At 42.5% G+C, this 144179-nt stretch overlaps 3 protein-coding genes across 4 annotated transcripts; 2 read left to right on the top strand and 1 right to left on the bottom strand.

Moving 5' to 3' along the window:
• Window positions 1-455: 455 nt before the first annotated feature.
• On the top strand, window positions 456-4487 carry LOC136692053 (zinc finger protein 484-like). Its single transcript, XM_066665118.1, has 4 exons — window positions 456-683; window positions 954-1059; window positions 1237-1373; window positions 3371-4487. The coding sequence occupies exons 3-4, from the start codon at window positions 1264-1266 to the stop codon at window positions 4332-4334; spliced, it is 1074 nt and encodes a 357-aa protein (XP_066521215.1). The 5' UTR covers window positions 456-683; window positions 954-1059; window positions 1237-1263; the 3' UTR covers window positions 4335-4487.
• Window positions 4488-39280: 34793 nt separating this feature from the next.
• On the top strand, window positions 39281-47709 carry abraa (actin binding Rho activating protein a). 2 transcript variants are annotated; one of them, XR_010801815.1, is made up of 2 exons: window positions 39281-39374; window positions 47272-47398. XR_010801815.1 is itself a non-coding variant. In XM_066662999.1 (2 exons), the coding sequence occupies exons 1-2, from the start codon at window positions 42779-42781 to the stop codon at window positions 47707-47709; spliced, it is 1047 nt and encodes a 348-aa protein (XP_066519096.1). The 2 variants fall into 2 exon arrangements, 1 of the variants encoding a protein (XP_066519096.1); XM_066662999.1 differs by lacking the exon at window positions 39281-39374 and adding an exon at window positions 42779-43387 and having other exon boundaries at window positions 47272-47709.
• A 9752-nt stretch (window positions 47710-57461) lies between these two features.
• Window positions 57462-110710, bottom strand: rims4 (regulating synaptic membrane exocytosis 4). Its single transcript, XM_066665809.1, has 6 exons — window positions 109717-110710; window positions 74500-74638; window positions 62493-62605; window positions 60575-60676; window positions 59970-60109; window positions 57462-58502 (listed from the first exon to the last, which is right to left on the bottom strand). Exons 1-6 carry the CDS (start codon window positions 109811-109813, stop codon window positions 58284-58286), a joined length of 810 nt encoding a protein of 269 aa, XP_066521906.1. The 5' UTR covers window positions 109814-110710; the 3' UTR covers window positions 57462-58283.
• Window positions 110711-144179: the final 33469 nt, after the last annotated feature.

The following is a 144179-nucleotide window of genomic DNA, read 5'->3' as shown; positions in this document are numbered from 1 at the left end:
CTCCGGGTGACTGTCTGTGAGGAGTGTGATGTGTTCTCCCTGTGTCTGCGTGGGTTTCCTCCAGGTGACTGTCTGTGAGGAGTGTGGTGTGTTCTCTCTGTGTCTGCGTGGGTTTCCTCCAGGTGACTGTCTGTGAGGAGTGTGGTGTGTTCTCCCTGTGTCTGCGTGGGTTTCCTCCAGGTGACTGTCTGTGAGGAGTGTGGTGTGTTCTCCCTGTGTCTGCGTGGGTTTCCTCCAGGTGACTGTCTGTGAGGAGTGTGGTGTGTTCTCCCTGTGTCTGCGTGGGTTTCCTCCAGGTGACTGTCTGTGAGGAGTGTGGTGTGTTCTCCCTGTGTCTGTGTGGGTTTCCTCCGGGTGACTGTCTGTGAGGAGTGTGGTGTGTTCTCCCTGTGTCTGCGTGGGTTTCCTCCGGGTGACTGTCTGTGAGGAGTGTGGTGTGTTCTTCCTGTGTCTGCGTGGGTTTCCTCCAGGTGACTGTCTGTGAGGAATGTGGTGTGTTCTTCCTGAGTCTGCGTGGGTTTCCTCCGGATGACTGTCTGTGAGGAGTGTGGTGTGTTCTCCCTGTGTCTGCGTGGGTTTCCTCCGGGTGTCTGTCTGTGAGGAGTGTGGTGTGTTCTTCCTGTGTCTGTGTGGGTTTCCTCCAGGTGCTCCAGTTTCGTTCCACTCTCCAAAAACACATATTGGTAGGTTGGAGAACACTACACATAAATCCATGGCCATCATTGCATTTTTAGGAGAATTAAATTAATAAGTTAATATTTTATTATTAATAATGAAAAACAGCCATAAACTCACAACACCGTCAACAGTAAACACAGTGGAATACACACACTGTTTGAAAAAATGAAAACAAATCATGCTTTAAGGAAATTTACTTTATTTTCAAAGAACATGTATGGTTATTTTATATTGATACTATATCATTCATTCATTATCTCTAACCACTGATCCAGTTCAGGGTTGCGGTGGAACACGGGGAAAACACACAGACCCCTTCACAGAGAGTCACCTGAAGCAGGGCTCGAAACCACAATCCTAGGACCCAGGATTTCCCCATATGTTGTGTATTTAATTTTTTTTTTCAGTCTTATGCCATTGTCATTTCAACACAATGCTAAATGTAATTGTTTTTAATATTTTGAATAAAAAGGATAAGTAAATAATTTCGTTTAAATTGTGGCAAAATATTCCTTAAATACAGAATTTATTTATTTATTTATTTATTTATTTTAACAGCACTATTATGCCCATTCTGTGGCTTTTATGTTGAAGAACGACAGACCTTTCCCCGGCAGGGGGCGTCTGCCCAGCTATGTGTTTACTTCCGCTTCCAAGTTGTGCTGCACACACAGAGGAAAGACTGTTTCTCGAAGGTAGGAAAATCTTTTTACAAATCTACAGCTGCTTTTTTGGGGTGAATTGTGAGGGCTGTCTGTTCTGAAATGGTCGTGTTTTTTTGTGTCTGCTGAATGCAGAACACAGCTGAGGTCAGGAAGAGCCGGTGTAATGTGCCGGAATAGCAGCAGAGTTAAAGGGACACAGAGACAGCACAGAACACATTAAATATATGACACATGACCCAGGGACGTACAGTAAACATTCGCCAGACGAGGCTAAGCTAATAACAGGACAACAGTGTAACAAAGCAAGAGAGGGCAAACTAGTGGTAAGATAATGACCAGAATAGTCTCAGGACAGAGAAAAGTCTCTTAGGAGCGTGTGATCATCATCGTAACAGAATATACATGTAACTGCAAATGAGCTCTGCCTTTGTTAAAGATTAAACACATTTACTAAAATAATATATCAAAGAGTAGGTAGATTCTAGAGGCATCTAGATGGTTATTTATCTCACACAAACAGTTTTATACCCTCTACACTTTCTCATATCTAGGTGTTCTTAAAATTATTCTTCCTTTATGCTTATATTTCATTATCTGTAATGATCATATTTAACCTTGATAACACAGTTTATTTCAAACTAGTGGTTCCCAAGCTTTTCCTGCAGTGCTCCTCCACCCTAAATCTAACCAACAGGAGCAAGTCTGAAAATAATACTCAAAGTGAGAGAAGCTGTGATGTGTTTTTGTTACGCCCCTCTTTGTCCCGTTCCCCTTTCAAACCTGTATTGTCTCACTGGCCCCATTATTATTTTAAAGTGACAACTATCACCCTCTGTTATCTTGTGTGTGTGTGTGTGTGTGTGTGTGTGTGTGTGTGTGTGTGTGTGTGTGTGTGTACGCGCGAGAGAAAAATGTGGACTTAATACTCACAGGAGGAAAAAGTGTACTTTTAGTATCTAGAGGAAGATGTAAGGTGAGCAATCAGACAAATGTAGTAATAAATGTGCTCCCAAAATGATAACTGCTGCCTTCAGTAAAAAGTATATATCATCCAGAACAGCGTTTTTCAACCTGTGGGACGTGGCCCCCCATTGGGCTTCAGTGGTACTGCAGGTTTCTTTTCCCTCCGTTTTGCAAAGTAAACATCTTTCCACTGTACCTCAACAAACAGATTACATGATGACACGTTTGCAAAAATAAAACATTTGTGCGTAGGACACTCACATGACTGACGAAGCTAATAATGTTAATGGGAATGAAAATGTACCCACCTTAGGTAAATGTATTAAAATCAGGGCCTTTCACAGCAAAAGATTCTGAGGCTGGATCACTTACAAGTCAAGTCGGGAACACACCCTGGAGGGGGACACACACACTCACACTTATGGACGCTTTTGAGTCGCCAGTCCACCTACGAACGTGTGTTTTTGGAACGTGAGAGGAAACAAATAAGAAAAAAACCCTAAGGTGTATTTGCTCTATTGCAGTGCCATGAGAAGCTGGTGTGAATGTATTTTATTTTTTTGGTGTGAAAGTCTGCACTGATTAATATAGAAGTGTAATGTGTGTGGCATGGAATTTACAGCATCAGGTGGGAAATGGGCTTGTTTGCTAGTGCCATAGCTGTTAGCATTTCGATTATGTTCAATCGCACAACACTCAAAGGGTTAAAAGTCACTCATAAGCTGTTTAGAAATGTTTAAACCGCTCCACAAGTGATTTCATTTACCATGATGGTTCGGAATTTAACAGTGTATTTTCAGAACTTTTTCAGTGGTGAATTTCTAGAAATTTCTATGGAGCTCCTACTGCAACCAGGCACTCTTGTTTATTTGAGTATGGTAGCAAACATATTTCAGTCACACACCATCATTTACTATTCATTTACTTCTTTGACTGCATTGGGTACTTGAAACGCAGTAGTGTTGGACTTGCATTTGCAAACTTTATCTAATTCATTTGCCATTTTTTAATCAGGAAGTATTTGACATTCTTTTTCAAGTTGATTTCCCATTGTTCTCTTCCAGAAAAGAAAAACATCACTGTGCAAGTCTTTGGAGAAAACGTCAGAGAGGGGAATATATCACAATGTTGGACTTGGAAGGCATTAAATGTGAAGATACAGTATGTGGAAGCTCCAGCGCTCGGGACACGTCCTCTTCATCTGCTCTACACACAAACGCGTCTGGCAGACAAAGAAAGAAAAGGAAAAGCAAAACAAAATCCTATGACTGCTCAGAGTGTGGAAGAGGTTTTGCTCGTAAGAACACGCTCACAAGGCACCAGCTCATTCACACAGGAGAGAAACCGTATCAATGCTCAGAGTGTGGGAAGAGTTTTAATAGAAAAGGTCATTTCCAAACCCACCAGCGCATTCACACAGGAGAGAAACCGTATCAGTGCTCCGAGTGTGGGCAGAGCTTTACTCATCAGATTGCTCTCAAAAGACACCGGCACGTTCACACAGGAGAAAAACCGTATCCATGCTCTGAGTGTGGGAAGTGTTTCAGTGAATCTCGAAATCTCAAAAATCACCAGCGCGTTCACACAGGAGAGAAACCGTATCAGTGCTCAGAGTGTGGGAAGAGTTTTACTGAACTCAGTAGTGTGAAAATACACCAGCGCATTCACACAGGAGAGAAACTGCATCAGTGCTCAGAGTGTGGGAAGAGTTTTAATAAAAAAAGTCATTTCCAAAAGCACCAGCTCATTCACACAGGAGAGAAACTGCATCAGTGCTCAGACTGTGGGAAGAGTTTTATTGACAAGCATGCTCTCCAGTCACATGAGCGCATTCACACAAGAGAGAAACCATATTCATGCTCACACTGCGGGAAGAGTTTTAAACACAAGAGTTATCTTCCAATACACCAGCGCGTTCACACTGGAGAGAAACCATATCAGTGCTCAGACTGTGGGAAGAATTTTACTTATCAGAGTTCTCTCAAAAACCACCAGTGCCTTCACACAGAAGAACATTCTGAGGGCTGAGGGTGTGGCATGAGTTCTACTTAGATTTCTATTGAAACTCACCAGTGCGTTCACCAAGAAGAGATGGAATAATGTTGTGAATTTAAAGTTAAAAAACATGTAAATATTTTACTGCATTGCAAGTTTGTTTTGTATAAACTAAGAAATAATAAAAAACCCTTTTAGTAATAAGTAAACATTGCTCTTTCTGTTGTGAGTGGCACAGTCCTTGGATTTTCAGTGTGTTCTTTCTGTATGAACCCCCCCCCCCCACCGTTCAGTGTGTTCCCTTGCCTGTTATTTTAATTTTCAAAAATTAGCTCTATTTAATCTAGTATAATGCATTTATATTATTACGTTCATTCATTATCTGTAACTGCTTATCCAATTCAGGGTCGCGGTGGGTCCAGAGCCTACCTGGAATCATTGGGCGCAAGGCGGGAAAACACCCTGGAGGGGGCACCAGTCCTTCACAGGGCAACACACACACACTTTTGAGTCGCCAATCCACCTGCAACGTGTGTTTTTGGACAGTCACCCGGAGCGGGAATCGAACCCACAACCTCCAGGCCCCTGGAGCTGTGTGACTGCGACACATGTTAAGTATTAATCATTAATTATGTATCTTTAGGAATAATTATTTCATTATTAATAATGACTTAATCTGCAGCTGGAAGAGTTACTGACCTGAATCCCTGACAATGGTGCAACTCAACTTTTTGTTTTTTTTTTCTTCAGTTTTACTTGAATGAATTTTTTGTTTGAATTTACAACAGAATGTCTTTGAATGAACTGGAAAAAAACACATTTTACTCTTGTCTCTCCTTCATAACTGAAGAATTAATTATTTCTGGACCTGTCACTACCTATCTACCCAAGTTGTGAAATACAGGGGTCCTGGGGGCAGCTAATTAATCCTTTGTACTCCATGAAGACCACAAAATATTTTATGTGGGGGTCCCGAAAAAGATATTTAAAGAACATGTTATGGTGCCAAGATTAAAATTCTCATTTGCTACAATGGATTTCTGCAACAACCAGCTTCGTCAGACTGAATTGAGAGGATTAGAATGAGCAAACATTTGTGACACCCACACAATGGAGGTGAAATCCCCGCTTGGCGCCTCTAGTGCCCCTTTCACACATGAACTTCTAGAAAAACCAAAGAGCATCGGGTCAGGAGACGTCCCGGATTCACACATGCAGCTAACAGCAGGAGGTTTTCTGCCTCAGGCGCGCTCTTGTAGCGGGAGGTAAAACATGCTTTAGGCGTGGGGCCGACACTTTGCAACGTGTGCAGGAGAAACTCCAGAATATTTCCCGTGCCATTCTCAAACACACTGACTCGGATTTTACCTGGAACATGTACTAGGGCTCGAGAAGGATAATGTCTGGGTGAGGTCCAGGAGAAATGTTGCAGATGGTTGCGTTCACACATACAGCTCCTTTGGTTAAAAAAACAAACAAACAGAATACCACCATAATATGTATGGATTACTGTGCATGTGTGAAAGGGGCATAGGTAGTTTAACCAGGTGTGGGACTTCTAGTGAGAAATCACAGTGTGTTGAGCCAGACTGTTTCTCCTCATCCTCCACGTTTAGAGTGATAGCCACTACAGGGAGAGTTTGTATTTGTGTTGGTCATTTTTGATGGCGTGGCGTCATTCATCCTCCAGACTTTGGGATAGAAGGTGAACAATCCATCAGTTCCACCATTCAACAAGCCCATCCTATAGCTCTTTCTCTGGCTTGCTTTTTTGGCTCTGCTATGTGTAGAGACTGCGCTGAGTCTTCACCTTTACAACCCAAATACATTTTTACATGTTTTCTTCTTTGTGGATCTACACAAATAGCAGCACAAGCAATAACCGCATTGAGTTGTTTGTGTGTGTCTCCTAGGAAATGCGAATCGTGTATTGTGAGATACCCAGTCTGTTAATAATCTGTCTCGAATTTAAAAGTCGTGTAGTGTCTCCAAGGCTTTACGAGTAAAAGGTCAAAACTGTAACATCTCTGAATCATGCCTTTGCAATTATGACCAAACAGTGTTACTTTTACAAGGTTCTTCCACATGAGCTTCTCACATCATTAATTACATTGTTACAATTGAAACCTGAATGAGGATCCAATAGAAAACCTGTGATTCATAATTAAAATACAATTTTAAACACAATTATAATTCCATGTTTGTTTGTCCAACTGGAACTATTGTTACAAGTTGTATACCATGCAAACCCTGAGAATGCTTTTATAAACCAATGGGAATTGAGGAAGGATTAATTCAGTGATTTGAAAAGCTTTTGATTGGGCAGTTTTACAGAGGGAATAAGTTAATTTTGTGTCTCTGGCTTTTCTTCACTGAATTCCTTTCTTGCCCCCTGCAGACCTTGTATCATAAACAGAGCCTGAAGTGTAGTTTTTATGACCCCTTCTCCAGACTTTTAGGCACCAAAGAAGAGTCATCTCAGGGGAGAATCTAAGGCTGGTGGACACTGGGGGGAGGGGGTGTGTCAAAGGTCAAATTTCTTATGAGAGAAACTAAACCATATTCATCTTTCACTGCATTTGTAACTCACATATTTATCCTTATGGTGTTATCAGGTGTATGAGGACCACACAGACGTGAGAGAATTTTGTCTTTCATTGTTAATAAATGCTCAACACTGCAGGACAATGAAGTGCATTAAGAATGCATGTGTTTCTACTGTTAGGAAAATAAGATTGAGCCTGATTATAGTAATGTGTAGCTCCCATTACATTTTGGGTAAGGCTGACTTTACTCTGTCTCCACTGCACTGCACTTTTTAGAGATTCCTCTGACATCATCATTCCTGATTAAACTAATGACTTACTTAACAACCACTTGTGACCGAGTGAAGGGAAATTTACAACACGCAGGGCAGAGGTTCACCGAGACCAGGGGCCTCAGTTATAAAGGGTGCGTACGCACAAAAACAGGTCTGAAACGTGCGTACGTACCATCTCACGCAGAAACTCTGAGTTATAAAGAAATACTTTGTGCGAAAATGAGCATAAATTTCAGCAAGGTTTGACTCATGCGGAGCCGTAAAACTTTGCGGAGAGAGCAAATTGGTGACATCATGTGGAAAAATGTGCCAGTAAATGTGTAAACCATCCTCAGACGTATCAGTCTATAACACAAAGATTAAAGAAGAATTAAGGAAGAAGAACACTCACTTGTTTAAAATAAATTTAAAAATGCAGAATATTAAGAAATAGTTATAAACTGTTTGTATTTCATTCTACTTTATTTGTGGTATTGTTTTAGCTTGTTTTATTTCACTCTACTTTATTCATATTTTTAAAAAATAATATTTTTCCTATTTTTTATATTTCACTGTAATAAATAAATTAATTAATTAATATAAGTGCTTTATAACTCCCTTTTTTAAGTATTAAAGTTATATTATTATTATTATTATTATTATTATAAGGAATTAATCTCTACAATAAATAGACAGTAATTCGTTATGTGCTGGTAATAGCTGCAGATAATTACAAGCCTAGACAGCTGTAACATGCACAGAATCACAGCTCTATATAAATAAGGGAGGGGCTTATTGGATTGATGCTAATGGCTTATTTGGTGCCACTGAAACCTAGCTCACTGATAAATAACAATGTAGACTGTTAAATAAGCCGATGTAACACTGTTTACTGCTGCAGCTACATGTTGTCACCCAACTAACTTGTGTTTAATGCCACGACTGAGGCACCAAACAACACATTTTACCTCGCCTCGACTTCTGAAACCATAACTTCTACAGCGCAGTCTCCAAAGTTTCTCTTCTGTCTTTCAGTCCTCCATTGTCTCTACTATCTCACAAAAAAATGAACTATATTTACATATTCATGAGGTGATTTGCATGGACCGTTTATAGGTAAATATGGGTGTTATGGAGGCGGAGCATGGTTCACCTGCGCACGTTTTGAAGAAGGTTGTGATTTATAAAGAGAAATTTATATAAGGAGTGAAAGTGTGAAACCCAGAAAATAGCATGCACCCAAAAAAGTCACATTTATAAAACTGCAGAGTTTAATTTATCATAATAATGATGAACGTATATGGTGCTTTTCTCAAAACTGAATTTAAAATGTATTTTGCAAATAGATTTATTACAGTGAAATTAAACATAAACTAAAATAATTAAAATGAAAAAAACGTGAATAAAATAGAGTGAAATAAATAATCGAGAGTGAAACAATGCAAAGTAGAATGAGATACAACAAATAATGTAACTTTAATGTAGTTTTAAACAGCATTTAAACATTTTTAATCTTTCTTAGTTCTTACCTTTACGTGTTATACACTGATGCGTGAGGACGGTTTGTACATTTACTAGCAGTTCTCCATTTTACCACATGATGTCACCAATTTGCGCTCTCTCAGCGAAGTTTCATGGGCGCACATGGGTCAAAACTTGCTTAAAAATTCTTTATAAATCACAGCCTCTGCGTGAGATTTTACGTATGCACGTTTCAGACTTGTTATTTGTGCGTAGTACCCTTTATAAATGAGGCCAGAGGACTTATATTATGTTATTTTATTCTCCACAGATGTATAATGAACAATCACAGACTACAGATTACACTCTCCTTCTGGAGAAGAGAATGTAATGAACTTTTTAGGGAACACAACTGGACTCTAACACCACTGCAGAACGAGTGCATAGCTCTATGTTACTGGGGTGAAAATGGTGGCAGACATAGGGGTGTAGTGAGCTCAGACTAGTTGGGGAAAGGTACTGTAAAGGTGGAATGGCTGAAGTGTGTTTTGTTTTGTGTATTTGGCGGACAGAGCATGGGAGTGGGAGTGTTGTGTCATTTCATTGTGTTAGTTGGTGATGTATCATATAAAGCTCACCTGAAACTTGTCTCACTGAGAATGCACTAACTGTGGGACAGCCCAAGTCACCAGGGAGGCCAGTGCTGATTGTTAGTGACGGGTGATATTTTGTATAAACTCCACATGGTCACTGATCACGAATTAACGGTGCCAGTAGGGCTAGGTATGACCTTAGATATATTTCTGTATTCGAAATTACAATGAAAACATATTTAACTTTGCATAAGAGCAATATATTCTCCTGCTATATATTCTCCTGCTATATTTAATTTCACCTCCAGAAAAGAGACTCGTGGACCCAACCAACTTAAACATTTGGGAGGGGAGAATTGCCACAGATGGTAGAACCCATGTAATCTACTGCGATGTAGGGGCTGCGCTGTCAGATGAATGGAGGATGAATGCGTACTTGAATGGAGAATTAACGCAAGAAGAAGGAGCGTCAAAAAAATTTCCCATCCAAATGGCCCAAACTCGAGATTGACACAAGCCGGCCCTTCAGGAACCCTCCTGAATCTTCCGATTAGCCACTCCGGCTCTGGTTACAGTCTTGCTATTACAGTTCTGTGGATCATCACAATCATTTAGAAGCTGTACATAGTGTTGCTTTAACTCTGGATTATCACATTCTGTCAATTGTGAGACCAGAACATATAAATAGATATAAAAGACTATCAACATCCTGAATTACAAGCAAGTGAGAATAAAAAAATCTGTACAGAAAATACTTTTAGAAAACGTGTAGTCTAATATTTATACATTCTTATATCGCAGTTAAAAGAGTATTTGACAAACTAGTTAGTGCAACTTCAAATAAATAGAAAGCACAACAAATTGTTATTGTCTTTACATAAAAATATATAATGTATTTGTCTATAGTTTTAAATTCACTTTAATATCCTCCTATTAATGCTCACCAACTCAGCATTCCTTCAGCTTTTGTTGACCAAATGTTGTATTTTAAACTTATAGCTTGTTTGTTATGACCACTCAATAGAGATCAAACATCCTCAGCCTGCACCAATCTCTGTTACAGGACCCTGTGGATTCTGGAGTGTAGTTCCTAATAAGAGCTGTCCTTTTGAGTAAGAATCAGAGCATCTCCCATCGAGTGTGGTAGAAGCCTTATAGACAATCATTTGAATCTCAAACCCCTTCATCTGCTGTTTGAAACACAGTAGCACCAAACATGTTTGCAACATCAATCTAATACTTTTGACAATTTTGTTGAACTTGAGACTGATTTACATGTTGCTTTACTTTTTCTCCTGCAGAAAAAAGAGACGTCTTCATGAGTCTTCAACTTTCCCTAGTTTTCAAGCCAGTTCTACTTCACAGATAGGCTTTCATCTAGAAACGTTACCGAGAGGAATATATTACAATGCGGAATGCAACAGGGATTATTTGTGAGGATGCGGTACGTGGAAACTCCACTTCACAGGAAACATCCTCGGCTACTCTCCACCCTGGAGCATCTGGCAGACAAACACGGAAAAGTACAAAAAAAAAGCAAAAACGTATGACTGCTCAGAATGCGGAAAATGTTTTTCCAAACAGGTTAATCTCAAAATTCACCAGAAAATTCACATGGCAGATAAACCGTATCCGTGCTCAGAGTGTGGAAAGGGTTTTAATAGCAAGGTTAATCTTGAAGAACACCAGCGCGTTCACACAGGAGAGAAACCTTATAAGTGCTCAGAGTGTGGGATGAGTTTTACTCGATTGGATAAACTCAAAATACACCAGCACATTCACACTGGAGTGAAACTGTATCAGTGCTCAGAGTGTGGGAGGGGTTTTAACTACAGCAATGTTCTCAAACGACACCAGCGCGTTCACACAGGAGAGAAGCTGTAGAAGCTGTTCAGAGTGTGCTCAGACTTTGAAAAATGTTTCACTGATCTCCCCAGTGCCAAAAAACACCAGCAGGTTCACACAGGAAATGTATAGTTTAAGTGAAGAATATTTGGAACCTGTCCAAGAAGGTTTCTGATCAGATGAACTGAAGCAAAACAGGAAACGTGTTTAACAAATCCGTTATACCCATGAAAGACTAGCGCATGGCAGAAACTGGAGATGCCCCACCTCCATTCCAGACAATATTCATGTGCCTTTGGATTAAAAATGTTTACTAATGTTGCTTTTCTACGGCATGGTACCTTCTTGACTCGATTCGGCTCATTCATTTCTTTATTATCTGTAACCGCTTATCCAATTCATGATCGCGGTGGGTCCAGAGCCTACCTGGAATCATTGGGCGCAAGGCGGGAATACACCCTGGAGGGGGCGCCAGTCCTTCACAGGGCAACACAGATACACATTCACTCACACACTCACACCTACTGAGACTTTTGAGTTGCCAATCCACCTACCAATGTGTGTTTTTGGACTGTGAGAGGAAACCCACGCAGACACAGGGAGAACACACGAATTTCGTGAATTTCTTACCTGGAGCTGTGTGACTTCGACACTACCTGCTGCGCCTCCGTGCTGCTCGATTCGGCTCTAATCTGCTTATTAGCTATTCCATTACGTGAATTTCTTACCTGGAACTAGGTACTATTCTGCTACTTGCTGTCTTGTGGTTCCAAGTGAGTCGAATAGGGAATCAATCTCAAACTCTCCATCTGTAAAAGCTCCAAACTATAGCAGAGATCACATTGTTTTTTATCTGACTCAAACGGCAGCTCGTGAAATTACATCTTTTTTGGAATATGTTCAAAATCTCCTTGGATTGGTGGCCGACAAACGAATCCACGAGACTGATGTGTGGAGCTGGTTTCAGCCCCAAAAAGAGAACAAGGAAATACATAATGAATAAAAATGCGTACCATTACCATTGACGTTGTTGACCAACCAACATTTCAGGTGTGTGTGTGTTGGGGATTTGACAACCTTCCAATTCCCAGGTCCCAAAAACAAGTAGAGCTGAATCGAGTAGTTTAAGTACCATGCCGTATTATAACTTTACTTTGTTTTAACATGTAATCATTTATACTTTATTCTAAATGGTCTCTTTTAAAGGAAATCAGTTATATAGGTAGGCTAGTAGGGAATGTTATATGTTTATATTGTTTTATGTCCATGGTTATGGAACTGCAAGTTACTCCTTATGAATTATTTTTAGTTATAATTGTGTACTCAAAGTATTTAATATATTGTTCATGCCACAGGACTGGGTAGTGGTCAGATGTCACGATTTGAATTCAGATGTGGTAATGATGTTTTTTAATTGGAAGGGAATTATTTTAGAAGTGTGAAGATATTGTAACTGACTTGTAGACTTTGAGAGCGAACACCCTCACAGTACATTTTCATTTATGCATTTGGCTTTTATCCAAAGCGACTTACAAAAGAGGATCTAACATTCAAACTACAGCACAATTTATACAAAATACCTTACACTGAGTGCAATATGCCAGGAAGTAATAAGTGCATTAAAGAAAGACTTTCAGTGCAAGAGATACTCTCGGAAGAGCTGGGTTTTCAAGGATTTCTTGAATGCGGAGAGGGTTTCTGTTGCTCTGATAGTGCTTGGAAGCTCGTTCCACCAGCGTGATACCAGAGATGAGAATAGCCTCGACTGACCTGTACGGGGGTTGGTCGTGTTAGTTGGCACTCCTCTGAGGAACGGAGAGGGCGGGCGCTAACGTATGGTTTTAAGAGTCTATTGAGGTAGATGGGAGCAGAACCAGTGAATACTCTGAAGGCCATCATTAGTGATTTAAATTTGATGTGAGCAGCTAAGGGTAGCCAATGCGGCTCGACTAACAGGGGCGGGACATGTGCTCTTTTAGGCTGGTTGAAAACCAGGCGTGGTGCAGCATTCTGGATCATCTGTAGCGGTCTCACAGCACAGGCCGGAAGACCTGTCAGGAGGGCGTTGCAATAGTCAAGACGGGAGATTACTAACGTCTGAACAGTAGTGATTAGAGGCAGTGATCACACATCTGGAGCTGAGGGTGGCCATCTTTGTCCCCTGTGGATTATGTTGGGATTTGGTGCCTAGCTCAAGGGCACTTCAGCCATGAGTGTTCTTGTCTGTTCTAGGGTTTGTCACAGTGAAATTCCTGTACCAATCCCACTGCTCTAACAATTAGGCCATGGCTGTCGCTGTGTTCTTTGTGATGCCATTACTTAAGAGATATGCTGGTCTTACAGACCCTCCTCAGCCCCTGTCAAAACAGATTATTTTATTTTTAAAAACTAAGATTTTCCTCTGTCCATTTTTGAATATATTCCCATCCAGATGAATATGAAAATGGCTGCATTATCACAACAGTCCAGTAGGGTGCCACACTACCTCTTAAAGAGAGGCTTCAAAACATCACAAAGCATGAGCAAAACAGTGGTTTAATCCCAAAAACTGCAGACTATGCCCTCTTTCTCTCAGTTCCGCTCCGGGGACTGGTAATGAAAAAATTAATTCACGGCTGAAGTGCCCTTGAGCAAGGCCCCTAACCTCAAACTGCTCCCCGGGCTCCGAGATGTTCACAGACCCCTGCTCTAGTAAAAAAAAAATGCTCACTAGTTTTTGTTCAATGCCACATTATTATTTTATACAAAATCAGTATCTTGGTAGGTTACTGTTGTTTACAAAATGAGCAAATGTTTACAGATTTTTTATTTTCTGGTCACTTCTGAATGGTTGAAACTGTTACCTATGTAGTAAAATAAAACGTTTTAATAAATACACAATTTAAAAACAACATTTTATAATATTAATATAATTTTTTTTGTTGCAACAGTGTGTTCTTGAAATGAATACAATTATGTTTCAGTGTTTTGTCTTAAAACCAAAAATATTGTTGTCAACAAAATACCTTGAAATATTGTGATATTATATTAGAGCCATATCGCCCACCCCTACCATCAGCCCCATTCTACATCACAGTCAGGATCTACCTCTACAGCCAGGTGAAACTCTGACTTACTGGTTGTCCCAGTGCTTTCTCCAAGCTCTGATCGTGCTGCAAAAGATCTTTGGATGGATTTTGATATTCAAGTTCTGTCAGCTCAGTAATACTACTCAATGAGCAGTGATGTGCTCACTGAAATGTATCATTGCTCAGAGGAAAAGATCATTTCTTGAGATCAGGACCCATTGCTTTGGTGGAAATTGCATGAGACAACATTTCCATCACTAAGCAGATTACAGATAAATACTTAGGCATCATTGCATCTTCTGTTCCATCTGAAAGAATTTGCTTGGAGATTTTCCCAGCGCTGCTCAAAATGATGCGACAAGCTATTGGCAATGAAACGTAGTCTCTTAATTGTGAAAAGTGTATATATTTTTTTACACATACATAAAACAGCTGTTCATGAAGCAATATGACATTGGTTCCTTTTATAAAACCATATGAGCCTTTTTTGTCATAATCTTTGATTGACTTGTATTAATGCATTCTTATGTGACATTCAAACGTTCAAATCCATCTGGTTCTTCACTGTTTTTATCATTATATATTGATAAAGCATTATATTTTATATCATTTTAAAACATATTTCATTTAATGCCTATCTCAAATTATAATACCCATTGTTTACTTGTTAAAGAGGACAGTCTGGCTCAAGAACACGATACATACATACATACATACATACATACATACATTTTCTTTTCCACTTCTCCATTTCAGGGTCGCGGTAGAACACGATACAGGAAAACAATTTAAACTATAACTAACATTATCGCATTTAATTATAGAGGCACATATAGAGCTGCTTACTCCTGTGCATCAATGCAAAAACATCTCCATTTTGGGGGGAAGTTTATCAGCGCAATACGGAGCCCCTAAAGGGGCTGGGGAAAAAAAAAGACTTGAATTTGTGTTCCCTCGCAAACCCAATTGCGTTCTCTCACAAATTTGTGTTTCCTTGCAAATAATATCTGTTTGAAGTGGCTGGATTTACCTGCAAACTGCAGTGTCCTGATGTGTTGACTGAGCCCTAGTGGCAATTATGCATCAAACATTTGCAAGGGAACGCAATATATTTGTGAGAGAGTGCAGCTGTGTTTGCGAGGGAATGCAAAATGTTTTGCGAGAGAACACAAAATATTTGCGATGGAACACAATCTTTAAGAGGGAACGCAACATCAATAGTCATTTTTTTTTATTTTCCCCCCAGTCCCTTTAGGGGCTCCGTACTTCCCCAATAATCACTGCAGGAATAAAATATTGGAGTGAGACAATTGACAGGATTAATAGAAAGAGTCATCTCCAAACACACCAGCACATTCACACAGGAGAGAAACTGTATTAGTGCTCAGAGTGTGAGAGGTGTTTTAAATAACAGGGTCATCTCCAATCACACCAGCGCATTCACACAGGAGAGAAACCCTATCTGTGTTTACGCTGTGGGAACAGTTTTACTTGTCAGAATCCTCTCAAAAGGCACCAGCTCGTTCACAAAGGAGAGAACCCCTATCATTGTCCAGAGTGTTTTACTAATTTCCGAAGTGCCAAAAAACACCGGCACCTTCACGCAGTAGAGAACAGTTAACTTGCACTGACCTGAAATTTGGAGAACAGTGACTACGTCATTGCTCCTTTGGGCTTTGCAATGTTGAAACTGAACTCTGTAATTTCACTAGGTGGGCAGGAATCCTCTCATGAGATCTACTTAACACTTTCTCACAGAATGTGAGATCAGTTTTTTGTTTTGTGTTTTTTTTTCTTTTTTCGTGCCATGTGTTGAGTTCTGCACATTGTAGAACCTGAACCTGATTTGCCAACACCAGAAGTAACTGGCTTTAAAAAGGGACAGGAAAAGGAGGACGGGCTGTTCCTTTGCTTCCAACATGGCATCTGTGTGCTCCGGGTGCCCTGCCTGATCTGTACCAAGGCTGTTTGATACTGCAGTTGAAGCCTTTCATAACACTGGTTATACACTGGGATACACACAAATGTCCCCAAAGAAACGTTAATTACTCAAAGCTTCACGCTACTGTGCACATTAGCAGCATCTGGTGGCCATAACCACGAGTTGCTTTGACATACTTTTTGTTAACAGCTTTTAAAAATGTGCTCCAGTGCATTAAAAACATGACCTTGGTTTCAATAAAGGCCACTGATAACGCTTGATCAACCCATCTTCAGTTAAACAGACTCAGTCATTCCCTCTTCATCTCCTCTCTGTCTGAGAGCAGCAGCGTGCTGGCGCAGATTACCTGCCCTTCCATTCTCCAGGTGGAGACTGCATGCTGACTGTGGTTGAGGCAACTCCCTACTGTCACAAAGGAGGTAAAGCATTCTGGGGGGTCTAGAAACACCCCTGTGGAAAAGTAATTTTCACAAACTATCGTATACCCAGAGGCTTGTCTTAGCTGCAGTGCATGGCAGGAAGGAGTGTGTGATTTTGTAAGGCTGCCATTGTTTGGCACAATAGAAGCTCACTCAACAGAAATGACCTGAGCTTCATTAAAAGGCTCATCTGCTGAGTACTGCTGTTTATAACTGGAACATTTAAGACACTTGGCGTAGCGCTAAATGAAACACATTCATCCTGGGCTTCAGTCATTAGCAAATTGTGCAGATGACTTTTACCACAGCCCTTAATATTTTACATTAATTGTGATGTTGAAATTGGTCTGCGTTCTTTAATAGCGTTTTAATGTGTATATTTAATGTGCTCTAGTTACACAGACACAGACTTTCATTCAGTCATTATCTATTATCTGTATGGCTTCAAAGTTCACTGCATCTCTAAGTAAACGCCATTACATGAATCTACTTTATGAACTCAATGCAAGCCTGCGTTTGTCATAATCTCTTACTTGTGTTTGGCACTTGTTTCTGTGGAGTTTGCTGTATCAGCTCTAAATCCCACTCTTAGCTTCGAGAAAGGCCTCCCCATATTCCTCTGGCAATTAATCAGACCCTTATAGCTATTATTGATAGTGAAGACAGTTATGAGGCATGTAATTTAAAAAGGCACATTTCTGTGCAACAGACACAGCCAAGTACCAATGCACTAATTAACAGATTAAAATCTCTGTAAATGAAGCCAAACCCAGATCAACAACCAAGGGGTAATAGGTCTCAGTCTTTTATGTACCAAGTACAAATCAGAAAAAAACTGTAAATTAAGTAAGAACAAGAAGCTGTGATTGTCATGTTTTTGTCTTGTTTTCCTGCTGTCTTTGTGTCTTGAGATTTGTTTTGTTGTAGGCTCCTCCCCTGTTAGCCTCCTCTGCCTTAGCTCTGCCTTGTCATTAGTGTTCCCACCTTTGTCTCCTTTGTTTTCCTGACCCCTTGTTCGTTCATTCATTCATTCATTCATTCATTCATTATCTTTGACCCTTATCCATTTCAGGGTGGTGGTGGGTCCGGAGCCTACATGGTATCACTGGGCGCAAGGCGGGGTCACACACTGAAGGGGGCGCCAGTCCTTCACAGGGCAACACACACACTCACACATTCACTCACACACTCACACCTACGGACACATTTGAGTCTCCAATCCACCTACCAACGTGTGTTTTTGGAGCGTGGGAGGAAACCAGACCACCTGGAGGAAACCCACACAGACACAGAGAGAACACACCACACTCCTCACAGACAGTCACCCGGAGGAAACCCATGCAGACACAGAGAGAAAACACCACACTCCTCACAGACAGTCACCCGGAGGAAACCCACGCAGACACAGGGAGAAAACACCACACTCCTCACAGACAGTCACCCAGAGGAAACCCACACAGACACAGAGAGAACACACCGACTCCTCACAGACAGTCACCTGGAGGAAACCCACGCAGACACAGGGAGAACACACCACACTCCTCACAGACAGTCACCTGGAGGAAACCCATGCAGACACAGGGAGAACACACCACACTCCTCACAGACAGTCACCTGGAGGAAACCCACACAGACACAGAGAGAACACACCAACTCCTCACAGACAGTCACCCGGAGGAAACCCATGCAGACACAGAGAGAACACACCACACTCCTCACAGACAGTCACCTGATGGAAACCCACGCAGACACAGGGAGAACACACCACACTCCTCACAGACAGTGACCCGGAGGAAACCCACGCAGACACAGAGAGAACACACCACACTCCTCACAGACAGTCACCCGGAGGAAACCCACGCAGACACAGGGAGAACACACCACACTCCTCACAGGCACTCGGAGGAAACCCCCACAGACACAGAGAACACACCACACTCCTCACAGACAGTCACCCGGAGGAAATCCACGCAGACACAGGGAGAACATACCACACTCCTCACAGACAGTCACCCGGAGGAAACCCTTGCCCTCTTATTGTCTCTTCCAATTGTTTTTTATCTGTATTCGTGTGTGTGTGTGTGTGTGTGTGTATCAGAGTATAGTCTGTAGGAAAAAATGGGACGTCTCTCAAATTGACGAGAAATGGAAAACTTTTATTACAGCAAGCAATAGCAAGATACAATGATGTACCGTGGATTCAGTGGAGGATGTGATGTCAGTTGTGTCTGAATACAGTCCATTTGTAAATACCACTCACGTTCTAACTCAGTGGAAATTGAGTTCTGTCACCTTCATGTTTAGACTAGTTCCCTTTGTTTTTTGAATGGTCAACCTATCTCTAGGAAGACACACTGGTTTTGAACATTTGATATATTAATGTTGTTGATTGCTGTGAGGCAGGCCAGTCACATTTGGGTCCATGCTGTTATTTCTTACAAGTCTGATTAGTTGGTCTGACACAGGGGGTATGGCTTATAAACCTGTAGACCATTAGTTTCTGTTCTTGTAATAAGTATTTTCCCCATTGCCAGTGTATTTACATTAATATAGTATAGGAATTTGCAAAAACAAATAACATATTTAGTTTGAAGGGAAGCAGTAATCATGGTCAGTCATGAGCTGCCTTGCAGTGCAGAAGATTGAGAATTAATGCCATCTTTGAGAGAAGTGCTACTGGCTGTTTCACCACCTCTTATTCTTTCCACTCTTCTGGCTTCTCTTCCTCCATATGTAGGATATCTCCATGTACCATGCAGTGTGTTACACACTTTTACAAATTCTGGGACAAATCCAGTGTCCACTTCTAGTGTGTGAAAAAAGGCCCTCCGCTTGGCTTTCATAATGCCAAAGGACTGCTCTGACAGTGAGCTAGGCCATGTGAATTAAACCAGCCAAGAGATGTATGTATATATTGTAAGCAAACCTCCAGATTTGGGCCTGGAAACTAATTCAAACTGATGCCGTTATGCTGCATGCACCTAAAAAGCCAAGCACACCCATGTTCTATGTTGCTGGGGTGTTACTGGTTTAAACATGACCTCGTTGTGCAGACCCAGAATATTTATCAGATCTGCTACAGAGACCTGCGCAGAGCAGAGGTCTGACACAGGGGTATGGCTTATAAGGACCATCTTTGGGAACTGGTCAGTTTAGTCCTGAGTCAGGGGAAAGGACTATGGAGAAACAGCGTTTAGCTCCTGCTCCGCTCTTAAATGTGTAGTTCACGATTGTAATAAAAAAACACATTTTATAAAATGTACAGCTTTTCTCAACATTAACTTGCTCTCAACTCTGTTTGCTCGCTCAGAACTGGTCTAATGTGTTTATGAAGCCCTAGTGTCTTTAAATGAATGAAAAACAACCTGGCTCCGTCTGGCTGGTAGTTTCTCTCTCTCTCTCTTTTTCTCTCTCATCTCATGGCACAGGTATCTAGAGTTGTTTTTTGATCTCCAAATGTTGAAAAGCACAAACCAAGATGAGGATGTTGCTCATGGGGGGTGATATTGACTTAATTTTGCTTATTCTGATCACTCAAGGTGGAAATGTGTCCAAACTCTTAAGGCGGCTAACTGCATTAGCGAATGTGCTACAAAACTAAACACCTCGAGTTACAGATGAGTTTCTGTGGGAATTCAAACAGTGAATAAAAACATATGAACAACAGTGTTGATTTTCCCTCAAACATACCGTTCCACCTTAAAAGACCCAGAGCTAGTGCTGCGTTTGTCCCCAATTGTAGACATTCCCTTTAAACAGAACCAGCGGACTGAGAACATTAGAATGTCCCTGATGATAGACACTTCTTAAAATCAAGACTAATAGATTTCCTGTTTGAGCAGCTTACATCTCAGTTTAAACTACTCCTCAGTTTTTATTCTGGAACGGCTAATTAGTGTATCATTTTAATTGTCTGCATCATTTCATGTACTTCAAGTGCCTTATGTTTTTTTTTTCTTAATTTAACTTTACTTTAGACTCTGTACAGTACTTTGAATTACTCTTGTTCATGAAAGGTACACTATAAATAAACTTGCCTTGCCTCAAATTTGAATTTCATTTCGTCATAATCTGTTGCCTTTGATATGTTTGAACCAGGCCCTTGCCTTTTTATTTCTTGTTGAAATAATGTGCCACTGATTTAATGCGTTCCCCTTTTGTCATGATGTGGAGCCAGCTTTTTTGCTCTTATTAATCAGTTAGGGATTTGTTTGTACAACCTCTAGGTGGAAGGCTCAGTAGAGGAAGGTTTTTAGTGGCAGAGTGATTTTTAATGAGGATTTTTAGAGTCCTGCCACTAGGGGGCAGTAGCTGATATTAGATTATTGCTTGGGTCAGCATGGTGTAATTATGTAATGTCTACATGGACCAGAACCAAGTTTATTAGGGTCACAGCATCACAGCAGCATCCACCAAACATATCTGAGTACTCGCCTACATTTCACTGAACTGGATTTGGTTTTCCATCTGTGTCCTCTACTGACCACCACACAGTGCCAGACCCTCATTAAAGGGCCAGTATCATGTTTCTGCACTCTCTGTTCACTCTCTCAGCTCCACTGACCACATACAGGTCACTCTGTAGCTCTACTATTACAGTAAAGCTTATTATTAATTATGAGAAATATAAAACAGATCAAAGAAGCAACATGTTTTATTTCACATTTCTTGCCGTATTCTGTAATTATTTTGAGGTTAAAAACCTAATATAACAAATATAACTATATGAGAGGTGAATAAAGCATTAGAATTGAAAAGTTGGAACACACCTTTTAGAAACAAATATACTTTTAAAATAAGCATTTCAATGCTATCTGTCTTCATGAAGCACACCGTCATTCTGTAAATGTGGTCACACTTACACACATTCACACACTCATGTGAATACATCCAAGACTTTCAGCAAATGTCACTTGGGGGCGTCATAATTTAAGGTAAAGCTTAAAGCTGTGTAGGGAACTTTCCAGACCCTAAAAATTGTTTGTGACACACAGGTCACCGTGGGGTCTTATAGGTTAAAAACTCACTAACACACCACCACCACGTCAGTGTCACTGCAGCGCTGAGAATGATCCACCACCACATCACACCTGCTCTGTGGGGGTTCTGAGCGCTGAGGAACAGGGGGAGAGAGGATAAAAGTATGCATAACAATTGCAGTCTGTAATTGTACAAATACACAGTGCTCCTGTGTGGTCAGTGGAGCTGAGAGAGTGGAGACGTGGAGTGAGTGGAAAAACAAGGAACTGCTGTTAATGCTATGGCTGATTGTGTGTCTATATATATATATATATATATATATATATATATATATATATATATATATATAAACTGATTTTGTGATGTCATGTAAGCATAATTTGCATACATATATCCAAGTAATAATCAGTGTATTCAGTTACTTGAAGCTGCACCAAAATCTCACTACTTAGTGTAGGACACAGAGGTGTGAAGCCTCCGTTCATTGGGTCGTGGAACTCATGAGAGTGTGTATCTGCCTGCATTATTTCTCCACAGAATAGGGCTGCGCATTTAATTGAAAATTAAGCGAAATTGTCACTCAGAACTTTTATTCTATATAGTCTTATCTATATCGATTATATCAATGTTTCTTTTAATTCTTTTTTTGTTTTTATAAATAAATCTTATGGCCCCCTCCAGGCTTATTCCGAATTGGATAAGCGGTTACAGATAATGGATGGATGGATGGTTACAGATAATGAATGAATGAATGAATAAATAAATCTTATGTCCCCACTGTGTGTTCATGTACTGTCCCTTTAAATCCGCACTACTCGCTCTGGTCATATGAATCTGTTCCATCCTAACTGCCACACGGAGGAGAACCTAAACATGGAGGCGGACAGAGCGACTCGAGCAACTCGTACCAAAGAAAAATGCTGTGTCTGTGCTTTGGATGTGTTTTGACTTTAGTGAAGATGACACCGAATGAATAAGGAACAATGCAGGACAGCCAATCAGGGGAGTGTTTATTTGCCTAGCTTACTCTTGAAGCCACACTCTCAGAAAAAATGTATGGAAGAGGTATGTTATTAGTCACTAAAGGTACGAAGAGTGTAATGCACCTTTAAAGGTACAGCAGTGGTGTTAAAGTTCAGTTTTGTTCCTAAAAGGTACTGTAACATGCTGTTTGGTGTTCTGTTTTGTATTGTTTCTTGTTTGTGCTCCCCTTGTCATGTGACTGTTTCCCCTTGTCATGTGACTGTTTCCCCCTGTCTTGTGTCTGCTTCCTGCTTGTTCCTTGGTCATGTGATACCCTTCCCTTGTGTTTCTATTGTCATGTGTCTTAATTAGTACCCAGGTGTTTCTTGTTGGTGTTGCCTTTATATAGTCCTTGTAAGTGGTTCCTGTTTGTATGTATGTTTGTGGTCTCTGATTGATGTTGCGGTTCTTTAGCCTTGCTCTGTGTTTAGTTTTGTTTAGTTTTGTTTAGGGTTTAGCGTTGTTTGGCTTTTAGTGTTTAGTTTTGCTTTGTTTAGTGTTTAGCTTTGTTTAGTTTAGTTGTGTTTAGTTTTTAGTGTTTAGCTTTGTTAGTGGTTAGCGGTTAGCTTTTAGTGGTAAGCTTTTAATGGTTAGCTTTGTTTAATGGTTAGTGTTTAGCTTTTAGTGTTTAGCCCTTGTGTTTAGTGTCCCTCTGTCTAGTTTCCTTTAAATGATTGTAATAAAGCTTCCTGCGTATACCTCCATCCTTTACTCCTACACACAATCATTATTAAAGGTACATTACATTCTCTTCTCCATTATTGTGTAAAATAAAGTCCTGGAGATGAAATGGAGCATATGAAATCAACACAAGTTTAAAACCTACAATTATTTTAGACAATTTTGAATAAGGTACAATTGTTTCCTAATTTAAAGGTATAGTATATGTTCCCTTCAGGGTACCACCAGTGGCTGTATTTCCTGACAGTGCACAGTAGGTGTATTCTTTGAGACACAGGAATCAAAAAGGGAAACAGGTCGTGTGGAAAGCTTAAGAGAACTATGGCAAACTAACCTCAGTATGTAATGAATGGATGGTTATTAACACTTTAATATGCACAAAACCCATCATTTTTATCCTATTGATGTTTCTGATCAAGAAAGAAGTGACAGGTTGTGTATGTGTAAAGAATTTTGTCCCCCTCCATTTTTATTTTTTTAATTGTTTATGTTTTTAAAACTTGGGAACACATACTTAGAATGCATACTTTGCATGTTGGCCTGTTAACTGCTTTTCCAAAACACTTAGGTCAGACGGCATGTGCAGCTGTCCAACTTTGTCAGGGTTTATAGAGGAGAGAGAGATCTAAATTTGACCTTAACCCTAAGCCAGGGCATGTCTACAGTCATAACACAGCTTCTAGAACCGAGGTTCTACATCCTCTTTTTGAAGGAGCTCTATTAAACCTGTGGATCCACGTTTATGTGAGAATGCAAAGATATGGATAAATGCAGCAAAACAAACACAACAAGCGCGGAGAAATAAGAGCACTGAGTAAAAACGGAGAAGAAAGAGAACAGAGTGAAAACGACTAAAAACCAGAGATTCTGCTCCTCGCTCCTCACTGCTGTGTGCTCAGGGTCGGGGTGAACAGTGAGTGGCTCATTATCATTTAAAGGAACAGGTGCTGAAAGCGGGCGTTCTGAACAGGGCTGTTTACACAGGGGGAGAACACTGCTGTGGGGCTCGTGGGGTTTGAACACAGACGTTTCATTAAGAACCAGAACTGTGTTCCACTGTGGGGAAAAGAAAGGAGAGACTCAGAAGGAGGATGTTTTTTTTTAATTCTGCAGAAGTGAAAAGCACCAGACTGTGAGCTATTTTCGTTTCTGCTGCTGCTGTTGTTTCTAAAAATGCTTCTTCAGCTTCTTGCCGCATGTGTTTTTTATTAGAACTGAGACAGTGACACCCAAAAATAGAACCGGAAAGCAGTCAGTGTACCACCAGAGGAGCTTAGAGGAACACATCTACACTTTCTAATGATGATAGTCATTATTTTAACTGAGCAGATAAGATACAGTAGTACCTACTGTACAGAGCAGGGAAAGTTGAATGTGTTTAATAATGCATTTATGACGATGGAGTGAAGGAGAAAATCATGAAGAAAGCTATATTTAGGAAAACCACAATCAGACCCCACCTGGTCTCATTAGACCTTTCCCGCTGACATAATGATTTATTAAAACTAAATAATACATGACACGTAACAGGTAACTGCTGCTGTCTCATTTCAAGGCTCAGTCTGGCTCCAGTCTTTCTCTACTTTTTCAGCACAGACTCATGGTAAAGTCAGAAAATACTGTTTTTATAAGTAATGTGTTTCAACAGGTCCCCCAGTGGCCACACCACCAGTAGGATGGAAACTGACAGGCATAAGTCTGGTGATAGAGGAGTCCTGCTGCATGCACTTTAACACTGCGCAGACTGAAGTAAGTCAGAGCTTATCCAACAAGGTGGAACAGGCTCCATTCCGGTTTGTGAACCTAATTTTGAACCAATGGACATATTTCCACCAATAAAAATAGGTTTCCAGAACCAGAAAAGTTCATTCGCAGCCGGAACCTCAGCACGAACCATGAGGACATCTGTGGGCGTGTCTAGTTACAGGAGCAAGGAGCGATAGGGACGTCTTCAGAAACATCTGTATGCTCCACCATCTTCTCACTTCTGTTTACTGCAACTGTGCAGCACCCCCTGTTGATGACATGTTCCGTGACGTATTCTCAGTTCCATTAAAATTTTGTAAACACGGGCTGGTTTTCTGAAAAGCACCAAGGTTCTTAAAAGCCCGAACAGAACCAGTTTAAGAACCAGAGTTATTTTGGTGGAACAGGGCTATGTGTGCGCCATGTCTCCTATCACTGTAGAAATGATGCACAAGGCTTTCTCTCCTATTGGAGGCGCTGTGTTTGTTTCTGAGTGAACACAAACGCTTACTTAGAGCAGAGTTTGGGGCAGACAGGGCTGACCCCTGTTGTGTTTAATCAGAGACATGATAAATGCAGCCCATATTTTCCTGTCCTTGGGATCATCTAAAAATGTCTGGCTTTGATCGACTGCGGCAGAAAGATTTAGAAGAAGTTTTTCAGGATGTGACTAAGCTCTGAGAGGGTTCTAGCTGTTTTTTTTTTTCATCATTTAAAAAATTGAAGCTCCTTTAGTTTCCCGAGGCTGTATGGTTTCCATCCAAGACATTTTTATATTTGTCTCTTATTCGTCATAAATCCACTTAGAACTTCACTACTACACTGAAGACATTAATTTGTGGCCCTTGAGAAACTTAAAGGTGTGATTTTGTAACAGTGGTTTTTCTTTACATTTTGAAATTCCCAGGCTGGTCTCAAGGTGAACTCGTACACAGTTGGCTAAAAGACCATTCCCAGGATTTATATAACAGGCACTGATTAACTGTGTGCAAATTATGTTTATGAATTTTAATGTGAAGCACAGTAAAAAATCAGCTTTAAAACTTCCCTAACTCCAAACCTAACCCTAACTCTAACCCACAATTTAACCCTGATCCTAACCCTAAAGCTTCATAATTTATACTACTTTTTATAATACTACCCAACACATGCACCAAAACACCCAAAAATATCCCCTTAACCCTAATATAATAAACATACATACATAAACATTATCATCATCATCTTATTTTCCGCTTAAGTCAATTCAGGGTCACAGTGGTAGCAGAGTGAGTAAAGAAACCCACACGTCTCTGTCCCTTGCAACTTCCACCAGCTCCTCATGGTGGATCCCCAGGCGTTCCCAGACCAGCCAGGAGATATAATCCCTCCAGCGTGTCCTGGGTCTACCCCGGGGCCTCCTGGTACGTGGACGTGCCTGGTATACCTCCAGTGGGAGGCGTGGAGTTGGACTTCCTCATCAGACGCCCGAACCACCTCAACTGACTCCTCTCAACACGAAGGAGCAGCGACTCTACTCCAAGCTCCTCCCTAGTCACTGAGCTCCTCACCCGATCACAGAGAGTACGCCCAGCAACCCGTCAGAGAAAGCTCATTTCGGCCGCTTGTATCCGCAATCTCGTTCTTTCGTCATTACCCAGAGCTCAAGACCATAGGTGAGAGTGGGGATGTAGACTGACCGGTAAATTCAGAGCTTTGCTTTATGGCTCAGCTCTCTCTTCACCACGACAGTCCGGTACAGTGACCATATCACTGCAGACGCTGCACCTAACCTACGGTCAACCTCACGATCCCTCTTCCCATCACTCGTGAACAAGAACTCGTGACTGGAGACTTGAACTCCCTCACTTGGGGCAGGTTCTCACCCTCGACCTGAAGGGAGCATGCCATAAAAATAAAAACTATACCTAAACCTATTTCTAAAACCTAAAAATTATAAAAGCAGTGTGTTGTGTTTGTGTAGCGCAGTTTGCAGCTCTGGATTCTTCTTCAGATTTAGAACAGAGAGTTTGAATTGGATTTAGTGAAACTAAACCAATTAATTTCTGACAGCAATAAGCGCAGCCTGCATCAACCGTGTCACAGCCCCAGCCAGGGTTTATATAAGGTCTAATGAACCATGAAGTTTCAAGCCATAAATTGAGTGTGTAAATGAAAGGGACAGAGAGCCTGTCTCTTATTATTTGTTTCTCACAAAGCAATCTAAATATATATTTTGTTTTAACACGTATATTTGAAAGTACATACTACATTTCTGCAACACAATTAATGGAGTTATGTAAGTGTTTTTGCAAGATTTCTGTTTAATTCAGCCCACAACAACGTTACTCCATCATGCTTCTCCCTCAGCAGCAATGATGGGAGAAAACCAATCACGAGTGATCACAGGAAACACCTTTAAGGTCCAGGTGTGAACGGGACCTTAAGGAGTGCTCCTTTTAGTAAAATATTTTCTAATTATTGAAGATCTGTTTGGTTGTACTGATAACTACTGGCCTGAGTATGCCAGTGAAATTTGGCTGCCCTTTCCACTTTAGGGTCCACTTTCTGGACCATATACTGGTGTATTTAGGGACTACAAAACAATTTGTTATGGTTCAAGTAAATGTAAAATGTGTATATATTTATTCATATATAATAGATATTTACTTGCTACATTTCAGTGGTAAAAATACTGAAAGCACATTTAACTCCTAATAGAAATATAGTGGAAACCGATTTATATATATTATCACTTTCATAAATATTGTTTGGAATTTTTGGTGGCAAAGATTGCTTATTGAACCTTTAAAGGCATCATCTATGATTGTGGGGAACTGCAGTTCTCTCTGGTTTGTTTGCATCCATAAGCTCCATGTATTTTAATGTGGAACAATATGTTTGAAGGGGAAAGAAATGACAAAATTGTGTTTGTACATGTCTTAAGTGCATGTCTTTCATGCAGTTAGGATTTAGAGTGAGATACTTAAATAATCAGCAATAGCAAAATTAAGTCAATATAACCCACCTAGGGCGGCACGGTGGCGCAGCAGGGACCTGGAGGTTATGGGTTCAATTCCCGCTCCGGGTGACTGTCTGTGAGGAGTGTGGTGTGTTCTCCCCGTGTCCGCGTGGGTTTCCTCCGGGTGCTCCGGTTTCCTCCCACAGTCCAAAAACACACGTTGGTAGGTGGATTGGCGACTCAAAAAAAGTGTCCGTAGGTGAGAGTGAATGTGTCTGTGTTGCCCTGTGAAGGACTGGCGCCCCCTCCAGGGTGTATTCCCGCCTTGCGCCCAATGATTCCAGGTAGGCTCTGGACCCACCGTGACCCTGAACTGGAAAAGCGGTTACATATAATGAATGAATGAATGAATAACCCACCTATGGAGCAGGAATAAATCAATATCTTATCTTTTCATGATTTTCAATGCTTGGAGGTCTCTCTCTTTGCAGAATTTTTGGACCTGGGAGAATAGGCCTACTATGTCTGACTGAGCCACTTTGTTTTTGTACTCGTTTACTCACAGCGGGGCATCGTAATCACATTTGACCAGTTTCCAGCACAAAAACAACCTGGAGAACAGTAAATGATGAGGAACACCTTTGGAATTATATAAACAAATATATATTTTTTTACAATTCTGAAATTCACCTTTAATTTACATTATTAAATTAATTACCCGTCTTACCTGAGGGGCTCTATATGGGTGTGTGTTCTCTACAGAGGATGTACTATTTATACTTTGTCATATAGAGTATCAACAAGCACATGTTGTTTTAGGCCAGACTCTGCGCACATCTGGATACACATAGTGAATGTGGGATTTGGTGTTTTCTTCTCACCTTTGTCTTAGATGCAAATGCATCACTGGTTTTTATTTTATCTTGTTTCTTTAATTTAGTCTATATTCATAGCCCCATGCTTTTTCCAGGATGCATCATCTCAAGGCTGAATTGAGATCAGAGTCTTGTTGCATTTCTTGTGTTGTGCGCTCTGTGCGGTAACATTAACCCTGGCGCTGTTTTTAAATATAGCCCTAGTTCCCCTCACCTTTCATTGCATGTTCCCAAACACCCGTCCAAGCCCTGACACACTCCAGTGTACGCAAGAGGTTTTTACGACTGAAGGATTTAATCTCTCGTGTGAGTTCAGGACATATCCAGTGTCTCCTGTGTGTCTCTGTGGATATTCTTGACCTGTCCTGTTCTAAGATATATGTAATACAAATGTGCTGTTTACTTTTAAACCAATAAGGAATCAATTAGGGAAATCACTATTACATAAATACAGTGTAGAGCACTGAACTACTGACACACACCAGCTACAGCCGTTTACTCCTACATACAGTTACAGCACCGAAATACTGACGCACACCAGCTACAGACGTTAACTCCTACATACAGTTACAGCACTGAAATACTGACGCACACCATACAGCTGTTTACTCCTACATACAGTTACAGCAGCGAAATACTGACACCCACTAGGTACAGCCGTTTACTCCTACATACAGTTACAGCAGCGAAATACTGACGCACACCAGCTACAGCCGTTTACTCCTACATACAGTTACAGCACCGAAAGTCCTTGAGTAATAGTGAGTATGAGTAATCTGTTTTCAAATTTTGAATCAAATGCTTGTGCTGGTAAAAAATAATATGATAATGTAAATAATAATGAATAATATTTACGTTGATTGGTATATTTATTAAAGTTAAAAGGTTGCTTTTACATCAGTCGAGGAATGTAGCATCAGCTCAGACCAGTGTATAAATAAAAACAATACAAAGGATCCCTATGGAGTCTAGACAATAATCAGTGACCTGGGTCCATTCAGGGAGATCTGAGACGTTCACTTCAAACCTGATTACACACACTGATCAGAGAGAGAGAGAGAGAGAGAGAGAGAGAGAGAGAGAGAGAGAGAGAGAGAATAATATTAAGGTGAATAAAAGAAGACTGATAAAAAACATAGCAGTCAAGAGAGAGGTGTATGGAATGGATGGAAGGGAAAGAGAGGGGAATATGAAGGACAGAGTGTAGGAATCATATTGAGAAAAAAAAGGAGGAAGGTGTAGTGGAGGGAAGAGAGAGAGAGAGAGAGAGAGAAAGTGAGGATGATAGAGAGGTGGACTATTTTGAGTGTGGTGTGTCTGAAGCAGGTGTTGGCCTGCACACCAAGAAAACCGCTGGGCATCAGCAATGTCTGACACACACATACACACACATGCACACACACAAATGTGTTTGTGTGTGTGTGTGGGTGTGCGTATAGTTAGGCCTTTCACAATAACCATTTTGTGATCAATATCTTGTCTCAGAAATTATTGCTATAAACAATATTATTGTAATTTTAAGACCATTTTATGCCACTGATATAATTATAAAAACAAAATAATGCAGTGTGGTGTCACGGTGGAGCAGAAGGTAGTGTCTCTGTCACAGCTCCAGGGTCCTGGAGGTTGTGGGTTCGAGTCCCGCTCCGGGTGACTGTCTGTGAGGAGTGTGGTGTGTTCTCCCTATGTCTGCATGGGTTTCCTCTGGGTGACTGTCTGTGGGGAGTGTGGTGTGTTCTCCCTGTGTCTGCGTGGGTTTCCTCCTGGTGACTGTCTGTGAGGACTGTGGTGTGTTCTCCCTGTGTCTGCGTGGGTTTCCTCCGGGTGACTGTCTGTGAAGAGTGTGGTGTGTTCTCCCTGTGTCTGCGTGGGTTTCCTCCGGGTGACTGTCTGTGAGGAGTGTGGTGTGTTCTCCCTGTTTCTGCATGGGTTTCCTCCAGGTGAAAGTCTGTGAGGAGTGTGGGGTGTTCTCCCTGTGTCTGCGTGGGTTTCCTCCAGGTGACTGTCTGTGAGGAGTGTGGTGTGTTCTCCCTGTGTCTGCGTGGGTTTCCTCCAGGTGACTGTCTGTGAGGAGTGTGGTGTGTTCTCTCTGTGTCTGCGTGGGTTTCCTCTGGGTGGTATATATAGGCAGGAACACACCCTGGAGGGGCGCCAGGCCTTCACACACACACACAATCCACCTACCCATGTGTTTTTTTGGAGCATGGGAGGAATGCGGAGCACCCGGAAGAAACCTGCACTGACACACATATATATATATATATATATATATATATATATATATATATATATATATATATATATATATATAATATGTGTGTGTGTGTGTGTGTGTGTGTAAATGAATGCCTTTGGTCTAGATACAAAGTCATCTTCCTGTAACAGAAATCACAGGGTCTAATCAGAGAGAAGGACGAGAATGGGAGGATTTATTAGGAGCTGCAAAGAAAACAGGACCCCCAAAACATGCACAAGACAACCACCTTCACTTTTGCACAACTGTACACTCTGTAATACACAGCCTTACTTACCATTGCAATACTCAGACAGACAGACAGACAGGCCAAAAAAAAAACAAAAAGACAGTTGGACCCTCATTTTCTATAAGAATCACACACAGACAAGACCCCACTCCTTCCATTAGATTGAGGCACAGAGAGAGAGAGAGAGACAGAGAGAGGAACCAAAACTCAAAAGGAGAACCTCCTTGCAAACACAAGACAGACACAATCCTTCCACTGGAATCACACAGACAGGTACCCTCCTTCCATATAAATCAGACAGATAGACAGACAGAGAGCGCTCCTGAGCAGCTGTAGTACCTGACGGCAGTCTGTTATATAACCTCTGTGATTCTGGTTGGTTTAAGAGGGAGGGGGAGGGGAAGGGGGAGGGCTATGGGGAGAGGAGGGAGATGGACGGGGATGTGAGTGAGGAGGGAGGGCTAAATTGGGCCAGTATGAATCACTGGATCAGACATAGGGCTGATCAGAGAGACGTTTGCCTGAAGGAGTACAGGTCTGTAGAGTCTAGAACCTGATGTTGTTCATTACACAAATATCTGCTTACTTTTTCATCCAGAAACACATCAGCACAATGACAATAGAAATTGATTCACAAATATATCCATTCATTCATTCATTAATTTATTCATTTGTGTTCCTGCCTTGCACCCAGTGATTCCGGGTAGGCTCCGGACCCACCACGACCCTGATTTGGATAAGGGTTACAGACAATGAATGAATGAATTACACATTACAGAATATGCTTTTAAATGTATTTGTCTTTTGACCTAATCAAAGTAATTAAAAAATGTCAACTAATAGCAGAGGGCACTACATTGCAGCCAGAGAACTTCCAGAGTGTGACGTCACTGAACGATGTGATAGTGTTTATTAAGGCTTCCCTGTGTGACTGGGCTGTTCAGGAGCGCAATACACTGCCAAGGATCATCTCATATTCAGCGGGATCTTCTCAAATCAATCCATGGACCCTTAAAAATAAAGGTGCTACAAAGTGTTCTTTGAGCAGTGTCATAGAAGAACTGATTTTGGTTCCATAAAGAACCGTGTTTGTTTAAGAGATGTGTGAGTGTGAAAAACATTTTAAAGAATCTAAAGGTTCTTTACCCATTTAAACAAATCAGCAAGCAATGGTTCTCAGAGGAGAGGGGGGATAGAGAGAAAAAGAGAGGAGACAAGTTGAGGTAGTGAAGAGATAGAGAACAGGAGCAAGACAGAAAGAATGAAGAAAGAAACAGACAAAGACAATGACAGAGCAAGAACATGAGTAATAGAGAGAGAATGAAAGGAAACTCCTAAAAGAGAGAAAGAGAAGACTGAGACAGAGAAAGTCAGAGAACAACAAAGAGATAGAAAAAGAGGCAGAGAGACAGAGAAATCAGAGTGATAAAGTGACCCAGACAGAAACAGAGAGAGAATGAGTAATAGAATGAGAGAGAGAGAGAGAGAGAGAGAGAGAGAGAATTTGAGAGATGGTTATTGTAGTGATGAGCCACTAGACAAGCCTCCCATTCCAAAGCTGGTGACACATCGAGGTAAAAATACTTTGCAGAGGTTGTGGTTGAAGGGCAGACGTTTGTAGGTCAGTCGCTCATTTAGAGGAGTCCAGGAGAAATGAGAAATGATGGCGACCTGCTGCTGTGACGTGAATCTTAATCCAGAGATGAATTGGCCATGCTAACCCACTGCGAACAGAGTCATGTTTGGTTAAAGGAAAATAAATCCACCGCAGCATTCCCAGCCCACTTCACATTAGCTTCGCCGCTTCGGGAACACAGCCCCGGCGCGGCCTGTAAACAGAGGAAATAGAGCTCGCCCTTAAGGCTAATCACAAACATGATTACGTCTGAAAGGAGCTGAAATTAAAGGAAGACAAGTCACAGCGTCCCCCCCACCAGCCTCACCACCTCCACTTTGCCGTCAACTTTTTTTATGGAACCATTTCTGTAGGGACGCAATTTAACAGCACACCTCAAACAAGTAGTTCTCTGAAGAAACAGATGGTGGCGCTATACTCAATGCCTGTATCAGTAAATGAATGAATGATCAAGAAACACTTCTAGATCCACAGCATTTTCACATAGAAAAAAATAAGATATAATTTTCTGTGCCACTGCTGGGTGAGTAAGGGTCTCAGTCTGGCCACCCCTATGAAAATTGTCTTGAGCGATAACCTCCTCTCCCTGAGCTCATTATCTGGAGTTTTGTACCAGAGCTGAGAACCTGAACTAGTCTTTGTTAGCAGTTATGAGGAGTGTAGGAACAAACCACTGGCTGTTAATGACTCTGCTAGGGTGGACACTTCCATGACCTCAAAAAGAAGAACATTATACTGGTGGAGGTCCACTTCTGCATGGTCCATATCTGCACACACTTTTGTATGGTTAATGCACATCTAGAGCTCTGCCTTGACACCAGGGGTGTAGTCCTTAAAAGAGGTGTGTGTGTGGGGGGGAGGTGCCTGGAACCGAGTTACATCAGGCAAAACCTTGCTTGACTTTGCATGAAGTTTAAAACTGAGAACTGCTGTATATTCTCTGAGCTATCGACAGACTGTGGAGTGGGGGCATGCTGCGCTATCGACGGACATCTCGCAGCTCACCATCAGCACTTCCTATCAGGCTTTCTTTTACTTTGAGTGCAGCAGTTTTTCCCTGGAACCGCCACGGTTCAAAATCCCTAGGGAGGCGGGGGACTCATCCCCACTTCATGAAAAACAGACAGTTCTCTGCATATGTACATAAGTAAATAAATATAAATATGCACTGAAAATCTGCCATCAAGAGGGTTGCCAGGTCTGTGGGGGTTATTTTAGCAATACAGTAGAACCCTGGTAATCCGTTCCAGAACTTGCGTCGACAATTGATGCGGTCGAGTTCTGAATCGAATTTCTCCATAAGAAATAACTGAAAACCGATTAATTGGTTCTCGACTAGAGTGACCAGATCTGAGAGGTGAAAAAAAGGGGGGAGTGATGAGCTCTCGACTCTCGCTACCGTTGTATTCTTAGCTGAACCTATGTCTACTTTTAGGTCCTTTACACCTTTATTTGCTATGCAAAACATGGGCATTTCTTTTTTAATTCATCCGAGAACTTACATTTACGTTTTGGCATAGCTGCTTGAGAGGAGGGTGGGTACATGAGCTTTGCCTGACATAAACAAGGACTACTGACGTGCAGACTGACCAATTAAATGTTTACAGAGAATGTCATCGACCAATAACGGTAGCTCTACAGTCAGACCGTCCAATCAGAGGTTTAGGCTACTTCACCACGCCCCCTTCTCACTCAAGCGAACCAATCGGAGTAGGGGAGGGCGGGACTAGTTTGTGAACGAAACACTTCTCGAAGTTCTATGTAAGCTCTAGAAAAACAAGATCCCAGCCGTTTGTGAAATTCCGCCCGGACATTTTTTTAAATCTAAAAAAGAGGACATGTCCGGGTAAAAGAGGACGTCTGGTCACCCTTTTCCCGACTATCAATTTTTTTTACCATAAATGTCCCTATTTCCCCACAAAAATGATCAACAATTACACTCTTAGGTAAGTAATACTGTATATTTCTGATGTACCTTTCTTGGGACCCATCTTTGTTATCGACTTCCGATTATGTAGACTTCAGAAATGGTCTATTTCCAGGGTTCTACTGTATTGTTTTTTCTGTTAAGTTGCTCACAAATGTTGGTAGTCGCAGGTTGCATTTTTTTTGTGCTTGTTCTAAAGTTATTTTTGCAGCTCATTGATCCTGACTCTCTCCAATACAAACATGTTTAATAAAATAAAATCGCCAGTATGTGCTGCTCTTTCATTAATAATCTGTTAGGTGAGATCACGCAGCTATGCCCATTTATAGTGTGCTCTCTACAAGACATTCTTGGTATTATTGGTTACAACATGTAACTTTAAAATAAACAGTACTTTGGTGCCACCCCCTCTCAAGAATTGCTCTTGAGGGGAATTTTACACTTTAATGTCCCCCTTATTTTGACATAAAATGTACATCCCTTGGAACAGCGTTGCGCAGTGTTACCACTCCACAACTTCATGACACTCAAGTCAACGTCTCTTTTATCTCCATGTTGTGTTCCTCACTGAAAACACACAGTGAAGGCGAAGCGTCGGAAGTAATCAGGTGAGCTTCTGTTTAAAAATGTAATACGTGTGCCTTCTGACGTTTGCGTGAGCCAACGCCAAAATATAAAACACATCTGAAGTGATACATTTAACTAGTTCCTTCTAAAAATGAGGACTATTAAGGCCCCATTCACACCTGGCTTTAATAAAACTCAGGTGATCAGGTCATTAATGACGGCCAAAATGCACAGCACAAGCATAAGCATATATGCACAGCATATAAATGCATCTCCTGTGAGTGTTTATGATCTAATTTCTGACATAATTTCCTGTGTAATAAAGCAGAAATTTCACAAAACATTTAAATTACTGACATTTTTCTTTTTCTTAGAAACTTAATAAACACATAGGAAATGTAAATATTCCTTTATTTCTAATATATAGAGATTGAAATGTAATATATATCTAAAGGTTTAACTAACTTTGGTGTTAGGTCTCTGACCTCCACCCAGTGTGGTTTGAGTGATTGGATTACAGTGTGGCCTCGAGATGCTTCATACCCCGTTTACACCTGAGCTGTTGGAGGCAACCATGGTTAAGGTTAGAAAAGTGAGCTTGAGGCCAGAGAGTCGCTGGTTCAATTCCCAGCACCTGCAGGAAAGCATTCATCCCCGGAGCGCCCTTGAGCAAAGCAACTAACCCCCAAACTGCTCCCTGAGGGTAAACTGAGAGCTGGGTGTGTGAAACTGCCCACAGGTGTGTGTGTGTGTGTGTGTGTGTGTGTGTGTGTGTGTGTGTGTGCGTGAGTGAGTGACGGGGTGAGTGTGTGAAACTACCCACAAATGTGTGTGTGTGTGTGTGTGTGTGTATATGTGTGTGTGAGTGAGTGAGTGAGTGTGTGAAACTGTCCACAATGTGTGTGTGTGTATGTGTGTGTGAGTGAGTGTGTGAAACTGTCCACAATGTGTGTGTGTGTGTGTGTGTGCGTGCATGTGTGAGTGACTGGGTGAGTGTGTGAAACTACCCACAGATGTGTGTGTGTGTGAGAGAGTGAGTGAGTGAGTGAGTGTGTGAAACTGTCTGCAGTGTGTGTGTGTGTGTGCATGCGTGAATGTGTGAGTGACTGGGTGAGTGTGTGAAACTACCCACAAATGTGTGTGTGTGTGTGTGAGTGAGTGTGTGAAACTGCCCGCAATGTGTGTGTGTGTGTGTGTGAGTGAGTGACTGGGTGAGTGTGTGGAAGTGTCCACAGTTGTGAGGGTGTGTGACTGGGTGAGTGTGTGGAAGTGTCCACAGTTGTGAGGGTGAGTGACTGGGTGAGTGTGTGGAAGTGTCCACAGTTGTGAGTGTGTGGAAGTGTCCACAGTTGTGAGGGTGAGTGACTGGGTGAGTGTGTTGTGCTGTTTGCCGTGTGCGCAGTGACTCTGGGTGCCACTGAACATAGAATAGTTTACAGAAGATGAACGAATGAATGTATTAATATGAAGTGGTCCTAATCAGCACCGATAATGATTCAGTTTATTTTTTTCTCGTATTATTTAAGTCACATGTAGCCTAACAATATCTGTGTGTGTAAAATTAGGTCCTACCTCATCTGTGTTCTGAGTACTGAACTGTATGAGCCTCCGCTGATGACAAGCTAAGTGCTAACTGTGTAATCGTCTGATAGTTGCTGAACTCTGGTGATACTCAAGCTGTCAGTGCTGGGGATGCTAATGCTAGTTAGCAGAGACATGTGTTTCTGTTAATGACACACTCTGACCTAGTGTCACTGCGCTGCTAACTGAGGATCAGAGTTTGATTCATCAGTTTATGCTGAGAGCAGTGATCACACATCACTTTACACTAAGTAGAGTCCAGTCTTCAGTAGAGGATTATTAAAGTGTACGCTCCTCTTTCTCCACAGTGGAACACAGTTCTGGGTCTTAAAGAAACACCAACAGCCCTGTTCAGAACACCCACTTTCAGCACCTGTTCCTTTAAATGATAATGAGTCGCTCGCTGTTCACCCCGACCCCGAGCGCACAGCAGTGAGGAGCGAGGAGCAGAAGCTCTGGTTTTCAGCTGTGTTCTCAGTTTCTCTGTTTTTACTCAGTGCTCTTATTTCTCCGCAGACGTTGTATCTGTTTTACTGCGTTTAACCTCATCTTTGTGCTCTCACATAAACACGGGTCCAGCGCATTGATTGTACAAACTCAGACAAGGGGGCGGGGCCATTCTAAAGTCTCTGCACTTGACGTCAGAAGTGGAGCAGTATCAGAACGGCTCGCTTTTCCCTTGTTTTCCGATTTAGGCAGTACACAGAAAACTGACTGTGTCTTGTTTCACAGTGTTTGGGTTGGTGGGCTCAGATCCACACATCGAATCTAAATAAATGACCATTTCTTTATTAATCGGCCTGTCTTTATTAATTACAGTTATAAAAGAGGCTTGTATTTAACTGTTAGGGAAACAGAGGAGGGTCTGAGAGTTAGTGAATGTTAATATCAGCTGTGTTCAGGGCGTGAGAAAGAGCTCTAAACATGCAGCAAGTTAACGTTAGTCTCTGGCCATGTCCCAAACTCCACTGCTCTGAATAGTGTGAATATATACACCACCCTCAGCAGTGTCTCTGTAGTGTAGTCTGTAAAGGTCTATAATGTGATGTTTGGGACACAGCCTCACTCTCTAAGATTAATGTTAGTCAAATGCTATTCCACATCATTATAAATGCATTATTTTACTGCCTTATCTACATAAGAATCAACATATAGCTGTCTAATATTTTGAGAATGGGGTGGGCTTTGACTCAGTAAATATGTCCCCCTCAGATATCAAACCCTCTCCTACACCCTGCACCTGGTATTTTTTACTCAGTTTGAAAAGTGAGAAACTGAGCACAGTTTAAATATTAGGCCAGTATTCTATATTTTTGAACACTGATGTTAATGTTGTCTCTAATGTTAAGCGACTGATTTAGAGAGAGAAGATGATGTTACTTGAATAAATTAGAGAATTGTAAATTACATGTGTATTTTATAACCATTTTTTGAGGGCGATATGGTACAAGACAGGAGGGAAGGGGGGTAAGAGATATACAGTGCTCCTGTGTGGTCAGTGGAGCTGACAAAATGACAGTGAGTGTAGAAACAAGGTAGGTGTTCCGAATGCAGTGATTGATCAGTGTAGAAGTGTGTACTAATGAGTGTGTTTGTCCAATGTATGCGGTTTTAAAGTAGTTATTGCTACATCTCTCTTTTCTTTTACAGCAGTACGAGCTGTGACGGGTGTGTGGGGTGTTTAATAAACATCAGAAGCAGTGTGCAGTGTCCTGTGAGACTCTATGTATGAAGCTCTGTGTGTGTGTGTGTGTGCGTGTGTGTGTGTGTGTGTTTCTGATGGTGTGTATGTGTCGTTCTTGTTCCTCTGTACACACTCCTCCATGTATGAGTCACCGTGGAGACGAGAGAGAGAGAGAGAGAGAAAGAGAGAGAGAGAGAGAGAGAGAGAGAGAGAGAGAGAGAGAGAGAGAGCATCATCAGAGAGAAAATCAGAATAGCATCCGGAACGACAATCCAGTTATTCCTGTCCAAACACAGCTCATCCTTCACTGGAAAAAATAGGACATTTCTGAAAGACTCCAAAAATATCCACTTTGTTCCTCAGTGTGGATCTGCTCATCTGTCAGAGGACTAACTCCCAGCTTCTTACACAAAAGGAATGGTGCTGAGCTTGAATCTGACCCTTCATTTATCCGTCATTGACTGTAAACACTTTCCCCAATTACAGGCACTGTTCCTGATTTTAATCCAATACACATTTTAAAATAAATTTCAGAGCATATATATAAAATTATAAAATTATAAATATTTTCCTCACCATTTGCTAGGTCTCAAGACTGTTTGTTCTCTGGAAAAAGATCTAATGCTTATGGGCAACCATGGCTCCGTAAATAGGGAAGAGACTAAGAATCACAGTCCAAACTGATCCAGGTCTCTCTCTCTCTCTCTCTCTCTTAGCCACAGCCGAGAAACTGCACCTGGAGGCATTTGGACAGCGGAGAGACTCAGAACACTGAAAAGCATGAAAAGAGATGAGGATGTTGCTCTATTCCTGCTCCATAGGTGGGTGACACTGATTATATTTGCTTTAACTTTCCATGAAAGTAAACACAGAGTGAAAGAGCTACAAAACTAGACAACTCGAGTTACACATGAGTTTCTGTGATGACTCAATCACTTATAGACAATTTACACATCTGCCACCAATGAGATACAGTCGGCTTCTGACTCAAACACACTGTTCCACATTAAAAGATGTGGAGCTTCTGAATGAACACAAACACAAAGAAGGAGTTTGTTTTGCTGAGAGAACAGTACTTCTTCTAAAGGCGTTTGCGATTTCAATCTGGAAACCGCTCTAATGTGTTTACGAAGCCCCAGTGTCTGTAAATGGGTAAAAAAACAAAGTGTCTGGGTCCGGTGCTAGACTTTCTCTCTCTCTGCTCACGGCAGAGAAACGCCATCTGGAGGTTTTTAGACGACTAATAGACCTCCAAACTGTAAACAGCATGGACCTAAATGAGGGTGTTGCTCTATTCCTGCCCCCCCCCCCCCCCCCCCCCCGTGTTCATTTATTTGCTTTTAATTATAAATCAACTGTTTATAGGCTGTTTGAAGGGAACATATCAGTGGAGATTTTATGGCATTCAGTCAGATGAATGTTAGTGAGGTCGGGTGTTGATGGTATGTGATTAGTTCTGGATCCTAAAGGTACTGGAGGGCACTCCAGAGAACACAGTTCCACTGCTCCACCACTCAGTGCTGGGAGCTTTACAGTCTTCTGATGCTTGGCATGATCATGTACAGCTGCTCCAGCATCAAATAATCATACAACTGCATATCATTAAGTAACTGGATTCACTAATTATAACAACTTTATATATATAATTATATATTATTAAAAGTAAAATATAAAAACCAGTAAACTTCTCACTCTAGAAGCACACAGTGAACCTCAGGGTCCAAAAATAAAGTCCAGAACAGAAGCTGCATGTGGCATTTTCAGAGTTCTGATCTGGTAATGAAAGTATTATCAGCCGCTTTGTGCAAACGAACAGACTTTAATGTAAGTCCTTGGCTCATCTCAGATCTGCCGTGCACGACTCTGGGCTTTAAATAGCTTGGCTCATGCTTTCAGAACAGACCTCCGTATCAATCAACACAAGCACATGCACACAGTCTCAGCCAGACGGCAGAAAATAGACACACACACTCAGCCGCACTTCCACAGACATTCACATTAGCCTCGGCACAGTCCTGTGAGCTAATGCCCGAAACAGAGAGCAGGAATAACACAAGCCTCTGATTCCTAAAGTAAATCACTATTAGATCATCTACATTCACCACCAGATGTCTGTAATGACCAGTAAATGGGAGTTTGTGTCAAAGTCTTGGTATGGAGTACAGAGATGGGAGGGGCGTCTTTCTTGAAACCTACAGTGTCTTATCATATTGTTGTTTTATAACTTTTTTTAATGGATGGAGAAATCGTTTTGTCAATTCAGAAGAAGCAAAGACATGAGGTCTTAGGTCCAATATTGTTTATATGTTTATCACATATATGCATTGCATTTACAGTTTGAAACTGTGCCAAGGTAAAAAAGGCCTTCTGTGAATTATTAATAAAGAAAATTAAATTTAAATAACATTTCCTGTGACAGTGATGGAGTGCAGAGTCCTAGAGCTTCGTCCTGTAAAAGCTTTGTTCCAAACCCACAGTGGAAAAGCCAGACATTTGGTAAAATGTAATAAAACACAGGAATCTGTGACATGTTGATTCTATCGAGGCTTTATTTATTTATTTAAGATGTATTTTGTAAATATAAATACATTTAAAATCCAACGCCTGCAACACACTCAACAAAAGATAGGCAGAAGGAGGAGTTTCCTGAAGAACTCCATCACCTTTACTGACATTGTTTAAGTGTTTGGAAACTGAGGAGACCCGCTGCAGTAGTTGTGGAAGTTTTGCCTGTTCACTCTTGATACGAGACTTCAGCTGCTCAACAGTGTGGTGTCTTTCGTCTGATTATCCTCTTCATGAAGACCATAGGAGACAGACCAGTCAAGCACTCACTCTGTGTCTACACTGCCATATGCAGAATGAGGTCTGGTGTTCTCTTGCTGAAATAACTATGGATTTCCCTGGAAAATGTGTAAACATGAAGGCAGGATATGCCTTCTCTAAAATCCCAACTTTTTACTCTTATTTTTCACACTTTGAAATAACCTCCAAAAGTTAAATAGTTTCTTCAGTGCTGAGCCCGGAATAGCAACAACAGAGGCCCTATTCTCCCTTTTACAGCTCAGCAGAGCATCACAGTGACTTTAAAATAAAAAAATATTATGTATCTATTGTAGGAGACTAAAAGTGTAAAGTGTAGGGTCCTTCAGAGATGCATTTTACCTTTAAAAGTGTAGCCTAAGGAAGCACTGAAGCTGGAAATGTAATTCATAACCTATGACCCGCTGGGCACAGTGGAGCAGCAGGTCGTGTCTCTGTCACAGCTCCAGGGTCCTGGAGGTTGTGGGTTCGAGTCCTGTTCTGGGTGACTGTCTGTGAGGAGTGTGCTGCGTTCTCCCTGTGTCTGCGTGGGTTTCCTCCGGGTGACTGTCTGTGAAGAGTGTGGTGTGTTCTCCCTGTGTCAGCGTGGGTTTCCTCCAGGTGCTCCAGTTTCCTCCCATGCTCCAAAAACACACGTTGGTAGGTGGATTGGAGAATTAAAAGTGTCCGTAGGTGTGAGTGAAAGTGTGAGCGTGTGTCGCCCTGTGATTGACTGGCGCCCCCTCCAGGGTGTGTTTCCGCCTTGTGCCCAGTAATTCCAGGTAGGCTCTGGACCAACCGCTGCCCTGAACTGGATAAGGGTCACAGACAATGAATGAATAAATGGTTAGCTGATTCATTCATTCATCAAGATTAGTTTGTAGTGTGTTTGTAGTGGTGTGACCCAAACACAAAGCAACACAGCAACAACACACATCACTGAATTACACACATAAAGAGGATAAGAGACTGAACATGAACAGAGAAGATGTAGAGCACAAAGGAGGTTTATTTACTCACTGATCTACTTGATTAGAAGTGTTTACCATCTGACCACAATAAAGACAAATTAAAATTTACTGTGACTAATCCGCACCAAACTCTGCGAATAGCTGCAACAGTAATGACCAGTGGGACCAGAATATCTACCTGATGCAAGTTTTTCTGTTGTGGTGTGATATTTTTGTTTGGTTACATGAGCGCGACTGGCAGGGGATTGGTCATAGTTCCTCAAAATGGCAACCTGGGGTCCAGTTCATTGGGGAAAATTCCTAAAGTGTCCCAAGGGTTATGGTGGTCACCATGTGCAGAAAAGGAATGTGACACCTCCCACCTCTGGTGGTCCTTCCTCTTTGGTGATGTATTAAAAGCCCTGAGATGTGCCCAGAGCCTCCAAAAGGATTCTTTACTTCAGCAGTTAACCATGAGTTCCTGCTCCGGTCAGGAGGGTCGTCGGTCCCTCGGCAGAGCCGTGCGGAAGATCAAAGTGGCCGCCACGGTGGCCAGTCTGGCCAAAAGTTGGCAAAACTGGGCCAGTGAGCATTCGGACAAACAGGACACCATCCCTTCCGGATGGATCCCTGACTCTATCATCCAGGATGTGAGAGAGAAGGAGAAGGAAAGGAGTGAGGTCAAGCTGCAGGTGTCGCCTCGAGTTGTTGTGGTCAAAGACGAGGACAAAGACGAACACAGTAAGATCAAAACAGGAGTGGTCAATAAGGCGGTCACTCTTAAACGCAGCGAGTGTGGCCATGACTGTGTGAACTCCATCAAACAGAAGATAAACACCAACCAGACAGCACCGGAGGATCCCAGAGCCTTCTTGGGGAACGAGTCTCCCACACTGAGACGACTCTGTGGTGGAAAGGCCAACGCTTTGGCGAAAGTCCTGGAGCACAGTGAGGAGAGGAAGATGGGCTCTCGGAGCAGTAGCGTGGACACGGAGGACAGTGGACTCGGGGAAGACGCAGCTCTGAGTGACAACAGTGATCAGAACGAGATGGAGATGAAGAAACCTCTCAGCAGACCAAAGGTACGACTTAGTGAGGGCATCTGTCTAGACACTTTACATATTGTACTTCAAAGATTAGATATGAACTCAGAGGCTGATCCTGGGGTATATTTACCAGGTTTCCCAGGTGGATGGTGCATGTTGGTGATGGGTAAAGCACCTTTTCAAACCCCCAAAGAATGTAAATGTCTATTGGGGCACTGTAGGCATGTACAAAGAAGTAAATGTATTAAAAATATGTACTGCAGAGTTAACAACAGTATGGGGCACTTTTACTGATATTTATAGACATGTGTAATGTTTGGTGAAAGCAGATATTATTAGGCGTACAAATAAATGTAAAGCATTTTTGTGAAACTAATAATTGTAATTTTTAAACATATAATTACAAGATTCACCTGCTTTTGTCATTTTATGGTAACTGCTGCATAGTAATAGTAAATAAATGAGTCATTTTAAAAAGAAAATAACCTAAAAATTAAACTTTAATACTCTTATGTTCACATCAAAAACATTCATTCATTCATTATCTGTAACCGCTTATCTAGTTCAGGGTGGTGGTGGGTCCAGAGGGGGCGCCAGTCCTTCACAAGGCAATACACACACACACACACCTACGGACACTTTTGAGTCTCCAATCCACCTACCAGTGTGTGTTTTTGGAGTGAGCGAGGAAACCGGAGCACCCGGAGAAACCCACGCAGACACGGGGAGAACACACCAACTCCTCACAGACAGTCACCCGGAGAAACCCACGCAGACACAGAGAGAACACACCACACTCCTCACTGACAGTCACCCGGAGGAAACCCACGCAGACACAGGGAGAACACACCACACTCCTCACAGACAGTCACCCGGAGAAACCCACGCAGACACAGAGAGAACACACCACACTCCTCACAGACAGTCACCCGGAGGAAATCCACACAGACACAGGGAGAACACACCACACTCCTCACAGACAGTCACCCGGAGAAACACACGCAGACACAGAGAGAACACACCAACTCCTCACAGACAGTCACCCGGAGGAAACCCACGCAGACACAGAGAGAACACACCACACTCCTCACAGACAGTCACCCGGAGAAACCCACGCAGACACAGAGAGAACACACCAACTCCTCACAGACAGTCACCCGGAGGAAACCCACGCAGACACAGGGAGAACTCACCACACTCCTCACAGACAGTCACCCGGAGAAACCCACACAGACACAGAGAGAACACACCAACTCCTCACAGACAGTCACCCGGAGGAAACCCACGCAGAAACAGGGAGAACACACCACACTCCTCACAGACAGTCACCCGGAGGAAATCCACACAGACACAGGGAGAACACACCACACTCCTCACAGACAGTCACCCGGAGGAAACCCACGCAGACACAGAGAGAACACACCACACTCCTCACAGACAGTCACCCGGAGAAACCCACACCGACGCAGGGAAAACACACCACACTCGTCACAGACAGTTACTGATATTTGATGTCACATAAACATCACAGAACTCAGTATGTTCCCCGTCCTTGACCATATTTCTAATTAAATCGTGAAATGTGTCAGGTGTGTTCATCTTTGATCTACCAGCAGAATAAGTTTCTCCATTTCAACATGCTATGGCTCTATAGCAATAAAAGCCTCTGGTATTTAGTTCCATTATGTTGTAGAAAATTGTTTGTTTTCCTTAAATCAGTGATGTTTGTATCATTCAAACCAGGGAAATGGGTCTTTCTCTGGTTTTCTACTGCAGGAATAGAAAAGAAAACCAGTTAATGAAAGGTACATGGAACAAGCAGGATCATTTTTGAATAATTAATTACAATTAGGGCGACACAGTGGCGCAGCAGGTAGTGTCGCAGTCACACAGCTCCAGGGACCTGGAGGTTGTGGGTTCGATTCCCGCTCCGGGTGACTGTCTGTGAGGAGTTGGTGTGTTCTCCCCGTGTCTGCGTGGGTTTCCTCCGGGTGCTCCAGTTTCCTCCCACAGTCCAAAAACACACGTTGGTAGGTGGATTGGCGACTCAAAAATGTCCGTGTGAGTGAATGTGTATGTGTGTGTCTGTGTTGCCCTGTGAAGGACTGGCGCCCCCTCTAGGGTGTATTCCCGCATTGCACCCAATGATTCCAGGTAGGCTCTGGACCCCCGCGACCCTGAATTGGATAAACGGTTACAGATAATGAATGAATATTTACAATTATATGCTTTAAAATTTAAAAACATATTTTCAGACCTAATAAAAATATATGCAAAGAAACGTATTGAGTTCCCACAGAAACATACAGTACATGAAGCTGCCCTCAGTGCTTTAGGTGACCCACCTTCTTTATTTACAGTGTGTTGCCTTTATTTTGAAGAGTGTAGTATCACACGTGTGAGGTCACAACGTAAATAAACCCGGTGGATGTTAGTGTTTGACCTTCTGAGAGCGACACATGAAGATGGTGATCATGATGAAGAAGCTGATGAGTGAGAAATCTCACAGCCGTGTCTCTCTGAGATTCACCAGAGTCCAGTTTCACAGCTCGCATTCCCAGTGTGGAGAAACAGAACACTGTCTGGAAGAAACATCCGTTTAATACGTCACAAGAAAATATCAAACACGTCCAGCCTTATACACACACACACACACACACACAGAGAGAGAGAGAGAGAGAGAGGAAAACAGCTCAGCGAGAAAAAGAGAATGTTTAAAAATGTCCACAGGTGTGAATGTGTGATTTACTGGGTGAGTGTGTGAGTGACTGGGTGAGTGTGTGAGTGACTGAGTGAGTGTTTGAGTTACTGGGTGAGTGTTTGAGTGACTGAGTGAGTGTTTGAGTGACTGGGTGAGTGTGTGAGTGACTGGGTGAGTGTTTGAGTGACTGAGTGAGTGTGTGAGTGACTGGGTGAGTGTTTGAGTGTGTGATTGACTGGGTGAGTGTGAGTGACTGGGTGAGTGTGTGAGTGACTGAGTGAGTGTTTGAGTGACTGAGCGAGTGTGTGTGTGATTGACTGGGTGAGTGTGTGAGTGACTGAGTGAGTGTTTGAGTGACTGGGTGAGTGTGTGATTGACTGGGTGAGTGTGTGAGTGACTGAGTGAGTGTTTGAGTTACTGGGTGAGTGTGTGATTGACTGTGTGAGTGTGTGAGTGACTGGGTGAGTGTTTGAGTGACTGGATGAGTGTGTGATTGACTGGGTGAGTGACTGAGTGAGTGTTTGAGTGACTGAGTGAGTGTTTGAGTGACTGGGTGAGTGTGTGATTGACTGGGTGAGTGTGTGATTGACTGGGTGAGTGTGTGAGTGACTGAGTGAGTGTTTGAGTGACTGGGTGAGTGTTTGAGTGACTGAGTGAGTGTTTGAGTGACTGGGTGAGCGTGTGAGTGACTGGGTGAGTGTTTGAGTGACTGAGTGAGTGTGTGAGTGACTGGGTGAGTGATTGAGTGACTGAGTGAGTGTTTGAGTGACTGGGTGAGTGTGTGATTGACTGGGTGAGTGTGAGTGACTGAGTGAGTGTTTGAGTGACTGAGTGAGTGTTTGAGTGACTGGGTGAGTGTTTGAGTGACTGAGTGAGTGTTTGAGTGACTGGATGAGTGTGTGATTGACTGGGTGAGTGTGTGATTGACTGGGTGAGTGTTTGAGTGACTGAGTGAGTGTGTGAGTGACTGGGTGAGTGTTTGAGTGACTGGGTGAGCGTGTGATACCATGTGATGAACTAGAGTCCTGTGAAGTGTGTGTTCCTACCTTCACCCAGTGATTCCAGGTCGGCTCTGGATTCAGTGCAACACTGAACTGGTTGAATCTGTTACAGAAATTGAAGGAATGAATAAATTAATGAATAAATTAATGAATATATTTCACAGTGGATGAATTTAGATGCCACGGTCCTCTGAGTTTTCCTGCCCTGTGTGTTGCAGGTCCGAGTCGCAACGATGCTAGATCTGAGGAGTAAGTGGCAGAAGTTTGCAGAGGAGCATGAGGAAGGTCAGAAGCTCAACCCGTTCAGCGACGACTTCGATTACGAACATGCCATGTCCATGCGGCTGCAGAAGGGAGACACGGGATACGGCCGTCCGAAAGAAGGCTCCAGGACGGCGCAGAGAGCCGAGCGCGCTCAGAAACACATCCGCAAGGAGATGGAGGAGATGTGCTTCATCATTCGGGACATGGGCGAAAGGGACAGAGAGGGACGAGTGTGCATCTCGTTCGGACGCCTGTTCGACCGCTACGTGAAGATCTCAGATAAAGTGGTGGGCATTTTACTCCGCTGCCGTAAACACAAGATGGTGGACTTTGAGGGGGAGATGTTGTGGCAGGGTCAGGACGATCACGTCAAAATCACACTGCTGGAATAATTATCTAGAACCGCAAAGAGCCTAATACACACTACTGTTTCTAATACACACTGTAGTGTGTCAGAGTTTATTTGTACTGTACATAGAAAAGACATCTTATTTATTGTCAGCATTAATGCAGTGTGTGACTGGGTGAGTGTATAAATGACTGAGTGAGTGTGTGAATGACTGAGTGAGTGTATGAAACTGTCCACAGGTGTGAGTGTGTGAGTGACTGGGTGAGTGTGTGAATCCGTCCACGGGTGTGTGGGAGTGAATGTGTGAATCTGTCCACAAATGTGATTGTGTGAGTGAATGTGTGACACTGTCCACAAGTGTGAGTGTGTGAGTGAATGAGTGAGTGAATGTGTGAACCTGTCCACAAGTGTGAGTGTGTGAGTGAATGAGTGAGTGTGAGTAAATGTGAGAGTGAATGTGTGTGTGAGTAAGTGAGTAAATGTGTGAGTGAGTGTGTGAGTGAATGTGTGTAAGTTTGTGAGTGTGTGATGTCCAGGGTCTGTTACTGCCTTGAAACCTGCTGAAAACCTCACTTAACTTTTGTATCTATTTCCTTTCTGAGACTGGGATTCCTTACCACTCCACATCCTTTCAGACCCACATAATTGAGTTGTGTTCAAACAGCACATCAGTCTTGGTTAACCATTTCTCTACTGACCTTTTAAAGTGGCCACTTTATACAAAGATGTCAGTGTTTAACTTAATATTTATGATTTTTAAAAGGTATTTTTGTATGAAAACAGAAATGTCAGAGGTGAACGATGTTAATAAAGCAATAGTTAATCACCGTGTGTGGAACTATGTATACGTTATTGTTTAATACTGTGTTTAAAATAAACAAATTTGATTCTTTTATTTGTGTTGTTTAAAACGTAGTTAAAGAATCAGAGGGTAATTTTTCTAACAACAAAATATTAATTATTGTTTCATAAAGTGCAGATAACATGACTCAGACTGCTCTGTCGTCCCTGCATGAACCAGTATATTCTCCATAGAGAGGGTGCCCCATGTGTGCTGCCATGTTTAAAATCGTATTTGTAAAGAATCCTACATATCCAGGCCACTAGGTGTCAGTATAACTGCAGATTCACAACATGAAGAAAAGTCACTGAAGTAAAATTGATTACACTTTTAAAATATATTTGCAAATGTAATTTTTTAAACAGGTTTTGAAAATAGCTCATGAAGCTCTTTAAAATGGGCTTAGCATTAGCCACGTAGGAATAGCAACATTGCTAACTTCTGAATGAGAAACATGAGCTTCGGCGTGAGACAGCATCACCACGTTAGCAAATGTCTTTCTGAGCTCATACGAGGCCGGGTGAGTTGGTCATGGGCCACAGTTTACACAAGGAACAGGTGCCTTTCATATTTATCTTCTCCAGTGAACTCCAGACTTGCTCAGAATCCCAGTCACTCAGCTCACATTCTCCTTCAGCTCCAACACGACGGACCGAGGCACTGTGGATGGGGGCTTGATATTTAGTTTATGTTTCTAGCAGCAGTTTCCTACTTTATCCTCATGTTTGCAATGAATTTTGAAGTTATAAATGTTTAAGTTCTTACTTTTAATAAATACATTTAATTATTTCCTATTTAGCATCGTCTTATGGATTTTTTTGTTTTAAATAATTATTGGGTGTTTGTGTTTTTTAAGGAAATATATTCTATGTTGACAATATAAAACATAAGCATAAGGCTTCGTGAAGTGTGTAGTCAAATTCTGAATTTTATGAATTCTCCTGTCTCTCTCTCTCTCTGTGTGTGTGTGTGTGTGTCCGTGTAAGGATTATTACATCGTGGGGACCCACACTCACTTTGTGGGATTCTACAGTATATATCAACAATATAAATCATTATATGTTAATGTTAAGACAGATTTTAAGGTTAGGCTTAGAATGTGTGTGTGTGTGTGTGTGTGTGTGAGAGAGAGAGAGAGAGAGAGAGAGAGAGGGATGGCCCCTTCCTTCTTCATGTCTGGTGTTGTTTTCCTGGGGTCTGTTCTTCTCTGGTGTTGTCTCATGGCTCCCCTTGTCTTTAGCTACTCTCCTGTCACGTGGCCTTATCACTCCCAGGTGTTTTGTGTTAGGGTTTATATTCTTGGTTCCAGGGCCTTGTTCACCTTTGAGTTTCTCTTGACTCTCTGTCTCCTTGTGTTCACGATTCTTCATCTCTGCTTTCTCTGCTTTTTAGGGTTCCAGTGTTTAGCTTTAGTGATTTAGCCTCTGTTTAGTTAGCTCTTTAAATCTCTTACCCTTTAGCCCTCCAGCTTTCTTTCTCTAGCTCTCCCTCTATTTTAGCATTACCTCTAGTTTTTAGTTCATTGTAGTCATTTCCTTTCATTATTGTACAGCTCTGTGTTTAGTTTTAGAAAGATGAGGTGTCCTTTTTTTGCCAGATGTGTCCTCTTTTTGGGACATATAATACGCATCCGTCCAGGATCTCTAAATCGGCAAAAATATCTGGGATTTTGCTGTTTGAAGACTTGCCATAAGCCTTAAACCCTCTCTTGAAATGTACACTTTGAAGACGTTTGAGGACAGTGTTGAATGTGCGCAAAAGGGGTGTGAGAGATGAAGTGTGAAAGTGTGGTGGAGTATTGAACCCAGGATTGAGACAGAATTTGCTCCACTGGCCTTCATATGTGTACAACACTGCGGCTTAAACACCATTCACTGGTTTTCAGCTGAGCTCCGCGCAACATTACTGTGTTTTACTGGGGCCTCGAACAGAAATGGGTTGAAGATTGCTGAGGTAATTTAGCATAATATTTTCTTCATATTTCGAAGTGTTTGTGACCCAGGAGCCTTTCTTTTTCTGTTCTACATTTTACAAATCAGAGTAATCTCGTCTGTCTGGACAGGAAAATACACATGTATCTGACCATTACTGACTTTCTGACAGTTTCATCTACGCAGCTTTTTGTGTAAATAACTTTACAGGAAAACCAGAGAATGATGAAAGAGGCTGTGAATTATACAGAACTCTAATGGAAGGACGTAACTGTCTGGATCCCAGCGATACCCTGTTTATTTATCACATACTACTGGGTGATAAAATGTGGCGCTTGCTTTTAGAAGCGTTAAGAAAATTATCACTGTTAAAATGTAATTTTGTCAGTTCCTCTCATGATCTTGAGTGTTTTGGTGTAAATAAAAAACTAATTTCTTATTTCAATAAAGTGCTTCTCTTGTGGGAAAAAAAACTGTAGTTAAATTACTGGAACCATTAATGTACTAAATCACTACTATTATTATTTTAAGCTCATATTCATTAATTTATATTTAATTTATACTGAGTGTAATAGCAATGTGTTATTTTGGCCACACTTCTAATATAATTTAAATATATTTATATGGTTGTTAGTATAATTAGTCATATACATATGCTTCAAATTTACAAGTATTAGTACCTACTTATTAGTTCCTACTTTGTCACTGTCTGCTCATTTGTATTAGTAAAAAATATATTTATATTTATATTTATATTTATTTTTTTTTATTTATATATTTATAAATATATATAATATATTTATTTTATATTTTATTAGTAATTTTCACATGTTGTAGAGTTAAAGTTCAGTCCAGCAGCTCACAGAAATATAATTAGAAGAAGAGTGGTCAAAATAACGTATGACTTTTAAGAGTAACTTAATATCATTTAAATTAGATATGAGTAGTGACTTTGTACAAATTATTCATTCATTCATTATCTGTAACCCTTATCCAGTTCAGGGCAGCGGTGGGTCCAAAGTCTACCCGGAATCACTGGGCACAAGGCAATAACACACCCTGGAGGGGGCACCAGTCCTTCACAGGGACACACACACACACACATTCACTCACACCTACGGACACTTTTGAGTCTCCAATCCACCTACTAATGTGTGGTTTTAGAGCATAGGAGGAAGCCGGAGCACCCGGAGGAAACCCACACAGACACAGAGAGAACACACCACACACCTCACACCCACCCAGAGGAAACCCACGCGGTCACAGAGAGAACACACCACACTCCTCACAGACAGTCACCCGGAGGAAACCCACGCAGACACAGAGAGAACACACCACACTCCTCACAGTCACCTGGAGAAAACCCACACAGACACAGGGAGAACACACCACACTCCTCACAGACAGTCACCCGGAGGAAACCCACACAGACACGGGGAGAACACACCACACTCCTCACAGACAGTCACCCGGAGGAAACCCACACAGACACGGGAAGAACACACCACACTCCTCACAGACAGTGACCCGGAGGAAACCCACAGACACAGAGAGAACACACCACACTCCTCACAGACAGTCACCTGGAGGAAACCCACGCGGACACAGAGAGAACACACCACACTCCTCACAGACAGTCACCCGGAGGAAACCCACGCAGACACGGGGAGAACACACCACACTCCTCACAGTCACCTGGAGGAAACCCACACAGACACAGGGAGAACACAACACACTCCTCACAGACAGTCACCTGGAGGAAACCCACACAGACACGGGGAGAACACACCACACTCCTCACAGACAGTGACCCGGAGGAAACCCACACAGACACAGAGAGAACACACCACACTCCTCACAGACAGTCACCCGGAGGAAACCCACTCAGACACGGGGAGAACACACCACACTCCTCACAGACAGTCACCTGGAGAAAACCCACACAGACACAGAGAGAACACACCACACTCCTCACAGACAGTCACCCGGAGCGGGACTCGGACCCACAACCTCCAGAGCTTGGAGACAGTACAAATGACAGTACACTTTTTTCCATAAGCGTTAGTTTGTTATGAACAGAAAATAAGATGATCGTACACTGACAGGAATTGACGAAATATATATTTTATTATTTATTATTTTTTAAACAGTGATATTATTGTTCAGGGCCAATTTTTTTAATGGAAAGAATCTGGCCAAAAAGCATGTATTAGTCATGTTGTTAGAGAGTGTCTGTTGGATGCATATGTCAACTTTTTATACAGTGCTTAGTTGTTTTTTTTCTTCTGTTTGCAATTCATCTCCTGCACTTACCTCCATCTCTGCACCTCGTTCCTCGTGACCCAGTGTGTGTGTGTCTGTTCTGTACAGATAATCATTCAGTGACCAGTTGTCCTCTCAGTTTGTAAATCAGTGTGAACTGGTTTATTCTTTACAACAATTTTAAACAGAATAACAATTCACCAATTTGTGCATTATTCAACAATGTCATTTTCTCCAAAGGATTCAGATTTACACAGAATGAAGCGTAAGGAATTAAACATGGTTACTTTTTTTTTTTTCTACACAGAAAATAAACTCACAGCATCACATTTTAAAGAATGCACTGATCGCCTTCCCCTCAGTCTCAGGAATAAATGATATGTTCAGAGATTAATTAGAATCAGAACAAAAAATACAGACGATCAATAATGAGAAACCTTTAAAGTTCATTCATAGGAAACAACATTCTCACATGCTTCTGTACCGCTTTTAAAACGGGAATCCTAGTAAAAGCTCTGATTTTGGAGGAATTTGAAGGTTAAGGCTTCTGTTCTAACTACAGCTGCTAAAGACTTTTTTTGAAAATGGAAATGTTTACGTTCCAGAAGATACATTCATTTATTTCAAGACATATGTAAAATTATTCAGAATTAAACATCAAATATGAATGAAGATATCAGTGAGTACAGCAGGAACTTCTTAAATCAGAACTGTGGGGGCTGTATATTGCGTACAGATGTGTTAAACTCAACAATCATTTCCCTTTGAAATCAGATGACTCTTACAGCCCTGTGTAAGAGACAAGATATGGTTTAATATGAAATCTGGGCAGTAAGTTTCTCAGTGAATTCATCAGAATAAATACAAATGTACATAAACACAGTAAGATGTAAAGGGTTTTTTTTTTTTTTTTGTGATGAATGGAGTTTCAGTGGGGACTGTAAACATGACTTCATTCAGAAGTGTTCATCTAACATCGTAAATCATCACTGTCCAAAGGAAAACACGTGTCTCTTTTTTTTTTTACATTTGTTTTTTAATTAATATATCAGTTGAACACAGCAGCTGTCCTTTACACTTCGTGGACTAATACAAATGCTCCACAATTCATTTCACAATCAACACAGCCAGTCCTTCACAGGCCGACACACACCCACACATTCACTCACACACGGACACTTTTGAGGAAACCCACGCAGACACAGAGAGAACACACCACACTCCTCACAGACAGTCACCCAGAGGAAACCCACGCAGACACAGGGAAAACACACCACACTCCTGACAGACAGTCACCCAGTGGAAACCCACGCAGACACAGAGAGAACACACCACACACCTCACAGCCACCCAGAGGAAACCCACGCAGACACAGGGAGAACACACCACACTCCTCACAGACAGTAACCCAGAGGAAACCCACGCAGTCACAGGGAAAACACACCACACTCCTCACATACAGTCACCCAGAGGAAACCCACGCAGACACAGAGAGAACACACCACACTCCTCACAGACAGTCACCCAGAGGAAACCCACGCAGACACAGAGAGAACACACCACACTCCTCACAGACAGTCACCCGGAGGAAACCCACGCAGACACAGAGAGAACACACCACACTCCTCACAGACAGTCACCCGGAGCAGGACACGAACCCACACCCTCCAGGACCCTGAATTACTATTTTGGAGATACAAGTTTTTCTTTTAACAGCGATGAAATCCAACTTGCATTTTTTGAATTATAAACCTTGAGAATTTCACCACAGCGTGGGAGAGTGGCATAAACTGTGTTTGAAAGAGCATCACCATGTCAGTGGAAATCTGGAGTTGGAGTTTTAGAACTTTATACAGATTTATGAACGTAATGTAAGCATTGTTTCCGTCTTTACAAGGCTGTGGGTTCAGATCCCACATGTGCCACAGCCAGTTGTAACCATTCTGTGCTGAAACCAGTCCCAGGAAATACAGGGGATCATCTCTGAAGCCTCTTTTCCACTGTCACTGCACAGCTCACAGTACCTTGACCAATCAGCACTTCTCCACTGCAATAAATTATCAGCCAGAAAACTGCTGCTGCTCTACCACAGTAATAACGCAGATCTGGATCCAAGAAAGCTGTGATGCAAGTGGCCAAAGGGAGAATCGTCAGCACATTTGTTATTGTTTGTTCCACCATTTTACAACTAAAAGCTAGAGAACCCCAACAGGGAAAGTAGTGGGTCATCAGTGATACGCAGAAGACACTGTGATATGATCCCACTTCTGTTTTTAGTTTTAGGGAACGTCCACATCCAGATACGACATAGATCCACTCTCAAGTCAGTGGAACCACAGGTTCGTCCTCAACAGCTTCACTAATTCACAGGAACCAGCTCCAGCACAAGTACCAACACTTTGTCGTTGGAAATATCATAATTAGAACATTTTCATGATGACTATTGATACATGTATTTCTATATGAGTGAGTGTGTGTGTGTGTGTGTAATTTTTAATTCAAATTTTAAACTTCACTTGCAATGACACGCACAGAGTTGTCTTGAGTCTTAACGGCACCCCCTGCTGGAAAATTAGACACTGCTACACATGCGCTTCTAAAGATGTCCAGTTTACAAAACTATTAAGAAAAGACAAAGTGTAAATACACATTCCATTATGGCTCTTTTTTTGACTCATCTAAGGATTCCCTCACCAAGGAAACTAAACTCAAAAGTGTTTTGAAGTTGACTTGAGTTAATTCAAAAAATACTCGTTAATGTTGTTAACAAAGAGTTTTTTTTACAGTGCACTAATTCAAACGTTAGAACGCTTACTGCCCAGATATATCACTTTACACATTTTCTCAAAAGTCCTTTTTGTTCATTTCGTAAATCCTTGATAAAACAGACGTACAAACATAAATGAGATGATAACACACTGTACTCGCGTACAAGGTCAGAACCCTTAACTAAATTTGTAATGAACCTATTTTATATCGAAACTTTAAACTGAGGCTAATATTAAAAGCTCTATTAAAGCTGAACGTGCACCAAACTCCCTACAGTTCCTCCACTGCTGCAAGAAGAGAATAACATTCATTAATTCGTTTACACAGATCTGTAGATTCAAAAGACATTTACTCTTTACACCCAAAAACAAAATGTAAAATGTTTTTGGCATCAAAATTCCAGCGATGTGACTCTCACTGCCATCTACCAAGTGTTCCCCCAAATATAAGCTAATGTAGTATTGCTACATGAACTCAGAACTGTCTAATATGAAATATGAATGGCTTGGCTTTGTTTCTTCTCGGCTTTGCACACACACAAGTGCTTCAGACACTTCTGAGAAGACCATTTCTTATTGCTTTAAATGATGGACGTGTACAATTAAAGAATATGGCAGTGTTTTTATAAATGTAATGGCTTGATTTGATTTCAGTATTGACAGTCTGAACAGCAGTGGTCAACTTGGCCTTCTGTGTGAAACATAAAAAATAAAAAAGTGTAAAAAAATCCTTACTGCCACTAGCGCCTCTATGGGATTTCAAATATTATATTACTCCCTAGGCCAGTCCAGTTTAAATTGGGATGTTTGAAGCTTTCCTGTTGAACATTTTAAAAACAGGAAACAAATGTTTTATTTTGTAAGTGTTTTACAGCGGCTCTTTCAGTGAAGAGACCTAACAACCAAACCTGGTTAGGCTATGAATACTTTTTTCACTCAGTGATGTATCTAGAATCTAGAAAATAATGTCTTCTGGAATAGGTCTATTCCACTGTAAATCTCAATGTGAGTTTTTCACATTCACCTAAGTCTCAAATAATTGATCTCTGAGAGACTTAAGCAATGACTGAGCAGTTTTACATCGGGCAATTCATGATATTAGCCCTTAACAACGAAATAAGAGTATTACCTCGATACCTGCTGAGCTTACATACAACATATGGGTTCTATTCAAATCAAAATGAACTAGAAATCTCTGAAGACCCAGAAGACCCTGAGTGTTCGCCACTGCTGATCAGGAATGCTACTTCACATTTTAATTCCCTTTATCGAAGTAAATCCTCATTGTTTAGCTACGTGATTATCCACAAATCCAAGATTTTCTCCGTATATTTTCAGAGCATTGGATTAAGAGGCCGTACGCTGCCCCAATGTGAACACGTCAACACACAGGTTATTATTAGAAATCAGGATTGCGAATGCCATTTGTGTCCACATTATTTCTAGCAGAAGACATCTCTGCTTTAATGTAACAGTATCTCCATGATTATAAATCTCTGCTACATATTTTGCTCCATTTTTTTTCACCCTTTTTCATTCTCATGCTAAATCTTATCTATTTTAAAACAAGCCTTTAAAAATGCCTCTCATGCCTATGCTACTATCTTATGCTATAACCTTATCATTGCTACCAAAAAAAAAAAAAAGGTTTCAGCATCCCGAAACACTGAGTTTGAGTCGAGCAGTATTTAATCCTAGTCACCACAGTCGTAAAGACCTTTGGCTCACTCTGAACTAGCAAGTGTAATCTGAGTAAAAAGAAAACAAAATCATAAACAGAGACATCTTAGATATATTAAAGTGCGTAACTAGACCATCACGTGATGTAGTGACTAAATCAAATATATTAACTGACATTCATTCCATTTATTAATGTTTCTTTAAATATTACTCTAATACTAATTAGCTCTTAACACCTATAAAGAGAGTATAGTCTGTCATATCCGTTGTGAAAATATATTATATATTTATGTATATATCTCAGCAACCCAATATCATACTCCAAAACTGGAATATGTGCTATTATTCGTCACAACAAGGAGTGAAAATAATAATATTATTCCTATTAACACTGATAATAAGAACAATCCCTGTGTGTACCTGATGGATCAGCTGGGAAATAGCCTCTGATCAGTGAAGGATGGCACAAGCCTCAAAGTAAAGACACTTGCTGGTAGAATTGGCACAGTTAAAAAAGGGAGTAAGAGAAAATTACAAACAAAAAAACGACTTGAGCCAAAAGCGTCAATTACCAAGTGTCCCGTCTAAATCTGTTCCTTGTCTCTGCTTTAACAAGAAAAATGGTCAGCCCTTCTTATCTTCACTGAGCTGACCCTTGCGCTTGGGTTTCACCGGGTGGTATTTTAACACCATATTGCACAGAGCGATCTATGGCTAAGTTTTTTTTTTTCTCCACACCAAAGACACTGCACCCCTCCATGAGCGTCCACCACAGACGACCGCCACATTTCTGACGACAGAGACTCAAGAACTGTACACACACTTCACACACACTTCTTCTGAGACATGGAGACCACTGACGAGAAGCAGAAAACACCCAGTAATAGACACATGGACAAAAAGCTCCTCCTCCTCTGCTCCGCCTTCTGTTGTCCATTCATTTTTTCTTTTTCAGAATTAAAAAACGAAAAATTGTCCTTCGGACTCTTCCAAAGGTTCTAGAGGGTTCTAGATAGCTCCAGAAGTCCCCAGACGGCCCTGCTGAGGCATGCACCACCAGCATTGTGAAGGTCAAAGGGCCTCGACAGCCCTTTCAGAGAGAGAAAAACAAAAAGAGGATGTCGGCGACGCCACCTTAAGAGCGTTCGCAGCAGGGTCCGACCGTGCTCTCGAGGGAAAGCTGAGACGAATGTCGGATCAACGGCGCCATCGTGGGGTCCACCATGGAGGAGGTGGGGAACAACTTGTACCAGCCAATCACCATGCTCGTCAGATCCAGTTCCTCCAATAGGATCCGGGCCACGCCCATGAAACACTTCCGATCCATGCGGCCATAGTTTCCCCAGACTATGATCTACAGACAGAGAGAAGAACAGAGAGAAATAGGGGTGAATTCATTTGGAACACGATCTGCCCAAGGACAGAGATTTGTTCAGGGTCGCGGTGGGAGTCTACCTGGAATCACTGGGCTTCATCAGATATCACATTCTCATGTCTTATTAAAGGGGACATATGTAAAAATGCCTTATTTGGTACATAATCGCATTAATGTGTAAATCTGGAGCCCACCAACGCACAGTGCAAGGGGCCGCCTGCACCTCAAGACATGTGTTAATCAGCCCGATTGACAACAGCTGGGTCTTACCCTTTATTAAGCCTTCAGTCTGTGTCTTCAGCGCAGAGTTTTGAGTTTGTAAAAGCCAGATCTTGCCAGTAATTGGTATTTCCTTCTTCAAAAGAAGCTCTTTGCTTACTTTTGTGCTGTTAAACGTTGGGTTGAATGTCCCACAATACATCTTTATTCTGTTCTCCAGTTGTCTGGAGAACACTGCCCTGTTGGGACTCTATATCCCACTGTCCCCCTTTTCCTCTTGAATAATAATAAAAAAAATCCTGTTTTTCTCTCTTCTCTTCTTTTCCTTTACGTATGTTATCCTCCCCAATACTTACTTAAGTTAATCTATTTGCTTTTGGGTTTATCACAATTAGGGCAACAACTATCTGTATCTGGATAGCTGTCCACACACACACTGTGAAACAAGACCACCAAGTCCAGGGGTGCCATGAGAAGTTTGAAACAAGTTATTTATATGCGTTTAAAAATGGAAATCATTTTGAAATTTAATTTCTATTTCTTTCTCCATTCCTAAATCACAGGAAAATTTCAAAACACGCTTGTGGATTTGGACAGTAATAAAATAGCTGTATTTATGTTGAAAAAAAGTAGAAAAACCTCTGTAAAACTGAGTAAAAACAGAGAAAACAAGAACGGAGAAGAAAGAGAACTGAGTGAAAACAGCTAAAAACCAGAGCTTCTGCTCCTCACTCCTCACTGCTGTGCGCTCGGGGTCGGGGTGAACAGCGAGCGGCTCATTATCATTTAAAGGAACAGGTGCTGAAAGCGGGCGTTCTGAACAGGGCTGTTTACACAGGGGGAGAACACTGCTGTGGGGCTCGTGGGGTTTCATTAAGAAACAGAACTGTGTTCCCCTGTGGAGAAGGAGGGGACACATTTGGGCCACTAGTGGTCCGTATAATTAAGATTTCTGTGTGTCCATTCCTCCTGAGATATTGGATCTGCAGATTGAGTTTACAGATGCTTTTAAAAATATACTTTTCCAATTATGAAGATTATATAAGGGTATTAACATCAAACTGTACGTTGCAGGTTGTAGCAAATATAAAATTTTGAGCATAAAGACAAAAGAAAAAACATTTGGATATGGATCATGCTGTCTTCTGCTAGTGCACCTATGGGATTTCTAGTATTTTGTTAGCACTAATTTAAGGAATATTGCCCTTGTGTTTTAATGTTATTTACCTGCACCACCTTCCCCTGTGGACCCTCTGAGAAGACCAGGACCTGGTTGTAAAGAGGATCCAGACTCTTCCGCACAGATTTTGTTTTCTTCTTGGCGACACACACACCATTCTCCAGCAGGTACACTTTTATATATGCCGCTGAGAAGAGGAGGGAGGTGTATGAATGAGAGGAGCAATACTTTTAATAAATGAATAAGCATATACACTTTAAATTGCTCCCAAACAATCAGTATAATTACCATTTACAATGAGTCTAATGTTAATTTATTGTACCTTGCATGTTTTATACAGAGATGGGTTATCAATGTCTCATTTACACACTCTCAACGATATGACAAGCATTCAAATGTAATATATACACTAAAAACCAAATCAATAAAGAATTAAAAATGAACAAATAAATAATGAATTACAAATAAAACAAGAAAACACCCATCTACTTGATTATTAATAATATTTAAAAATATTTAATGGGTAGTAAATTATCTCTCATTAAGAAAAATGTGGTTTATAAAATAAGTTACTTAACTTATGGTCACAGAAATTTCAAATCATTCATTTTTTTTAAAACCTGTGTGGATTGATATTAAATAAAAGATTTACCTGGAGGCCCTTTAGAGCCAGGTTTCATGATGAGGCCCCGAGCCTGAATTATCTCCACCTCCAGCTGACCATTCCTCTCCATCAAACCAATCTCCACATCACCTACAAGACGAGATCAGATTAAATTAGATTAGGTAAAGTCATATGAGTTTAGATATCAGAACAGCCTCTCTGTAATATTCTAAGTGCCCCAGAGTCTCTCTGTTATATCCTCTGCGCTCCAGAGTTTTTTCTGTAAAATTCTCTGTAATATCCTCTGTGCTCCAGAGTCTTTCTGTAATATTCTCTGTGCTCCAGAGTATTTCTGTAAAATTCTGTGCTCCAGAGTCTCTCTGTAATATTCTCTGTGCTCCAGAGTCTCTCTGTAATATTCTCTGTGCTCCAGAGTCTTTCTGTAATATTCTCTGTGCTCCAGAGTCTTTCTGTAACATTCTCTGTGCTCCAGAGTCTTTCTGTAATATTCTCTGTGCTCCAGTGTCTCTCTGTAATATTCTGTGCTCCAGAATCTTTCTGTAATATTCTTTGTGCTCCAGCGTCTCTCTATGCTCCAGAGTCTCTCTGTAATATTCTCTGCGCTCCAGTGTCTCTCTGCAATATTCTGTGCTCCAGAATCTTTCTGTAATATTCTTTGTGCTCCAGCATCTCTCTATGCTCCAGAGTCTCTCTGTAATATTCTCTGTGCTCCAGAATCTTTCTGTAATATTCTCTGTGCTCCAGCGTCTCTCTGTGCTCCAGAGTCTCTCTGTAATATTCTCTGTGCTCCAGCGTCTCTCTATGCTCCAGAGTCTCTCTGTAATATTCTCTGCGCTCCAGAGTCTTTCTGTAATATTCTCTGCGCTCCAGCGTCTCTCTGTAATATTCTCTGTGCTCCAGAATCTTTCTGTAATATTCTCTGTGCTCCAGCGTCTCTCTTATATTCTCTGCGTTCCAGAGTCTTTCTGTTTATATTCTCTGCGATCCAGAGTCTCTCTAATATTCTCTGCGCTCCAGCATCTCTGCAATATTCTCTGTGCTCCAGAGTCTTTCTGTAATATTCTCTGTGCTCTGTAACATTCTCTGTGCTCCAGCGTCTCTCTAATATTCTCTGCGTTCCAGAGTCTTTCTGTTTATAGCCTCTCTGTAATATTCTCTGCACTCCAGAGTCTCTATGTAATATTCTCTGCGCTCCAGAGTATTTTTGTTTATATTAGGTGTATAAATAACCGGTTTTGAGTAACATATAATTGTAATTCAAAATTCAAATGTTTTCTTGCTTTTGTCATTTTGAGATTATTTTTTAATTAAAATTTAAATTGTCATTTGTAATACTACACCACAGTTACCATAAGGAGAAGGATGTGATTTGTTCCCTTTACAATAATAATTAATAATAATATTGTATCCAAAAGTACGTCTGAGTTTGGTTTAAATGACGGTCTTTGGTTCAAAGATAATGATTTTGATGTTAGCGATCTCGAATATAGAATAGTAATATTTATTTGTTGTTATTTTTAAATAAAATGATAGTTGCCATTTTAACACTACAACACATTTACCATAAATTTACTTAAAGCAGGAGAATTTTCGAATTGTGAATAATAATTTTATGTCACACAAAAACACTTTAAAACTGATTTGTACACTCAATAACTCCATAGTTTAATTCATTGGTTGAAATGAGACAATTGTAAAAATGATAATTAAATTATTTAACCTATTGGTAGATTGTTTATTTGTTTTAAGTGCTTTTGTTCAAAGTAAATTGTTTTTTTTTCATTCACAGATAATTGAATTTGTTTCAAGAAATAATGCAGGTAAGTGTTGTTATGAAATTGTCTATCAGCTGATGGAAGCAAATTTATCTGCTAATGGGGAAAAAAAAAATCAGCAGAACAGGAATGGACACCATTAAGATATTGTAGAAATGGGGGACACTTACCCATAGAGGTTGTGGCCAGAGTCTGTCTCCCCACGAACTGCGCCGGACCCATCCCATCCAAAAAATCACTGAACTGTGCGTCTGACGCCAAACACATTCCACTGTAGTTCAGACTGAAACACACAAGGCCAAAGTGTGGTCAATTACTTACTTTCACTGAGCCAAACTTTCACTATTAATTCCATATTATTTTAAAGCTGCACATCATACAAATGTTTGAAGCTTGTCCATGAAAGTCAGTGAGCCGTATTGACGAGAGTGATATAGAGAGCTGTATTGATGAGGGTGATATAGTGAGCCGTATTGACGAGGATGATATAGTGAGCCGTATTGACGACGGTGATATAGGGAGCCGTATTGATCAGAGTGATATAATGAGCCGTATTGATCAGTGTGATATAGTGAGCCGTATTGATCAGTGTGATATAGTGAGCCGTACTCATGAGGTTGATATATTTAGCCGTATTGATCAGTGTGATATAGTGAGCCGTATTGATCAGTGTGATATAGTGAGCCGTATTGACGAGGGTGATATAGTGAGCCGTATTGATCAGTGTGATATAGTGAGCCGTATTGACGAGGGTGATATAGGGAGCTGTATTGATCAGGGTGATATAATGAGCCGTATTGGTCAGGGTGATATAGTGAGCCGTACTCATGAGGGTGATATGTTTAGCCGTATTGATCAGTGTGATATAGTGAGCCGTATTGACGAGGGTGATATAGTGAGCCGTATTGATGAGGGTGATATAGTGAGCTGTATTGATGAGGGTGATATAGTGAGCTGTATTGATCAGGGTGATATAGTGAGCTGTATTGACGAGAGTGATATAGTGAGCTGTATTGATGAGAGTGATATAGTGAGCTGTATTGACGAGGGTGATATAGTGAGCTGTATTGATGAGAGTGATATAGTGAGCTGTATTGACGAGGGTGATATAGTGAGCTGTATTGATGAGAGTGATATAGTGAGCTGTATTGATCAGGGTGATATAGTGAGCTGTATTGATGAGAGTGATATAGTGAGCTGTATTGATCAGGGTGATATAGTGAGCTGTATTGATGAGAGTGATATAGTGAGCTGTATTGACGAGGGTGATATAGTGAGCTGTATTGATGAGAGTGATATAGTGAGCTGTATTGACCTGGGTGAGCCGTATTAATGAGAGTGATATAGTGAGCCATATTGATGAGGGTGATACAGTGAGCCGTATTGACGAGGGTGATACTGTGAGCCATATTGATCAGTGTGATATAGTGAGCTGTATTGGTCAGTGTGATATACTGAGCCGTGCCAATCAGTGTGATATACCGAGCCGTGTTGATCAGGGTGATATATTGAGCCTTATTGACGAGGGTGATATAGTGAGCCGTATTGATCAGGATGATATAGGGAGCTGTATGGACAAGGGTGATATTGGGAACCGTATTGATTAGGGTGATACTGGGAGTAGTATTGATCAGGATAATACTGGGAGTCGTATTGATCAGAATGATACTGGGAGTCGTATTGACGAGGGTGATATAGGAAGCCGTGTTGACGAGGGTGATATAGGAAGCCGTGTTGACGAGGGTGATATAGGGAGCTATATTGATGAGGGCGATATAGGGAGTAGTATTGATCAGGATGATACTGGGAGTCGTATTGATCAGGGTGATATTGGGAGACAGAAGGAAGTGCTGTTTTATGTAATAAAGTCAGATGACTTTGGTTGTAATGATATCTGACTATGAGACATGCTTTAGTGGAGAATGGGTCAGAGTAAAGTGCTCCTCTGGAGCAGTGCCAACACACACACACACACACACACACACTGGTTTTCATATATTCTGAAGCCATACATTAGACTTCCATTCATTTTTATGGTGACACTTGCCTAACCTTAATCTTAACTGTAACCTCACTTTAAATTTAAACCTAATCTCACCCTAATCCTAATCCTTAATTAACTCTAATCCCAAATTTTACATTACATTACCCTTATGTTAACTCTGAAATTAACCAAAGTCTTTCCATAACCTTAAAATGTCTTCATTAAATCTATGATTTATTTTAAGATTCAATCAGAAGTTGCCATAAGGATGACACATCCTCACAGTGTGTGTGTGTAAAAAAATATTTTAATCCACACAATGTGATATAATACTGGCGCACACACACACACAGAGGATAATTACAGTTTTTCCCAAACGTTTAAACACATTTCCAGAAACTTGGCTCAATTGACCAAACTCTAAACACAAACCCAAGAGTTTATTACTTTCACAAAACCACAAATCTCTGGCAAAATGAAACACAGCCCTGAGAACAGTGTTCTCTCCTCAAACCCTGACTCCTTTTACTAAAACCCTACACACAGCTGTTATACTGATCTCTTACAGAGCATTAAACATACACTGACATGATAAATTCAAAAACACGGTGCTTAATGAGGCCATGTTACTTGTTCAAATGCATATGAGTGTGTGGAAAACTGATTTTCCCCCTCATTTTGGTGAAGTGTAGAGTTCTTTGTCCCAAAACAGCATTTACAGTATGTATTATGTACGATCACAGTCTTCTCCCATTTGAGTGTGTACAGGTGCTACATGAGTGAGACTAATCAGGAAGTTGAATGTTGAAGGCCAGTGTTTGAAGGCGACCCGTTTCCTAAATGATGCAGTGTGTTTAGAAATTTGTAAAAGTGTGATTTTGTGTGATATTTCAGTGAAAACAAATGGAATTGTGTTCAGAGCTCAGCAGTTTAGAGTCATGTTGTTGACACATGAACTTCAGGTTTTCAGAACTGTGCATCCTTTTTTATCTGTGTGTGCAATGGAGAAGAACTCTAAGGCATACAGTATACATTTATTTTGGCAGAACAAGTCTAACGCAGAGAGAGAGAGAGAACATGTGAGTGTGTGTGAGAGAGAGAGAATGTGTGAGACAGTGTGAGAGAGTGTGTGAGAGAGTGTGAAAGAGTGTGTGTGAGAGAGAGAGAATGAGAATGTGTGTGAGAGGGAGAGAGAGAGAGGGATAGAATGTGTGTGAGAGAGACTGTGACAGAGAGAGAGAGAGAGAGAGAGAGAGGGAGAGAATGTGTGTGAGAGAGACTGAGACAGAGAGAGAGAGGGAGAGATAGAGGGAGAGAATGTGTGTGAAATAGAGAGTGAGAGACTGTGAGAGTGAGTGTGTGAGGGGAATGTGTTAAAATTAAACTTATATGCGTTATCCATCAGTCTGCTCTTAAATTTGACCTGGGTGTGTTCCTGATATTGAATGAAGGATAAAAAAGAAAGATTTTATAAACTGAACCCTATTGTGATGGCTGCAGTGATCTGAGCTGTCACTTTCCTCTCTGATCCCTCCTTCACCCTGGCTCCTTTTAACCTCAGGAACATGTACAGCAGTGGTCAGGGTGTGTTAGTGTGTGTTACACTGGTACCACTGGATCAGACACAGCAGTGCTGCTGGAGTTTTTAAACCCCTCAGTGTCTGGACTGAGAATAGTCACCGACAAAAAACATCCAGCCGACAGCATCCTGTGTAACTGATGAAGGACTAGAGGACGACCGACACACACTGTGCAGCGACAGATGAGCTACTGTCTCTGACTTTACATCTACAAGGTGGACCAACGAGGGAGGAGTGTCTCACAGAGTGGACAGTGAGTGGACACAGGGTTTAAAAACTCCAGCAGCACTGCTGTGTCTGATCCACTCTACACCAGCACAACACACACTAACACACCACCCCCACGTCAGTGTCACTGCAGCGCTGAGAATGATCCACCACCACATCACATCTGCTCTGTGGGGTTCCTGAGCGCTGAGGAACAGGGGGGGAAGGGGGGTAATAAAGTATGCAGAGCAACAGATGGACAACAATCTGTAATTCTAGAACTATAAAGTGCTCTTGTGTGATCAGTGGAGGTGGGTGCAGAGACAACTATCCTTCCTCCAGTCATTCTCTCCCTCTTTCTCAGTTTCTCTGTGCTCTATTTTTAAAGCTCTGTCGGAGCAGTTGCCTCATATTCAGACTGACACATTCTCTCCAGAGAATTCACCTTCTTTTCTCTTCTCCTCTTTCTCTCTTATTTTCTTTATGTTCCTTTTTCTTTCTCTCACACACAAACACACATTTTCTCTCTTCATCTCAGTCCTGCTCTCATCACTCTCAGCTCCTTTTTTCTCACTTCTCTCTCACCTTCTGTTTCTCTTGTTCTTTTATCACTGTCCTTTCTTTGTTTTCTTGTTTTTCTTTTCTTTCTGTTTTCTGTCTTTATTACTCTGTATCTCTTTCTACTTTTTGTCCTCTATCTCAGTCCTGCTTTCTCCCCTCTCTCTCTCTCTCTCTCTTAATCTGGTTAATTTAAAGTTTTGTTCTTCTTTTCTTTCTCCTCCACTCCTATTCTCCACTTCCTCTGTGACACTGTCTTTTCTCCCATGATGCACTGCTGATTGATCACTGTGTCGGCATATGTCAGAGCATGCGTCAGCGCTTTACTATAAATAACTCCATCATACGGCACAGTGATAAACAGAGCCGTGCTCTTCTATACACACACACACAACACAGCTCATTTACATACTGCACACTTCAATAAGGCTTGTTTGCACAGAGTAGGGTCCAAAGGTTTGGACTTGTTCACTAGTCCCTATCTGAAGCCACTAAACAAGAACCCGCTTCCAGAACCAGGACCTGATTTACCTGGTGGAGAAAGTTGAGTACACTCTTAAAAATGATTGTCTTTCTATGGGTTTTCATTTAAAGAAATGTTTCTATATCAATCCCTGGTTCTTTGCATCGTAAAGGGGTTCTTCAGATTGATGAAGAATGTGCTATACAATATATGATTCTATACAGCACATTTTAGAGAAGGGTTCTATAAGGAAACTTGCTGTAGAAAAGGGCTGTGGGTTTGGGCCTGGGAGCTGAAGGGAGGGAGGCAGAGAGACAGACTTTTATTTTCTTTGAGGCTGCAGTGAAAAATGCTGGATTTGATCTGAGGTCATGTCTATGTGAATAAAGAGCCTAAAGACCACACTGTTCCATACTCCAGTGTCCTCCACATCCTCAGTGATGCACTTCTTTTTTCTGTCTCTAGTGTCCTCCTTCCTGGGGCAGTGTTCCTTTCCACAGGAACATTTAAGGAAGGGTGTTAGGATTTACTTGCTGCCGCATTTAAGGTGGAATGAAAGAGCAGAATAATAAATGAGAGGTTTTGGACAAATGTTCTCGGGTGCTTTTCACTGTAAAGAATCCTGAAACAGTTGCAACATTTCAAAATCCACTAATTTTATGTTTTTATTTATTGTTGTTGGCCGCAGTTTGTCCCATTCAAAAGTGATGGGATGATTTTAATGATGATATAATTTGCAGCGAAAAGAGATCATGTGTTTTGTTATGATCATTGGAACCTGTAGACCCCACTGCAGACGGACGCACACCCAGCGGACCTTATTTAATCTCTAACCTTAATGTCTGAGAGCGGCTAGGGGGCCGTATGTTGTGGTGGAAAACATTTGCTCTTGGGTTTAATTTTGATTGTAAAAAGAGAGTTAATCTGTGAGGTGTGTGTGTGTGTGTGAGAGAGAGAGAAAGAGACAGTGAGAGAAAGTGAGAGATTCAGAAAAATACTGTTGCCATCACAGCTCATTTATGAGTCTGAGAGATGATCCCTCGCTCTCTCACTCTAATCTTGGAAACACTTAACTGACATTAAGAGGTCACCATTGAGAGGTCACCACTATTTCAGCTCGGAGATTCAAACCTCATTGTAACAATGGGAGGGAGAATGGTGTAATAAAATGACATGCAGACAGAATACAGCAAAAAAGCTATTTTAAAAGGAAAGTAGGAAGAAAGAAAGAATGAAGTAAAGAAAGAATGACGAAAGAGAAAGAAGCGATTAAACAAAATGAAATTAAAAATGACAAAGAAAAAGACTAATTATGAAAAAATAAATAAATATCATTGGAAAAAAGAAAAATACTAATAAAAGCATGAAATGAAAAATGAGTAAAATATTTCTGACAAGAAAAAAAGCGTTACATTCAACCATGGCTTAAGTGTCTTTGAGCAAGTCACCTAAACCCCTACTGCTCCCCAGGCACTGAGGTCGTCGGCAGCCCGCTGCTCACGCTGTGTGTGTGTGTGTTCACTGCCCCTACTGTAATTGGGCTATCTGAAGTACACAGTGTAATACAATAAACTATCTGAAGTACAGTGTAATACTGTAAACTATCTGAAGTACACAGTGTAATACGATAAACTATCTGAAGTATAAAGTGTAATACAATAAACTATCTGAAGTACACATTGTAATACAATAAACTATCTGAAGTATAAAGTATAATACAGTAAACTATCTGAAGTACACATTGTAATACAGTAAACTGTCTGAAGTACACAGTGTAATACGGTAAACTATCTGAAGTACAGTGTAATACTGTAAAATATCTGAAGTCCACAGTGTAATACGATAAACTATCTGAAGTATAAAGTGTAATACGATAAATTATCTGAAGTATAAAGTGTAATACAATAAACTATCTGAAGTATAAAGTGTAATACAGTAAACTGTCTGAAGTACACAGTGTAATACGGTAAACTATCTGAAGTACAGTGTAATACTGTAAACTATCTGAAGTACACAGTGTAATACGATAAACTGTCTGAAGTATAAAGTGTAATACAATAAACTATCTGAAGTATAAAGTGTAATACAGTAAACTATCTGAAGTACACATTGTAATACAATAAACTATCTGAAGTATAAAGTGTAATACAGTAAACTATCTGAAGTATAACGTGTAATACAGTAAACTGTCTGAAGTACACAGTGTAATACGGTAAACTATCTGAAGTATAAAGTGTAATACTGTAAACTATCTGAAGTCCACAGTGTAATACGATAAACTATCTGAAGTACAGTGTAATACTGTAAACTATCTGAAGTACACAGTGTAATACGATAAATTATCTGAAGTATAAAGTGTAATACAATAAACTATCTGAAGTATAAAATGTAATACAGTAAACTATCTGAAGTACACATTGTAATACAATAAACTATCTGAAGTATAAAGTGTAATACAGTAAACTATCTGAAGTACACATTGTAATACAATAAACTATCTGAAGTATAAAGTGTAATACAGTAAACTATCTGAAGTATAACTTGTACACTTTATACTTCAGTACACTATCTGAAGTATAACGTGTAATACAGTAAACTGTCTGAAGTACACAGTGTAATACGGTAAACTATCTGAAGTACAGTGTAATACTGTAAACTATCTGAAGTACACAGTGTAATACGATAAATTATCTGAAGTATAAAGTGTAATACAATAAACTATCTGAAGTATAAAGTGTAATACAGTAAACTATCTGAAGTACACATTGTAATACAATAAACTATCTGAAGTATAATGTGTAATACAGTAAACTATCTGAAGTATAACGTGTAATACAGTAAACTGTCTGAAGTATAAAGTGTAATACAGTAAACTATCTGAAGTATAACGTGTAATACAGTAAACTGTCTGAAGTACACAGTGTAATACAGTAAACTATCTGAAGTATAAAGTGTAATACAGTAAACTATCTGAAGTACACATTGTGATACAATAAACTATCTGAAGTATAAAGTGTAATACAGTAAACTATCTGAAGTATAACGTGTAATACAGTAAACTGTCTGAAGTACAGTGTAATACTGTAAACTATCTGAAGTACACAGTGTAATACAATAAACTATCTGAAGTATAAAGTGTAATACAGTAAACTATCTGAAGTATAATGTGTAATACAGTAAACTGTCTGAAGTAAACAGTGTAATACGGTAAACTATCTGAAGTACACAGTGTAATACGGTAAACCATCTGACTGATTCACTGTAATATGGTAAAATATGTTAGGGGGCTGCAGCCAAAAGCCTAATCTGAGCTGCTGGAGCTGGTGGTAATCCAGCTGTGATGAGGTTTATTCTGATGATGGACAGCAGCAGAGAGGAGGGATTATGTAACATGTTCTTTTTGTTCCTGAGTTCTGGATGTTCAGCAGATGGTTTAACTCATCGATTTTAGAGATTTAATAATACAGTGAATAATAGTGTATTGAGTTTCATCACAACAATTTTCATTACAGCAAACTGTATCACAGCACATTGTTAGTTTATTGTTTTAAAACCTCATCAGAATCATTTAATGTGGAGTCTCACAGGGTTCAATTTTAGGGCTTTTATTTTTTCTTAGCATATTCCCTGTAGGTTCCTAAGTCAAGCTAAACTTTGTGTTATGAAGTGCTCTAGATATGAAGCTGTTATTATAATTATTTAACTCTATCACAATATGTATCATATTTTCTCATATTTTATAAAGTATTACAGTGCATTTTATCTTGTTTAATTGTAGTGAAGAAAAGTTTATCCTACAAAACCATATCAAATTAATTCTGTACTGTATTACACAGTACCTTATCGCACTGTATTAAAAGGACATACTATAAAATATTATTCAGTACTAATAAATGACTGTTGTTTGTACGTGTCTGAAGTGTAACTGATCTGTAAGTTTTTAATCACTTTGATGAGTTTAATCACTTTGAGTTTCTGTGGTTTGAATTACCACTTTTGCTCTGTGTTTGTTGTATTCTCCTGAATTTAGAGTCAGCTTACTCTACAGCAAAAATAAGTCAGTGTTACCCCCCTATGGAGCAGAAATAGGGCAACATCCTCATCTCGGTTGGTGCTTTTCAGCGTTTGGAGTCTCTCCGTTGTCTAAAAACCTCCAGATGGTGTTTCTCTGTCATGAGCAGAGAGAGAGGAAGCCTAGCACCGGACCCAGACACTTTGTTTTTTTACCCATTTACAGACAATGGGGCTGTAGGTGTCCAGAGCAAACCGACTGCAGAGCAGCACATGAAGAGGAATTTGATAAAAAGTGATTTTCTGACTAAAATCATGAATAGCACTTTTAAAGATGGTGATTTTAATGTTAGTGATCATGATTATAGTGTATTAATATTCCATTTTTATTATATATATATATATATATATATATATATATATATATATATTTTTTTTTTTTTTATATTATTATTTTTTTTTAATAAAATAAAAATGGTCATTCTTATTATTACACTACAGTAACCATTAAATGACAAAATGTTGGGAGAATATTTGAAATCTTAATTACAATTAGAAATTACAATGGAACCCTTTAAAACTAATTTGTACACCTCACTGTAAACCCTGATGTTCAAAGTAATTAACTGGTTTGAGTTAAAACATAATGAAAAGTTGGACTCATTTTAACAATTCAATTATTTTCAACTACTCCTTCATTTTGAGTTTGTGAAAATGTAAAATGTTGATTGAGGTTGTAAGTAAAAATAGCTGGATATGAGAGATTTAACTGAACTTAAATGTTATGAGTTTGCAGCATGGCGTCACAGACATGGGAGCGGTGCAGTAATGTTCAGTCGAGATGGTGGATGGTCTGGGGTTCAGTGCTGTTTGTGAATGTGGACAGGTTCCTGTGTTTATTCCAGTGCGAGGGGCAGTGGTGTAACAGGGAGAATCACTGTCATATAGCTTCAGAGTCCTGTGGGTTCGAGACCCGCACTGGGTCACTGCCCTGAGGAGTTTGGTGTGTTCCCCCACAGTGCAGAAACACACGTTGGTAGGTGGTGTGGCCGTGCAGCAGTGTCCATAGGTGTGAGTGTGTGGTGCCCTGTGATGAACTGGCATCTTGGTTACAGGCAATGAATGTATTTAGGCTTAGATTAGTTAATAGACCTTAATAGCGCTGAGTAGCACAAATGCATATTTTTTGAGTTGTATAAAGCACTAAATAAAGTTGTAGACACTTAAAGTAAATGTGTATGAATACGTCTGATATTTGAGTTTATGAACTTAAAATTTTCATGACTGATGAACTGATTGCTTTAATTTAATGGAGTTCTGCACTTTATTTTTACAGTGTATATTTAACTTTACTCTTCCACTCTGAGCTTTGTGTTGTGTTATCTAGAACCAAGCAGAGGTAACTCCAGCTGGAATCTTAAACACAGCATCAAAACATCCCTATTCAGAGATGTCAGACCTACTCTGCAATCCATGGGCACGACTGGTTTTTATATTCCCTCTCCAGGACAGTGGGTTTACGGTCGATGTGGATTTGGATCGTGGTGTTGCATAACCTTCAAAAACCTGCAATGAGCCGCTTTTATTGCGACACGCCACAAGTCCAGCCACGACGAGAGCGTAAACTGGATTACACAACCATCTTACACTCGCCAACAAAACTGTACCACCAACCAGCCTGAGGAAGACCTCAATAATGCTTACAATAATTCTCCTAAAGTCCCTCAGGGAAAACAGCGACAGACAAAACAGAAGACGTGAGACGTTTGTGTCCAGATCAAAATGATGGCGTTATGTCCAGCATCTAAACTGAGCCTGTTCTGAGCGTTGGTGAGAAATGGTGGAGCTCTTTATTTAGTTCAGCTGAATAAACAGATGAACAGGAGTGTTATTATCTCAGCACTGAGCTCAGGGTGAGACACAATTAAGACCACTGTTCAAGCTCAAGTGGAGACGTTCCTGGACAATTTCTCACAGTTTAAACATTTGAGCAGCAGGAGACACAAGCTACAGTCACCACTCTCTCTCCTCCCGATCTCAATGTCATCCAGGAGACATTAAAGAGATCTTAAAGAGACACCACATATATTAAGAAGACACTACAGAGATAATAAAAGCAGGCTGTGTATTTTAAACTTGGAGTGTCCATGTCATCCAAGCCACTAGGTGTCAGTGTAATCCTTGTTTGATAATGTAAAAACATGACTGAGCACTCATTTAAAGAACTTTTTTCCCAGTGTTCAACAAAGAGAGGATTTATTAGTGTTACATGTGTCTTGTCCTCACGCACAAAAACTCACTACAGATGCCTCTGCTGATCGTGCTGTGAGCTGATTGGCTGAGCTCACTGAGCTGTGAGCTGATTGGCTAAGCTGATATGGAGGGTGGTGGTATATAGGAGTAAAATGGTTGTCTGTTGTAGCTGATTGGTCATGTCAAGCCTTCCTCAGTTTTAACACTGGATTTTCTGTTTGAGACTGGCACCATTTAGTTTGATTTAACTGGACTCAGGTGTCAAAAGGGTAACTGGACTGGTGGGTCTGAGGGGTAAAAGGGCCACTGGGTCAGAGGGGAAACTGGACCAGTGGGTCAGAAGGGTAACTGGACCTGTGGGTCTGAGGGTGTAACTGGACCAGTGGGTCAGAGGGGTAAGTGGACCACTGAATCTGAGGGTATAATTGGACCACTTAGTCTGAGGGTGTAACAGTGACTTCTCTGTGCTCACAGAGGGACAAATAACTGTAAACAACATGTTGAGGTGAATTTAACAGCATTATAAGTTCGTTGAACTAGCTGCTTATGTGTTAAGGAGCTACTGTAATCTATATACTCCTCTAAATTATATATTAAAAGAACACTAGGTAAGATTTGTTTTTGCTCAGGGTCTCCCCCTAGTGTTATTTTAAGTACAGAGTTTAATGTGAGATCTTCTGCATATTGGCTCCAACTTTGTTTATAGGTCAGACAAAATCACTACAGTATTACGTAAGAAAATTATATAATCGGATGTCTCGCAATATCAGCAAATTCATGCACACAGACTGTTGTGAGACATTCAAATCTGCCAAGCAATCACATCACAGTTCAAGTAAAAAAGTTTACACAAGATTTAAAAAAGCCTCTAGCATTAAGACTGTCAACAAAATAATAAAAAATAAGTGAATATGTTTGTGTAAATAATATGAATATGTGAGAAATGAAGCTGCTGGGGGTACCTTCCTGAAAGGTGTAGGTGCAGTGTGGGATGTCTGGATTAATCATGTGTCAATGTATGTAAAGGATAAAGGATAAAGGACACAGACCCTCATTGAATCGCCAGTCTATTAATCAGCACTAGACTGTGAGACGTCTCGTGTGATGTGTGTGTTACTCACTTGCCCTCAGAGCCGTAGCTGTTCATGCTGTCCTCGATGGACTCGTGACTGGCCTGTCGTACCGTCCGGCTGGGCATCTCTACAGCCAAACCCGTCTCTGTACTCCTCTGAATCCCCTTTAACCTCCGACCCTCTGCATCTGTGTGAGAGAGAGCACTCTACCAATCAAACTGTTCATTTATTACTGCTGATCATTACGAATGATTTCTCAACACTTTAATTTTCTCTCCCTTTCTTTATTGATTATTGACATTCCATCCTTCATTCATTCATTCAGGACGATCCATACACGCCCAGGGAGAACACACCACACTCCTCACAGACCCAAGTCTGGAGATTTCTGGCTGGTGGTTTTAATATAATGGCTGACATGTGTATATACACTGGACTGTGTTGTGCTGGTGTAGAGTGGATCAGACACAGCAGTGCTGCTGGAGTTTTTAAACCCTGTGTCCACTCCCTTTCCACTCTGTGAGACACTCCTCCCTCGTTGGTCCACCTTGTAGATGTAAAGTCAGAGACAGTAGCTCATCTGTCGCTGCACAGTATGTGTCGGTCATCCTCTAGTCCTTCATCAGTGACACAGGACTCTGTCGGCTGGATGTTTTTGGTCGGTGGACTGTTCTCAGTCCAGACACTGAGGGGTTTAAAAACTCCAGCAGCACTGCTGTGTCTGATCCACTCTACACCAGCACAACACACACTAACACACCACCACGACGTCAGTGTCACTGCAGCGCTGAGAATGATCCACCACCACGTCACACCTGCTCTGTGGGGGTCTTGAGCGCTGAAGAACAGGGGGGGAAGGGGGGTAACAAAGTATGCAGAGCAACAGATAGACTACAATCTGTAATTGTAGAACTATAAAGTGTTCTGTGCAGTCAGTGGTGATGAGAGAGAATGGGCAGTGAATGTAGATACATGGTAGTGATCTTTCAGTTTAATCTGGACTGTGTTCTAACCGTGGTTTGTTCTTCTCCATCTGCAGCCGGAACTCAGTCTGTGATGGAACAGATTTCTGTAGTTTATTACGTAAACACGTGTGCCATTCGTTCAAAAGTCTGTGCCCCCAACCGTGGAAACAGGTGCTTGGAGAAAAGTGGCCAAATGCACAAAATGGAGCCTTTTTTCATCCTGTGTTGACACGGTGGTACATGTGCAGTTTAGGATTTATTGCTTAAACTACTTCTGATTTCATATGGTTTTGTGTTAGACTTCGAGTTAGAGTCTCAGATAAAAGGTACAACAGAAATACATTATCGTTCTTAAAGGTGCAATGTATCTTTAAAGGTACAGCAGTGGTGTTAAAGTCCAGTTGTGTTCCCTAAAGGTCCATTACATTTTCTTCTCCAGAAGGAGAGGGGGAGCTCTGTAATCTTTCATTATACAACTGTGGAGAATAAAATAACACTATAAAAGTCCTGGAGATGAAACTGGGCATAAGCAACTTAAAGATCTACAATTATAATTAAAATACAGTTATGTTCCCTAACTAAAAAAGCTAAATATGTACCTCTGAGGGCACCAGAATGGTGACAGTTTTTCTGAGAATGTACGTAGTATATTTTTACCATAAAGTTACAGCTTCAAGATCATTGTGAGCTCCACTGAGCTGTAATAGGGAGAATAGAGCCTTTGTCTTTGCTACTCTGGGCTCAGCACTGCAGAATCCGCACTATGTAACTATTGGAAGAGAGTAGGAATCTAAGTCCTCACCCTGCTGCCACCTTGCTTTCAGGATTGTGCAGTATAAGTAAGGGAACTAAAATCCACAACTGTAGGGGGAGCCCAAGAGCAAAAATTCCAAATATCACCTAGTGTTTCTTTTAAGGTTATTTTGCAAAGAATTTGTTTCAGTATTTACTCATTGTTAAGACATTTTTCCAGAAGAAAAGATATTACATATTAAAAGATATAGATATTAAGGATGCATTGCTAAGGACATGCTATTAAAGCCATGTTGAGGACTTCTTAAGGAAGTGACTAAGAAGGTAGACATATCATAGCTTTGGTGTGGCTTCACCATCGCATTAATTACTTACTCTAGCTAATGCTATTTTTTATAGATACATTTATATCACCTTTGTAGACACCGAAGGACGCTTTACAGTCCACACTGCACAGAACGCCATTCCATTCAACACACACACAGGTGAGAAGCCAGCAGCAGCCAAACACACACAGGGTCTTCTCAACCAGGAATGATCTGCCTGGAGGGCTGCATTGGGCACTAGGGGGTTCACCCAGGAAAGAGCACCAATCTATATCTGGGCGCACACTCATTCACAGTCATTCATTCACACACACACACACTCATTCATTCAAAAACAGACATGCATTCACCAAGAACTTTTTTAGTCTTTTTTAAGAGTCACCAATTCACCTATCTTCCATGTTTTTGGACTTTGGGAGGAAAGCAGTGACCCCAGAGGAAACCCACACAGGCACAGGGAGTACATGGAAACTCCACCCAGATGGGATTTGACCCCAAGATCCCAGCACTAAGAGATGAACATGCTAACCACCAAGCCACAGTTTTCCATGTCCAGAAAGGAAAGATCCATGTCTTTTCTATGTTCAGAAAGAATGAAAACAACTCTGTTTAATTTCTTGCAGCATTGTCTTCTGAGGACAAAGTTGATGATCTTAGAATCTGATTCTTCATCATCCTAATGCTGTAACAGTTAGCTTAAGCTCATAATTTTCACTTTTTCCGGGGTTTGACACGTCTGAGCATCTCTCTTCTGGTAGGTATCTGCTCAGAACTGGAGTGCAGCCATTTCACACTCGATCTGGACCAGCTCCTGACCTAGTTATCCTCCTCCTAAAAATACAGACGCTTTGTTACTGGATTTCAGGTGCCTTCTGCTATCCTCACACTTTCTGCCAGCATAAGAAAGTCTCACTGCCACAAGAACGCGGTGTTTCAGGAATAAAGACAGCGTTGCTATGGGAAACGAACCCAGCGCCTGTCTACATACACCACTCTCTCCATCGCACAATTTTTTGTTGTGTTACCAGAATCTGTAAACAAAGCAGAGCTGGCCTTCTTCACTGATGCACAGCCAGACACACAAGCAGGTACACAGATAGATATACAGAAATATACACAGACTAACAGATAAACAGACCCACAGACAGGTCGTTATATGAGGGGTACACTCTCAAGTCTATTCGGTGACTGAGTAAACATTGCATCTATCTGTAAATTATAATGTGAGCTTAGGTCTGGATACATGTCTCTGTTAAATGTAATGCTGTATATACATATAGACAGATAGGTAGGCTGACAGACAGTTCAATTATAAATACACTGTTCAGATTCAGCGCTACAGGTAAACACCAATGGGATCTGTGGATTAAATCATAAGTCATGTGCTTCCTAAAGATTATACACAATAAACAGATGGAGAAATTGCAAAACGGTGAACAAAGAAACAGATGGACAGACCGAAAACAGATGAGGAGATTGATAGGGCTCATTAGTTACATTTCCCAAACATAGATAAAATATTCTGTTTATTAGCAAGACCTGGATTCATTTCATTAAACAAAGTAATGGTTATAAATCTGGTCTGGATTAGACACACAGGGTAGACCTGCATTTTCAAAATGTTCTCCGATTCTTTCTGATCTCAGCTCTACAGTCTACGAATTCTCTCTGATCTCAGCTCTACAATCTACCACTTCTCTCTGATATCAGCTCTACAATCTACCACTGCTGTCTCATCTCAGCTCTACAATCTACCACTTCTCTCTGATCTCAGCTCTACAATCTACCACTTCTCTCTGATCTTAGCTCTACAATCAACCACTGCTGTCACATCTCAGCTCTACAATCTACCACTGCTGTCTCATCTCAGCTCTACAATCTACCACTTCTCTCTGATCTCAGCTCTACAATCTACCACTTCTGTCTCATCTCAGCTCTACAATCGACCACTGCTGTCACATCTCAGCTCTACAATCTACCACTTCTCTCTGATCTCAGCTCTACAATCTACCACTTCTCTCTGATCTCAGCTCTACAATCTACCACTTCCCTCTGATCTCAGCTCTACAATCAACCACTGCTCTCTGATCTCAGCTCTACAACCTACCATGGCTCTCTGATTTCAGCTCTACAACCTACCATGGCTCTCTTATCTCAGCTCTACAATCTATCACAGCTCTCTGATCTCAGCTCTACAATCTACCACTGCTCTCTGATCTCAGCTCTACAATCTACGACGGCTCTCTGATCTCAGATCTACAATCTACCACTTCTCTCTGATCTTAGCTCTACAATTTACCACAGCTCTCTGATCTCAGCTCTACAATATACCACTTCTCTCTGATCTCAGCTCTACAATCTACCACGGCTCTCTGATTTTAGCTCTACTATCTACTACTGCTCTCAGAACTCATATCTACAATCTACCACTTCTCTCTGATCTCAGCTCTACAATAAACCACTGCTCTCTGACCTCAGCTCTGCAATCTACCATGTCTCTCTGATCTTAGCTCTACAATCTACTACTGCTCTCTGATCTCAGATCTACAATCTAACACTGTTCTCTGATCTCAGCTCTACAATCTACCACTGCTGTCTGATCTCAGCTCTGCAATCTACCACTGTTCTCTGATCTCAGCTCTACAATATATCACTGCTCTCTGATCTCAGCTCTATAATCTACTACTGCTCTCTGTTCTCAGCTCTACAAATTCAGCTCCACAATCCTTTGGTGTCCAACTATAAATCCATAATTGTCCCTACTGACAATGAACAGGTAGACACTGAACAGACTGACTGAGGCGTACATAGGTCCTGTCTCTCACTAATGAAAGAAAGACAGAGAGAAAGACTGACAGGCGTATCTATCACTGATTATTATTACTTAGCAGTTCCAGTTCATATGTATTTCATCTTTCTTCCATTTCTTGATATCTGAGTTCATGCCATTGATCAGGCTCTACTGACCAAATTAATGCAGACTTTGGCTGAGATCCGAGGATAAAAAACCTCCTTATTCACTATTTTCCAGCATCTTATTTTCGTTATGTCTTAAATAATAATAATAATAATAATAATAATAATAATAATAATTGCTCAGTTTTTGTGTATTTTTTCTTTGGTGTTGCCCTGCTGTGATCCTTACGAGTATAACATAGTAGTGACATATAGAGACAGACAGATAAGACTGATAGATATATAGACAGTCCCTGTCCTTGTCCCTCATCGATGACAGTGGTGTGCTGATTTATTTCCACTCAGAATGATGAAACACCAGGCTGCTGCAGGAAGACTGATGAACTGCCTTGATTTCCTGAGCCTTGAGGCAAACCCTCTTTTCTCTCTATTCTCCATAGACGGACAACAACAGGCATCAGGCCTAGGAATACAGACTTCAAAAAGGTCATATTACAAAAAACTCACTTGTTCCATGCATATGCACGTTACTGTGTTGATCTGGAAGCCACCAACCCACACACTCTGAAACAAGACCCAATCAGTCAGTTATGTTTGGGCAACCTAAGTCAGAAAACATGGGGTAAAATGTTGTTCTGATTCTGTTTCGCCTCTGATTTCTAAGAATTGCCCTGCTCCTCGTTTGAGTCTGTCCAATCACAGTGCTGGACCTGTGTTTATGTGAGAGTACAAAGACACAGCCCAACAGACACAACGAGCGCAAAGAAATAACAGCACTGAGTAAAAATGGAGAAGAAAGAGAACAGAGCTGAAACGGCTAAAAACCAGAGCTTCTGCTCCTCGCTACTCACTGCTGTGCGCTCGGGTCGGGGTGAACAGCGAGCGGCTCATTATCATTTAAAGGAACAGGTGCTGAAAGTGGGCGTTCTGAACAGGGCTGTTTACACAGGGGGAAAACACTGCCGTGGGGCTCGTGGGCTTTGGACCGCTTTCATTAAGAAACAGAACTCTGTTCCACTGTGACGAGGGGGGTGTATCCACTTTAATACACTATGTGTATTGTGCAATCATAGCTTTTATAGTCTCTGTACGTATAAATGAAACAAAAAAGGGAGGCTTTTGAAAAGCAAGATACAAACCTTAATTCACCATGCTCAATGCCAAGTGTGGGCTAGAAGGGTGCAAACCACTAGCATTGGACTGTGTAGCAGTGATGCTGTCTTCTGCCAAGTGATGAAGCAACATCCCTTACATTTTACTTGAGATATCTGGGGATCCAGAAATATTTGGTCAACATCAGTACCTTACCTCACTAATGCTCTTGTGGCCACCATCAAATTCTCACAGCAATGTGCTAAAATATTTTAAGAGATTACAGAGAACTTGATGAACATCTCTCATCTGAACAGTAGTGTTGGATTTACATAGTGTAGTTACCCAGTGACAGAAACTGCTTCTGATGCTTCTAAAGCATCAGCTTTGTCCACATCCTATGCTTCCAAAATGAATGATGAAAGGAAGTCTCAAATTGCAGTTAATAGATCTAAACTTAGGCTGCTGTAGATTGCCAGGGGTTCCTATTGATCCCAAACTGAGATGTCAATGTTGTGGTTAGCCCAGGCTATTGATCACTCCATCATGTAACACTTCATTACTCTGGCTCTCCTTAATTACCTTGAACTCTTTGATTAATGGAAGAGCTGCAGGGTCATCGATTTGTGTTCAAGTTGATGGAAGGCTGGCTTCTGCTCTGTAGTTGCCTAAAGTCAAAATTCAGATTTGCTTGACCACAGAGTAAAAAAGGAACACAATAACACAGGAATACAGGTGCAGACATGCTAGCTAATCTTCACTGAGAGACATGATGTCTGTGAGGTTTTGAGAAACTTATTTTACTTGATTATGCCTTAAAACAGAAGTTCAGTGTGCTGTTTGTTGTGTAATGTATCATTAGCACAGCTGTAGCCTTTAGTCTGTTTAACATGCTGGAAAAAGGTCTGACGTGTTTACAAACAATGTCTCAGTCCCACATCCTAGCCTTTCTCTCTCTGCTTAGGGCAGAGGAACAGCATCTGGAGACATTTAGACAGTGGAGAGACCTCCAAACATTGAAAGTCATGAAAAGAGATGAGGATATTGCTGTATTTTTTGCAGTCGTTATCACTCCAGGTGGAACCCACTCTAAATTCAGGAGAATGCTAATTGCACGTAAACACAGAGCGAAAGTTCCACCTTAAAAGACAAAAGACAAGCTTCTAAATGTAAAAAAAAACCAAAAACAAAAAAAAAAAAAACAAGAGCACAGCTATTCCCCAGAAATACTAGCAGCACAATAAACTACCTGGCTGTCAATGAAAATGTTTCAGAACAACAAACCCCAAAATATCACACCAAAGCCATTGTAGTTCAGTCCATTTCCTAGACTTTAAGGTGAAGCTGAAATGAAATTTTAGTGTGTTTATTAGATTCAATTTTATTATGCAATTAGCATCTAACCATAAAGGGGAATGCTGTATTATTTCCAAGTGCAGTATAATGCCATAGTAATACTAAATCATACAGTGTATACAGTGGTAGGTTTTGGAAGATTAAATATATGAATATTACATATGTAAGTACTTAAATATCTGCTGAATAGATGGACAGAAAGTGCAGGAAGTATAACAGTGGTTGAATGTACGATGTGAACATTGGTACAGTTTGAAATAGTATTATAATTGCATATATCATCACTGTCCAATTAAAAACATGTATCTCCAAAGTTAGTAACTTTACAGGAGAAGGAAAGAACCTTCTTAACTTCATGACATTTTCAAACAGCTGCTGTGCTCAAATAAACATCCATAAACATGGAGATACATGTTTTCAATTGAGCAGTCATGATGGTGTGTGTGTGTGTGTGTGTGTATATATATATATATATATATATATATATATATATATATATTATTATAAATAAGTAATAAATCTTTTTTGTGCTCTTTGTCTTTTTATGGTATCTGTTGTGTCGTATAAAAAATCTATATTTTGTTAAAAATTAAATAATTAAAAATATAATACGCTACTTTCATTAACGCTAATATCCAAATCTCTATCTTTAAATCTTCTGAACCAAAACTCACACATACTTATCGATAGAATTTTTTTGGATATAATATAATTTGGACATAATATTATCCACAAGAACAGAACAAATCCATCACAGTCTTCTGAAGCGTTTTTTTCCTGATGGAGCTCATAATGAACGCAGCGCCCAATAAACTCTTCTCTCTACGTTTTCACACTTACTCATCTTTGTTATTTTCTGTTGAATTAAATGACGATTATGATTTTATGGAAACTACTGCCTAGTGTAAATAATGAGAAAAGAGCTGATAATGTTTCCTTTTCTTGAATGTTGAATTTTACTGTTGAATTTTAGATTATACGTTTTAAAAAATTGCCGTAAAACTTATTTGCATAACGTGTAACAGAGATGAAGAGCAAATATACAGAGGTTATATGTAAAGTCAAGTCTGAATAGAGTAGAGAAGTTTACACTGAGAAGAGGTCACTGTGCTGCAACATTAACAAAACACAGCTCCTGATTCTCCCTCATCTTTAATTAAAGTGAAGAAATCTCTTTCTGTGAAACACTCCTAACCCTTGATGATGTCAGCAAGAGCATGTGGGCGTGGAAAACCCATATTAACTAATAACATTACATCACATGCTCCTGCCCCCGGCTTCACCCCGACAAATCAGTGAGGACACTGCAGTAGCTTACGGTCATTAAAGTGATGAATGAATGTGGAGTCAACTCTAAACCACAAGGTCAGGAACATGGGTAAGAAACGTGCCCTTGGTTTGCTACCAATAATCACACATTCTTTCTTTAAAGCACAATGGACAATGGACAACACAAGGTTGTGTTTGAGTTATTTCACACTGAGCTGATTCAGGAACTTCATTGAACTTAAAATGGGATTCACCCAGACACTGTGTTTGACCGATTCCCTGCACAATGAGGGACCCTCATCTGGACTGAAAGGCAGTAGGGAAAGATGCTGAAAGCCCTGCCTTAGGAGTAATTACTTAAAACACTTCCTCAAAATGAAGATGTAACTGAATCAATCGAATCAGTTTCTGATTCATTTAAACAAACAGGTCCAAGAGTTTGTTCAGGACAAAGAGTGGAAGACTTGTAAAATCCCAGCTTTTCACCCTTCAAACAAATCTGGATAAAATCATGTCCTGCCCACATTTCTGCACACCCAGACGTCCTGTTTCACTCAGATATACGTCACACATTCCTTGTTGATTTTAACCTGGAGACCTGCTCTAGAGGCTACTTTAATCCATTTCTGGTCATGTTTAGTTTTGTTTACATTGTCTTTTTGAGCAGAACGTGTCTTTTTAAATGGTCTGCACATTCAACAGCTACAGAAATATCTCAAACCTGAAGTGTTGATGTTTTAAATGCAGTTAGCAGTTAGCATTTAGTAGCTAAATTCTCATGCATAATAGAATTTTATGGAGGTATATTCTGCCCTTTTACAAAAGTGAAAACAATTGAGTCAAAACCCCACGAGCCCCACAGCAGTGTTCTCCCCCTGTGTAAACAGCCCTGTTCAGAACGCCCGCTTTCAGCACCTGTTCCTTTAAATGATAATGAGCCGCTCACTGTTCACCCCGACCCCGAGCGCACAGCAGTGAGGAGCGAGGAGCAGAAGCTCTGGTTTTTAGCCGTCTTCACTCTGTTCTCTTTCTTCTCCGTTTTTACTCAGTGCTCTTATTTCTCCGCGCTCGTTGTATCTGTTTTACTGCATTTAACCTCGTCTTTGTGCTCTCACATAAACACGGGTTTGTGATTGGACAGATTCAGACAAGAGGGCGGGGCTATTCTAAAGTCTCTGCACCTGATGTCAAAAACAGAGTAGAATCAGAACGGCTCGTTTTATCCCATGTTTTCTGACTTAGGCAGCGCACAGAAAACTGACTGGGATCTCTTTCACAGTTTGTGGGTTGGAGGGCTCCAGAAAAATCTACAATATGGGTTTTTGTAAAACATTATTTGATATATCTCCGTTAAAGTGAAATCTTCTTATGAATATTAATATTTTTTTCCCTGAGGAATATTTTTAAAACGGATATAACACACATGTATAGGAGTAACATACAATGAGTCTCAGACACCTAGAGCCCCTCGTCTTTAGAAACACAGCTCGTCTAGGAGGCTGGACTAGTTCCCCACAAGAGAACAGAGAAATCAAGAGATTAATCTGTTAAAAGCCCTTGAAAAGCCGTGAGTCCAGGCCCAGCGCTCACGCACTGGTCTTCAGAGGAGCGTCCATCTGTTAAATCACAGCAGAGAGCCGCTCACACAGAGAAACTAGCCTCCAGCAGAGTCAACAGCCCACCGGCTTTATTTGTTCTCACACAAAAACAGCCCAGAGCAGAGCGACAGCATCACACAATTACACACACACACACACACACCCAATTGCATACACACACACACACAATAACACAATTACACACACACAGCCACACAATTACACACACACACAACCACACAATTAAAAACACACACAGCCACACAATTACACACACACAATCACACACACAGCCACACAATTACACACACAATCACACACACAGCCACACAATTACACACACAATCACACACACAGCCACATAATTACAAACACACACACAATCACACACAACTAATCACACAATTACGAACACACACACAGCCACACAATTACACACACACACTATCACACAATTACACACAATCACACAATTACACACACACACACACTATCACACAATTACACACACACACTATCACACAATTACACATGCACAATCACACCATTACACACACACTATCACACAATTACACACACAGCCACACAATTACACACGCACAATCACACTATTACACACACACTATCAAAAAATTACACACACACAATCACAAAATTACACACACATACACTATCACACAATTACACACACAGCCACACAATTACACACAAACACTATTGCACAATTACACATACACTATCACACAATTACATACACAGCCACACAATTACACTCGCACAATCACACTATAACACACACACTATCTAAAAATTACACACACACAGCCACACAATTACACACACAAACACAGCCACACAATTACACACACAATTACGCACACACAGCCACACAATTGCACACACAATTACATACACAGAATCACACAATTACACACACAATTATAAACACACACAATTACACACACAGCCACACAATTACACACACACAAATAATCACACAATTACACACACAATCACACCTTTACACACACACTATCACACAATTACACACACAGCCACACATTTACACACACACAATCACAAAATGACACACACATTTACACACACACACAGCCACACAATTACACACACACAATCACAATTACACACACAGCCACACAATTACACATGCACAATCACACTATTACACACACACACTATCAAAAAATTACACACACACAATCACAAAATTACACACACATACACTATCACAAAATTACACACAGCCACACAATTACGCACACACAGCCACACAATTGCACACACAATTACATACACAGAATCACACTATTACACATACAAGCACACAAATACACACACACACACAGCCACACAATTACACACACACAATCACACACACACACAGCCACACAATTACACACACACTATCAAAAAATTACACACAGCCACACAATTACACACACACACTATCGCACAATTAAACACACACTATCACACAATTATACACACAGCCACACAATTACACACGCACAATCACACTATTACACACACACTATCAAAAAATTACACACAGCCACACAATTACACACACAATTACGCACACACAGCCACACAATTGCACACACAATTACATACACAGAATCACACAATTACACATACAAGCACACAAATACACACACACACAGCCATACAATTAGACACACAAAGCCACACAATTACACACATACAATAACACAATTACACACACACAAAGCCACACAATTACACACACACAATCACAAAATGACACACAATCACACACACACACAGCCACACAATTACACACAAAATCACACACAATCACACAAATACACACACACACAATCAACACTCAGAATACACACATAAGTCACACTCAGCTCCTCTGAGAAAGCTCTATACATGATGCTGTAGCATAGCTGTGAGGATCTGATGGTATTCAGCCTCAAGAACAGTATTCAGGTCAAATGCTGATACTGAAGATTTAGAGCACAAACTCCTCTCTGACTTCTCCCAGAGGAACTGGATGGAGTTCCTCTTCTCCAGAGAACACAGTTCCACTGCTCCACAGCCCAGTGCTGAGGGATTTACATTTACAACATTTAGCACACACTCTTTTAAAGAGCGACTTACAAAAGTGCTTTGTCATCTAGTTCAGAGAATAGAGCACATCCTCGTGGGGCTTTCGTTCTCTCTGGCTCACACTCAGCATTAAATAGGATAATTTAATTTGTTTTATTACATGTTATTCTGTAAAACATTACATACATTGTGTGTTGGTGTCACCTTAATAAAACACAATTCACTCCAAACAATAGGTGTTTACGAACCTTAGAGTACACAGTATAGAAAACAAAAAACATACACTACACTGTTTCACCCACAAAATCTTCAGTTCACCAAAGAAAAAAGCAACAAGTCACTTTTAGTTTGTAGTCAACCAAAACACAATAAAGGTCCTTGTTGTCATGCAGCAATAGGATGCAGTAAAGTGAATAAATGCACAGTTCAGAGTGTTATTTTTAATGAAGACAGCCACGTCCTCATCCAACTAATGCTAAGCTATGAATTACACACATAACATTGTTTCGCGAATGAAACCAGGACGTTACATTAATAATCGCCCTTGCGTTTTTAGCCCGAGCGAGTGGGAGATGAATGGAGCAAAGAGAGAGAGGTGGCTACAGGAATAATAAATGAGCCTCTGTGTCTGGACTATAATTGGATGCAGGGAAGAGGGAGGGTGACCTCTTTATAGTCAGCAGTATGTGTGTGTGTGCGTGTGTGAGTTATGATATTAATATACATATGATATTTCTGGGTTCTTCTTCTGCAACTTTATCATATTGAGGTTTGAGCTGGAGGCAAGGTTCCTTCTCTTAAATGAGGTGCTCTTTAATTGAATAGAATTAAACATAGAGCCGAGATTTGGCTCATCCTCTCTTCTATATTGTGTTGTTCTATACGATGCTATGCAAAAATGAGAAACTTGACTCTATGACACAATTTGGTGTACATTTCTGTTAAAATAGTTCAAAGGAGAGTAAAATATTGAGCCTCCTGAAGAAAACACAGGATAGTTGCTGTAATAATAATAATAATATTAATAATAACGTCACCATACATCAAGCGAGACCTGTAGTAATAAAAACAATAAAATCATCATATTTCAGGTGGTTGTTAGGGTTTTGCTTCAGCATGCACTGCACAGTCAGATCAAACCATCTCTGAGTGGTACACTGTTAAAATCTTAATAACTGTGGGATGAGTTAGTGGATGAAGTTCATTGTCTGTAACACTTATCCAGGTCAGGGCGGCTGTGGGTCCGGAGCCTACCAGGAATCATGGGGCACAAAGCAGGAACACACCCTAGAGGGGGCGACAGTTCATCACAGGGCGACACACACTCAAACTTATGGACAATTTTGAGTTGCCAATCCACCTACCAACGTGTTGTTTCTGGAGTGTGGGAGGAAACCGGAGCAAACCCACGCAGACACAGGGAGAACACACCACACTCCTCACAGACAGTCACCCGGAGGAAACCCACGCAGACACAGGGAGAAAACACCACACTCCTCACAGACAGTCACCCGGAGGAAACCCACGCAGACGCAGGGAGAACACACCACACTCCTCACAGACAGTGACCCGGAGGAAACCCAGACACACTTTCTTTACTAAAGAACCCTCCACATTTAATCTTGTTAAATTAGGCATGATCATTTATGGCATTTGGCAGACACTCCTAATCCAGAGTGACTCAAAAGCTTATTGGTACAAACCGGATTCCAAAAAAGTTGGGACATTAAACAAATTGTAAATAAAAACTGAATGCAATGATGTGGAGGTGCCAACATCTAATATTTTATTCAGAATAGAACACAAATCACAGATCAAAAGTTTAACTGAAAGAATGTATCATTTTAAGGGAAAAATATGTTGTTTCAAAATTTCATGGTGTTAACAAATCCCAAAAACGTTGGGACAAGGCCATTTTTTACCACTGTGTAGCATCCCCCCTTCTTACAACACTCAACAGACATCTGGGGACAGAGGAGACCAGTTTCTCAAGTTTAGAAATAGGAATGCTCTCCCATTAATGTCTAATACAGGCCTCTAACTGTTCAATCGTCTTGGGCCTTCTTTGTCGCACCTTCCTCTTTATGATGCGCCAAATGTTCTCTATAGGTGAAAGATCTGGACTGCAGGCTGGTCATTTCAGTACCTGGGTCCTTCTCCTATGCAGCCATGATGTTGTGATTGCTGCAGAATGTGGTCTGGCATTATCTTGTTGAAAAATGCAGGGTCTTCCCTGAAAGAGATGATGTCTAGATGGGAGCATATGTTGTTCTAGAACCTGAACATAGTTCTCTGCATTAATGGTGCCTTTCCAGACATGCAAGCTGCCCATGCCACAAGCACTCATGCAACCCCATACCATCAGTGTTCCATAAAGAACTTCTAATCTGACCACAGTCTTCCATTTTGCCACACTCCATTTTAAAAGACCCCTGGCCCAGTGCAAATGTCTGAGCTTGTGGAACTTGCTTAGAAATGGCTTCCTCTTTGCACTGTAGAGTTTCAGCTGGCAACGGTGGACACGGTGGATTGTGTTCACTGACAATGCTTTCTGGAAGTATTCCTGAGCCCATTCTGTTATTTCCTTGACAGTGGCATTCCTGTTTGAGGTGCAGTGACGTTTAAGGGCCCGGAGATCATGAGCATCCAGTAGAGTTTTACGGCCTTGACCCTTACGCACAGCAATTGTTCCAGATTCTCTGAATCTTTTGATGATGTTGTACACGGTTGATGATGATAATTTAAAAGTCTTTGCTATTTTACGCTGGGTAACACCATTCTGGTATTGCTGCACTATCTTTCTGCCCAACAATGGTGGAATTGGTGATTCTCTTACCATCTTGGCTTCAGAGAGACACTGACACTCTGAGAAGCTCTTTTTATACCCAATCATGTTGTCAATTGACCTAATTAGTGTTAATTGGTCTTCCAGCTGTTCGTTATATGCTCAATTTCCTTTTTCTAGCCACTTATTGCTACTTGTCCCAACTTACATTTACTCAGATTAAACTTTTGATCTGTCATCTATGTACTGTTACGAATACATTATTGACATTTGCCATCTCCACATCATTGCATTCAGTTTTCATTCACAATTTGTTAAGTGTCCCAACTTTTTTGGAATCCGGTTTGTATTACAGGAAGATCAATGCAGTGTTAGGAGTCTTGCCCAAGGACTCTTATTGGTGTAGCACAGACTGGTTGTCCAAACCTGGAACTGAGCCAATGGTGCTACCAGTGTGAGGCTTTTGGGAGAAAATAGTTAAGGAAGTATGTATTTAAAGAGTACTGATTGTTCTTAGAAATTTTCTTAAGACAAGTTTATTTATAGAGTGTCACGGGAACGTGAAGGGTGGACTTACGGAGGCGGACACACTCGCTACAACACAGACAGTTTAATAAAGAGCAAACAGAACAAACGAACTTGACGAGAAACACGAAATAACATTACTTATAAACAGGAATAGAGCAAGAGACAAGCAAGGGACCGAACAAGAAACGAGAAACGAGCTAGAGAAACAAACACTACAATAACAATACAGAAGAAGGAAGGAAACAATACAATACGAACGAGTATAACAACACAAACACAAACACAAATGACCGATCACAGGAAGTGAGTGAAGAGGACTTAAATACAAGAACTAACAAGAAACACCTGACACAGATAATGACAAAGAGCCGGAACAAAAGGTGGAGCTAGAGTGGAACAAGGGCGGAGATAGGAAAAACAACAAACAGACAGAGCCACATGGAAGGAGAAAACAAACAAGAAAGTGCCAAGATGTGACATAGAGCATCTTTCATACAAAAGCAATTCAAAGTGCTTTACAGAGGAAAAGGTCCTATAAAACAATTAAAATATTGCAGTAAAAGGAAATACATAAAAAGAGTAAAAGAAAACATAATAAAAATGATTTTAAAATGAATTTAAAATGATACAATAAGAGAAAAGAACTAAAGTGCTGTTACAGAATAAAAAGTGCAGAGAATTTTTAAGAGAAAAGAAAAAAAGGACAATTTTAAAGACTATTTTGAAGAATAGCTTTAGCTTAAGTGGAAAAAAAGTCACATTTAAGCAAATCTTACTTCTTAAGACACTTTTGTGAATCTGGGCCCAGGTCAGGGACCGTCTGGTAAAAGAGTGTGGACCAGGCCCTTGTTCAGAAAACACGCCTGGCCTTTCCTCAATGAGAAGAGCGTGATCCATCCATGAAGTGAATCGCTCTCCACTCAACAATAGTCTGTGAGTAGGTGGGCGGATATTATAGAGTGTGTGTGTGGCCATTGTGTTAAACCCAGTATAGATCCATTCAGCAAATCTGAGTGGGTTGTATAAACACTCCACACCAAACCCATCCACCATCAAGTAACTGTGTTTAAGAGCCTCTCAGTGTGTGTGTGAGGATGTGTTTCAGCGTTTTACACTGAACAATCACTGGATTAGGAACATCTACATTGTTTCTACACTCACTGTCCATTCTCTCATCACCACTGACCACACAGGAGCACTTTGTAGTTCTAAAATTACAGACTGTAGTCCATATGTTGCTCTGCATACTTTGTTACACCCCCCCCCCCTCTTCCCCGTTCTTCAGCACTCAGGACCCCCACAGAGCAGGTGTAATGTGGTGGTGGATCATTCTCAGCGCTGCAGTGACACTGACGTGGGGGTGGTGTGTTAGTGTGTGTTGTGCTGGTGTAGAGTGGATCAGACACAGCAGTGCTGCTGGAGTTTTTAAACCCTGTGTCCACTCACTGTCCACTCTGTGAGACACTCCTCCCTCATTGGTCCACCTTGTAGATGTAAAGTCAGAGACAGTAGCTCATCTGTCGCTGCACAGTGTGTGTCTGTCGTCCTCTAGTCCTTCATCAGTGACACAGGACGCTGTCGGCTGGATGTTTTATACTGAGATACTGAGGGGTTTAAAAACTCCAGCAGCACAGCTGTGTCTGATCCACTCTACACCAGCACAACACACACTAACACACCACCACCACATCACACCTGCTCTGTGGGGGTCCTGAGCACTGAAGAAATGTAGAAGGGTAAAATGGGGATAAGAAAGTATGCAGAGCAACATATGTCTGTTATTGTAGAAGGACATAATGAGCTGGTTTCCTGTCTGTGTGGCTGGTTGTACAAGGCTGTCATTAATATGATGAATGAGCCTCAGAGACAAAAACATGTTCAGGTTCCAAACTCTTCTCGTCCAAAGCCACGTAACAGCCGGTGAATCTGGATATTTTTTGGGTGAATGACGTACGGCGCAACCATCTGCCTCACCATAGTGAGCTCTGTTATTTCATGCCAGCTCTAAATGGTGGGCACCAAATGGCTCAGTGAAAAAATTATGTCTTTTCATGGAGTGCAGTACTACAGTTAATATTCCTCACTCTGAGATTGCTGTAAAGATATTATGAGATAATTTGTAATTTTTTATATAATTATCTGTGCGAGTGATTTTATCCAGTAAAAAAAAACAATCTCCACTGGCAGATCATTTAACATGTTTTTTTATTGGATACAAACCAGCTCTCTCTGGACATAACCACTTAAAAACAAGCAACACTATTGGGAAATAAATGGAATGATCTAATTTTAATCTCTGAATGAGAAATGCAAGCATTGTTGGCTAAAGACCAAGGCGCAACAGCTTCTGTCCTCCACAGAAACCATGAGAAACAAACCCCAGCATAAACACCATCGCTCAGTGATCACTGAACTCTCACTGGTTATTTTTGTCGTATCCAGAGTAGCCCCTGTAACTTCAGCATATGAACAGGTTTCCAGCGCTGATTAAAAAATAATAAAGACTTCTGACACAGACTTTGAGATACAAAAGAGAAGAATTAAGGCTTTCCAAAGAAGAGTTCATTCTGAGTCGCCCTGGGTCCAGACAAGACTGACCCTCCCAGAAAATACACAGATTATATTCCCTTCACTGGGCAACGAGGGGTCAACACCAGGCTTCTCTTTGTCTTTCCCGAATCCAGCAAACCCCTTTCCCAAATCACATGAGGATCTGAAGGGTCTAAACCTTCATGATCTGTTACTTCATTATCCACAAAGCTCCCGTTATTTTCAAACCCAGGATTAAACTCATTTACAGTGTAACACTCAGCAGGTCTTAGGCCTCACTAAGGTGCAGCCTTGAACCGGCCGTCTCTGGCAGCTGCCCACTCCACTTCTATGGTAAAGATGACAGAAACTACAAAACTATCACAGTTTCAGGCCTTAGCCTTGGATACAGCAGGTGCTTTAATAATAAGACAGAGCTATTGTAAGATTTAGATAAAAAGCGCTAATGTGATGATTATCAGAACTCTGCTGAACTACTGTGGGCTTCTTTAACGTCACTGATAAACTTTCTCAGACCTCACAGACCAACTCAGAGAATCAGCTTCATAATTTCACCATTATTAGTTGTAATATTTTACATTAAACACTATAACTATTGTATGTTGAGGTATAGAATACTGGGGCTTTCCAAAAGCAGCAGAACAGACATAAAACCTTCTTGAAATTATTCATATTTTCCCCGAATTCTGTGATTAATATATATTTAGCTCCATCACCTGAAACAGCTAAGGAGAGACAGCCTTCAACAAAAAGGAAACATGCTACAAATCAGATTGTCTGCTGTTTTTTATTCCTAGGTTTTTGATAAACATTCTTCCCAGTTTTTATCAGTCTCCACACTTCTGCACTGTTAGCTGTGATACTTCAAGCACGTGGAGGGCGGAACAAGTGCATGCCTCCTCCAAAAGCCATGGTCTGTTTGTCAGTACCAAGAACACAAAGACTGTACCTCTGTTCTCCAGAAGAACGTTCTTGAGAAGTCAGCTCACAGGAGCAAATTCATGTTGCTGCAGTGAACGATGGGATCAGACTGTTCTCGATGGAGAATAAGGAAGTAATGCATCTTCGTTATTTTGGAAGGAGCAAGAACAACATCCGGGAACTTTAACCTCGTTCGCCGTTTGTGTTCTTGAGTACTGGAACATCATTTCCGAAGTGTAAGCTAACGTCAGTCAAGAACACGAGAACATAAGAACAAACACTGAGAATAAGCCATGATGTCAATCACCAGCTTATTGCTGCATTGGCCCAAAATTGACAGAGAGTCTAGAGCTGTTTCTCAATACAAAGTATGTCAAGTTCACACTGCTGTACTTGGTAGTACAGACTCGATGAGTTCGACTCGCGATTACAAACTCCAGAGGAAGGGAGGATGCTGTGGTCATTCTGCAGTTTGAGAGCCAGCGTACTTGAGGAAATGCATTCTGGGATATCTGACTTTCTCAAGTCTACAGAAGTCATGTCCTAATGCATCCTTGATAATACAGGTGGAGCAAGAACACATCCGGGGATTTGGACTATACTGGGCTAGACTTTTAAATGGAGCAGTACTCAGGCTGTTGATGGTGTTTTCCAAATACAGACAAGAACACACACTGAAAACGGCTTGGTACTTTCAGTGCCTTAAGTTGGCCTCACTGTCAGTATTCTGCCAGTTGCATTCTGATTGGTCCTCTGCCTCCTTCCACATGTCATGTCAAAATAGCAGACTTGTGATTGGTCCTGGCACGGTGGCGCAGCAGGTAGTGTCGCAGTCACACAGCTCCAGGGGCCTGGAGGTTGGGGGTTCGATTCCCGCTCCGGGTGACTGTCTGTGAGGAGTTGGTGTGTTCTCCCCGTGTCAGCGTGGGTTTCCTCCGGGTGCTCCGGTTTCCTCCCACAGTCCAAAAACACACGTTGCAGGTGGATTGGCGACTCGAAAGTGTCCGTAGGTATGAGTGTGTGAGTGAATGTGTGTGTGTCTGTGTTGCCCTGTGAAGGACTGGCGTCCCCTCCAGGGTGTATTCCCGCCTTGCGCCCAATGATTCCAGGTAGGCTCTGGACCCCCCGCGACCCTAAAAATTGGATAAGCGGTACAGATAATGGATGGATGGATGATTGGTCCTGTTGAGTGTCACTCAGATTATTTTCCTGTAGTAGGTTTGTGGCCACGTTTAGTGTTTAATGTGAGACTAAATGGCTGGTAACTAGAGAGCCCCATGCTTTAAGCCCTTGTAAAAAAAAATAATAATAATACTGTATATACTATAAATACTGTGTCTTCATCTACTACACTGTTGAAAGGTTGAGGCAAGACATTTGTCACACCAACCACGTTCAAACCTGAAGAATCTCTTTGGCTGAAGGTAATGAAGGTGTTATTGTGTTTGAAAGTGTGTTCCAGTAGAAAATGAAGACATGAGGCTGAGATTGGACCTGCCTCTTCTGTTCAGCGTGTGCTACATTCATCTCTCGCCACTCGCCCGTGTCCTCAGGGACAGAAGAGAAACAGATTGCTTTCTCACCTGTGAGAGACGAGTGGGAATCGAAGAGCCCTGCGTCTGCCATCGATCCGAGACCACCGTGATTTACACGCTGTAAACAGCAGGTGTGAGAAAAAGATGGCACCTCTCCTGTCTCTAGTGCAAACCTGGGCTGTTTTTTGCCTCAAACATCAGTCAGTACAACATAAACACACTGCATGTCCAAATATTTATACACACCTCTAAGAATGAGTGGCTTACTTTAAATTATACCACAGTTAGTTCCAACCCTGCAGTGTGATTGGCTGATGTTTCATTATTGTGCAATAATGGCACTCTGAACCAAGCTCTCCTGGTATTACTCCACAAAATAAACATAGTCTAGCAATGACACCAGCCCTTACAAGACAGTGGTGGGATGCCTAGACATTTTCAACCAACAGGGTTTGGTTTCGGTTTCCACACCTAATTTTGAACAGAGTAAAATTTATGATGCAGTATCTCACAAGGAAAACAAAACAGGAAAATTCTCTGTCTGTGTGGATCTTTTATTTTTTCTCCACTGCTCTCGTTCAGCAGCTCAGTTGATGGATCTGGAGCCACACTCCAAAATACTTACTTTTAACTTGAACAAAGAAAACTGCATCGTTTACACATGTATCATGTATCACTAACCGCTGTAAACAATCGATAAACAAAGGTATTTTACTGTTTCTATTCGTTTCTCTCTGGCTCTGGTGCTGTCCAGATATAAACCGAGAGCAATTCTTGATAACGCAGCCTTGGTTCTCATCAAAACTCATGTAAACACGGAGCGGCCAAGGTTAAAAATCCTGAACGGAGATCGAGAGTTCTTTGAAAAAGGCAAAAAAGGATGTGAGGAGTGTGACGGAACGGCACTGTTTTATCTTGTGGAAGGTTGATGAATAATTTTTTTCTATTTTATTTATCTTAAAACCTAATGATAAACAGAGATAACAAACTGCGGTATAATCTCAACAATACCCTCGAGGTCGGTGCAGTTAGAGAGATATTGGCGCAAGTGACTGATCTTCAGCTTTGTGTCTATGACCGCAGCACACCAGCGCCAGTATCTCACATTATAGCAGGAACCTTGAAGGTATTACAGCTTACTTAATTGGCCCCTATTGCACAGTGCTCCATAGAAGAGCATGACACAAAATGATCACTGTGCCCAGTGCCAAGTGTGAGCTTGCGGGGTGTAGACCCCCCACATTGGGCTGTGAAATGTCACCGTGATGGAGCTCATTCCAACACCTCTGGCATCCAGAGCTAAACATCCAACATCAACACCTGACTTCAGTCATGTTTTTGTGGCTGAATGCCATCAAACCCTCACAGCAATGTTCTGACTTGTAGTGTAAAGCTCTCCTAGAAGAGCAGAGACCATTGCTGTAGTAATAAGACAAGCTCCTGGTTCCTGGATGGTGAAGCAAGTTCGTGAGGCGCCGTATTTGAGTCACTCTCTTCTCACTGAGGTATTTATAGGATGAAGTATATGAATGTTCTCTTTTCTGTTGTGTTTCTGCACCAGGGTCTTTTAGCATTCACTGTTAAACTATAATAAACTCCACGAGAGTGTGTGAATGAGTGACTGGGTGAGGGTGTGAACCTGTTCCCAGGTGTGAGTGTGTGAATGAGTGACTGGGTGTGAGTGTGTGAAACTGCCCACAGGTGTGTGAGTGACTGGGTTAGTGTGTGAAACTGTCCAAAGGTGTGTGTGAAACTGTTCACAGGTGTGAGTGACTAGGTGAATGTTTGACACTGTCCACAGGTGTGAGTGACTGGGTGAATGTTTGACACTGTCCACAGGTGTGAGTGTGTGAGTAACTGGGTGAGTGTGTGAAACTGTCCAAAGGTGTGAGTGACTGGGTGAATGTTTGACACTGTCCACAGGTGTGAGTGTGTGAGTAACTGGGTGAGTGTGTGAAACTGTCCAAAGGTGTGAGTGACTGGGTGAATGTTTGACACTGTCCACAGGTGTGAGTGTGTGTGTGATTGAGTGAGTTTGTGAAACTGTCCCCAGGTGTGAGTGTGTGTGTGACTGAGTGAGTGTATAAAAACTGTCCCCAGCTGTGAGTGTGTGTGTGTGATTGAGTGAGTGTGTGAAACTCTCCCCAGGTGCGAGTGTATACTACAGTATATAGGTCAGTGTTCACACAGTTCTCCTGCAGCTCCGTCATCAATCAACCCGACCTTGCTCTCCCTGTGCCGCTGTTCCTCTGCTCTTACACAATGCTGAGGAGAGGAAACCGGGCTCGGCGAGGAGATGCGAGCTTGTGTCTGAGATATTTTCAGCCTCAGCATCAATGCGCCTGTCAGCGTAGGAGGTTAATAAGCTGCAGCTCTTCACAGCTCTGTCGCACTCACACACCAATCTGCTGCTCTGTTGGAGGAACAGGAGAAGGAGGGGCTTTATTTTATTTTATGAAGAGACGTGTTGGGCTCTTGGATCTTAGCATCCTTTTACGTCAAACGGCAACAACCGTAAACTTGGATCAAAGACGAGTTTAACTTGGATCCAATGACAGGTTTTTGTCAGTTTTCAGTGTGAAAACAAACGACATTTCATCCTGGATACACTTCAGATATTTTTTATATTTCCTCACCTCGGATGTTCAGTCTCAGAAGTTGGTTGCACTCTCATTACAACTTTCCCACCAAACACCAGGCGTCATATGAATCTGATTGGTTCTCCATAGCCTTTATTTCGCTCAAAAATAGACACTGAAATTTAGGCCGTTTGTTCCTCCTGAATCGGTCCAGATTTAGCCCAAGACCAACGTCAGTTTTCAGACCATTTTCCACTTTTCTACCAATTTTAGTCGTAGAGGGATGCTTTTTGTAGATATCTTTTCACCTTTCGTTTCCAACCAAATATAAATGTGTGTAAAATATAATTTTGTGTCTGTTTCCTTTTCCCACTGCAGGAGATTATTATTCTCTCCAGCTCCACGTCCTTTCAGACCCACAGTTTGAGCTCTTCTCACAGTGGAAGGATGGAGAGCTGGGGATATGTTCAGATCTGAAGTGAGTCAGAGTGGACCTCTTTCAGAAATGAAAGCGTTAAGTTCTGTTCATTTGTTGGGGGCAGAAAAGCAGAATGTCTCTATTAAGCAGATAACATCAGGCAAAAGTGAAGCCTTAGTAATGGACAGAAGTGCAATCAGGTCCTGCACGGTTGTTATGATCATGTTTTCTCTGAAGCTTTTCTCATTCTTTGGGTCCAGTTTTAAAAAAATAATGATTTTACTTATTTTCTCTTTTGTGATTGCGCTCGTTTCAGACACGGCTCCTGAAACAGGAATCTTTCATATCACACATTATAGCAGTGTGACTGGAAATGAATGAATCAATGAATGTTTGTCAGTGACTTTTGCACAGTGCAGTACAAGTTCAAAAGACAATTTTCAAAATAACAGTCCTTTATTTATATATTATTATTATTTCATGTTTTATATGACGTTACCATGTTTTGTTCAAAATTTCAAGAATAAAAAATGAATAAAATGATTAATAATACACTAACTAATATTTAATATTTATTTTTGTCCTAATTTGATGTCCACATGTGGAATATGAAGAGGTCTGGGTGTGTTATATATAAAACACATACATATAACCCCATTTATACAGAGGCGGTGCTCAGCAGCTGCACGTTTGCTCGGTTCTGTTTTGTTGTGGGGTTATTTAAGGTGGTTCTGGGTTGTATTTGTGTTGTCATGTGTGTCAAAGGTTTCCAATTTGTGCGTGTTGTGGTTCCCACTGGTGGAGCCCAATTCCCCTCCAGGAGTTTGGGGTGGAGGGAGGATAAGGTTCACTGCCAGTTCCACCATACACCAAGCCCAAATAGCTGCTTGTGCCCTTGCTCCTTTCTGCCCAGTGCCCTCAGAGGGCGATAAAGGAAGGTTCTCTTGTTGCAGTAATAGTTCACTCTCATTTCCCCACCTCTGTCACATTATTACTATTACACAGGCACACGCATTCATCACAACTGACCTTTTACAATTTGTATTACCTCATTTTTAAAGTCATTTTGCAGTTACTAGCGGGCTATTGTTATTTATTTATGAGTTATTTGTACACATTATTCAGTGTTTTAGAATCTACAGCTCTGTTTAAACGGTCCATTCTCCACAGTGGAACACAGTTCCGGTTCTTAATGAACCGTCTGTGACCTGCTTTGAATAGAACCCCACAGCAGTGTTCTCCCCCTGTGTAAACAGCCCTGTTCAGAACGCCCGCTTTCAGCACCTGTTCCTTTAAATCAGTGGTGCCCAAACTTTTCCTGCCGTGCCCCCTTTTGTAGATGAGAATATTTTGGGGCCCCTGTCCCGCCCCCCAAATCAACACATGTACGCCTCTTTTACTTCCAAGCTCCTCTGGAATGTATTTATACAAAAATGCAACTACTTATAGAAAAAAACAAAACAAAAATAAAGTGATTGAGCTTAAGTCAATGTTAAACATATTTGCTCCTAATTGCTTCCCTTCACAAAAAATAAATTATAAAACATCTTCCTGAGAGAAGCCTAAAACCTGCATTTTTACTCACTCCAAAAGAGACACAGTTAATCCCCTCATCTCCTCCGGGAGTGGTATGAGTTTCTTTGAGATGTGCCCCGTCATATTTTCCCTTTGAAGTTGTGGCTTGAGAAAACTCATCATCTGCTGCACGTTTAACTCTCACAGACTTGTCCATCTCTAGCAGCGCTCAAACGTGCGTGGCTTGCCATGGCCTCCCCCAAAATAGCTCCCCACTCCCCACTTTGGGAACCATTGCTTTAAATGATAAGCAGCCGCTCGCTGTTCGCCCCGACCCCAAGCGCACAGCAGTGTGGAGCTCTGTCTTTTAGCCATTTTTCGCTCAGTTCTCTTTCTTCTCAATTCTTGTTTCCTCCGTTTTATTTTAAAACACTTGCTCTTTATATTCTTTACTGTGCTGATGTAACACTATCTATCTGTCAAACTGAGCCTCTCAAACACTTTGGATTTATTTTGGGGAAAAACACTGATTCCAGCCTTCTTCCATGTTGTGGTATGAGTATAAACCCACAAATGATTATATAATGTAATAACACAGGATATTGTTGTGTAATGACCATGGGGGGTGGGGGGTGGGGGGGGGGTTGATGTAACAGCCACTGTCTGACTAATTAATTCTTAATCAAGTGATTAGGGAATGAGGAAGGAAAAATAATACCTGTTTATTTTAATATTACATAATGGTCATGCTTATTAGTCAGAAACTCAGCTCCACTGACCACACAGAAGCACTTTGTAGTTCTAAAATTAGACTGTTGGTGGTGGTGTGTTAGTGTGTGTTGTGTTGGTACAGGTGGATCAGTTACTGCTGGAGTTTTTAAACCCTGTCCAGCATGCTGTCAACTGGATGTTTTTGGTCGGTGGACTATTCTTAATCCAGCAGTGACACTGAGGGGTTTAAATACTCCAGCAGCACTGCTGTGTCTGATCCACTCTACACCAGCACAACACACACTAACACACCACCACCACGTAATTTTTCTACAGCTCCATTGTGTATGTGGCAAATGAATTTAAACCAATCTGTGAGGAGTGTGGTGAGTTCTCCCTGTGTCTGCGTGGGTTTCCTCCGGGTAACTGTCTGTGAGGAGTGTGGTGAGTTCTCCCTGTGTTTGCGTGGGTTTCCTCCGGGTAACTGTCTGTGAGGAGTGTGGTGAGTTCTCCCTGTGTCTGCGTGGGTTTCCTCCGGGTAACTGTCTGTGAGGAGTGTGGTGAGTTCTCCCTGTGTTTGCGTGGGTTTCCTCCGGGTAACTGTCTGTGAGGAGTGTGGTGAGTTCTCCCTGTGTCTGCGTGGGTTTCCTCCGGGTGACTGTCTGTGAGGAGTGTGGTGTGTTCTCCCTGTGTCTGCGTGGGTTTCCTCCGGGTGACTGTCTGTGAGGAGTGTGGTGTGTTCTCTCTGTGTCTGCGTGGGTTTCCTCCGGGTGACTGCCTGTGAGGAGTGTGGTGTGTTCTCCCTGTGTCTGCGTGGGTTTCCTCCGGGTAACTGTCTGTGAGGAGTGTGGTGTGTTCTCCCTGTGTCTGCGTGGGTTTCCTCTGGGTGACTGTCTGTGAGGAGTGTGGTGAGTTCTCCCTGTGTCTGCGTGGGTTTCCTCCGGGTAACTGTCTGTGAGAAGTGTGGTGAGTACTCCCTGTGTCTGCGTGGGTTTCCTCTGGGTGACTGTCTGTGAGGAGTGTGGTGTGTTCTCCCTGTGTCTGCGTGGGTTTCCTCCGGGTGACTGTCTGTGAGAAGTGTGGTGAGTTCTCCCTGTGTCTGTGTGGGTTTCCTCCGGGTGACTATCTGTGAGGAGTGTGGTGAGTTCTCCCTGTGTCTGTGTGGGCTTCCTCCGGGTGACTGTTTGTGAGGAGTGTGGTGAGTTCTCCCTGTGTCTGTGTGGGTTTCCTCCGGGTGACTATCTGTGAGGAGTGTGGTGAGTTCTCCCTGTGTCTGTGTGGGTTTCCTCCGGGTGACTATCTGTGAGGAGTGTGGTGAGTTCTCCCTGTGTCTGCGTGGGTTTCCTCCCACACTCTAAAAACACACATTGGTAGGTGGATTGGAGACTCAAAAGTGTTCATAGGTCTGAGTGTGTGTTGCCCTGTGAAGGACTGGCGCCCCCTCCAGGGTCTGTTCCTGCCTTGAGCCCAGTGATTCCGGGTAAGTTCCCTACAACACTGCCTCCCTGAACTGGATAAGGGTTACAGACAATGAATGAATAGTTCAATATGCTAAAATATGCTAATGTGTTATAGCTAGAGACCAGAGTTGCGATGATGCAGCTTAAATGTGCCATTAGCTACAACACAGTAATGATATTGGACATTAAAATGTATTTGACACATGATTTTAATAATTCGTCAAACAGAGCATACACCAGGATGTGCCTTTTAAGGTGGAACAGAAAATTCAAATTAGAAGCTAAAATGTGCACATTCCTAATGAGGTTCAAGCCGTGTGGTTGATCCTCTGCTATTTTTAATAACTTCCTGGGCATGGAAAGAGTACATTAAATATTAAAATCTTTATTAATATTCAATGCAGACTATTTTCCTGGTTTAAATTATGACTTGTATCTTAAAAATAAAGTCTTCTCCTCTTTGGAATGGACGGGTCATTTGTAACTCCTCGGTTTCCTCAGATTAATGGATCCTTCTCAGAAATCATTAATACGATGCAGGAGTTCATTTTTCTGAGACGTTGTGTTTCTATATTCACGATCAGGAAGGGACTCGGTGTTGAGTAATAGACGTTATTACAGCGGCTGTGACACGGTCGTTTATAACAGCACTCCGCAGTCAGAGTTTACATCTCAGTTTCACAAAGCATGTTTCAGAGGGTCTGTGCCAAGACTGCATCCGAGGTGGGGGGGTGCGGGGGTGTCGTTCAGTTTTGTTTACTCCTGTCATTAGCATAGGTGTGTGTTTAGAAAAGTGCTGGGAATGAGAATCAGAATTAGATATACTTTATTGGCCACTGTGCTGCACACAGAGGAATTGTTTTGTCTTCATTTAACCCAATCCGGGCAGTGAAACACACATTTACACACACACTGGTGAACACGAGGGGGCAGTGAGCAGTGGACAGCCCTAGCCACGGCGCCTGGGGAGCAGTTGGGGACTAAGTGCCTTGCTCAGGGGCACTTCAGTCATAAAGTGACTGAAAACAAGAACTCTGGGGCTCAAACCCGCAACCTACCAGTTACAATAAATAAAGACAGACAGAAAGAGAGGCAGAGAAAAAGAGTGGTTGAGTAAAGAGTGACAGAGGGAAAAGGTAGGGAGAGAGAGAGAGAGAGAGAGAGAGAGAGAGAGGGAGAGAGAGAGAGAGAGAGAGAATCAGTGTGTACTGAGTTGAGGTGATAATTGTCGTCTGGATGTTTAATGCAGCTCTCTGAGGACTGACTGTGTGTGTGTTTGTGGCTGTTCAATGTCACAGCTGGACTGAGAATAGCCCACTAACCAAAAATAACCAGCTGCTGAAGAAGGAGAGGACAGCTTGGGTTAAATTCTAGCCTGTTCTCCACAGTGCGGTAGTTAGGTTACAGTAAAAGTTATGCATAAGGTAAGGGTTAGGCTTGTAGTATTTCAGTTTAGGTTTAAGGTTAGGATTATGTTAAGGTTAGGGTTTAGGGTCAGGTTTAGAGTTAGGGTTTATAGTTAGGTTGATTGAGGTTAGAGTATAGGGTTAGGTTTAGAGTGAGATTTAGGGCTAGGATTAGAGAGAGGATTAGGGTTAGGTTTAGAGAGAGGATTAGGGCTAGGTTTAGAGAGAGGGTTAGGGCTAGGTTTAGAGAGAGGGTTAGGGCTAGGGTAGGAGTAGCTGTTATGGTCAGGGTAATTTTCCACAAATTGAATTGTAAGTCCATGTAATGTCACCTTAAATTATAGAGACAAGTGTGTGTGTGTGTGTGTGTGTGTTGTCTGTGGTGTGAACATGAGCTGAATGAGTCAAGCGGTACCGTGTTGGCTAATCAGGAGCATAAACTCAATATTAACCTGTAATCAGAGTGTGTGCAAGTGGAGTGCTGCATTAGCATTCGGTCGCTAACTCTCTGATTGTTGTAATTAATGAAAATATCAGCTTGATTATGAACCAGATGATAACTGAGATCCCATTTCAAACACAACTGCAGGCAGAAACATCTCTACCGGGCAGGACCAGTGGACTCCTCTAACACAAATACCTTCAGAAGCTTTCGGATGGCACCACAGTGCCCACACTACTGGTATAAATCCATATACCAGCCTTTACCAACACTAAGGTGCCTTCTGGAGCAGCTAAGGTCACCATTCCCAATGCCAAGGAGTATAAAGTCCCCAGCACATGGCTCTGGAGCAGGGGTTTTCAAACTTTTTGTCAAGTGACACACATTCGTGACCCGGTAAACACAAACTCTGAATGATTACTACATTATTATCTCTACAAAATGGTAACTGGGAGAAGTGGGAGAAAATATATGATTGTGGAACTCTTCTGAAGGCATATGACACCTCAAATTTACCTGAAGGCCAGCAACTCCTCGGATATCACTGCAGACTGGTGAACAGCTACCTTAAAAGCACTGCTAGTCATTCTGATGATGTATCAGGGTCTTAAAGGGTCAACTTTTAATCTAAAAAGGGAAGATTTTAATCCCTACACCCTGTAACTCCGTCTCAAGGATGAGACTGGAAAACAGATGTACATATTTATTTTGTATTTATGTGCCTTTTAAAATGAAGAGTTGGTGTGTTCTCTGTGTCTGTGTGGGTTTCCTCCGGGTGCTCTGGTTTCCTTCCACATCCAAAAACACACGTTGGTAGGTGGATTGGAGACTCAAAAGTGTCCGTAAGTGTGAGTGTGTGTGTGAATGTGTGAGTGTTGCCCTGTGAAGGACTGGCGCCCCCTCTAGGGTGTATTCCTGCCTTGCGGCCAATGATTCCAGGTAGGCTCTGGACCCACCACGACCCTGAACTGGATAAGGGCTACAGATAATGAAAGAATGCATGAATGTCTGTTAAAATTCAGTTACTATTATTACTATTATTAGTAGTTTTCTCTGTGACCTATTTATTATTTTGGTGACACACCCAGCATTGAAAAGCCATGGAGTCATGGAGCTCCATCCAGTACATTTGGGAGGGACTGGAGTGGTGTTTGTGATTCAGAGCTTCTCCTCCAACATTAGCACCTGACTTCACTCATGTTTATGTATCCGAATGCCATCAAATCCTCACCTCAAATGTTACAACATTTCAGTGCACAGTCTTCACTAAAGAGGAGGAACTGTTTCTGCAGCCAAAGGTGAATCAGCTTCCTGTTATTATCCCTCGTTTCAGGAGAAACAGCGTAGTTGAGCTAATGAGAATGAAAACACTGTTTGAATCACAAACTCTTATTCATCTCTCGAGGCTGATCCCAAAGTCAAGTATCTTTTGAAGTCTAAATTTGGCAGAATCGTCTCTCTCGCCTTCACAGAGGCTTAGAAAGATCTTCACAAACAAAACATCAGAAATGACAGTCACAGGGTAGTGCTGGTAATCCAAGGCTTAGGCTCATCACTCGGCTTCTTCTAATGATCAGCAACTTTCACCGTCCTCCACAGTGGAACATAGTTCTGTTTCTTAATGAAACGTCTGTGACCTGCTTTGGTCCAAACCCCACGAGCCCCACAGCAGTATTCTCCCCCTGTGTAAACAGCCCTGTTCAGAACGCCCGCTTTCAGCACCTGTTCCTTTAAATGATAATGAGCCGCTCGCTGTTCACCCCGACCCCGAGCGCACAGCAGTGAGGAGCGAGGAGCAGAAGCTCTGGGTTTTAGCCGTTTTCACTCTGTTCTCTTTCTTCTCTGTTCTCCTTTTCTCCATTTTTACTCAGTGCTCTTATTTCTCCGCTCTCGTTGTGTCTGTTTTACTGAGTTTAACGGGTCCAGCGCTGTGATTGGACAGACCCAGATGATGGGGGACAGGCACTTAAGAAGCGGAGCGGAATCATAACGACTCATTTTATCCCATGATTTCTGACTTTGAACAAGACCAGTCAGTTTTCTGTGTGCGGGAGTTTTTCATACTATGTCCCCAGAGCTGGACCACCCTATAATCTCAGTACGCACTTACAACACACTTGCATAGGGCCCTACAAATTAATGAAGCCCCCCGTGTCCCCTTGCATCAATTTAGGAAGAATTATTGTCTCTCATTAATCAAAAGATGAAGTGAAACAATCCTTCAGGACACGACAAGTGAAAAATAAGACTTCATGAGAGCGAACTGTGGGAGCAGATAAATGTGTGATCATTCTTCTTGAGGTTGGATTACTAATAAAAAATAGTCTAGTAACCACAGCAATGGGAATATATTTAGAGGTGGAGGATGGAATACAACTCCAGTGTGCGTGAAACAAACTTTGAACCAGAAAAGTGAAACGTAAACAGATACTGCCAGGTTTATATTGTCTAGTACTCCTTTATACTCTCTCAAATACACCAGTACACTCTGAAAATTGCATTATATTCCATTCCACATTAAACAGTGATGTTGTTACTTCCAATTTTTAAGGTGAGTTCTTCAAAGCTTCAGTGCCACATTAAATGCTGCTGTCATTGTCACACAGTCACACTAACGACAGCTTATTTTCGTGACACCTTAAACAGTGAAGCAGTTAAAGGGCCTGGATGAAACCGCTGCACCATTTAAAGTGATACAATGCTAAAAGCTGGAGAATAAACAGCTAAGTTGGCTTCTTTCCCACCTTAAATGCTGCAGCTGCTATATATTAAGTGTTGGGTTCTTGCTCACCGGCTGCTTATTTGATTTTTCTATTCCACCTTAAATTGTGTAGGAGTTTAATTCAAGTGATACATCTTGGTTACATAGGTTATAGGTATTCCATCTTAAATTCTACATCTGCAGCGTTAAATGTGTTCATACTACCAGGCTGTAGTCACGTCACATGGAGGAGAACCTAAACGCTGAGTCCGACCGAGCGACTCGAGCTCGTACCAAAGACAAACCCAGCATCTTTGGTGTGGACGTGCTGTGTTTTGACTTTAATGAAGACAACGCTGAACAAAAAGAAGTCAAATGTAAAGGCTGTTTCAGCCAAAGCACAATCACACACTAAATATAAACAGAGAAAAGAGAAAATAAGAGAGGTACAAGCTCCCAGTGACATTAGAGAAACTATCCCAGCTTTAACTCTGGAGAATATTTACAGCACAAGCCTCGCCACTGAACTCTGAGGGTCACAAATACAACAACAACATAATCGTTCATTAATCGTCACCGTGGTAAAATGTGTAATTAATGCTATAAGTAGTCCTCACATCGCCAAGCACTAATGTGCCCTAATTAAAGGTACAGTATATGTTCTCGTGAGGGTACCAGCCTAGAGACAGTTTTTATGACAGTGTAGGTTTAACTCTCAGATTTTAACCCCTTCAACTCTATATCTGTAAACCGAACACTGTAGAATTCATAGTGCACAATGCAGCTATGAAACACATTAAGTTCGCTCACTCTGACCACACCAAAAACTGAGCAGGAGACAGCGGGTGAACTCTGAGGAGGCTGGGTGGCTGTGCTGTGTGCACTGAAGCTGGACCTCCATCACTCAGCAGGAGTCATAGTGGGATGTGTTTTGTCACAGGAAACTGATTTACAGGGTGTGAAATGTGTAGGTGGAGCAGATTTGGGCGTAGTCTTCACAACTCCAATTTGGGAGAAACACCACACTCCACCCACTGCTTCCACACCCAATGAACACTCTTTTCTGCTTCAGTTTCCTGAGACGAAAAACTTCACATACCAATGCCACCCCGTCACTTCTCTCTCTTCCATGACTGCCTTCTCCTGCTGAGTGCCGGGGTATGGTGGGGGGTCCAGTTTCTGTCCCCTCAGGCAAAACCACCCAGAGCTCCTTCCCAATCCTCTCAGAGTACACCTCCACCTGTCTCAGGCTCTGTTTAGTTTGTAGAGTCCATGTCTAAACCAAGCCTTGTAGATTTGCTTGATCCTAAGTCACATTATTCAGCAGCTACATGAAACAGTACAGAGCAATTAATAAAGAGTACATCTACCCGGGTTCTGAAATTATCCTGTAATTAAAGCAACATTATGTGGTATTTTGCATTAGAATTACAGCTTTAAAATCACTGTGACGCTCCACTGAGCTGCAATGAGGAGAACAGAGCCTCTGCTGGTGCCTCTCTGGGCTCATCACTACAGAAACTGTTATTGTGGGAGGAGGGTAGGAAAACACTCCCTATTGATTTCAGCACAGTGCTGTAAAAATTAATTACACTAGGGGGAGCCCAAGGAGCAAAAAAATAATAATCTTACCTAGTGTTCCTTTAAATGGTGGAGAATATGTTTTCTGTGAAAGACAGTGGAGGTGAATGGAACCAGACGTCTTTCTCTAAAATTCCTCTCGAAATCTGTGACAGGAGACGAATATGAAAACACTGCTGGGGGCTGAGACATGGCTGGAGGTGAAGCACTTTAAGGATCTGTCTCTGTCTGTCTCTCAACCACTCAGTCACTCATTCACATTTAGGAACCACTCCATAAGGGGTGCTATTCCGCTCAGCATCAAAGACACTGTGTGTCCTCATATTGTTTTAAAACGGGAATGCTCAGCCATGGCCCTGACCACTTATTTTACTCAGGATATGCCTTCTAGCATACACACACACACACACACACACATTAACAAAGCTAAACACTCACACACAAATGCTAACAAGGCTAAACACCAAAAACACACACATGCTAATGAGGCTAAAAACCAACACACACACACATGCTAACAAGATTAAACACACATGCTAATAATACTAAACATCACAACATACACATGCTAACAACGCTAAACACTGAATTTTCACTGAAGGATTTCCTACCGTCCTCCAATAGATACATAGTGCAGTTTCTGCATTACTGAGCCCGGAATAGCAGCAACAGAAGCTCAGTTCTCCCTATCACAGTTCAGTGGGGCATCACAATGATTTATAAGATGTAACTTTAAAGAAAAAATACTACCTAGTGTTACTTTAAGATATTCTTGTATTCTCTTACGCAAGATCTGCCCACAGACATCAGCAGGAAGAAAAATGAGTATCATTCGGCTGTGTTCACCTGGAAACAATATCAAGGGTGGTCTCTGGATGATGGGGAGAGCTCCTTATGCAAAAGGATCATCACATACACAACTCAACCAAAACATTAAAACCACCTCCTTGTTTCTACACCATTTGTCCACTCTTTCAACTCCACAGACCACTCAGGAGCCCTTTGTAATTATAAAATTACACAGTGTGGTCTATCTGTTGCTCTGCATACTGTGTTACCCCCTTCCCCCCTGTTCTTCAGCGCTCAGGACCCCAAAAGAGCAGGTCTGATGTGGTGGTGGATCATTCTCAGCGCTGCAGTGACACTGACGTGGTGGTGGTGTGTTAGTGTGTGTTGTGCTGGTGTAGAGTGGATCAGACACAGCAGTGCTGCTGGAGTTTTTAAAACCTGTGTCCACTCTCTGTCCACTCTGTGAGACACTCCCCCCTCAGAGTCTGGACTGAGAACAGTCCACCGACCAAAAACATCCAGCCGACAGCGTCCTGTGTCACTGATGAAGGACTAGAGGACGACCGACACACACTGTGCAACGACAGATGAGCTACTGTCTCTGACTTTACATCTACAAGGTGGACCAACGAGGGAGGAGTGTCTCACAGAGTGGACAGAGAGTGGACACAGGGTTTAAAAACTCCAGCAGCACTGCTGTGTCTGATCCACTCTACACCAGCACAACACACACTAACACATCACCACCATGTCACACCTACTCTGTGGGGGTCCTGAGCGCTTTAGGAGGACAGGGGGTTAATAAACTATGGCTGCATGGTTGTTAGGAGTCCTAGTTGTTGTCTGAATGTCTTATGGATGTATTTGAAACTTGTGGAAGCTTTTCTTCTTATTCCTATCTGCTGAGGAAATAAACATCGTGGCACTTGTCCCCCACCCGCCCACCTGCCCACGCGAGCTCCTACTCACCGGCGTCGTCCTCGTCGAAGGAGTTCATGCAGGGGAAGTATATGGCGAGCGCCTCGAAGGAAGCGGAGAGGCTGCTGCGGCTCTGCGAGCGCTCCATGCCGAGGCCCGAGCACGCGGGGGCGGACACCGCGGGCTTGGGCAGCCGCGCCGGGGCATTTTTCACGCGGAGCACGGCACGGGGCGTGGTGGCGGAGTTTCACCGGCCCTCAGCAGCCGATAGGGAGGAGAGAAATGAGAGGAGGACTGATAGAGGAGGAGGGTTTTTTGTCGTTAGAGGTATAACAACAATATTGTTATTATTTTAAATTGTTATTAATTAAGGGATGATCCGGGTCCCTTCCCCGTGCAGCAGTCCAAGTCCAATCCAGAAAATCCTAAAGTTCCTCAGCTCCTCTGGGCACAGAGAGGCAGCGAGGTCTCGGTGGGGGGGTCCTTCCTCTTCTTCTCGGTCCTCCTTTTTTATTGCAATGGAGAGAGAGAGAGCAGGAGAAGAGCACGTCTGCTGCTCGCTGCGGTTTTGTGCAGGTCTTGGCTCTCTGTTGTCTGCTGTGGAGGACGGAGAGAGAGAGAGAGAGAGAGAGAGAGAGAGTAAAGGGAAAAAAAACCGACAAGGCTGTCTGTTGCTGACTTTCACCCTCCTCGCCAGCCAATAGGAGCCGAGAGAGAGCAATAGTAACTATGATGATAATAATAACGATATTGATAAAGGAATAAAGGAGGACAACAGTAGGACTCAGATCCCAAACACAGCTCTCTCCTTCCTGAGTGCAGCGATCCTAAACTTCCTCTTTCTTCCTCGGGGGGGTGTCCAGTTATTTCTGTCCTCCTGGATAAAGCTGGAGGGTGCACAGCGAGATCTGTTGCTCCTTCCCACTTTTGTTTTTAGCTCTTCATCTCTATCTGGAGAGACAGAGGGATAGAGGGAGGTGTGGATGGAGTGATGCAGCCTGAGAGAGAGAGATAGAGAGACTGAAGATGGAGAGAGACTCTGACAATCGAGCTCGTACTCTTCCAGCAGCCTGGAGCTGATTCATTTCATTCAGCACCCAGCTCTATGTGGAGACAAAAAAGGGGGGTGGGTCTAAGAACGCCAGCCTATAGGAGCGGGGATGAGCAAAGGAGGGGCGTGGCCTACACCTGTCACAATGGCTGCGAGAATGCGTTTCATCTCCGCGCTCATGGCGAGCTCCCATCTCTCTCTCTCTCTCTCTCTCTCTCTCTCTCTCTTTCACATTCGCTTCTCCATCCCTCTCTTTATCTCTATCCCTCCTTCCTTCACTCCTCTCTCGACAGCGCGCGCGTCCACCTCCACTAGCTCTCGCGCCACCTGCCGCGCCTTCAAAACATCTGCCTCTGCAACAGTTGACATCACAAGAAGCGCGCAGCAACAAGTGCGTCCCGGGGAGGGAAAGAGGGTGATTTTGTCGTCTTTCTTCCCTCTCTTTTGAGGGGTGCAGCACTATATACGCTAGCCGGCATGTCCAGAAGTGTGCGGGCGCCCCCATGTGACGAGTGAATGTAGCTACATTAAATGGCACACACTGGAAATGCAGGACCCTGTTGTGAAGTCTCCACAGAAATTGAGTTCCCAACGGCCTTTGGGGCTCTGTGGAGAAGCCTGTACCGGACTACGTTCTCTGGAGTGAAGGAGTGACCCGGAACTAATCACTCAACTCCAGCACCCGAGTTCACTAAGGTTTACATGGCTGAGTGCCATCAAATACCCTAAGCAATATTCTCTCATTTTGATAAAGCCTTCCCAGAAGAGCAGACTCTGTTATGACCTGCACAGACCAAGGCAGGTTCTGTTCAAAGACAAACGTGAATCTCCAGTATATACAATATTTTATACGCTGAACGATCACTGGATTAGGAACTCCCTCAGCTCCACTGACCACACAGGAGCACTTTGTAGTTGTCCAATTACAGACTGTTGTAAACCTGTTGATCTGCATACTTTATTACCCCCCTTCCCCCCTGTTCCTCAGCGCTCAGTTAGTGTGTGTTATGCTGGTGTAGAGTGGATCAGACACAGCAGTGCTGCTGGAGTTTTTAAACCCCTCAGTGTCACTGCTGGACTGAGAATAGTCCACCGACCAAAAACATCCAGCCGACAGAGTCCTGTGTCACTGATGAAGGACTAGAGGACGACCGACACACACTGTGCAGCGACAGATGAGCTACTGTCTCTGACTTTACATCTACAAGGTGGACCAACGAGGGAGGACTGTCTCACATAGTGGACAGAGAGTGGACACAGGGTTTAAAAACTCCAGCAGCACTGCTGTGTCTGATCCACTCTACACCAGCACGACACACACTAACACTCCACCACCACGTCAGTGTCACTGCAGCGCTGAGAATGATCCACCACCACAGCACACCTGCTCTGTGGGGGTCCTGAGCACTGAAGAACAGGGGGGAAGGGGGGTAACAAGGTATGCAGAGCAACCACTGTTCCTGTGTGGTCAGTGGAGCTGAGAGAATGGGCAGTGAGTGTAGAAACAAGGAAGGTGTTTCGAATTCCAGTGATCGTTCAGTGTATATTTAAATTAATTTATGTAATGTTATACTTTTTTTTGCAGGCTTCTACTGTTCTCATCACTTTCCTGCCTATACTTCCGTTTATCTTTCTCATACTTAATATTTTTTTAATATTAAATGTGCTCTATAATATGACTTACTTTCTGTGTGGTTAGAATTTCAGTCGACCTACCAGCATGTTGTTGGTCTGTGGGAAAAAATGGCAGCATCTTGTGGAAACCCACAGAGACACAGAGAGAACACTCCTGCTCTGAGACACTGACCAGAGGAGAGGATTCACCCCAGGACCATGAGCCCCTGGAGCTATGCAGCAGTGAAACTGCAGGTCCTCTGTGCTGCCCTGGTTTATCTACAGCGTCCTAATTCGAGAGGAGTTGGGCTCTGTCCTAAATGAAGTTGTGTTTGAAATGGAGCTTTGTGTGAGAAAGTGATTTAAGCGGCGGATGTAAGAGTCAACTTTAACCCTTTTGCTTTGTACTAGTTTTGTAGAGTGTAGTCTTTCCATCACGCTCGGCTTTGGTCATTAAAGAGAACATCTGTGATGTGGGTAAACACAGTTCTAATGCAGTTAGCCGTCTCCACCTTAAGTGACCAGAAACAGCAAAAATAAGTCAGTATTACCCACCTATGGAGCAGGAGTAGAGCAAAATCCTCATCTCGGTTCGTGCTTTTCAACATTTGGAGTTTCTCTGTTGTTTGGTGTTTCTCTACTGTGAGCAGAGAGAGAGAGAGAGAGAGAGAGAGAGAGAGAGAGAGAGCCTAGCATACCGGACAGAGACACTGTTCACTAATGAACGCACACAGGGGCTTCATAAACACAACATCACACCGGATTCAGCACGAAAACCAACTACAGAGCAGCACATGGGGAGGAAACATCATCTGAATTTTAAAAAAGATGTTTTTGACTACAATCATTAAGCTCCTTTCAGGTCAGATGTCTTAATTCAACAAAATAGCATGTGTCAGCTTCATCCTCTTTTGAATATCTGTGAAGTACTGGGGCTGTCTGATTCACTGATTCACTTAGAGTGTGAACAGGGCTGCGAGCTGTATTCAGAACCCGTTAGGAGCCGTGTAATGTGTGAACTTTATTAGAGTTTGACTGAGCTAAACGCTGAAGGGAATAACAGTAGCTGAGATTGAATAATGCACCCGAGGAAACAGAGTTACCTTGAAAAACACATGAAAACATTCAGAATTGTGGGTCTTAGGCTGCGCAGAGTTGCTGTGGTACAGGTATCGATAGGTAACACAACTTGTCAGAATACTTCTGTTGCTCCTACAGACAGTGTACAGCCTCAGACACCACAGCCCACAAACTGGGTGAGTGTGTGAGTGACTGGGTCAGTGTGTATGAATGACTGGGTGAGTGTGTGAATCTGTCCACAGGTGTGAGTGACTGGGTGAGTGTGTGAATCTGTCCACAGGTGTGAGTGTGTGAATCTGTCAACAGGTGTGAGTGACTGGGTGAGTGTGTGAAACTGTCCACAGGTGTGAGTGTGTGAATCTGTCCACAGGTGTGAGTGACTGGGTGAGTGTGTGAATCTGTCCACAGGTGTGACTGGGTGAGTGCATTATCCAGGTCAGCTCCACACAGCTACACTTATGAGGATAAAAGGGCTACAGAAGTTAAATTGATGAATAAATGCATAGATAAGTGAGTGAAGCAGGTTGCAATATCTTTGTGTATAAAATGTCCAACAGAAATATATTTACTCTTTATCCTGTTCAGATTTGCTGTGTGTCTGGTTCATCCCAACTATGGGCTCCAGGTTCCTTCACAAGGGCTTCAGAAACATTCAAATCTCTTGAATTTACTCGTTTTAAAGCAGTCTTCTGTCCTCTCGGTCGCTCACGTATTTTCTGACCTTTAGAAACATGTATCTCCCACTGCTGTCCAGCGGTGATGACACGCTAGGAGTCTGACGCTAAACAAACCTGACAGACCTCGTCTGAATGTGCTACAGAGCCAGATTTCACTTGTGTGTGTGCTAATAAAGAAAGGCTGCACCCTCCACTCAGGAAGAAAAGAACAAGGAGATTGCAATGCACTAAAATGGTCAGTCAGTTGAATCTATAAGATTTTTCAGTGGTTAGAAGCAGCTTCACTGTGTTCACACTCAGACAGTGGAAAAAAACACATAAGCAGCTCTTTCTTCAAACCCAGGGAGAGAGTGAAGCCAGTTATCCACAAGACACTGGTTCGCTCGAGACGACCAGCCGAAAATCCAGGCTTTAACCAAATCCACAGGCATTGGTACCTTACGTCATGCGTCCATCAGTGCCGGCTCAGAGCACGCTGGCTTCCATCTGGTGGCTGCCGCTTCTGCCCATGTCTCACTCGTATTCTATTTGTTCAGTTGTTTTGTTTAGTTTACGGCTGTCTGTGAGCGACCTGGGTGCGGTAGGGTTCTCTCCTCCGCTGCTGTCTGCTGTCAGATCTGACCTGGGGGGCCTGGTTTCTTAGTTTTGTTCTTATTCTTTGTAACTTCCACCTATTGAACCCAATGTTTTATTAAGTTACTGTGGCTAATTTAATTTGTTACTTTGTATAGAATAATTTTTTTATTGATTTATGATTGATATTCTCTGGGTCTGAATGTTGCTGTTTTATATTTGTGTTCACTTTATTAAACAAAACGGTTACTCAGCAGTTACTCAGTACTTTAGTAGATTTTTCACTTAGTACTTTTCAGTCTAACTCTGAGATGGTCTAACTTTTTACTTTTACTTGAGTCAGATTATTCTAAAGTAACACTAATCTTACTTGAGTACGATTTTTGGCCACTCTACCCACCTCTGGACTGGATACACCACAAGTTGGCCTTTAAACATTCTGTTGCATACATTTTAAACGATAAATGCCACTGTTAAGAGACTAATGTACACAGACACCATCTTGGTTTTGTTATTGTTTTGTGTTTGTCCCGTTGTCACTTTCTTAACATTTTGTTGTTTTTATGTTTCTGTGTGTTTTCAAGAAGCTTTGCTGTTTGCCAGGCTCCCAGTGAAAATAAGAAGCTGTTCTTAATCACTTGAGTACCAGATGGTTTTGTGCTGGTAGTCTGAGGAGAGACGGTTTTGTGCTGGAACTCTGCGGAGAGATGGTTTTGTGTTGGTACTCTGAGGAGAGATGGGTTTGTGCTGGTACTCTGAGGAGAGATGGGTTTGTGCTGGTACTCTTTGGAGAGACGGTTTTGTGCTGGTACTCTGAGGAGAGACGGTTCTGTGCTGGTACTCTGGTTTTGTGTTGGTACTCTGAGGAGAGACGGTTTTGTGCTGGTACTCTGAGGAGAGATGGTTTTGTGCTGGTACTCTGCGGAGAGATGGTTTTGTGCCGGTACTCTGAGGAGAGATGGTTTTGTGCTGGTACTCTGAGGAGAGGTTGTTTTGTGCTGGTACTCTGAGGAGAGATGGTTTTGTGCCGGTACTCTGAGGAGAGATGGTTTTGTGCTGGTACTCTGAGAGGCAGATGGTTTTGTGCTGGTACTCTGAGGGGAGATGGTTTTGTGCTGGTACTCTGAGAGGCAGATGGTTTTGTGCTGGTACTCTGAGAGGCAGATGGTTTTGTGCTGGTACTCTGAGGAGAGATGGTTTTGTGCCGGTACTCTGAGGGGAGATGGTTTTGTGCTGGTACTCTGAGAGGAGATGGTTTTGTGCTGGTACTCTGAGGAGAGATGGTTTTGTGCCGGTACTCTGAGGAGAGATGGTTTTGTGGCGGTACTCTGAGGAGAGATGGTTTTGTGCCGGTACTCTGAGGAGAGATGGTTTTGTGCTGGTACTCTGAGAGGAGATGGTTTTGTGCTGGTACTCTGAGAGGAGATGGTTTTGTGCTGGTACTCTGAGGAGAGATGGTTTTGTGCTGGTATTCTGAAGAGAGATGGTTTTGTGCCGGGATGGTTTTGTGCCGGTACTCTGAGGAGAGATGGTTTTGTGCTGGTACTCTGAGAGGAGATGGTTTTGTGCTGGTATTCTGAAGAGAGATGGTTTTGTGCCGGGATGGTTTTGTGCCGGTACTCTGAGGAGAGGTTGTTTTGTGCTGGTACTCTGAGGAGAGATGTTTTTGTGCTGGTACTCTGAGGGCAGATGGTTTTGTGCCGGTACTCTGAGGAGAGGTTGTTTTGTGCTGGTACTCTGAGGAGAGATGGTTTTGTGCTGGGACTCTGAGGAGAGACGGTTTTGTGCTGGTACTCTGAGGAGAGATGGTTTTGTGCTGGTATTCTGAAGAGAGATGGTTTTGTGCCGGGATGGTTTTGTGCTGGTAGTCTGAGGAGAGATGGTTTTGTGCTGGTACTCTGAGGAGAGACGGTTTTGTGCTGGTACTCTGCGGAGAGATGGTTTTGTGTTGGTACTCTGAGGAGAGATGGGTTTGTGCTGGTACTCTTTGGAGAGACGGTTTTGTGCTGGTACTCTGAGAAGAGACGGTTTTGTGCTGGTACTCTGAGGAGAGATGGTTTTGTGCTGGGACTCTGCGGAGAGATGGTTTTGTGTTGGTACTCTGAGGAGAGATGGGTTTGTGCTGGGACTCTGCGGAGAGATGGTTTTGTGCTGGTACTCTGAGGAGAGATGGTTTTGTGCTGGTACTCTGAGGAGAGATGGTTTTGTGCTGGGACTCTGCGGAGAGATGGTTTTGTGTTGGTACTCTGAGGAGAGATGGGTTTGTGCTGGTACTCTGAGGAGAGACGGTTTTGTGCTGGTACTCTGGTTTTGTGCTTGTACTCTGGTTTTGTGCTGGTACTCTGAGGAGAGATGGTTTTGTGTTGGTACTCTGAGGAGAGATGGGTTTGTGCTGGTACTCTGGTTTTGTGCTGGTACTCTGAGGAGAGACGGTTTTGTGCTGGTACTCTGGTTTTGTGCTGGTACTCTGGTTTTGTGCTGGTACTCTGGTTTTGTGCTGGTACTCTGGTTTTGTGCTTGTACTCTGGTTTTGTGCTGGTACTCTGAGGAGAGACGGTTCTGTGCTGGTACTCTGGTTTTGTGTTGGTACTCTGAGGAGAGACGGTTTTGTGCTGGTACTCTGAGGAGAGACGGTTTTGTGGCGCTGCTCCCGGTGATGGCCAGAAGGAGCACTTCCTTATTACGTGCTCACTGTAGCTGGCGAACTGTGGACTCTTCTGCTGTTTTGATGGTGGTCCATTTCCAGCTACTGGCCACTGTTTGTCTTTTTTTTTGTTCTCTTAATAATATCAACGCTTTGGGTTCTTGAAAAGCACTTTATAAATAAAATATTATTATTATTATTATTGCTATTATTATTGTTGTTAAATCCAGACAGTATTGTTCAACTTTAGGCCTTTTTTGCTCAAACTGATGCCCAGACAAAGACACCTGCTCCTCCACCACTAACTGCATCTCTATCAGCTTCTCCTTAGCTGCACTTTCCAACAATATGAACTCTATGGTGAGAAGCATCTCTAAGCAGAATCAATTAATTTATTCATCCATTATCTGTAACCCTTATCCAGGATCTGTCACTGACTGATGGTCAGTAGAGGGTGCTGCCCAGTTCACTGCACTCAATTTTAAATTTTGTTTAAAAATATTAATATTAACAAAGCCAATAGGTTGTTGCTTGATGGTGATTTAATGTCTGTTGTTTGTTCAGGGCAGGTTTTCTGTAGCTTTTATGTTTTTTAAATCAATATCAGAATTACATCATATCAACTGAAATTTAGAAATATATTGTGATATAAATTTTGGCCGTATCATCCAGCCCTAGTCAGAACCAGACTCCCTCTGTGTCAGTGTCTTACACAGCACTTTTGAGACTGTTCTTCACACCCACTCGGTTAATATCTAGAACCTGTTCAGTCACTTAAACTATGTCAGAATGCATGGCATGTCAGCTTAATTATTTATCCAGCATTTTGGGGTTTGTACTTCATATTTAAGATGATAAATACTCCTGAAAGTAAGAGGAACATAAAAGTTTTATATCACCTACTGCCCTCTACTGGCCATCCTCATTATACCCCATTAAAAACCCTGATATAAACAGAGTTTAGTATAAAGATATAAGCAAGAGTTTTATCAAAAAGATAATGTGTAAGAAGGAAAGAGAGATACATTCTGGGTGAGAGCCTTGTCTGATTTTGTAGCTGGAAATAGATCAGACGCACTAGCCTAGATTTCCTTCTCATTTCTCCAGAGGAAGAAGAGCAAGTGCTGAGGGGAAGAGGAGAGAAAAAGAGACAGAATTTAGGTCAGAGAGAGTTCCCTGAAGACACAGGAATTCAGCTCATTCCTCTCTGACCTGCAAAGGCATGGGCTTGAAGGGTTTTTTTTAATACTAAAACTTTTATGCGTCTCACGTTAAGTACAACTGTCCAAGCTGATCATACTTCTATGAATTACTCATTCATTGTCTGTAACCCTTATCCAGTTCAGGGTGGCGGTGAGTCTGGAGCCTACCCGGAATCACTGGGTGCAAGGAGGGAACACACCCTGGAGGGGGCGCCAGTCCTTCACAGGGCAACACACACTCACACCTACGGACACTTTTGAGTCTCCAATCCACCTACCAACGTGAGTTTTTGGAGCGTGAGAGTAAACCGGAGCACCCGGAGGAAACCCACACAGAAACAGGGAGAACTCACCACACTCCTCACAGACATTCACCTGGAGGAAACCCACGCAGACACAGGGAGAACACACCACACTCCTCACAGACAGTCACCCGGAGGAAACCCACGCAGACACAGAGAGAACACACCACGCTCCTCACAGACAGTCACCCGGAGCAGGACTCAAACCCACAACCTCCAGGACCCTGGAGCTGTGATAGAGACATTGCCTGCTGCTCCACCTGCTGACCGCAGGCTTTTAAATTTATTTTCTCTGCTGTCACAAAAAAACTAATCCTAAAACGTGTCTCTATTTGAACCCAGCAAATTTGTTTTGACATAGCAGGAAGAACTGACCTATAGGAATGCTTCAAAAGTTACTTTTTAAGAAAACCCTTGTTCAGTGCATGTTCACATTAAAGCATGGATCTGGAGCCCATCAACCCACACACTGTGAAACAAGACACCTGCAGTCAGCCGAGGGGGGCGAGCCGTTTTGATGCTGCTCCGCTTCTGACGTCAAGTGCAGAGACTTGGCCCCGCCCCCTCGTCTGAGTCTGTCCAATCACAGCGCTGAACCCGTGTTAATATGAGAGCACAAAGACAAGGTTAAACTCAGCGGAACAGACACAACGAGCGCGGAGAAATAAGAGCACTGAGTAAAAACGGAGAAGAAAGAGAACATAGTGAAAACAGCTAAGAACCAGAGCTTCTGCCCTACACCTTCTTTCCCTCTGTGGGTGGGGGTCTCAGTTTTTGTTGGGAGAGAGGGGTGGGGTGAAGTGCAAAAGATGTTTCACTCCAAATGGAGGGTTATGACGCCTTGTGAATCACAGGTGAGATGCTGCGACCAGTGTATTACCTGAGTTTAATGTGGTTTCAGTGGATTATGGCCCTTTACTTCAGAACGAGCAGAAAACAGCACGAGGAGCAGCTGAGGTCTCAGTAGTTAGCTGTAAAACATCCAGTTCCACCTGATGCTACTGCGACATTTAAGGTGGAACTGAAAGGCCTCTCACAGAAGAGTGAGGAGAAGGGGATAATCTCTGACTGTGGAACTCTTCTGAAGAACGAGGCACTAAACGTCACTAAAGTCTCTGGATCAGGACCTTGAAGGGTCGTTCCATTTCATAGGGGGAAAACCACGACACCCTGTAATTCAGCTGTAAGAGGGCACTCCAAAACAAGCGTGAGGGGTTAAAAATTATGGTCCAGCTCACGGAGGAGATAAGGGGGATCAGGAGGAGAGAGCAGTAAATGTTCAGCTTCATGCATACAGCCAGTGTTTCTCATCTGTCTTCTAGTCTCCTGTCTGTCAGTGGCAATGTCAGGACTGTCCACCAGAGGGAGATGGAGCATCAGCGATGAATTTAGAGTAGAGTTTTTAAAGCTATTTGTTGTCCCTGTTGATCCAAACTCATCAGACAGTCAAGAAGCCTGCTCTGAGGTGACCTGAGGGTGTCTAAGGGTCTGATGGCGCTTTGCAGTAACAGGATCATTAGAGGATATTAGGTGATGAGTTCTGGATCAAACACCACTCCTGCTCATCCCAGAAGGACTGGATGAAGCTCCATCTTTCCAGAGAACGCAGTTCCACTGCTCCATGGCCCAGTGGGTTCTAGTAAACCCAGGTTTGGCATTGAGAGGCTTTTGTAAGTGTTTAATTGTGTTTCTTTAAATGAAGTGATGTCTTGCCGTCTTCGATATGTCCACTACTTCTGTCTCATGTCCATTTCAAGTAATACTCTGTGTTTTATCTGGAGCTCCATGAAATCACCAGTTGTTTCAGACTAGTAATTGTCGTTTTTATTTTTTAAGATATTTACTTGAATAAGGCGTCATATGAAAGCTAGAGCTGTGATCTTTCCATTGAAGTAGTGTAATTTATATAAATATAAAGGCAGATAACGAGAAATCTGCCTCATGCAAACCATGTGCAATCCTTATTCTTTTAAAAAAATATTGCATATTGTAACATGAAGTTTTTATTTCATGTTTTATATTAGAAAATCCCTTTAACGGCCAGAAGAGGGCTAACCCTAACCATTAATTTAACACCTTTTTCAAGGTGATTGAACACTGTTTGACATCATTTTTGACACTTTGGATATTTATTACCACCATTTTTCAAAAAGAACTAACAAACTTAGCTTGTTAGAACCTAATAACGCCCAACACGGCTTTTCACTGCCCAAACATAAACCAAGCAATTTATATTTGAAGTAATTCATAAAACAACAAAAAAAAATTATGAAAAAACAAATTTCAATTCCCCAAAAAATACTATGAAATACCACACGTGATCCTCTATTTAGACTCGAAGAAATATATTTCTAACACTCAGAACCTTTTCTGGTAAAGTTCTATAAATAAATCAACATGTGGATCACTGATGATGTCTCTAGAGTTGTTTATGATGGAAAAAAACAACACTCTGAGCCTCTACATTTTTTGCCATTTAGAAGTTAACTGGAAGCAAATGTAAACTATTTTAGGGTCAAAAACCACATATTTTTCTATTTTAAAGTGTCCTTTTGCACAAAAGCCCAACTATTTTAATTTATTCCAAGTATTTAGAAAGTAATAATCATTCAAATTTGGCAATGGTAGTGTCTCTGTCACAGCTCCAGGGACCTGGAGGTTGTGGGTTCGATACCCGCTCCGGGTGACTGTCTTTGAGGACTGTGGTGTGTTCTCTCTGTGTCTGCGTGGGTTTCCTCCGGGTGCTCGGGTTTCCTCCCACAGTCCAAAAACAAACGTTGGTAGGTGGATTGGAGACTCAAAAGTGTCCATAGGAGTGTGTGTCTGTGTTGCCCTGTGAAGGACTGGCGCCCCCTCCAGGGTGTGTTCCTACCTTGCACCCAATGATTCCAGGTAGGCTCTGGACCCACGGCGACCCTGAACTGGATAATGGTTACAGATAATGAATTAATGACTTCACTATGTAGTATTTATGCCGCCGCAATGTGGGGCATAATCATTTTACTACAATTATTTATTGAAGCCAAGCTAAGAGGTTCTGAACATAATCTTGATGAATTTATGATTCCTCTGCAGGAAAATCACACACCAATAAGTTAATAATTTAATAATATTAGTTAATTAATAATAAGTTAAATGAAAAGTCTACAGCCCATTCTGTGTGTTTTGAACAAATGAAGTGAATAACAGCAGTGTTATTACACGTGCCCTCTGCAGAAGCGCTCATTTCTAGGGCTGTTTTCAGAGCTGAATATACTCTGTATCAACAACGTTAAAAGCGATCGCGATCAGTAAATGTACTTAAAGGCAGTATGAATGGAAAAAAAAAACTTGTATGCTGTAAGCGTACCTATGCACTTACCATTTTCTATTTTAGTGAAAACTGAGTCTAACTTTGCAGTGGAAGGGTACTACAGTGAGTTTTAAACATAGATCTGATTCAGCATCCATTTTTTCACGGTACACTGTCACTATGGTAGTGCCCCAAGGTACATGTTCTGGACTTTTAATTAGGCAATGTAATCGTACCCTATTCTATAATAATTGTATATTTTAAAACTGTTGATTTCACATGCCCCATCTCTGTGTAAGCAAAGATCTTCAGCCTTTTTCTATGGTTTACCTGCTTTTGCAATTCACAAACTAGCATTGTAAGATGTTTCTGGACTGGCAGTATTCTTTATTTGCACTGCTTCATATATATATATATATATATAGATTATTACAAGAGATCAAGGAAAATAAAAATATACATTAATTAACAAAGTCTATTCATTTTACCCATTCAAACCAGACCGAGTGTGACCGAAATAAGTGTAAAACATATATATACAAATACACACTTAGATTCACATACTTACTTACACACATATATACATACCCACACATACATATAAATATAAACAAGGTAAATAAATAAATAAAATAAAAGAGAGGGTAAAAAGGAAGAGAGAGTAGTAACATCAAAGAAGTAAAATGAAATGAGTGCTTCAATTTATTCTGGGGTGTCACGCCTTCGTCCTGTCAGTCTGTTGTCCCGGCCATGTGCTTTATTTGCACATGGCTCTGTTTTGTTTATGTTCAAGTCTCCGCCTTTGTTTCGCCTCCTCGTCCGTGTCATGTGTTACCCGTCCTCGTTATCTGTCCAGGTGTGTCTCATTTGTGTGAGTATTTAAGCCCTATTGTGTCACGTCCTGTTTGTCGTACATTTCTCATTTCACATTTATCCTATGTCTAGTCGGTCGTGTTTCCTGGTCTGTCCGTCTGTCTCCAGTTTCTCCGTGTTTGTTTTCTTAGTCGTTGTTTCGTGTCGTAGTTTCTTTTCCTCTCTCGTTCCCTCGTTTACTCTTTAGTCTGTCAGTCCGGTTTGCCCTGTTTAGTTTCCCTTGTTTAATTTAGCCTGCCTTGTTTCCCTGTATGTTTTCGTGCTTTGTTTGGTTACCTCCCTTTATTAAAGAACTGTGTTTTAGCGAGTGCGTCCGCCCTCCTTATATCCGCCCCTCGTTCCTGACAGAATGTACGACCCTAAGGACGCAGCTAACACGAACACTCTCCCGGAAAAGAACATAAGAACGGCAGAGGATATACTGGCTGTAAGGGTTGGTGATCAACCTCTCGTTCTACAGTCTTTTATGGGAGTTCCGGCGGAATATGAAGGAGGTCCTAATTGGAAAGGTTTTATATTCCAATGTCGAAACTATTTCGAGTATTTAACTTGTCCTCCTCCTCCAGCGTTAGTCCAAGTTATGTTCATAAAATCTCTCCTTAGAGGAGAGGCGTTACGGTGGGCTGAAGCCGTAATCAGGGAGAGATATCTAGACATAGATGTAGAGACATTTTTTGAACTTGTTACCGAAAGATTCTCCCGTTCAGCTCCCGAGGATTACCCCCTCAGGTCCGGGGAAATTTTTGGGGGGGCGTTAAGGGTAGGGGCTGTTAGCCTCACCTCCGGAGCTATGAGGTCTGAGGCTAACATGGGCGCACCTCGAGGTGATCTAATGGGTGCGCCTGTGAAACCCCCTAAACCCTTTACAGCTCCAGCGCGAGCCCGGCGAGCAGCACAGACTCCTGTCTTAGTTAACGCGGCGCCTTCAGCCGCGCCTGTCCTCGAGAGCGCGGCGCGCGCCTCTCCAGTCTTCGTGGACGACGTCGCAGATTCATCTGCCTCCGTGGACGACGTCGCACGTTCTCCTGTCTTCGTGAGCGCGACGCGCGCCTCTCCTGTCTTCGTGAGCGCGACGCGCGCCTCTCCAGTCTCCGTGGACGTCGTCGCAGGCCCCCCTGCCTCCTTGGACGTCGTCGCAGGCCCCCCTGCCTCCTTGGACGACGTCGCAGGTTCCCCTGCCTCCGTGGACGACGTCGCAGGGCTTCCTGTCTCGGTGATGGCGGCACCCGCCGCTCCAGTCCCGGTGATGGCGGCACCCGCCGCTCCAGTCCCCGTGATGGCGGCACCCGCCGCTCCAGTCCCCGTGATGGCGGCACCCGCCGCTCCAGTCCCCGTGATGGCGGCGCCCGCCGCTCCAGTGTCCGTGATGGCGGCGCCCGCCGCTCCAGTGTCCGTGATGGCGGCGCCCGCCGCTCCAGTGTCCGTGATGGCGGCGCCCGCCGCTCCAGTGTCCGTGATGGCGGCGCCCGCCGCTCCAGTGTCCGTGATGGCGGCGCCCGCCGCTCCAGTGTCCGTGATGGCGGCGCCCGCCGCTCCAGTGTCCGTGATGGCGGCGCCCGCCGCTCCAGTGTCCGTGACGGCGGCGGCGCCCGCCGCTCCAGTGTCCGTGACGGCGGCGGCGCCCGCCGCTCCAGTGTCCGTGACGGCGGCGGCGCCCGCCGCTCCTGTGTCCGTGACGGCGGCGGCGCCCGCCGCTCCTGTGTCCGTGACGGCGGCGGCGCCCGCCGCTCCTGTGTCCGTGACGGCGGCGGCGCCCGCCGCTCCTGTGTCCGTGACGGCGGCGGGGCCCGCCGCTCCTGTGTCCGTGACGGCGGCGGGGCCCGCCGCTCCTGTGTCCGTGACGGCGGCGGGGCCCGCCGCTCCTGTGTCCGTGACGGCGGCGGGGCCCGCCGCTCCTGTGTCCGTGACGGCGGCGGCGCCCGCCGCTCCTGTGTCCGTGACTGTGGCTACGGCCTCTCCTGTCCCCGTGACTGTGGCTACGGCCTGTCCTGTACCCGTGACTGTGGCTACGGCCTCTCCTGTACCCGTGACTGTGGCTACGGCCTCTCCTGTCCCCGTGGCTGTGGCTACGGCCTCCCCTGTCCATGTCCGTAGGTCGGCCCGAAGGACTTCAGGGCCGATCCCCAGAACTGTGCCCAGGCTGGTTCCTCAGACTGCCCCACAGACATTAGCCAGTCCTGGGCACCCCCCTGTTATTTTGGTTCCCTTGTCTGTCCCTGTCATGGTTCCCGTCTCTGTCCTTGTCCCAGTACCCGTGTCAGCCTTTGTCTCTGTCCCTGTACCTGTTACTGTATTCATGTCTGTCCCCGTAAACGTCTTGGTCCCTGTTCCCCTACCAAGTCCAGTCCAGTCTCTGTTTCAAATCCCTGTCCAGTCTCAAGTCCCGTCTCCTGTCCAGTCCCCGTTTCAACCCTCTGTCTTGTCTCCTGTCCAGTCCCCTGTTAGTCCTGTCCATGCCCCATTTCAACCCCCTGTCCAGTCTCAAGTCTCGTCTCCTCTCCAGTCACCGTTTCAACCATCGGTCCTGTCTCAAGTCCCGTCTCCTGTCAAGTCCCCTGTTAGTCCTGTTCAGTCCCCGTTCCAACCCTCTGTCCTGTCTCATGTCCAGTCCCCAGTTGGTCATGTCCAGTCTCCGTATCAGTCTAGTGTAATGTCACCTGTCCTGTCTTCTGTCCAGTCTAATGTTCCTATCCTGTCCAGTGTCTTGTCACCAGTCTCTGCTCCCGTTCAGTCTCAGCACTCAGTCCTGTCATCAGTCCCGTCTCCATTCCAGTCCCCTGTCCTGTCACCTGTCCATGTCCAGTCTTCTGTCCCCAAACGTGTCCAGTCTCCGTATCCGTCCCACGTTCAGTCCCCTGTCTTGTCTCCAGTCCAGTCTCCCGTCAATTCCCATGTGTCCACTCCTGTCCTGTCCAGTCCGTTCTCGTCTCTTGTGGCTCCCCTTTGTCAGTCTCCTGTCATGTCCCATGTCCCGTCTCGTATATTCGGTCCTGTCGTGTCCCCAGCTCCTGTGTCTGTTCCCGTCCTGTCCTGAGTCCTGTCACCCGTTGGTTTGTTGTCCTGTCTTGTTTTCCGTGCCCTCTCCAGTGCCAGCTCCTGGGGGGTTTAGGAGTACGCGCCCGGGAGTTGCGCGTTCTTGGGGGGGGCATCTGTCACGCCTTCGTCCTGTCAGTCTGTTGTCCCGGCAATGTGCTTTATTTGCACATGGCTCTGTTTTGTTTATGTTCAAGTCTCCGCCTTTGTTTCGCCTCCTCGTCCGTGTCATGTGTTACCCGTCCTCGTTATCTGTCCAGGTGTGTCTCATTTGTGTGAGTATTTAAGCCCTATTGTGTCACGTCCTGTTTGTCGTACATTTCTCATTTCACATTTATCCTATGTCTAGTCGGTCGTGTTTCCTGGTCTGTCCGTCTGTCTCCAGTTTCTCCGTGTTTGTTTTCTTAGTCGTTGTTTCGTGTCGTAGTTTCTTTTCCTCTCTCGTTCCCTCGTTTACTCTTTAGTCTGTCAGTCCGGTTTGCCCTGTTTAGTTTCCCTTGTTTAATTTAGCCTGCCTTGTTTCCCTGTATGTTTTCGTGCTTTGTTTGGTTACCTCCCTTTATTAAAGAACTGTGTTTTAGCGAGTGCGTCCGCCCTCCTTATATCCGCCCCTCGTTCCTGACAGAATGTACGACCCTAAGGACGCAGCTAACACGAACACTCTCCCGGAAAAGAACATAAGAACGGCAGAGGATATACTGGCTGTAAGGGTTGGTGATCAACCTCTCGTTCTACAGTCTTTTATGGGAGTTCCGGCGGAATATGAAGGAGGTCCTAATTGGAAAGGTTTTATATTCCAATGTCGAAACTATTTCGAGTATTTAACTTGTCCTCCTCCTCCAGCGTTAGTCCAAGTTATGTTCATAAAATCTCTCCTTAGAGGAGAGGCGTTACGGTGGGCTGAAGCCGTAATCAGGGAGAGATATCTAGACATAGATGTAGAGACATTTTTTGAACTTGTTACCGAAAGATTCTCCCGTTCAGCTCCCGAGGATTACCCCCTCAGGTCCGGGGAAATTTTTGGGGGGGCGTTAAGGGTAGGGGCTGTTAGCCTCACCTCCGGAGCTATGAGGTCTGAGGCTAACATGGGCGCACCTCGAGGTGATCTAATGGGTGCGCCTGTGAAACCCCCTAAACCCTTTACAGCTCCAGCGCGAGCCCGGCGAGCAGCACAGACTCCTGTCTTAGTTAACGCGGCGCCTTCAGCCGCGCCTGTCCTCGAGAGCGCGGCGCGCGCCTCTCCAGTCTTCGTGGACGACGTCGCAGATTCATCTGCCTCCGTGGACGACGTCGCACGTTCTCCTGTCTTCGTGAGCGCGACGCGCGCCTCTCCTGTCTTCGTGAGCGCGACACGCGCCTCTCCAGTCTCCGTGGACGTCGTCGCAGGCCCCCCTGCCTCCTTGGACGTCGCCGCAGGCCCCCCTGCCTCCTTGGACGTCGCCGCAGGCCCCCCTGCCTCCTTGGACGTCGTCGCAGGCCCCCCTGCCTCCTTGGACGACGTCGCAGGTTCCCCTGCCTCCGTGGACGACGTCGCAGGGCTTCCTGTCTCGGTGATGGCGGCACCCGCCGCTCCAGTCCCCGTGATGGCGGCACCCGCCGCTCCAGTCCCCGTGATGGCGGCACCCGCCGCTCCAGTCCCCGTGATGGCGGCGCCCGCCGCTCCAGTCCCCGTGATGGCGGCGCCCGCCGCTCCAGTCCCCGTGATGGCGGCGCCGCCCGCCGCTCCTGTGTCCGTGACGGCGGCGGCGCCCGCCGCTCCTGTGTCCGTGACGGCGGCGGCGCCCGCCGCTCCAGTGTCCGTGACGGCGGCGGCGCCCGCCGCTCCTGTGTCCGTGACGGCGGCGGCGCCCGCCGCTCCTGTGTCCGTGACGGCGGCGGCGCCCGCCGCTCCTGTGTCCGTGACGGCGGCGGCGCCCGCCGCTCCTGTGTCCGTGACGGCGGCGGGGCCCGCCGCTCCTGTGTCCGTGACGGCGGCGGGGCCCGCCGCTCCTGTGTCCGTGACGGCGGCGGCGCCCGCCGCTCCTGTGTCCGTGACGGCGGCGGCGCCCGCCGCTCCTGTGTCCGTGACGGCGGCGGCGCCCGCCGCTCCTGTGTCCGTGACTGTGGCTACGGCCTCTCCTGTACCCGTGACTGTGGCTACGGCCTCTCCTGTCCCCGTGGCTGTGGCTACGGCCTCCCCTGTCCATGTCCGTAGGTCGGCCCGAAGGACTTCAGGACCGATCCCCAGAACTGTGCCCAGGCTGGTTCCTCAGACTGCCCCACAGACATTAGCCAGTCCTGGGCACCCCCCTGTTATTTTGGTTCCCTTGTCTGTCCCTGTCATGGTTCCCGTCTCTGTCCTTGTCCCAGTACCCGTGTCAGCCTTTGTCTCTGTCCCTGTACCTGTTACTGTATTCATGTCTGTCCCCGTAAACGTCTTGGTCCCTGTTCCCCTACCAAGTCCAGTCCAGTCTCTGTTTCAAATCCCTGTCCAGTCTCAAGTCCCGTCTCCTGTCCAGTCCCCGTTTCAACCCTCTGTCTTGTCTCCTGTCCAGTCCCCTGTTAGTCCTGTCCAGGCCCCATTTCAACCCTATGTCCCGTCTCCTGTCCAGTCCTTGTTTCAACCCCCTGTCCAGTCTCAAGTCTCGTCTCCTCTCCAGTCACCGTTTCAACCATCGGTCCTGTCTCAAGTCCCGTCTCCTGTCAAGTCCCCTGTTAGTCCTGTTCAGTCCCCGTTCCAACCCTCTGTCCTGTCTCATGTCCAGTCCCCAGTTGGTCATGTCCAGTCTCCGTATCAGTCTAGTGTAATGTCACCTGTCCTGTCTTCTGTCCAGTCTAATGTTCCTATCCTGTCCAGTGTCTTGTCACCAGTCTCTGCTCCCGTTCAGTCTCAGCACTCAGTCCTGTCATCAGTCCCGTCTCCATTCCAGTCCCCTGTCCTGTCACCTGTCCCCAAACGTGTCCAGTCTCCGTATCCGTCCCACGTTCAGTCCCCTGTCTTGTCTCCAGTCCAGTCTCCCGTCAATTCCCATGTGTCCACTCCTGTCCTGTCCAGTCCGTTCTCGTCTCTTGTGGCTCCCCTTTGTCAGTCTCCTGTCATGTCCCATGTCCCGTCTCGTATATTCGGTCCTGTCGTGTCCCCAGCTCCTGTGTCTGTTCCCGTCCTGTCCTGAGTCCTGTCACCCGTTGGTTTGTTGTCCTGTCTTGTTTTCCGTGCCCTCTCCAGTGCCAGCTCCTGGGGGGTTTAGGAGTACGCGCCCGGGAGTTGCGCGTTCTTGGGGGGGGGCATCTGTCACGCCTTCGTCCTGTCAGTCTGTTGTCCCGGCAATGTGCTTTATTTGCACATGGCTCTGTTTTGTTTATGTTCAAGTCTCCGCCTTTGTTTCGCCTCCTCGTCCGTGTCATGTGTTACCCGTCCTCGTTATCTGTCCAGGTGTGTCTCATTTGTGTGAGTATTTAAGCCCTATTGTGTCACGTCCTGTTTGTCGTACATTTCTCATTTCACATTTATCCTATGTCTAGTCGGTCGTGTTTCCTGGTCTGTCCGTCTGTCTCCAGTTTCTCCGTGTTTGTTTTCTTAGTGGTTGTTTCGTGTCGTAGTTTCTTTTCCTCTCTCGTTCCCTCGTTTACTCTTTAGTCTGTCAGTCCGGTTTGCCCTGTTTAGTTTCCCTTGTTTAATTTAGCCTGCCTTGTTTCCCTGTATGTTTTCGTGCTTTGTTTGGTTACCTCCCTTTATTAAAGAACTGTGTTTTAGCGAGTGCGTCCGCCCTCCTTATATCCGCCCCTCGTTCCTGACATGGGGTGTCAGGGAACAGCTACTGTTGAGCATAATCCAGAAAATGATCCCATAGTATGTTAAAGTTATTGGTGGAACCACTTAACATACATCTAATTTTTACCAGGCGTGATGTGTAGGAGGAACATGTGACTTCCATTTAAACAGGATGAGTCTAGCCAGGAGAGTGACAAAGGCAATAAAATCTAGCATAAATCTAGGGAGAGAGATGTAGTCAGGTAGATCACCAAAGATAGCTGTAATAGGAGAAGGATTAATGTCTGTCTGGACAATATCTGAAATTGTACTGAAAATATCCATCCAGTTCTGGTGTAAAGCTGTGCATTGCCAAAACACGTGAATCAATGATGCCGGTGCTTTCTGACATCTGTCACATATAGGATCAACATTCTCATAAATTTCAGAAAGCCTAAGCTTTGTTACATGTGTACGATGTAAAATCATTCAAAACACGAGACTCCGGCATTTCTGAAAAAGATGGAAAAGTGCCACGAAGAAACTATGAATATGCAGTTATCTAAAAATATTGTGATTTGGGAAGTAAAAAAGTTTCTAATAGTTGTTGAAAGGAGGCAAATACATTGTCTATATATAGGTCTTTGAAAATTTGAATGTTACAATCACACCACAGATCACAAGCCTTATCCTTTAGAGATGGGGGAAAAACTGATTATTTCTTATAGGAGCCATGACAGAATAAGTCTTCAACCTAAAACGACGTCTAAACTGCCTCCAAACCCTCAGTGTTGACCTCACATTAATATTGTCAGGATAGTGGTTGAATGGATAATGAATTGGAGCATGTATTAATGCGCCAATGAACTTGGAGGTGGAGGAAGCCTCCATTTCCAACCAAGAGGTCATGGAGGTGGATCCTTCAAAACGAATCCAGTACTGAATAATTCTAAGATGAGCAGCCCAAAAATAAAAGGTTAAGTTTGGTAGTCCTAATCCTCCTATCACTCTGGGCTTCCAAAGTATATCTCTCCTTAATTTAGCAACTTTACCATTCCAAAATAAGTCTAAGATTGAAGAATCTAATTTCTAAAGAAAAATTGGAATACACTGAAAAAGATAAAAAAAATTTAGGGAGGACGTTCATTTTAATTGAATTAATCCGGCCAACAGCTTTACATCAGCATTTAATAAACTTTTTGGTCGAAATGAGGGGCAATTATACATATTAGAAGTTGGAGATGTAGCATAAACAGTATCAAGCTGGTTCATCTGTTGGTCTATCACATATAATCTACTGTTCCTGAGCTTCTGTTCATAACTGGCATATGAAATAATTTCCCCTCTAAAAAATGCCTTTAAGGTTTCCCAGAGAGTGGAGGAGGACACTTCTGTACTTTCATTACTGTCTAAATAACAGTCAATTCGATCAAAGATATATTTCACAAATCTTGATTGGATAACATGCGCACATCTAGCCGCCATGGAGGTTGAACTTTATCATGACCTTTAACATGTATTGTATTTGTCAGAAATCACAACTGGATTATACTTACATGATCGAACAGATGAGAGAAGTCTATTATCAAGCAAAAAGTTATATATATACGGGTGTAAATATGGTGTACCTTGGAAAAAAAAAAAGAGAATTGCTTGCTTACTGGGTTAAGTAAACGCCAAGGGTCTGAAACACTCAAGTTCTCTAGAAATGATTGGATAACTTTTGCAGATTTTAGAGGTGGATGTACGATTTTGGAAGAGCGATCTAACTTAGGATCAAGCCAGCAATTAAAGTCTCCTCCTATAATGAGACTGCGAGATGTCATATTTGGAATCTTAAGAAATAGAGAAGGAAAAAAATCTGCAATTTCCCAGCTGGGTCCGTACACATTAACAAAATTAACTGGAGTGTTATATAAATTACCAGTAACAATAACATATCTGCCGTTATTATCAGGAATAACTACTGAACAAGTAAGGTGAACTGATTTGTCAATCAGAATTGCTACTCCTCTTGATTTAGCCTGAAACACTGAATGAAACATCTGACCAGTCCATCTTTTCCATAATCCACAGAGTTCCGATGCACATTCCTAAACAGAAGTTATACCTTGCACACTGGTCAGCACATCCCCCACCCCACCCCATAATACTGCAGCAACATCCTCCCAACATAGATAGCTGCAAACCTCCCACGATTCGTGGTTTTACTAAGCTCGACTAGCATGTAGTCTAACTCAGAGTTCTGGTCCGAGCGATGTGACGCAACCAAACTACTATCAGATATTCAAAGTATGCACAAATCTTCACTGTCATCAACAGTATATAGAAAAAGCATCCAGGGCAAACTAGTTCAAGGAATGCTGCGCATTTGTTAGTGACAGTAGTAGTAAAGTCCCGGAAGATGAATAGTTTTTTTTACCTCTGTATAACAGCAGGCTTTCCCTGGAGAGCTCACCAGCTTGGCGTACAATGAATCTCATTGCGCATTTGAAAATAATGCACTCTGACAACCAAGGGCCTGAGTTCTTGTCCCTCTCCGGGTTTGGGTTGCAACGCATGGTGTGCACCAAAAGTGGTGTTTCATCTAGCCCGAGCGCTTCCTACAGAACTACAGCGCCCCTCACTTCATATTTTTAATTTGACATTTGCCCACATTGTAGGTTTTTTTTTTTTTTTAATAACACTCATTTTATTTAAAGAGAATTCAGAAAATTCTGAAACAGAACCTCAGATTTTCAGTTATTCATTAATTCCTTTTCTTAGTGACTGTTGTACATTTACAGATGTCATCCACCTCAGGATCCTTTGCGTATCACCGGTGGTATATGTACCACAGTTTGAGAACTACTGCTCTATGATAATTTAATATGCCCGTATGCAAGTCTAGAATTCAGCATTAGGACTTTTTTTTCTTTATGTTTTGAGAAGAGCTTGCTCTTTATCTGAAAGAGGAAAAAAAAGTTCCAGCAAGGATGCGCTCTCCATATTTGGCTCCTTTTGGAACCAATGTGCAGCAGCTTCAGAGCGCTTCTCATCATCATCATCTACAGCTGGAATGTGAGGCCTGAAAGCACATCTAATAAACACACTGCTCTGTGTGAAGTGCAGCTCTACGTTTTTCATTCTGCTTCTGTCTGGCGTCCTATTACATGAATACACAGCCCCCTTCTAAAGCACTCCAGCAGTGGAGTCTAATATTCTATTATATTAAAATATCAATTCCAGCCAGGACATTAAATCACATGTTGGGGAATATAAAAAATTATTTTGCCATGCATTTATTACCACAATCTCTTAAAAATGGAAAAACAAAAATGTCTTTTTTTATTTATTGGCTGGTTTGTAGAGTGACCAGACGTCCTCTTTTACCCGGACATGTCCTCTTTTTTAGACTTAAAAAAATATTGGGGAATTTCACAAATGTCCGGGATTTTGTTTTTCTAGAGCTTACATAGAACTTCGAGAAGCATTTCGTTCACAAACTAGTCCCGCCCTCCCCTACTCCGATTGGTTCGCTTGAGTGAGAAGGGGGCGTGGTGAAGTAGCCTAAAATCTTCTGATTGGACCGTCTGAGTGTAGAGCTACCGTTATTGGTCGATAACCTTCTCTGTAAACATTTAATTGGTCAGTCTGCACGTCGGTAGTCGTCCACCCCCGAGACGTGTCCTCTTTTTCACCATCTCACATCTGGTCACCCTACTGGTTTGGTTCAGTAGAGTGAAGCACCATTACATTGCTAAAGATTACAACTACAAATAAAATGTGTGAAGTAAATATTCTTTCTTTACTGTTTAAAAATCTCAAATATGCATTGCATTCTACTCTACATCATCACAAAACTACTCTGTTCCTGTTTGTAACTTTAGCTTAGATTCTATTGCTAAATAAATCCTCATTTCACCTTCTCCACTCACATCTCTACAATCACTCGCCCAGTTAAATTTAACAAATACTCCCCAAGACAAACATGCTACAATAATTTTTCTCTAATTTCCCAGTAGAATAAATCATGAAATTAAATTTGAGGAGGTATTTTCAGGCTGTTCGTTGTTGTGTATACTTTACTCAGAGTCCTTTAGCCTAATTAAATCTTACCGTTCCCCAAATCTACTCATTTAGTGGGCAGTCCGCTCACTGAATGGCATCAGGTCATCACTGTAATGTTCTAAGATCCAGTGTAAAGTCTGTCCAGAAGAGTAGAAGTGATACTGTGGCAAACTGGATCATCACAGTGTCTGTACTTGTAGCTGTAGCCTCAGAAGAAATGTGGAATAAGCATTGGCCAAATATCGTATTTTTTAGCAATTATTATCCTTATTATTAATTATTAAAAATATTTATAATAATAATAATGTTAAAAGTGTTGATTCTCATCTTTTGAATTCAAGCTCTGCATATCTACTTTCTAATACCCAAGTTCACTTTACACATATAAGGAAAAAAAATAGAAAATAATAAAATGAAAAACATAAAAATAACTTAAAAAATAAACCAATAAATAAAAAAAGAGAGAAAGAAGGAAGAAGAAAATGAAGAGCTGAGGTGAAGAATTTTCGGTAATAAATCCCACAGCTTTGGTGTCGTTTCATTGAATGACCTACACACACACACATACACACAGCATACACACATACACACACACACATACACACAGCATACACACATACACACACACACACACTCACACACACACACACAGCATACACACACACACACACACAGCATACACACATACACACACACTCACACACACAGCATACACACACACACATACACACAGCATACACATACACACAGCATACACACATACACACACACACACAAACTCACACACACAGCATACACACACACATACACACAGCACACACACACACACTCAGCATACACACACATACACACGCATACATACACACACACACACAAAAAAAACACTTGTAAGCTGTAAGCGTACATATGCACTTACCATTTACTATTTTAGTGAAAGGACAGGACTGAGTCTAACTTTGCAGTGGAAGTGTACTACAATGAGTTTTAAACAGTTCGCTGCCATCACAGGTACAGGAGCGGCGGGGCATGCCGCCATCACGGACAGGAGGTGCAACAACAGTGCAAAGAGGAAGCCATTTCTAAGCAAGCTCCACAAGCTCAGACGTTTGTACTGGGCCAGGGGTCTTTTAAATGGAGTGTGGCAAAATGGAAGACTGTTCTGTGGTCAGATGAGTCTCAGTGAAACTCAGTGCAAAGAGGAAGCCATTTCTGAGCAAGCTCCACAAGCGATTTGAAGTTCATCATGGGACACTGAGACGCCATGTCATCCGGACCAGAGAGGACAAGGATAACCCAAGTTGTTATCACTGCTCCGTTCAGAAGCCTGCATCACTGATGGTATGGGGTTGCATGAGTGCTTGTGGCATGGGCAGCTTGCATGTCTGGAAAGGCACCATTAATGCAGAGAACTATGTTCAGGTTCTAGAACAACATATGCTCCCATCTAGACGTCATCTCTTTCAGGGAAGACCCTGCATTTTTCAACAAGATAATGCCAGACCACATTCTGCAGCAATCACAACATCATGGCTACGTAGGTGAAGGATCCGGGTACTGAAATGGCAGCCTGCAGTCCAGATCTTTCACCTATAGAGAACATTTGGCGCATAATAAAGAGGAAGGTGCGACAAAGAAGGCCCAAGACGATTGAACAGTTAGAGGCCTGTATTAGACATGAATGGGAGAGCATTCCTATTTCTAAACTTGAGAAACTGGTCTCCTCTGTCCCCAGATATCTATTGAGTGTTGTAAGAAGAAGGGAGGATGCCACACAGTGGTAAAAAATGGCCTTGTCCCAACTTTTTTGGGATTTGTTGACGCCATGAAATTTTGAAACAACATATTTTTCCCTTAAAATGATACATTCTCTCAGTTTAAACTTTTGATCTGTGATTTGTGTTCTATTCTGAATAAAATATTAGATCCTGGCACCTCCACATCATTGCATTCAGTTTTTATTCACAATTTGTTTTGTGTCCCAACTTTTCTGGAATCCGGTTTGTAGACCTAGACTGGGAGACAGATACATACAGACCTCTACACATACACATTAAAGTGCAAAATACAGGGCTAAGAGAATAAAAAACAATATACATACAATACAATGCAATACAAGATAATACAACAACAAAGTATGGGGGTGGGGGGGTTGGGGGGGCAGAGGGAGAGAGACACTGCAATTTAAAGTGTATTTGTGCTGTAAACAGTAACTGGATGTAACCATGATATAAACAGGATATGTGTAAATAGTACACTCATTTTCAGTATATCATTTTCAGTCCAACAAACCAGTGTTTTGTGAAGTTGTGTGTGTGTGTGTGTGTGTGTGTGTGTGCGTCTTCAGTCCAGTCTCAGTCTCTAGGTGTTTAGGAGTCTGATAGCATGTGGGAAGAAGCTGTTACGGAGTCTGGATGTGAGGGTTCAAATGCTTCAATACCTTTTTCCAGAAGGTAGTAGGTTGAAAAGTGTGTGTGAAGGGTGTGTGTGATCTCCCCCAATGCTGAGTGCTTTGCGGGTGCAGCGAGTGGTGTAAATGTCTGTGATAGAGGGAAGAGACACACCAATAATCTTCTCAGCTGTCCTCACGATACGCTGGAGGGACTTGCGATCTGCCATAGTGCAGTTCCCAAACCAGACAGTGATGCAGCTGGTCATGATGCTCTCGATGACTCCTCTGTAGAAAGTGGTGAGAATTGGAGGTGGAAGATGAACCTTATTCAGCCTTCGCAGAAAGTAGAGGCGTTGCTGGGCTTTCTTTCTGATGTTACTGGTGTTAGTGGATCAGGTGAGATCATTCGCTAGGTGAACACCAAGGAATTTGGTATTCTTGACAATCTCCACAGCAGAGTTGTTGATGTTCAGTGGCGAGTGCTCACCCCTTGTTTTTCTGAAGTCTACAACCATCTCTTTGGTTTTGTCCACGTTCAGAGACAGGTTGTTGATGTTATGGCAAATTTTAAATTAATCTCACTCTTTTTAGTATCACCAGGAAGGAAGATCGATGCTCAAAGAATTCTTTGGGGAGAAGAGAGGAATAAGACACGCAGTCAAAGATTCTCTCTTATCTCTCGAGTTTATTGAACAAAATCAAGTCATATATATAGAACCCCAGTCACATACACCATCATCATGTCTCATTCCATCAACCCAAACATTCCCTTATTGGTGCCTCATTATCTCCAACTTTATAGTTGCCAGGGAGAAATGGTGGGAGATGTCCTTCAGTTGTTGACTGCCTTCCTTCTAATTTGCTCAGCGCCTTCCTCCCACAGGTCATCGTAACCACACAATGCAATAAGTCCCTTCACCTTCAAGCACTACAGGCTTACATAATTTAGTAAGAATTAACCAAGATTAATCAAACCCAATATATTATGTCATTAGTTATTATTAATCATTACTCATTAGTGTTTAGAAATGACTCATTACTATAAAAGCGCCCTTTTATAGACTGTGAGCAGGGGGCGTGACGTCACAGAGACGGAGCTCGCTTGTGATGTCACACGGTCACACCCCGGAGACGCCACCTGAAATGATCCAGTTCAGCTCAGTTCAGTGATTATATTAATAAATATACAATGTTTGAGAACCACTGCCTTTATACTAACCTTTAAACAAGTCCTCACAGTGTGGTATATATCTGAAAAAGAACATACACACACACACACAATCACACTGTGTTGTTTAAATGATTGACTCATGGCACTAATGCAGTAACTGAGGGTTAGCGGAGCATCACAACCCTGATGATTATAAATGACGCAGTCTTCGTCCATGTGATTTTATTATGTTATCAAACAAGTGTAAGTTGGCTCAGAGACTCAAAACACCACAGCAAACATAGTTAAGGGTACAACAATGATACAGCAGAAAACAGCAGTTGACCATTAAAGGAACACGCTGTCATATTTCCCCCAAATTGTAGCAAACACTACCAATGATATTTCTTATGTATAACTTCAGCCCCTGCCGTGTGATTGGCTGAGAGACTTTCCAGGTTGCAGGTTAATGGCACTGACTGAAGCTCCTGTGCTGTTTCTTGGCAAAATACACATAACCCAGTAAAGATGCCAGTGCTTACAAGACAGCGGTGGGGTCCCTGGACTTTTTTAAACAACGGCGAACTAGTTCAGTTTCAGTTTGGATGAACTAAAAGATTATGGAGGAGTGGATCCCTTATTTGTAAACAATAGAAAACCACACGGATATGCTACAGTGTGTTTTCTGTGACTGGGTTTAACTTGTCTTTTATTTCTCTACAGCTCTCACTCACCAGCTCAGCAGGAGGGCTCTCATTTTAACTTAAACAGACAGAACCTGGCATCGTGTAGTGTACAATGTCTCACTGTGATCATAATGTGCTGTAAACAGAGGTTAAACTGTGACATTTTATTGACTCCATCTGTTTATCTCTGGCTCTGGTGCTGGTTTAGACCCAGAGCAGTTCTGAATAACGCAGCCTTGGTTTCCTTCAAAAATAGTGTAAACCGGCACTGGAGAGAATCAAGGCTCAGAGATCCTGATTGGAACCAGTTAAAGATCCACAAAGGAACTATTTTAACTCACGGAAGGTTGTTAAACAAACAATTTTTTTCCCCTGTTTTCTTTGGTTTAAATCCTAATGATAAGAAGTGATAAAGAACTGTGTTATAATCACAAATAATACTCTCGAGGTTTGTGCCATTAGCCGTGTGTCACGCCTTGGTCCTGTCATGTGTTGGTTTCCCCATCATTTGCTTTTGCACATGGTTCTGTTTATTTTGTTTCCTGTCTCCGCCCTAGTCCAGCCTTAGCCCCACCCTGTCATTGTGTCTCCTTTGTAGTCCCGCCACCTCGTTATCTGTTCCAGGTGTCCCTTGTCTGTGTTGTACATTTAAGTTCCTTTGTGTGACTCCTATAGGCGGTACGGTGGTGCAGCAGGTAATGTCACACATCTCCAGGGACCTGGAGGTTGTGGGTTCAATTCCCACTCTGGGTGACTGTCTATGAGGAGCTGGTGTGTTCTCCCTGTGTCCGCGTGGGTTTCCTCCGGGTGCTCTGGTTTCCTCCCACAGTCCAAAAACACATGTTGGTAGGTGGATTGGCGACTCAAAAGTGTCCGTAGGTGTGAATGTGTTGCCCTGTGAAGGACTGGCGCCCCCTCCAGGGTGCATTCCTGCCTTGTGCCCAATGATTCCAGGTAGGCTCTGGACCCACCATGACCCTGAACTGGATAAGCGGTTACAGATAATGAATGAATGTGTGACTCCTTCTTTGGTGTCTCTGTCATTCTTTATCTTAGTCTCCTGTCTAGTTATCCAAGTCGACCTATCTCTGCTTTATCTTTTGCTAATAATATAATAATTATAATATATTTTACATATCCTGAAGAAGAGTCAATGAAATATTCTACATGTTCAACAGTGTGGAGGCATCTCTTATAACATGGGAATTCACTTGTGTGGACTGTTGGTGTATTGGCGTTTTCCGCTGCATGGTCCCTACTCAACTCAACTCTTACCGGACTTTTTCTACTGAAGCTTTTCTTCAGTAAATCAGGTCCTGGTTCTGGAAGCGGGTTCTTGTTTAGTGGCTGTTCTCTCGTGGTTCAGAGTGAGTCGAGTAGGGACTAAACCGTGGCGTGTAAACCTTGCAGAGCGCTGATTGTCCAGAGAGAGCGAAATGAGGAAAACCTTCCAGTCTAGGAGCAGGTTTCTACAGCCGTAATATTGTGGCGCTCTTGTTTGGTTTCTTCCCACACTCTGCTGTGTTCTGACCCTCTAGGCCACCGTAGCTGTGTAATGCTGAGCAAGGCATATCAGTTTGACCCGTGACACATGTGACTGAGGACAGATGTAATCTCTGATTCAAAGTGCTTCCATATGAATGTGTGTTCAGTGTGTAATCAGCTGGAGCTCGGCCCTCGGTACGTGGCTCCTCCAGCGTCCAGATCTGAACTGGACATTATTACAGCATCTGCAAAGTGACGCAGGTCCTCTCAGATCTGATCTGATCTGATCCGACACGACGTGATTTACTGTGTTTCCCTCGGTGATAAGAAAGACTCGGGGCTGGAGCAGCAGCGCAATTAGTCAAAAGTGGCAAGGGCACTTAAACGTGTAAATGCTGATGAGTGTTTAAGTGCCATTCTTGCTCAACCAGAGTGAAAACAGACAGGAGCGAGCGCTCACTCTGAGAACTGTGTGTAATCCTGGGGCTTTCTCATAAGCCTCGGGGGGGATTTTTGGGCCAAGTTAGCTTTTGGAAAACGTTTGTCCCTGGAGTGCTTTGGTCCATAATAAACAAACTGAACAAAATATAATTAAAAAGTTATTTAGCCCCAGAATGTGTTGATTCCTTCTCATCACTCATGGAGTCTTCTGCAAGTGTCCAAATGTCCCTGCAGCGGAGAGTGAAGACTGAGAGGACAGAGCTGGACAATCGCCCAGATGTTGTGAGGACCGCCAACATGTCCTCACCATGCCTCAAAAAAAGTGAGGTACTCCCATCCTGGCAAGGACATCTGGTCCTCACAAACATATAAAAATTGCCCCCTCCAAAAACACACACACACACACACACCATTCCTGTTGTACACTGACCATAAATAAATGACCATTGAAGAACAGGGTGAAGCTTTACCTTTACACTTTAGTGTTAATTATTATTTAGTTATAAAGTGGATGTGATGTCTTGTTGTATTTGGTTAACACCTTGTTAATTGCGCTGTAAGGAACTGCTGCTCAGTTTCACTGTACTATGAGCACAGACCATGAAGGAAACTTGAATCATGAAAGCATTCAGAGCAACATGTCCTCCAGTCTGTGATTGTAGATGTAAACAGTGCAGTGCACGGTCAGTGGAGCTGAGAGAGTAGAAACACAGGTCATTTTCACTTTGGTTCAGTTTTGATGATTGGAGTAAGATGGAAATGATGAAATAATTTGGAAATGAGTTTTTGCTCTTGCGCATAATAAAAATAATTAAGTCAAGTCATATTTATTTATGTGGCACATTTAAAAGACTAGTGAATGTCGGCCAAAGTGCTGCATGATAAAAACCAACTAAAACAAACAAAACCAGATAAAATGATAAAACATGCATATAAAAGAAATAAAACAAGTAAAAGAATCTAATAAAAAGTTGTGGAGGAAATGCTGATGGCATTAACCAAGGCAGAACAAATATATAGGACTTACGTCACTGTCGTAGGGGATTGCTTTATGAAAAGTGGGAGAATCTTCCAAAGTCTTGGAGCAGTTTACAGCAGATGCCCGATCTCCTTTGAACCTCAACCGAGAACGAGGGGTGTCAAAGTATTTGGTTAGAGGCACGTAGGGCACGTGGGGCAAAACTGCTAAATGTAATATATAGAAGACAAAAAAAAACCCACAAAAAAACAGTGCAATAAACGAAAAGTAATTTATTAAAATAGTACTAAAAATAAAAGAGAGAGAGTAAATTAGAGCGGTATAAATATAGATGTAGATCTAAGTGCAGTGGGACTCACAGGAGACCAGCATGGTCTTTAGATTTGAAGATGTATTTGGGACAAATCTGACCTCTTCCAGGAGCCAGTGACTGAAAGCTGCCTCCCTCTGTGTGGTTCTGACCCGGGACACTATGAGCCGCCCAGTTCTGAGTGATCTGAGCAGTGACTGGGTTAATAAACTATAGCAGAGCTGAACTATATTTTGCTCAAAGGCAGTTGGTTGATGTATAAACTATTAATAGCACTTTAAAATCAATCCTGTGTTTAATCGGAGTCCGGTGCAATGACCGGAGGACAGGAGTGAGATGCTCCGTTCTCTTGGTTCTGGTCAGAGTTCTAGCTGCAGCTGCCTAATTGTGGACTGGGGAAGTCCAGTAAAGAGACCACTGCTGTGGGGCCACTGCTGGAGATGAATGTATGGATTGGTTTTTCCTGGTTGCGACACATAGCCTTTGAACTTTGATGTGTCCTTCAGATGAAGAGGCATGTAGTTCCTGTCGTGTATTTGGCAGCATGTCCTGTAGCTCTGCTCAACAAGCCAAGATTACATTAATAACGTTTACCGCCATGGTTTTAGTGGAGAACCATTTTAAAATTGGGTCTACCAGCATCCCTGTTATAATCACAATACACTCCCTCTCGTGTTATTGCTTAAATGTGCCACCAGGTGGCACTCTGTACATTTGCATATACATTTACATCTACAGCATTTATCAGCCCTTATCCAGCGCGACAGTGTCTGTATTCCATTGAGTACAAACAGGTTGGAGTCTAAAATGTCAGAACAAGAGCCAGTGTTTTTTAAAAATACATTTTTACAGTGTGACAAATTTGTCACAAAAAACATTGTTTAGATGCAGGTGGGTTGGAATTCACATGACTTTAATGAGTGTATGTCAGTTTGTATTCAGTACGTTTTGTTTCAATTTCTTTTATTCATCCTCTTAGTATCTCAAATTTTTTAGTAAAATATTTCTATAGAAAACTCTGGGCCATACATTTGAATCTAATCTAAGAAATGTATCTATCTATGCATCGTTTAGGAAATGCACTTTTCTAGTTTATAAAAAATATTCCTAAAATGGAGCAACAAGAATCTAAGTTCTTAGTGTTAATTCTTAAATCTGAGTAGGCACTAAGGAAATGTTTGTTTTTTTCCCTCTCTCTCTCTCACTGTTTCCTCCATACTGTAGCTCAGTTGGTGTGAGACATTCCTTCGTCAAAATGGAAATTTGTGAAAACTAAGCTTAAAGGTCAAAAATAACGTTTTCTAAAACTGTGTTGATTGCAGGTCATGACACTGTGATAAAGATGAGTGCCACAAGCTCTTTGTTACAAGAGGAAACAAGGTAAAATTAAATTATTACTTTAAAAAAATGTAATTAATAAAACCTTACAAGTTGATTCTCTTTTATATATCATTTAACCCTTAGCGCTAAGAGTTCATCACCCGAGACATTTTTCAAGTCTGATGTTTACTTTTTTTTTATGTTTAATTTTTGCAGTGGAATGTTGAAGCTAATGTATAACATAAGTTAATTTATTCATTCACTCAGTATGTTAAGTGTCACACCAGAGACAATAAAACCCTGGATCTAATGAACGTGAATACTAAGGATGCTTATTGTTCATCACCCCTTCCCTCGTTGGGTGGTTCCGATCACAACCTGGTGCTTCTGTCCCCTGGTGACACCATACATACTGGTGGTGAATAGACAACCACCCACCAAGAGGTATGTAAGGATCTGGTCTGAGGAAACAAGTAGCGCACTGAGGGACTGCTTTGACACCACGGACTGGGATGTGTTATGTGAACCTCACGGGGAAGATATCGACAGCTTGACTGGATGTATCACGGACTACATTAACTTCTGTGTGGAAAATACTGTGCCTACCAGGAAGGTACGGTGTTTTCCCAACAATAAACCATGGGTGACCCCTGAATTAAAAGCACCGTTAAATGAAAAGAAGAGGGTTTTTAAGTCTGGTGACAAGGAGGAGCTTAGAAGAGTGCAGAAGGAGCTGAAGAGGGGGTAAGGAAGGGGAAGGACAAATACAGAAGGAAGCTGGAGGAGAGCCTCAAGGGGTGCAACACCAGAGAGGTCTGGGGAGGTCTGAAAAACCATGGATGGCCAAGCAAAAAACGGTGGGAGGGGTCCTGAATCGGGAGGACAGGACTGGGAAAATGAGTTCATTTTTTCAACAAATTCGACTGTGTCAACCCACCCTCCCCAATTTATCAAAGCCCGGATTCCACTGTAGAACCACACCTAAATCTCCCCTCCACCCAAATGCCCCTGTCACCAATGGCTCCCGTCTCACAGTACATCACCCCACTGTGTTCCTGGCAGAACCGATCCACACACCCTAGCCCTGACCTTACCCAACGGGAGACAGACCCCAGCTCTACCTCCCGTTTCTCCATTACAGCTGATCAGGTAAGGAGGGAACTTAGGAGAATAAAGACGAGGAAGGCGGCTGGCCCTGATGGCATCAACCCCAGGCTGCTTAAGGACGGTGCAGACCAGCTCTGTAGGGTACTCCTGCACATCTTTAACCTGAGCCTCAGTCTGAGAAGAGTTCCACTTCTGTGGAAAACTTCATGTGTGGTTCCAGTTCCAAAGACTGTGCACCCTAGGGAGCATAACCACTTCAGGCCAGTAGCTCTGACCCCTTACCTAATGAAAACCATGGAGAGAATAGTCCTCACTCACCTTCGACACCTGGTTAATAGCGGGATGGACCCCCGGCAGTTCGCGTATCGACCGGGCATTGATGTGGAGGACGCTGTCATCTACTTGCTACACCGAACACTCTCGCACTTAGAGGGCACGGGGAGCACTGTAAGAGTATTATTCTTTGACTTTTCCAGTGCTTTCAATACAATCCAGCCACCACTACTAAGGGGGAAATTGGAGGGAG

The sequence above is a fragment of the Hoplias malabaricus genome, chromosome 3 (assembly GCF_029633855.1).
Source record: "Hoplias malabaricus isolate fHopMal1 chromosome 3, fHopMal1.hap1, whole genome shotgun sequence".
NCBI classification, from domain to species: domain Eukaryota; kingdom Metazoa; phylum Chordata; class Actinopteri; order Characiformes; family Erythrinidae; genus Hoplias; species Hoplias malabaricus.
This window is presented reverse-complemented; position numbering and strand designations above follow the sequence as displayed.

Bases quoted from the DNA above. Each gene is read 5' to 3' on its own strand.
- LOC136692053 (XM_066665118.1), top strand. From the start codon at position 1,264: ATGTTGAAGAACGACAGACCTTTCCCCGGCAGGGGGCGTCTGCCCAGC. The intron at 1,374-3,370 runs GTAGGAAAATCT...GTTCTCTTCCAG, and splicing joins GGAAAGACTGTTTCTCGAAG to AAAAGAAAAACATCACTGTG.
- abraa (XM_066662999.1), top strand. From the start codon at position 42,779: ATGAGTTCCTGCTCCGGTCAGGAGGGTCGTCGGTCCCTCGGCAGAGCC. The intron at 43,388-47,271 runs GTACGACTTAGT...TGTGTGTTGCAG, and splicing joins AACCTCTCAGCAGACCAAAG to GTCCGAGTCGCAACGATGCT.
- rims4 (XM_066665809.1), bottom strand. From the start codon at position 109,813: ATGGAGCGCTCGCAGAGCCGCAGCAGCCTCTCCGCTTCCTTCGAGGCG. The intron at 60,110-60,574 runs GTAAATCTTTTA...TCCTCTTCTCAG, and splicing joins TGGCTCTAAAGGGCCTCCAG to CGGCATATATAAAAGTGTAC. The intron at 58,503-59,969 runs GTAAATAACATT...CTCTGTCTGTAG, and splicing joins CACAGGGGAAGGTGGTGCAG to ATCATAGTCTGGGGAAACTA.